The sequence below is a fragment of the Oryzias latipes genome, chromosome 18 (genome assembly GCF_053564925.1).
Source record: "Oryzias latipes strain Hd-rR chromosome 18, Olatipes_Hd-rR_3.1".
NCBI classification, from domain to species: Eukaryota; Metazoa; Chordata; class Actinopteri; order Beloniformes; family Adrianichthyidae; genus Oryzias; species Oryzias latipes.
Window position 1 is genome coordinate 9,984,297 of NC_136254.1, and position 144,179 is coordinate 10,128,475.

A 144,179-nucleotide genomic window follows, 5' to 3' on the forward strand; every position below is an offset into this window, starting at 1 on the left:
CAGGTCTGATGAACAAAATCAGAATTATGTTCCAGATGACATTGATGTTCAACACAACACATATGCCTCTCTGCTCCATGGTCAGCTTGAATTCTGACTTCTTATTTTTCATGAAGAAATCATTGAATGAACATGTTTGAAAAGTTTGTATGAAATTTCTAATTTCATTTTCTTCTGGTTTGTATTTGAAGGTGATGTTCCTCTTTATGAGTCACTCAGAGGCCTTGAAGACCCAGAAAATGATCCAGATTATGCCAACATAGGTAATCTGAGGGGATTTTTTGGTTGATGTAATGGATTATTTTTTTTGCAATAGTTCAGTTTGTTTAAACTCAGAAAGTGACTCACTGAGACTGAATCAGTAAAAGGTTGATCCACAAATTTATGCTTCCTGCTGACATGAACTGCAAGTTTGGCTTCTCCAACAATGAAATGAAGCAGTTGTCTTTTCTCTTTGTCCACCTTCTTGAACCCTGACCCATAAATAAAACATCAAATAGAAAAACTGACAGTAAAACAGCAAACACAAACATATAAAGAGAGAAGAGGCCTGAAAGGCTAAAAAATCATGAGAAAGTGTCTCCCTTAGGTCACAAAAAGGGCAGCGGTCAGAAACAGTGGTTGAGAACAAAGATAAAGCAGTTCCAAATAACAGCCCCATGTCAGATCCTCCATTGGAGGTCACCAGTTCTCTTCAGTTTAGGAGCTTTTTAAAGAACTCTCCACTGCGGTCCATCCTCCCCTCCACTCAGTTTTTCAGTCCATGCACTGGAAAGGCGGTTCTGCAGCTTAGTCCTGTTCAAAGCCTTCACTCGGTTAATATACAACGTCCTCCTGTCTGCACAGTGAAGACAGCTGTTCCAGGGTCAGAACTACAGAGCTGCAAAATGAAGGTCAACTGAAGTCCAGGGGTGGTTTCATCCCAAATCTCCAACCAAAGATCAAAGGCTCCTTTAAGAGCTAAAACAGAGAGGGAGAGGTTTTTATTTATTTCACAACACTCAAACGGTGCAGATACTTAAAAACACTCTCATAAAAAGAAGGTAACCTACGTAAATCTAAAAGTTTAGTGTCCATCAAAAACAGAGAATCCTCCAGCCTCAGACCACTCTCATGCTTCAAGACAGTATTTTGTTGTCTGATATCAATTCACAACAATTTAAATAAAGAAATACTCAGAAATGTAGTTTTAATTTCCTTTATAAATGTCCTCTATCATGAGAAAAATGCTACAAGAACATTTTAAAACACCAAGAAGAAGCTGCATGTTTTCTATGAGACTGAAGGGTTTGAGCAACACAAGTTAGGAAATTCACCAAGACTCTCAGAATCTATGTGATCTTCCTCTGGAGGAAGAGGATGAAGATCATAGATGGACTTTGATGTTTTCTGCTGCTTTTGTTTGACTCGTGCAGCTTCTACTCTCAGACTGACATTCTTCAGGTCTTTGATGAGGATTTTCTTCTGGTTGAACTTGACTTTGGTGGAACTGATGGATTCCTAGTTTGAATGCTGCCAGTGCTTTACTGTCTAACACTTAGAGCACAAACGAATCAAACAGCCTTGAATCACACTGGAATTCTTCAGGACTCACCTGCAGAGAATCTCTCACATGTCAGAATGAAACATTTCTAGAAGAAAAAGCTTAAATAAAGTCAATGTCTCTGTCATCAGCAGGAGCTGAAGAAGAATGAAGAAAAACTGGGCTGTCTGCTTTTCTATCCTGGAACTCCAAGAGCGCCACCTGGATTTAGACTTCTTTAAAGATGAGAAACTCCTGAGGAACTCAGCTTCTGACTCTTTCTGCAGCTGCTGAACACGACTAACAAACTGTAGAAAACTTCTTTACAATTGAAATGATTTCTGAATTGTATTTGAGTCCACACAAGGATTTTGGTCACTGTAACACTTTTCTAAAGTTCTGTTTTATTAATGTGTTTTAAATCTTCTGAATTGGCTGATTATTTTCGACCTGTTTCTAGTGACCTCTAGCGGTTGCAACAGGTATTGTTGTTCAACGAATTTATTTGAATGAACTTTGTTAAAAAAGTGCACATGTAGAAACAGAAAAGACCTGCAAGCATGCACGCACTGCGTTGTGTCATTTAAAGAATTTTCTCAAGTCAGAGGTTGCATCCCCGATACGTGGTGAAAATGGAATTTTATTAATTCTGATTTCGGCTGCTTGGTGGTGCTCTGGTTAGCACTCTTGCCTCAAAGGAAGAAGGCCCCTGTTCAAGGCTGGGGGACCTCAATGACGAACATCAATGGGGGACCTTTCTGTGTGGAGTTTGCATGTTCTCCCCGTGGGGACTCTGGCTTCCTCCCACTGTCCAAAAACATGCTTCATAGATTAATTGGTCAAAATTGTCCCTAAGTGTTAATGTAAGAGTGCATGGATGTGTGACTGTGGACACTCTACCATGTGACAGACTGGCGACCTGTACGGGTTGTCCCCTGCCTTTGCCCACAAGTGGCCGGGATAGGCTCCAGCAGCCTAGTGACCCCGAAAGGCAAAAACAGAATAGAAGATAAAGGATTACAGTGATCCCTTGATTATCACGGGGGTTACGTTCCAAATAGAACCCGTGAAGTAGAAACCTTTATTTTTTTTGCAATTATTATACAATGAAATTCACTATTATACATTGAAAAGAAAGAACAAACCATTTAACAGGCTAAATCAATTGTTTTTTTAACAAATAAAAGTACTTTAGAAACGTTTTTTCAACAAATAACTCCTGTAGTGTGCTGTCAAATAATAATTTCAATCATCGATAAGAACAGAAGGCTTTAAATTGCGGAGATTAGCCCCGCCCACCGCGACCCGAGTGGATTAAACGGAGGAAAATTTAAAATGATTATGAAAAAAATAAAAAAGTACAGTGGGACAGATAGTAGTGACTCCGGTCTTCTTTTTCACTGCTCTTCATACTGAGCCGCTGCATCCTCTGCAGCGTTTTTTCCTTTTGAAGCCCGCGGTGCAGCTGCAGGTGTGTTTGTTCGGGAGAGGAACATAGTGATAGGCAGTTGTTGTCGCTCTTTTTTCTTCTTTGCTAAAGATCCTTATACACCGACATGCCATCATCGATTATGTTGGAGAACTGTAATGAACGGCTCATCAAAGGGTCCCATTCTTGAGCTACTCGCTGAGTGACTTTTTAGCCAATCAGAATGCAGAACACAATGCACAATCCAAATCCGTGAAGTAACGAAACCGTGAAAAGTAAACCGTGATATAGCAAGGGATCACTGTACTACTAATTTTGGTCAAGAAATATGTTTATCATTCTATTATTTTATTTTTTGGTTTTGAACAGTAATGATGGAATGGTATGCATATTTATATACATTAATTGTTGAACATTTGCTTTCAGTTTTTCCCTTTAAATATCATTAAACCTGCTGACAACGTTCGACGTCTCCAGAGTCGTGATATGAGAAAAGTGTTCAAAACCTCCTGCATCTGACATTTCTGTATCATTTTAATTAAGTGAAATGAAATGGCACAAGCTTCATGGACAGACACAACAACACTAACATATGTACATGAACAGAGCTGTTGGATTTTGGTCTTTTTTTATTTGATTTCATAAAAACTATCTATACTGCAGCCATTTTCTTCTCTTAGGGTGTATTCACACTGAAAAAGTCTGTCCTCTTTTGCAGCACTTTAGATCTTTTGACCTCTGAACATCTGAATTAAACTGAATAGAGAGAATCTGCAGAGAGAAATCTGGAGGCTGATAGGTAGTTCCATCATATTTATATATAATTGGACTGATGATTCCTGATGTCACCCCAAGGATTCTGACAGGTGTAAATGAAGCCTGAAGGGGCGTGGCCATGTTAGAAATGAACAATTAGACAAAACAAAGTAAGGTGAGGTAAACCTCCCGGTTCTCCCAAAACCAGAAAAAAAAATAAAGACTCAAAACAAAGACTTCAACCAGAACAAACAGCTTCTATGATGCATTTAAAAAGAGATAAAATCTCCAAATCAGCCCTAGTTTTAATAAATCAATGGCTCTAATAAATACAAGCCTGTGACAGCATCTTTGTTTAGGAAAACTTGGCTCATCTAAGGCGCTGTGTGGACGATCAGGTGGTTTATGGTGGTCGTGTCTCATTTAGGACTTTTGAGTCTGAGGATGAGATGCTGCCTCAGCTGCTGATTCAGGAGAAGAGACAGAAATAGAGCTCTTCCTCTGAGGAAGAACAACTTGTTCTTACTGGAGAGGAAAATAGAAATGAAGCTGAAATCTGCAGACCTCAAGGTTCACTCTGACGGTCTAACCTGGTTTAAGTCCAGAACTGAACCTCTAAGAAAACACAGGTTTTAGGGTTTGACCCATTCTGACGGACAAACAGTTTATTTCTCTAAATGAATCTTTGTTGGAAGTTTGCACATTAACCTCTTTGAAGGACTTTCCTGTCAGTGACAAAGTTTTTGGTATAAATGTTGATTGACAGCAGAAAATATTGTTTATCACAGAATAAAAAATACTTTTTTTTAAATGAAAGTAAAAGTCTCAAACATCGACCACAACAGCAGTTTAGATTTTTCCTCCAAAGGTCCAATTTCTTAGCTTGAAGAAGACATTTTTCTGAGTTTCTGAAGTGATCTTTGAGCACTTCCTGTTTTGAGAACAACAATCAGACAAATCTCATCCTGGAGTTAAGACCAGGCAAGTGCAGGCAGATTCTCATAAAGGCCCGGTTCTGGGAAGCAATCATAACATTACAAAGAACACACACACAGTGCACACATACAAAGGGAGCCAATACAAATGAATGAGCTCAGTGCAGTTAAGTGATGTGTCGCCCTCTGCTGGCCATGTCCCAGATTAAACATGAAGGAGTCATTTCTTTTTCCTGAAGATTCAAGAAAAAGAAATGACAGAGAAAGGATGAAAACTAGTCCTGGTTTCTCCAGAGAGACTCATCTGTTTTCTGAGTGGATGTTAAGATCTGGAAACATCTTTCAAAAAGTTCTGGAAAAGATCATTTTGAGTGACAAGCAGAAGGCTTCAGCACAGAGGGAGCGACCAAAACAAGAAAGTGAGCGACCTTGGGAGCATTTCGGGCAGGCAACTCAGGCAGGCTTTACTTAGGCCACTCCCCTAGGGCGGGTCAGTTAATCAACTCACCTGTGCAGCATCCTATTTATGTCCAGGTGTGTAAGTTGTTCATCTTTCTTACTGCAGCACTGCATTTTCTTCAACACCTGGTCTGGTTTCCCCTGTGTGGGCCTTCATTCGGTAGTGATGGGACGATGATACCCCAAGGAGTGTATTGACACACTAAACAAACTGAGTCAGCACTGTATTGATACTGTGTTGGTCACCCAATAGTGACACCTGCAGTAGTTATAAAATCATTGCAGGTAAAGAAATTCTTTGTTCGTGTAAATCCTAAAACTGAGTTGGTATGTAAAATATAGCAAATTAGAGTAAAAATTCAGAGTTACAATTTTTTAACTTATGTGCACATTTGTCAACTTAACTGTTAAATCATATGAAATAAAAGACAAAAAAGGGATTAGTTCATGAATTTTTATTGAGAAACAAAGGTTTTTGGAGTGTCTTTGCTCTAAGGCGATTTCTCCTCTTACACACCAGCTCCCCAGCCTTGGAAAATACTCTTTCGCACGGTACAGACGATGATAGTGAGCAGAGAGTTTTAAGTGCAAGTTGATGAAGATGTGGGTATATTTCCTGGTTCCGTTTCCAATATTGCAAAGGATCTTGGTTTCTGGTGTGTTTGTTTCTGCCAGGTAGCGTTGGACTTCAATAATGGAGTCAGCTGTTGCGTTTCTCGTCTTCTGGGTCTCTGCAACCTCCATATCTAAAGTTTTCCAGAGATTGTGCCCTAAAAAATAGTTAATCATTACTTTATTATCACGTGATATATCATGTCACAAAGTGCCACAGAAGTGAGCGACCTTGGGAGCATTTCGGTAAGACAACTCAGGCAGGCTTACTTAGGCCACTCCCCTAGGGCGGGTCAGTTAATCAACTCACTTGTGCAGCATCCTATTTAAGTCCAGGTGTGTAAGTTGTTCATCCTTCTTTACTGCAGCACTGCGTTCTTTGCCGGTTCGCCGAGCTCGCTTTTCTTCTTCTCCTTCCGCGTCATGATGTTCTCCCCACGTTCTTTCGCGTGTGGGTCCCCCTTCTCACGGGGGACGGGGGACGTCCGTCTCCCCGCGTCTGCCCCTCTTTTCGGCTAACAGCTGTCCCGGCGCATCTTCGGAGCCGCGGTCCTCGCGTATTCCAGCGCGTGTCTGAGGAGAAGCGTCCTGAAGCATTCCGGTTGTCAGTGGCATCAATCGGGAGATGTATCGGCCTTATCGAGTGACGTGCTCGCGGGATGGTTGGTGAGCGGCGTTGTTACTATCTCTCACGCTTCTGTGCAGTGTTTTCTTCCGGATTCTCTTCCTGCTCGGCGGTCATGGGTGACGTCACGCCCCTACGGACCCTGGGACTTGTAGTTCTTTTTGAAGACACGGTGCGTTTCTTCTGAACCTGGTCCGGTTTCTGCTGTGTGGGCAATCATTCAGTGCTGACTTTGTCGTGGTGGTTTTGTTTTATTTCTTTTCTGTTGAAGCTGTGTGCATTTGCTAGTTTCGCCTGCATTTGGATTGGTCAGTGTATGGTCTCGTCTCTTCTGTGTAGGAAATGTGAGGAGTGTTCCCCTGGCCTTCAGGGAAGTGAATTCCTTCCCGCTGTGTATGTGTCTGTTGTACGTGGCCCTGTTTTCTCTGACTCACTGATGTTTTGTTGTTTCTCTGGTTTTAGGGATTTATGGTTGATTTGTGGGGGGTTTGGATGGGCTTTTCCCTGAGCCCCATTTATTTTCTGTTTTGATTCGGTCCTAAGGTGGCCACTCAGACATTTTCAGGTGTGACGTGGTTGTGTCGTCTGTCTTCCTCGGTTCCTCCATTTATTTATTCTTGTATTGTTGTTTGTTTTTGCATCAGCAGCTTTTCCCTTGTGATCCTTCTGGTTTTGTTTTGCGCTCAGCTGGCTTTGCCATCCCTATATTTTTTCAACGGACGCTGTACATGGCTGGGGAAGGCTGATTCTGCTGATGCTCCTGCTGTTCTGCCTCTCCATTCCTCCCTGCGGCGTCTTCTGGCTTAGGTGGGGTTTGACGTGTTATGTGTCGGTGTTCCTTCGGCTGTCGTATCTGTCATGTTTAACTTCAATTGCCAGAAACCCTGTGCTGGATTTAGTATAATTCTATTGGGCCCCCTTTGTTTTGCAGTTTTCTCTTTTTCGATGTTTCTCTGTTCTGTTTCCTCGTCACCGGTCTTTTGCAACTCTGTGGTCGCAACTCGTTTTTGGATCTCGGTTTCCGATTTATTTAGTTTTCTGAATATGTGTAAATCTGTGTAATTCTTTATTGTTTTGACTACAATAATCGAAATTAATCAAATCAAATTTAAGGACGGCATTTGGTTCTCTGCCTGTCTGGATTTATTTTTACACGGATCTCTGGTTTATGATGCATACCTCTCTGCCTCTACGTAGTCTCTTGCGTTTGTGCGGCACGTAATCTTTCCCATCTTTGGAGGTCCGAGGTACCACTGCAGTCTGTTCATCTTGTTTCTCGTTCTGGGTTGTTCCTTCCTGGGCCCCCGTGTTCCCTTGTTCTGGATTTTCTGTTTTGCTTTTCTGGTCTCTAATTCTCTGCGCTTAGCGTGGTTTTATTATTGCGTTGTTTCAGGTCTTCAGTCTCCCTCAACTTGACTTGTGGCTCCACCCTCCTTTGGGGGAGAGGAAAATGTATGAGGACTTGTTTATGAATGTCCGGCCGCCAGAAAATGTTTGGTCGTTAATCCAAACATTCAGCTCTAATGGTCCATCAACGGCTCATGTGGTTCTGAGAGAATTCAACCGTGGAGATTATTACAACGCTTATTTCAAGAGTGCGATAATAGTAATGTGCCATTATTTAACATGGTTTGGTTTTAAATAACTTGTATTATGGGCTAAATTCCTGGCTGTAGAAATTATCACTGATGCTCTTTAGCTTCAGCATCAAGAGTAAAACTGTGGGTCGCAAACCAATCCTCAGTCGGCCCTGCTTTCAAGCATATGACGCTCGACTAAGAGCATCTCCTTTTGAGACTTATTGTCCTCCGCCTCTCAATGCATGAGGTTCAGCCATTTTAAATACTATCAGACCCTATGATCTCTATTCAAATCTAAAAGATTTTCTTCATTATGGTTTCCAGGCACCCCTTTGGCAATTAACTTTAAGTTATACGTGCTTTTGTTGTCCATCTATTGTGAACCAATGATGTCAAGTTGTAACCTCAAATCTAGCAGAGCCGCTGTCCATGCTACTTCCTCATCTACGTAATCTCCTTGGGCCTTGGTTATCCTTTTATTCGCCTGCTCCTCTGTGGCCTTCCTAAGGTGCTTCCCTCCAGGAATGACTAAAGGTTACTTCTCTCTTACTATTGGTGCATATATAAAATATATTTTGGTGACATATTACGTGCAGATTCTATATTAACTGTCTTTCTTGTTGGGATCTAGGCTAATGGTTTTCTATGGTACTATGAATACAGAACCTTCTCTTTAAACTCACTACTTGATTTCTCCTTCTCAGAGTCGTTCTTAAAAGGAATTCATTCCCTTTCATCATAAGCTTTCTAAACTAATCAGGTCTAAATTATTTATGTATTCATTGCCAAGACTAATGCTGCTTTGTCTATCTATGCATCGCTTCCTGAGCCTGCGGCCCACTCTCCCCGGTCAGCAATCCAGTTTCTGGAGGATGATGTCAAACCCTTGACAAAGTCGGATGGTTTCCAAGTTCCAAAGTCTCTGCTCGTCCTGCTGCTCCCCTGCAGATTGTTGCCCCTTCACCTGATCTGGATATGCAACGACGACTGCATTCCACGCACCTACTCTGCCCTGAAGTGGTGGGGTGGTAAACCTCTTCCGAATTTCAATGAGTTATCTTACTTGAATCAACTGATATGTTAGTATCAGAATGGCATACAAAATTTCAGATTAGATTTTATGAAAACTATTTGCCAGGTGGAAGCCTCAAAATTAGGATGTTCTTAAGCTGTGTTATGATATGTGTGTAGTCCGAAATTCGAGGTTACTTGGGCTCGTATCTTATGAGCCGGATGGAAGCATTAAAAAAATTATACCGTTAGCTCATCCATAGTTCTCAAATGGAAGCTTTTAATTATGGATATCACTTATGCTTTATTATATTATTCCAGTGGAAGCTTCAAACTTGTATGTTAAGTTGTGCCGTCTACTTGCCGCTACTCGGAATGGAGTGGCCCAATGGTCTATGGTGCCGGGTCACATATAACAGATCCACCAGATAGTGTGTTCCCATCTTGGCATCGTACTGGAACGGGAGCGGCCCAATGGTCAATGGTGCCGGGTAACACATAGCAGACTCAATAAATAGTATGTTCCCTTCGTGGCGCTGTACTAGAACGGGAGCGGCCCAACGGTCAAAGGTGCCGGGTCACACATAGCAGATCCACTAGATAGCATGTTCCCTTCTCGGCGCTGTACTTGAATGGGAGCGGCCCAACGGTCAAAGGTGCCGGGTCACACATAGCAGATCCACTAGATAGTGTGTTCCCTTCTCGGCGCTGTACTTGAATGGGAGCGGCCCAACGGTCAAAGGTGCCGGGTCACACATAGCAGATCCACTAGATAGTGTGTTCCCCTCTTGGCGCTGTACTAGAACGGGAGCGGCCCAACGGTCAAAGGTGCCGGGTCACACATAGCAGATCCACTAGATAGTGTGTTCCCCTCTTGGCGCTGTACTAGAACGGGAGCGGCCCAACGGTCAAAGGTGCCGGGTCACACATAGCAGATCCACTAGATAGTGTGTTCCCTTCTCGGAGCTGTACTCGAATGGGAGCGGCCCAACGGTCAAAGGTGCCGGGTCACACATAGCAGTCATACTTGTAAGTCTGAATATGGAATGCCTCTGAAACACACTTCATCTGATTACATACTGATATACATTTAACTTCTTTCCAACCTTGATTAAATTGGTGTTGGGGGTAGTTATTACCCAAAAGTTTATGGAAATTTCTCTCTTGGAATTGCACGGAGTTTTATGCCAAACCAAAGGAAAGTGAATTGCAAAGTTAAAGGAAAGTGAAATGCAAAGTTAAAGGAAAGTGAAATGCAAAGTTAAAGGAAAGTGAAATGCTAACTTGGAGGAATGTGAAATGCTTATTTGGAGGAATGCAAAATGCTTACTTGGAGGAATGCGAAATGCTTACTCAGAGGAAAGTCAATGCTAACTAAGGAAAGTGAATGTCAAGAATGTGAAAGCAACAAGTATGTCAAAGCAAACTAAAGATGTGAAAATAAATATTATTACTACTGCATGAGTTGTCTGACTGAAATGTATTTTCATACCTGAACTGGGTTCTGACCCATGTGAAGAGCTAGGCTCTTCATCTCTTGGTTCAGCCTCTTGGCTCCTCATTTCTTCTGCACATTCTGACTGCAGTCTCTTCAACGCTTCACTGGCCTTTTGCTGACTAACAAATCCATTCTTTTTAAATCTGGGATCTAACAGAGTTGCCAGAGTCATCACACTGAGAGATTCCAATGCCGCAAATAGCGTTAGTTAGCCTCTTCCTCAGGTTTTCAGCCAGTTGCTGAGCAGCTGTTTTTGTCACTGTTGTGGCCTGACGTTGAAGCTCAATGTGGAGCATTCTCATCATGGGAATGACCTTCGACCCAGAGACCCTCTTTTCCTCAGACAATTCTCTTGTAGCTTGGTCAAAAGGAGCAAGAACCCTGAGCATCTCTTCAATGATCTGACATTCTTCTGGAGTCAGTGGAGTGATGTCAGGTTTTAATGAGGCCAGTGACACCCAGACTGCCTCCTTCTGCTCAGTCATTCCTTCAAACATTTGGTAGGTACTGTTCCATCGTGTTGGCACCTCGTTTATTAATTTATGGCCCGGTGTTCCCAGCTGTTGCTGTATTTGAGTGAGCTTCTCTTTAGCAGTCACGCTCGATCGAAAGTATGACACAATGTGTCGTGTTTTGTTGCGTATTTCAGTTATTGTTGGGATTTGATCACACGATTTTCTTACAATTAAATTCAGGGAATGGGCTATACAAATGGTGTGCCATATTTGTAGCATTCGAGCACATGCAGTCATGTTTGCTGCTGCGTCAGTGACAAGACACCTGACCTTTCCTGCTATGCCCCACTCTTCCATGAGGCTCCTTTTAACCGTGGCGATGTTTTCTGCAGTGTGTTTCTGAGGAAAATGCTGCACTGCCAAGACTGATGAATGGAGTTAATGGCTTTCTTTGTCCACATAGTGGCCAGTAACAGCTAGATATGCTTCCATATTCATAGACGTCCACATATCAGCTGTTAAAGTAACAGCAACGGCACTCTAGAGGTCCTTTTTGAATTTCTCATTTTCCTCCTCATATCTCCGGCTCACCAAGTCCTTGATGGTCTGAAAATAACCATACAAATACTGTTACACCAATAAAATATAGTTATATAGTTAGTACAAACATATAATAAAAATTCTCATATAAACCTTCCTGTTTGTTAGAGCATATAAGGGTAAAATAAGCTTCAGGATCTCCCTGAATCCCTCATTTTCAACAAAGCTGAGTGGCTGACAGTCTTTGATGATCATATTGACCACTGCCTCATCCACTGCTTGCTTGTTAGGAACTGCAAGCCAAAAGAAACTATTTTGTCAAAAGCTTAATAAAAGGATTGTAATTTTTACAAACAATATAACATAGACATAAGATGACATGGTGGTGTAGTGTTTAGCACTGTCGCATCACAGCAAGAGGGTTGGAGGTTTGATACCAGGCCTGGAGCCTGTCTGTTTGCATGCATGTTTTTTTTTAGCACAATTTTTAGAGAGAATTTCAACATACCTGGGGTACTCTCACGAGTAGCTGCCAATTCTTCATTGCCATGCCGAGCTCTATAATGCCTCAGCATCGTGCCTCAGTGCTCTTATGATATAAGATAGCTCTGTGGTGTCACGGGGGGAATAGAAGGTACCCAGGCGCAGAGAGGAGAGGAGGCAGGAGGTTGCAGGAGAAAGGGGTTTTAATAACTAACCTAAAGACAAAACCAAAACCACTGCATACGGCAGGCTAGAAACTCGAAACACTAAAAATGCACTAAGCTCGAAAACCGGGGAAGAATACAATATGGACCAGCACAGGAGGAAGGGAAAGACAGCACTTAAATACATACAAGGCAACAAGACACAGGTGGAAACACTCAGGACTGATGGGGCAAGGTAAAACTCAAAACAACAACAAAACAGGAAATACTACAAAATAAAACAGGAAACCCAGGAACAAAACACAAAGGAACTGAAACCGTTACATGTGGAGCAGAGCTGACACTTCACCTACAATAACATAAAAAGTTAATTATCTAAAAAACAATTCAAACCTCTTACCAGAACATTCCAATCACTTGTTAAAAAAAATAGACAACCTATCTACCGATTACGAGATCAGGATCTCATAATTACATGATAACATGAATAAAGCAACTGTAAGGCTCTTTAACTGACTGTCATATGTATCACAGGTCATTCACTTTATAAACTGATAAAGTGAGTGCAATGCGCCACCGTAAAAAATAGTATATAAAGGAGAAAAATATTTACCTTGTTTGGCGTCACGAGATCAAAATTATTCCACACCGGGGAAAACTTCCTAGGACGATCCATGATCAAGCAAAACTCCATCCGACAAACCCTCGACATGTTGATACAGTTTGTTTCCTGATAAAAACACTTTGGCGCGGCACATCCAAACGATGCAGTTCCTGTATCGGTCATGTGATTCTTTCTTAAAGCGATAAACGCACCGATACGAGGTTTCCCTATTGAGCTCTCGGCACAGTGCTGATGCACCAGTGTTGCTCGTCCCATCACTAATGTCAACGTATGTTTCAACTAAGCTCCTTGTAACACTTCAATGTAGAAATGAGGATGAAAAAAATGTATAACAACACATATGACGTTTTCTGTGAGAAGTGCTTGACACAGCAAAATACACATCACATGAAGTAAAAGATTCATTTCGCATTTCTTGAGAATAGCTTTTTTGAGCTTTTTTGCTTTGAACAAATCCAAATTTATTTTACCATGTCATATTATGCACATGATGTATTGCTCTTTGGTTTTCCCTTATTTTACATATTGGATTAAAGTGTGAGGAAATGCATATGAAACTAATATAATGCCCATTAATCTTGTGCTATCCTAGGCACTTTGACATTGGGAATGAGGTCATCTAGACCCAGTAGACAGTGCACTGAACCTTTTTTCTTCAATGATTTGTGATCTACACTGGTGTCCATGGATTACATGAAATCTTTCCACCTTTATCCACCTTTGTCATGGTAGGGAGAACACGTCAATGTAAGGGTGGGGTCATCTAAAATAGCACAAGGGTTAATTCTATTACAGAAGAGAGCTATTCGAATTATTCATAAAGCTAAGTTTAGAGATCACACAAATGAACTTTCATTAAGACAACAAAAGCTTCCAACATCATCATCACAACAGTCAACTCTGTAGAAAAAAAAAGGCCGGCATCCAACAGACATGAACTTGACGTCTGGGGAGCTGTGCTGATCAATAATCGTCTGGTGGTCCACCAGTTGTCATGCAGGTAAATACAAAGCCCCCCTCCTCTGCTCTTACCAAAGTTTTGTCTCCACAAAGCAGAGTGCGGCCCTCAAGGCGCATGCTAGCGTCGGGTATGTCTAGGTGAAGCCATGTTTCTGTGAATATCAGCATACAGCAGCCGCTAACAGAGCAATTTCCAGCAAGTTGTAGCCTCAAATCATCCATTTTGTGCACAAGGGATCTGGCATTTCAAAGTCCCAATCCCGACAACAATCCATGGAGAGCTCGGCGGTCTCGCTATGTAGCTTTGAATGTTGTCCCTGTGCTGAAAGTAGCTCAAAACAGCAGTCTGTCGGTTTCCAATATCAGACGAAAAATAAAAAGTATAGAAAATGAAGCACTAAATGGGCACCTGAGAGCCGCTGCACCTATGTGTGCCGCCATTTTGAACGTAACTGTAAGGTTTTGGTAATCTAGAGTCTGAGAGGCTGTGTTCTTGAAAACAATGAGGCATACTCCCAAATGGCTACAATTCTGTATTTTAATGTTTTCTTTTTTTTTTCTTCAAAACAGGTTCTTACAGCGAACATGACCATCAACCAACAAAGCTTTTCAAATTAGGAAGTATTTAAATACTAAAAAACTCAAACCTAAATTACCAAAACAATTGTAAGGACACAGGTTGCTCTTGCACTTTAAATATAATACATTTTAACTAAACTACAAATAACAAAATAAGTCAACCAAAATGTTGTTTATATGTAAGGGAAAGATTAAACAAACAAAGCCTGCTTTAAATGCCATAAAGCTTTGAAACATTTTCCGTTTTGTCATCAGAGACCAGCAGGAGTCTCTCATGTTCATTTGAAGCCTCAAGAAAGGAACCATGAAACCAAGAGAGACCTAAATGTCTGCAGAGGCTTCATGTCACCACCGGTCAACAAATGAGTCATGTTTTGGACTGTGAAGAGAAGAACAGGTGCTCAGAGAAAAACCACAAAAGTAGGATGAGAACTTGCAAACATTGAAGGGACCTAGTCAGGACTTGAACCTTGTCACTGTAAAGCAAGAGTGCTAACCACCACACAACCATGCAGCAAAGAAAATTGATTTTATATTTTCAAATCAATTCTGGCTTTGTTGTTTGCTTAAGTTTATTAGGAAGGCTGAGTTTAGAAAGGCCAAACACTCTGCCTAAATAGTGTCAGCTAACATCGTTTCTACAGCAAAACCTGAAAACCCCCAGATGCTGAGGTAAGTGAGAAAGGCGATACATAAATGACCTGCTAGTAAGCAACACATTTTCTGGTAGATAACACTGCTTCTGCAGCTCTTTCACAGTTCTTTTTATAACCAGTGACATTAACATAACGACGCAGTAAAAAAGTATTTGTCATATGTGTGAAGACTCTTTCATCAAGAATGATTCCAAAAATGTTATCTTAACATCATTTCTTAAAGTCCCACTACAATCATCTTGTTATCTTGTAAAAGTGTTAGATATTTTAACAGTTTAAGATAGAATGTAAATTAAAAAAACACGAAATAACATTGAATGATTTTAAATATTGTGTAAATGTAAGGACCTTGATGTTTTTTTTATCTAGCCTCTCCTGTGTTGCCTGGGTGATGGTTTTGGGATCACTGTCATGCTAGAAGAGTCAGCCATGTTTCATCCTCATAGCTCTCACTGATGGAAAGACGTTTTTGCTTAAAAAGCTCACCATACATGGCCTAATTCCTCCTTAATACAGATCAATCGTTCTGACCACTTAAGAGAAAACAGCTGAAAAACATGATGTTTCCACCCCCATGCTTCAAAGTGGGTGAAGCATAAGGATGAATCTTTCTGAAGCATTCTTCCACCTCCAAATGTAACAAGTGATGTCTATGCCAAAAGAGTTCCATTTTAGTCTCATCTGATAACATGACACTCTCTCTACTGTTGTATCCACAGCTGCCCTGGGGCAGACTGACAGAGGTGTGGCTGACAGTTCGCGCCTACGGCCCCTCTGACCATCATCGGGATCATTCATGCACATTCACTCATCAGTGGAGCCACACTGGAGGAAAGGAGGGTGAAGTGTCTCAACGACAGTTGGCTGGTGGGAGCAGGGATCGGATTGCTGACCTTTACTTACCTGGGATTAGGTAAATTAAGAAACACAGTTTTGCAATATTAGTTACAAAATTCCTGTTTAAGATATGAAAATCATGTTTATCTGTCAAGCCTATTTTACATCAGGCATAAAGTCACCTGTGGTACTGAGGTGAGGTTGCAACATAGAACTTGAAACAGTTGATATGCTAGAAGATTAATGATGAAAAATCAACCACTTCCCTTTACGTCCCTGTATTCAACAGTGCTGCCCCTACAGCTGAAGACATCAGGCAAAGTCAAAGGTGCAGAAGACTATTCATCTACAAACAGCCTCACTTGACTTTTCTTTTTTCCAGTAGGCTGCCATTCGCCACAGCTCCGTGTTAGCTCACTTTTTTTTCATTCTCTTGTTGTTTTTGACACAATGACTTTTTTTATGAAGTGCAGCAGCAGGCAACTTCCTGTTTTTTTCATGTCGGGGGCCCACACCTCATGCTTGGGGCATTTCACACTGTTGGCTCCTGTGGTGGTTTCGCCTATTTTGGTGGGGGCTTAGTGTGGGGGTGACCAAGTGTTCCCCCTCTTTTGAAAAAATAATGAGGATATATGTTTTAAATAGGAGTACAGGGTTATAAACTTGAAACTGTGAAATAAATATTACTTTTAAGTCTGTTAAGCCATTGTGTCATGAAAGTTCAGTTGGGCTGCGCACCGTCATCAGTCTGCTCCGGACGGTCCATCGTTGGAATGAAGACCCAACTCCTAGGGACAGGCTGCAGGTGCTCGAACCATCAGGAAAATGATCTTGCCCTTACTCCTCCCTTCTCCAGGAATTGCGACTCTGTCTCTCCATTCACGGTGTAGCTCTCCATTTGTGGTGTAGCTCTCCATGGCGTAGAGGCGGCGAAGCATCCCACTTCTGACACCAATGTAACGACCCAGCCGGACCGTCACTGGAGCAGGCGAAAGCCAAGCTGCTACTGAAGTGCCTTCTTTGGAGAGCTGTCAATGCCCCATAGACCACACGACCCCGGACAGTCTCAGGGAGAAATAAACAGGAATAGAGGCAAGGATTCCTTTTCAGCATCAAGCCCTTTTATTCAAGCACCCATACAGCCCAAACAGCACGGAGGTCACTTCAACTTCCACCCCTCTCACTCAAGATTTTCACCCCAAATATCCCCATTCCCATGAGGCTCAGGGGCTGGAGACGGGGCTAACCCCCAGGTCGCTACACTATCTTGATCGGCTCAATGGTCAAGTTAAAATTCACCCGTGCACATGGGCACAGAAAACATTTTTCCGATTAGAACAAATGTTCCCATGGTTCACACTTTGGTCGGAATAAATCATTTGGGCGTGCGCAGTAATGTTGAAAAATCCCGGATCAGGAAATAGGTCCCATTCTAAACAAACAGCTGCCACAGACATTTATTTTATGCAGCAGGTCGGTAATATTCGAGACGATCTTCCAAACGTGCTTTTATTAATGTTATGAATGTTATGAATATTGTGAAGCGCCTGTTCGCTCATCGTTTTATTGAATACGTGTGGTCAGTGCCTTTTTTGTGGAAGAACGGAGCTGGAAAAAGGGTTAGGACAGGCTATAAACACGGGCTAACAACATTAAGGCATGTTCACACAGGGACGAATTTCGCGCGTGATATTCGCCGACGTTTAACGCCTCGTGACTAAACAAAGGGCACCAATGTGAGTGTGCACACCAAAGCGAAAAACACGACGCGTAAAAGCGTCATTTTTTTAAAAACACCTCGGGTTCGTTTGTTTGGTTTGACGCACCGCGTCAAAAACTATTCGACCAATGAGAATGCCGCTTTTGCAGCTTCTGAAGTTACGTTAAAACTCAAAAGTGTCTTGCTGAGCACATATACGTAACGGCGAAGAAGATATACGGCAAGTAGCGTCTACACTGCTGCGAAGAAACAAGACGGAAAATTCTAAAATATCCCCGAAAAAGCTCATGATACATTTTCAGCTCTTGTACCAGTCAATAAAACTCCCCATGTTCTGCTCTTTGCGTAAATATGGGATGTACCCAAAATCGGCGGCTTTTCTGGCGTCTTTCATCATTCAACAGAACAATAATTTCTAAATCGCTGGAACTGGAGCTGGAGCTACTGGTGCTTGAAATATTCATGTTTTCTTTGTATGATTCTGACAAGCGCGTAAATACTTGCTCTCTTCTTCTGAGTGAAAAGCGAGTTTAAGAAGCGTAAAGTTGCGCAGCGCCACCTTGTGTACAGGGGTATTTCTGTAACAGACACACATTGCCCAGACACACAGTTCTCCTGAGTCCTGCAGCCGCTAACCCAGAACGGCGGGACGGATGGCAGTCTGAATTCTCCCACACATAACAAAATAACAAAACGCACATGTAACAAAGCATCCTCCCTCCCCTCAGACACAAAGTTATTAATCCGGCTGCTCTGCTCACTCGGGTGCCAGTGGACCGAGTGAGCGTCAGGGGAAGCACCCCTCGAAGCGCCCCTCCTCCGCATCTCCCTCGTGAGGGGTGTAAGAGAGGCGAAGAGCCAGCGGGGCGAGAGCGGAGCGACACTTTTCACTGGGCCTCTGCAGAACAGCTGGTCAGTCCCGTATGAGCTCCAAAGCTTTCTCTGGAGTGAAACACCGTCTATGCATTACGTAAACCAGAGCAGTACTGACACACGATCGGAATGAACCGTTTACATGAACAACGATCGGATAAACGATCGGGATAACCCACCTATCTGGATCGGAAAGAAATTTTGATCCGAACGAGTCTGATCGAGGCAGACAAATCCGAACGTTTACATGACACATTTTCTTTCTGATCAGGCATTCTTTCTGATTACTTATGCCCATTTAAACGCAGCTAATGACTTTTTTCATGAAGTGCAGCAGCTGGCAACTTCCTGTTCTTTCTTTCTTTTTTAGGATTTTTTTCCACCTCTCAACAACTGTGAAAGTCTAGCTTTATATGTCAGTTAAAAACTTTCCTTTTTAGAATGTCTTTTAATGCTTAGTAGTCGGTGACATTTTTTTTTTTAATTTATTTTATTGCATCCTCATCTATTTTGCATGTATTTTATTGTTTATTGTTTTTTGTAGTTTTATGCTGTTTTTAATTTTGTTCTTAATTTGCCTAATTTTAAAATGTCTTCAGTTTTCCTTTTATTGTGAAGCACTTTGGTACTCCAAAAAGAATGTAAAGTGTTTTAGAAATAAACCTTCATTCATTCATTCACTTGTGGTCTGAGGCGGTCTGCTGGTGCATCATTTACACGATCAGCTGTTGTTGCCAAAATCAAAAGGTCACCAAAGAAACGACAGGAGATGGCAGGAGAGGCTAAGGAGACTGGGGTCCTCCAGAGTTTGCAGGACTCTTGAAAAGTTGTTCAAGATGACGTTGTTGCATCTGCCCTCTTCTATGGAGTGTTAGTGGGGGGAGGATTCACTAATAGGAGGATGGACAAACTGGTGCAGAGATCTGGCTCTGTTCTGGGATGTCCCCTACAGTCTCTGACTGTGGAGGGTGAGAGGAGGATGTCACTGCAACTGGAATTCATCATGGACAATCCTCTTGATTATCTTCATCATCATCATCCTCTGCATGAGACTGTAGGGTGCACTGAGTAGCTCCTTCAGTCAGAGACTTTAACACCGCGCTGCAGGAAGGAGCGCTTCCACAGATCTTTCTTCCTGTCAGATATTAGACGCTACATCAGGGGCAGACCTACCATTGGGCAAAGGTAGACGATCGCCTGGGGCCCCCAACTCTCTTGGGGCCCCGACCTGAACACTTAATAAAAGTGACCAAAATAAAATTGACATCCATCATTATTTAACTCTGTCATGACTAAACACCCCAATCACTGAACTAGCATAAGATTGATCATGTAAAAGTGTTTGGTCCTCCCCCGTCCTTCTGCAGCATTGGTATATTCCAGTCAATAGCAAGTCCAGAGACTTGCAAGTTAGAAAGCAGAGGCAGCATAGCTAGACTGGGCAGTTTCCCGCTCAAAAGGGCAGATTTTATTCTGACTTTTTGGGCAAAAAACTTAATTTGGACATAGTTTGGGGGGGTTTGTGATCAGTTCAGGATTTATTACTTCCTGATTAAAATACATTTCAAGCAGGAAAGAGCGGTCTGGGAAGAGGTAGGTGACAGACGCTTCACCTGTCGTCTTCATTACCAGCAATCATGAGATAAAGTCTACTGATAATCACAATATGTGTTTAGACTAACATGTTCCATTAATCCAATTTAAAAGGTTGATTCTAATCGTTTTATCCTCAAAATTGTTGTGTTTTGCATATTTTGTGTTTAACTTCAACGCGAGGCTGCAGCTCTACCGCAAGAGAAATTATACAAATCTGAGTCGAGTTGATTGTTCCTTTAGTTTACTCAGGTTATGCTGTTTATATAAAGCTTATTAATATTTTTACATTCTAGACATTTTTACTCCATCTCCTCGTTTTTCAGATCTGAAGTGAAGGTGCGCTGAGAAGACTGAATAACACAAACAACTGAACTTATTGTGATATTAATATAAACAATAGATAATTTATTTAATGATCATATATATAAGTTTAATTTTTACTGTTGGTGTTACACATAATTCCTTTAAATATACAATTAGAAAATAACAAATATGTTTTGGGGTCATCTCAGGCGATACTTGATTTAGTTCCTAATGTTTGTCAGGGTTGTGACTTTTGTTGATGATAGGCTGATAAATCAAACTACAACTCCCATAGTGTTTAAATATTTGTTTTTTTTCAGTTTGCATTATTTCATGTTTTTCTCTGAATGAAACATTTTGAATGTAATATCATTAAAAACGTGTTAAAGTTGGACTTCCAATCAAATCAGAAAGTAACAAATAATGGATGCATAATTACAGCTAATTAATGACTGATTAATATTTTAGTTGTATTTTTGTTAGGTTAGCTGGTTTTTCAATGACTTTTAGGCTGGAAAAATATGACTCTATCCAGCAACACTGGCAGTCAAAGCCATATCAAAAAACAAAACAGTGAAATGAAGCACAGTGATCTGAGGGGCTGTGAAAAGAGCAAAAGGCAGAGGGAAAGCAAGAAATGTGTAACCAGACTTCTATAAGTGCTGGAAAACAGACGAATTAGGAAAAAACAAGAACACTAAACATGAATACTCCAAGATTAAAATGTCTCCCTCTTGTGGTTTGTTGATATACTGCACCTGTGCTACCACTGCTTGACTCTCCACTCACAATTTCCATTAATTAAAAAAAAAAAAAAAAACTGACATCACAAAGGAAAATGTTTTTAGCTAACAAAATATGGACATATTGTTTGTCTCTAATACAATTTCTATTTGCAAAACATTTTTACAGATGTTTAGAAAAAGAGAAACGTATGGGTTAAAATACCCAAATTGTAAAGATGCTTATGTCTCTACAGTGTCTATTGTGAAAGCAGGTTGGAGGCGGAGTCTCTTCCACCTGCCTGAGGTGATGTTTGGGACCAGGAATCACCTGTGAACATTCAGTGATACTGCAGGTTTGTAGAAAGACCGAGCCACATGACCTGGCTGCAGACAACAAGATGGCGCCCAGACGTTATTTGCCAGAACTGGAAGTCCAGAACCTGAAGTTCACGCCGCGTCACCCCCCTCCCCATTTCGGCTGAAATATACTCTTAGAGAGTACTTTGATTGGCGACTCTAACAGTTACTGTTTTTTTCCTGTTGTAGCTTTAAACCAGAGATGTCAGAACCTACTATGCTCTTTGACACACAGTAACTCCTTATGCAATAAACGTGAATCAGCTGATCAGCAGAGAAAAGTGGCTTTGTGCCGGTAAGCAACACTTTGAAGCAGCTTTTCCCTGATATGCAACACATTACTTAGATAAAGTGTTGCCCAGACGCCGGGTTCGCCCATGTTCACATAGCAGGTTGTAAGTCAGCCCCGTTCCTGGTGTGATGTTGACCTCTGGCAGGGCTGACCCCTATCACCAGTTCTGTTCATAGTGGACACAGTTTTTAAGGCACAGCCTATGAGCTGGAGGGGGTCTGGTTTTGCCGTCACTTTCTTCTCAGCTCTTCGTAGATAATGTTGTCCTGTGGGCTCAATTGAACCAGGACCTTGTTGGGGCAGTTTCCAACCAAAAGTGATTGGGATGAGGATTAGCATCGGGGCACTGGAGAAAGGTAGTTTGTCCTCTCTGGGTGAGTTGAGCTTCTGCCGCCGGTGAAGAAGTTCAGGTATCTTGGGGTATTTTTCACAAGAACAGGAAAACCAGAGCATGAAATCAACGGGTGGATTGGTGAAGCGTCTACTGTTATGATGTCGTAATGCCGGTGTGTCGTGGTGAAGTTGGTGCTGTGTCAGAAAGAGAAGCTCTGAATTTACTGGTCAATCTTTGGTATTAATACTTACCTCTAGTCATGAGCTTTGGGTCATGAATGAAAGAACAAGTTTAAGCGATACAAGCGACCAAAATGAGTTTTCTTTTCGGGGTAGCTGGGCGTTCCCTTAGATTAAAAGCTTGGTCACCTGAACAGAGTTTAGGGTAGAGCCGCTGCTCCTCCACATCGAGAGGATCCAGTCAAATGCCTCTTGGACGCCTCACAGGGGAGGTGTTTTGGGCATGTCCTACTGAGTGGAGACACAGGAGAAGACCAGGAACATGCTGGAGAGACTGTATCTCTCATCTCAGAATCCTGTCCCTGCAACCTGCTCCCAGATGACCAAAAGAAAATGGATGGATGGAACATCACTCTCAGGGAGGCAAGGAGCCTGAGGGTTTGTAGGAGTCTGAAAAATACCAGCTTTTATTGTCAGGATCATCTTCACTTGCAACCTGGACTCTGAAACTCAATCCCTCAAAAGGGGTTGGACTCTACCATTTTTCGGTGCAGCAAGGGGCCAGAGAAGGTCTGGTGTGGCAACTACGGGATTTGTAAATGATGTTTTTCTGCAGGCTCCATCAGGCCAGAACCTCCAGCGTGCATTGGACTGGTTTGTAGCCAAGTGTGAAATGGCTGGAATGAGCACCGCTGAATCTAGATCCATGGTTCTGGACCAGAGAAAGATAATTTATTTTTAGGTGGGTGGAGAGCTGCTGCTCCAGGAGATCTTCTCATGCGGCCATCATGGTAGAAAAGGAGCTGGGCCTTTGTTCCAACCTAACCAACAGTCATGAGCTCTGGGTCTTGACTGAAAAATGAAGTCCTGTAAACAAGTTGTTGAAATAAGTGTCCTGGGAGCTCCCTTAGAAAAGTGAGAGGAGCTCAGTCACCCAGACGGAGCTTGGGGTAAAAGTCACTGCTCTTCCACATTGAGAGGAGCCTGCTGAGGTGGCTGGGGCATCTGGTTTAGATGCTTCCTGGAGCCTGGATGGATTTTATGGTTGTTCAATAAACAAACCCCCATGAGTCTTTAGTAAACAGAAAAAGTAACCATGAGAAAGAAACACTGCGGTCAAAGCTGCTGCAGTTTTTCTGAGCTAAGTGTGAAAAGAAAGAAACAGACAGACCACATTCACAGTAAAAAAAAATATTTAAATGATTCTCTGAAATCAAACTTCATATTTTACACAGAATTCAAATATTCTGATATATATAAAGCATTTTATTCTCCATAAAAGTGACTTTCATTTCACAATTTCATCTTTTCTTCAATATTGAAGCTGCTCTGATAGGTCCGAAGCAGATCAGTAAAGTGACACCCAAATCACTGATGTTTTGAAGAAACTTCATTTCTATAGGGGTGAGGAAGGACTTCAAGGTGGAGGTGGGATTACATCAGGGATTAGCTCTGAGCCTCTTCCTGTCTGCAGTGATGATGGACATGCTGACACATGAGTTTAGACAGGAGTCACCATGGACTATGATGTGAATTGTATTAAGAGCAGGGAACGGGTGGAGGAGAAGCTAGAGGTGGAGGTTTGCCATGGAAAGGAGAAGAGTGAAGGTTAGCTGCAGCAAGATGGAGCACATGTGACAAAAGTAGAAGAGTGAGATTAAAGGGAGAAGAGATAAAAAGGTGGAAGATTTGATGTTTCTTGGGGTAACAGTCCAGAGTCATGGAGAGTGTGAAAAAAAAGTGAAGAAGCGAGTGCAGACAGGTTGGAATGAACAGAGAAAAGTGTGATGTGTGATGGAAGAGTTTCAGCTGAAATGAAAGGAAAGGTGAACAAAACTGTGATGAGACCAGCTATGTTGTTCTGCATAGAGACACTGAGGAAAAGACAGGAAGCAGAACTGGAGGTAGCAGAGATGAAGATGCTGAGGTTCTGTTTGGAAGTGACCAGGATGGATAGAATCAAGAATGAGGACATCAGAGGGACAGAAGATGTTAGAAGTTTTGGAGATAAAGTCAGAGAGGCCAGACTGAAATGGTTTGCACATGTCCAGAGGAGAAACAGTGAATTTATACATAGAAGGATGCTGAGTCTAGAGCTGCCAGGCAAGAGGTCAAGAGGAAGACCAAAGAGGAGGTTTATGGATGACATGAAGACATGAAGGTAGCTGGTGTTAGAGGAGAGAATCCAGAAGACAGAGTTAGATGGAGGAAGCTGAATAACTGTGGTGACCTCTGAAGGGAAAAAAGAAGGGAAAGGAAGAGTGTTTCTTTATAAGGTTTAATTTGAAACATTAAAGTCTGCTTCACTGCAGTCTCAATACAGATCAATGCAGAATCCAGTCTGAGTTCAGGACTCGATCCGAGACAATGGACTTTTCCAGTCTATATATAAGCCAAATTATTTTAGTAAAAAAATTCTAAGATCTGAGACTGAAAGGATGAAAATGGACAAAGTTCACCTTCTCATGACTTCATGCTGCAGCAGTTTTTATATTTTCTTCTTCATCTGGTGTGAATGATGTGATGTTAACACTTCAACCAGGAAGTGACCATAAAATGCAGAAATAGAAAATGTTTCTGCACTGAGACCATGTGACTCTTCACATCCCAGAAGCTGATCTTAGTGGTTTAGAAGAATGAAGACATTTGCTGTTAGAAGAGAGGACACGGATGAACAAAGAGCAGAACTACTATCAGTCAGTCCACACTGTGAGTATTCTAGACTTACCAGAATGAGAACATTTTCATTTCTTGGTGACTGAAAGAAGTTCACTGCTTTGTGGACAATCTGGACTTGAAGATTTCTCTGCAGCACATTTGAAAAAGACATGAAATTGTCTGATAGGTGCAGCTGCATTTGAGATCATCTGCAGAGGTTTGATTGTTCAGGCTGGTGTTCCTGTTCCAATAATCAATCCCAGTTCATGACAAGTGTCTGCAAAGGATTCAGCTTTGGTTTCAGAAAACTACTTTGATTGTTTTAGAAGCAAATCTTTACTTTGCTTTGTCTAAAATTGAATGTTTTTGACTGGTAATGATGTTTAAATGTCATTCAATCATAATTAAAACAATTAAATTTCCTTTTTCTCTTTTCCATCAGGATTTTCTCATCAGTGTGATTTGATTGTGAGGATGGGACACACTCTGCTCTGTAAACTGGAGTTCATCTGTGAGTTTTTCACAAGAACTTTTGCTGTTTTCATCACATTCATCAGGAAAAATGTCAAACCAAAGAAAAACTATTTTTGAACTAAATTGTTAGAATTTCATGTTTCAACTGCAGCTGTTTTCTCCACAGGATTCAGCTGAACTCTATCAGGGATCATGATGAACAGTTTTCTTTAGAAAGAAATCATTTTTCTTGGTTTATTTACTAAAACTTTGACATTATTGTTAGAGAAACCATTGACTTAATGTCACATTCATTGACAGTTTTAGTTTAATTTCTTTCTATTGTTGAAATATTGTATCAGTTTCTGAATCTCTGATGTTTCCATCTTTCATGTACAGTAGTGCTGTATTCACTCCTCCACAGTGGACACACTGAAGGTGACACTTTTGGACTTTTTGATGTTTCTTTTCATAGTTTTGACATTCATGTCTGTTTAAGTAACATTTTTAGACAAAACGGCTGATTAATTATTTTTTATAAAACTGATGTTCCTTTTTGTTAAAATCAAGTTGTTTTTTTTTAAATTACATTGTGTGTTCGTGTTTTTATAGATGCTGTGTTGACCTTTGAACCCCAATGGTCAACTTTTTTCATCAGAGAATCTTTAACCTTCAAATGTGACATGAAGGAAGGAAGAACAGATGACTGGAAATACACATTGAAGAAAAGTGATTGGACACTTTATTCTGACGTCACACAACAGGATTTCAAAATAAATCTGCTGTATAAACGTCACAGTGGTGATTATCAGTGCTGTGGTCTCAGGAAGGGTTCAGATTATAAAAAGTGCAGCAACAGAGTCTCTATACGTGTATCAGGTAATTTCTTAGTGTGACTTATTTAGGGACAGAATTTTTTATTTAAGAATTTATTCATGTTGAAGAAACTAAAGCATCTATTTAAAATGTATGTTTTTACATAATCATTCCTAAATGTATAAACTCTACGTATATATATTACTGATTTAACATTCTTATAATTACAATAATGAAATGTCAAACATTGCAGACAGAGCCAGAGCCACACTGACAGCAGCAACAACAACTGTGTCAGTAGGAGACAGAGTGACACTGATCTGCTCTGTGGAGAAATCTGCTGGATGGAAATATGAGTGGTTCAGAAGAACCTCACACACCTCTGAAGACACAATCAATGATGGACTAAATGGAAACATCAGAGTCTCACAAGGAGGAATCTACAGATGCAGAGGATTTAGAGGAGAACCAGCCGTCTACTCTGATCCAAGTGATGAAGTCACCATTCAAATAACCTGTGAGTGATTTCACTTTATTGAAAGCTTTTCACAATCATTGATTTAAACATTAAAAATGTGTTTTATTGGTTTTAAATCTGATGGAAAGTTTCCAACAAAGTCAGTGTAACCCAAAAACCCAGCTGGTCTCAGATCTTCAGAGGAGAGACGATCACTCTGACATGTGAGGTTCAGGGAGGTGAAGGAGTTCAGTGGGAGTATGAATGGAGAACACCTCAGTCACAGACATTCAGGACAAAGCAGAAAGACTGGACTATCACAGCTTCCATCAGTGGAGACTACAGCTGTAAGAGCAGACCCACAGATGATTCATATTCTGCTACAAACTGGAGTGAAGCTTTAAGGTTGTCTGTTTTAGGTAAATTAGTCTTGTTTGTATTTTTTACGTTTGTTTAAACAAAGGATAAGACATAAAATATCAGATAAATACATCTATGTTTGAACTCCACAGCACACAAACCAAAGGCTGAACTGAAGATCACAAAGTCTCCAGTAGGGGGCAGAGTGACCCTGAGCTGTTCAGTGAAGCCTTCATCATCTGCTTGGAGTTTCTTCTGGTTCAGAGGAGAGAAACCCTCCAAACTGCTGAGAACACAAGATGCTGATTTCCTCTCAAATGGACAAATCAGAGTCTCACAGGGAGGAGTCTACAGATGCAGAGGAGGAAGAGGAGAACCAGTTTATCACACAGAGTCCAGTGATCCAGTCATTGGTGAGTTTAAAAAGGTTTTACTGGAGCACAAAATAAAAAATAAAAACTGTGTAAAGTTTATTATTTTGAACAATACCTATAAAACTGTTACATTTTGGTTCTAAATCTCTTCACACTTTTTATTCCCTTTTAACTAGAAAGTCACTGGAACAAATTTGTCTTCTAAAAAGGCCAAAATGAGCCCTGCTGTAAATGTAAACACATAAAACCAACAAAAGGATTTTAATGTGACACGGTGTGCTTGATTTGAACATGGCTGTTAAATTGTTAAAAAAAAAAAACATTTGTTCTCATCTTTAATGATTAAACTACTGTTTCATTTTAATGGTTTTAATCTGCATATTTTAAAATACACAGCAGGGAGGGGTATTGGTAACCATAGCAAGTTAGTTAACAGGAACAATTTGTGATGAAAAACCAACATAACTGTGGAATAGACAGAATTAAAAATACTGAGTCCATTTCAGCTAAAGAGCATTGCTGTGTTTCTGTTGCAGTTCCTGCAAAAATCAAAGTGTTGCACGCTGACAGAGTTGGTCCATCATCTGTAAAAGTGAAACATTGACAATAAATGATCTCTGTTGAAGAGAAGCTGATCATTTCTTCTAATAGTGTAGTTTGTCATAGAGGCTCTGTCATAGAGCAGCAGAAGTCACAGCAGAGCAGCAGAGAGGTCAAAACAATCATGAAGAAAGTGAAAAATCTCCTGCTTCATTTCTGTCTGACAGCAGAGTTATCAGAGTTCTGTCAACCTGTGGAGCTTCTTCTATCAGAACCAAAGGTGTCACATGAAAGAGTTTGGTCAGAAACACAACAAAGTCACTAAAAACAACACTATTTCTCCACCAGAACCTGTCCTGAGAGTGTCTCCATGGTGGTTGAGTCCTGGAGCCTCAGTGACTCTGAGCTGTGAGGTTGAACATGTGTCTGCAGGATGGAGCTTCTACTGGTATAAAGCTGTTCCTGATCTATCACACAAGTCTGGCTCTTACAGCTATGAGCTGCTGCCTGCTAGCTCCAATGGGACTGCAGACAACTCCTACATCATTCATGGACAGACACACACAGCAGGATATGTGTGCAGAGCTGGAAGAGGAGAGCCACACTTCTACACTCTTTACAGTCAGCCTCACTTTGTCTGGTCTGGAGGTCAGACTTCTGATTGTTGATTCATTTCTGTCAACACTGAATGATTTCTCTTCACATTTCTAATGCTGTCAGATTCTGCTCTTTAGTTTGCTTGTTTCCACTTATTGCTAACAGTCAACTGTCATTCAAAATGTTGGAAACAAATGTTTCTTTTTCATTTGCATAGAGCCATTCTAACTCCAACCCATTGAATGAAAATCCATTGAAACACATTTGTTTTTGTGTGTCTTTGCTCTCCAAATGAAGCTAAAGTGTGCTGATCTTCATCCTGTTTGTTTTCAGATCTTCATCCATCAGCGTCTCTCTCAGTGAGTCCTGACAGAGTCCAACACTTCACCTCTGACTCTGTCTCACTGAGCTGTGAGGGAAACTCTGCTGAGTGGAGAGTCAGCAGGTTTCTGCTTCCTGACTTCCTGTCATTCTGTTCTGACTGGGGAACAATGAATGGATCAACATGTCATGTTCAGAAGATCCAGTCCAGTAATGCAGTGTACTGGTGTGAGTCTGGATCAGCATTCAGCAACGCAGTCAACATCACTGGACACTGTGAGTGGAAACATGTTTGGATTCCTATTTTTAGCTTGACTTTCATCATTGGATTGATTTGAAACACATGCAGAAGTTGAAGATGGATTTAGATGATCAACTGGATGTCAAAGCAGAATGAAGCAGACGTCAAACATGTTGGGATCATATGTGATGAAGATGAATGTTGATGTTTCCAGATGATGATGAGCTTCTCCTGGTTGGCAGTAACATGTCAGCAAATCTTTCCAGTTGTTCTCAGCATGAACAATAACAGCAGCATTTAGTTCATGAATGTGTCCACTAAGGTTGATTCTAATCCATGATGTGTTCCAGCAGCATCCAGACCTGACAGCTCTTCATTTCCTGTCTTGGTTGTTAGACCAGTTTGTGTCTTTTTACTGATGATTTTCCCACTGATGTTTTATTTCTGCAAAAAGTCAAAAGGTGATAAATGTTCCTTTAAAATCCCATTGTTGACAATATGATTGATACTGTTTTGCAATGATGCTGTTGACTTTACAAACATGTGATGTTGTCATTTACAGATTCAAGCTCCATCAGGTTGGTACTTTTCAGCTTTTATTGATTGATGTCTGTGTTTATTTAGTTATTGATTTCTTTCATCTCAGCAGGTCTGATGAACAAAATCAGAATTGTGTTCCAGATGAGATTGATGCTCAACACAACACATATGCCTCTCTGCTCCATGGTCAGCTTGAAATCTGACTTCTTATTTTTCATGAAGAAATCATTGAATGAACATGTTTGAAAAGTTTGTCTGAAATTTCTAATTTCATTTTCTTCTGGTTTGTGTTTGAAGGTGATGTTGCTCTTTATGAGTCACTCAGAGGCCCTGAAGACCCAGAAAATAATCCAGATTATGCCAATATAGGTAATCTGAGGGGATTTTTTGGTTGATGTGAAACAAATAATCATAAAAAATACATGTGCATTATCTCTACAGTATTGCAACGGTTCAGTTTGTCTAAGGTCAGAAAGTGACTTTAGAAAATCTGTCAGCATGAGACATTTGAAAAATGAAAACATGTTCCTGCACCAAAATATATGGTGAGAAAGTCATGTGACCTGAAAGAAAGATGCAGATGTCAATAATCCGGTGTAAAAATGGAAATATGTTTTCTAGCAGATTAATTCTGCTGCATCACATCAGCTGATCTGTGAAACATTCCTGAGAAAAGTCAGAAATTTTTCAACAGAACAGAAGAATGAGACTAATGCTGGTGTTCTGTGGAACCATTGATGGTCATATTTTGCAGTATTCTAAGGGAAAAACATGTCAGGTGTTCTGTTGTTGCAGCTGCAGGACCTTCAATGTTTAATTCTTTACTTTTCCTTCCTCGCAATGAAAAGTCAGTGAAGAAGAAGATTTTTGATTTTTGAAACGTCAATTCAACCAGGAATCAACAGAACACAGTCACATAAAGAGTAAAGAGGCCTGAAAGACTAAAAATCATGAGAAAGTGTCTCCCTTAGGTCACAAAAAGGGCAGCGGTCAGAAACAGTGGTTGAGAACAAAGATAAAGCAGTTCCAAATAACAGCCCCATGTCAGATCCTCCATTGGAGGTCACCAGTTCTCTTCAGTTTAGGAGCTTTTTAAAGAACTCTCCACTGCGGTCCATCCTCCCCTCCACTCAGTTTTTCAGTCCATGCACTGGAAAGATGGTTCTGCAGCTTAGTCCTGTTCAAAGCATTCACTCGGTTAATATACAACGTCCTCCTGTCTGCACAGTGAAGACAGCTGTTCCAGGGTCAGAACTACAGAGCTGCAAAATGAAGGTCAACTGAAGTCCAGGGGTGGTTTCATCCCAAATCCCCAACCAAAGATCAAAGGCTCCTTTAAGAGCTAAAACAGAGAGGGAGAGGTTTTTATTTATTTCACAACACTCAAACGGTGCAGAGACTTAAAAACACTCTCATAAAAAGAAGGTAACCTACGTAAATCTAAAAGTTTAGTGTCCATCAAAAACAGAGAATCCTCCAGCCTCAGACCACTCTCATGCTTCAAGACAGTATTTTGTTGTCTGCTATCAATTCACAACAGTTTAAATAAAGAAATACTCAGAAATGTAGTTTTAATCTGAATTTCCTTCATAAATGTCCTCTATCATGAGAAAAATGCTACAAGAACATTTTAAAACACCAAGAAGAGGAAGCATGTTCTCCATGAGACTCAAGGGTTTGAGCAACACTAGTTAGAAAATTCACCAAGACTCTCAGAATCCATGTGATCTTCCTCAGGAGGAAGAGGATGAAGATCATAGATGGACTTTGATGTTTTCTGCTGCTTTTGTTTGACTCGTGCAGCTTCTACTCTCAGACTGACATTCTTCAGGTCTTTGATGAGGATTTTCTTCTGGTTGAACTTGACTTTGGTGGAACTGATGGATTCCTAGTTTGAATGCTGCCAGTGCTTTACTGTCTAACACAGGGGTGTCCAAACTACGGCCCGCGGGTCTGTTTTTATTGGCCCGCAGCAAATTTTGAAAATATAATTGAATATAGCCCGCAAATGGTGTGGAACTCTGTTGCACTTCTCAGTTTCAACACTAGGTGGAGTCGATCACTGAAATGTGCTTCTCCACTAAACAAAATTAAGCAAAGAAGAATATTTATGAGTTACCAGAAATGGCAGCACCGAAGAAACGCAAGATAGCAAGTGAATGTAGAAGATTTTATACACGGTGGGAAAATGAATATTTCTTTAAGGCAGTGCTTCTCAAATAGTGGGGCGCGTCAGAAGAAAAAGCTTCAATAAAGTCAATGTCTCTGTCATCAGCAGGAGCTAAAGAAGAATGAAGAAAAACTGGGCTGTCTGCTTTTCTATCCTGGAACTCCAAGAGCGCCACCTGGATTTAGACTTCTTTAAAGATGAGAAACTCCTGAGGAACTCAGCTTCTGACTCTTTCTGCCGCTGCTGAACATGACTAACAAACTGCAGTAAACTTCTTTACATTTGACATGATTTCTAAATCAATTTGAGTCCACACAAGGATTTAGGTCACTGAAAGAACTTTTCTAAAGTTTTTTTCAGTTATGAGTGAAGTTACATATTGTGTTATATGAATGTGTTTTAGATCCTCTGTTGGTGGGCTGATTATTTCTGACTTGTTTTTGGCAGTCGTGCCAGGTATTGCTGTTTAACACATTTATTTGAATAAACTTTATTGAGAAGTGCACATGTAGAAACAGAAAAGACCTGCATGCACTCCGTTGTGTCATGTATCCCTTGTGCTATCCTAGGCACTTCAACATTGGGAGTTGGGTCATCTAGACCCACTAGACAGTGCTCTGAACCTTTTTTCTTCAATGATTTGTGATCTTTACTGGTGTCCATGAATTACATGAAATCTTTCCACCTTTATCCACCTTTGTCATGGTAGAGAGAACATGTCAATGTAAGGGTGGGGTCATCTAAGATAGCACAAGGGTTAAAGAATTTGCTGCAAACGTCTCAAGTCAGAAGTTGCATCGCCGGTACGTGGTGAAAATTTGGTTTTATGACTTCTGATTTTGGTAAAAGAAATACATTTATCAGTCTATTATTTTCTGAGTTTTGTACAGTAATGATGGAATGCTATGCATATTTATATACATTAATTGTTGATCATTTGCTTTCCGTTTTACTCTTTAAATATCATTAAAACTGCTGACAACGTTCAACGTCTCCAGAGTCGTGATATGAGAAAAGTGTTCAAAACCTCCTGAATTGGGCATTTCTTTATCATTTTAATTAAGTGTCATGAAACATCACAAGTTTCATGGACAGACACAACAACACTAACAGATGTACATGAACACACAAAGCTGTTGCATTTTTGTCTTTTGTCATTTGATTTTCTAATAACTATCAATACTGCAGCCATCTTTTTCTCTTAGGGTGTATTCAGACTGAAAAAGTCTGTTGGTCCGGACCGAGTCCACTTAATTTGGTCTGGATCCAGTCCTGAACCTTCCTTTTGGTCTGGATTCACACTGCCTTTAACCGGACATTTCTATTTTGGACCAAAGCTTGTAAACAAAAGCACTTGACTGAAGATCTCTTCGTTGTGTTTGTTTGTGTTCATTGGATCATAAAAAGGAATTTCAAATTAAATAATTCTAAATTGTTTTCATAAATTTTGACATTTTAAATGTTTATTGTTTCAAACACAATGCTTGCAGCTTTCTAGCATCTGTCTGTGTTGCATTCTGGGATCAGTGTTTAGCATTACAGTAACAACAATCAAAAGTCACACAAACTGCATCTTATTTTAATCTCTATGGTTCCTCTGCTGTATAATAAATAACATGATATGTGAGCAGTGTTCAGGAGTGTGGCTGTCTGTCATCCAGCTGTCAGCGCCACCATGTGGTCAATTTCTTGCAGTGTCTCCTTGTTTTTCCATTGTTGCAGTGCTGCTGTGTTGGTGTGTTGACAGAGTTTTTGTGTTTTTATTTGCAGGTGTTAAACTGTCCTGTAGATCGTGTGTTGCTGTCCTCATTTGCAGCACGTTGAGATCTTCTGACCTCTGAACATTTGAGTTAAACTGAATAGAGAGAATCTGCAGAGAGAAATCTGGAGGCTGATGGGTAGTTCCATCATATTCATATATGAATTAGACTGATGATTCCTGATGTCACCCCAAGGATCCTGACAGGTGTAAATGAAGCCTGAAGGGGCGTGGCCATGTTAGAAATGTACAATTAGACAGGACAAAGTAAAGTGAGAGCTGATGTGAATTTCAAAATAAAAGCACATTTGGCCTGAAGGTGGCGCCAAAGAAAACATTTTCCTTTGTTGGGGAGCTGGATTAATGTTAATCTTTTCTGCTTTCTTTCATCTGATGAGGCGCTGTGTGGACGATCAGGTGGTTTATGGTGGTCGTGTCTCATTTAGGACTTTTGAGTCTGAGGATGAGATGCTGCCTCAGCTGCTGATTCAGGAGAAGAGACAGAAATAAAGCTCTTCCTCTGAGGAAGAAGAACTTGTTCTTACTGGAGAGGAAAATAGAAATGCAGCTGAATTCTGCAGACCTCAAGGTTCACTCTGACGGTCTAACCTGGTTTAAGTCCAGACTGAACCTCTAAGAAAACAGGTTTTAGGGTTTGACCCATTCTGACAGACAAACTCTGTTTTTTTCTGAGTGAATCTTTGTTGGAAGTTTGTACATTAACTTCTTTGAAGGAATTTTGACTGTCAGTTAAAAAGTTTTTAGTATAAATGTTGATTGAAAGAAGAAAATATTGTTTATCACAGAATTGTTGGAAAATGTATATAAGTTATCTCATATTTGCTTTTATGCATTACCTAGCTATAGGTGGTATAATCATGTTTGCAGAAGTGTTTGTTTCACAGGAAGGAAACTCTTGGGGGTAAACTGACTATCTTAGCATCTTCCCGGCATCAACATTAGAACTATGTGTTATCTGTGTCTAGACCTGAATCGAAGGACGCTCTGTGTCAGTTATCCGTGAGAAAAAGGCTTTGCAGGTCAAAAGGTGATGTGTGGAAGGCTGTGAAAAGACAGACATGTTGCAATTAATGTTTTCTGATCATGCTGCAGCCGTTTCTGTTTCCCCTCCTTAGAGCTCAGCGCATGTTTAATTTAGGGAATACCCGACAAAGAGGAGGCAGCAGAATATGTGCCAGAGCGGACAGAGATTGTTGCTAGGTATTATCTCTATCTGTTCTCCTCATCAAGGTACCTTTGGTCGTTGTCTTTCTTTCCTTATTTTGTAATTCTGATGTTGGAGGTTGTTTTAACCCAACAAGAAGTAAATAAAAAGAAATTTAAATGAAAGTAAAAGTCTTAAGCGTCAACCACAACAACAGTTTACATTTTTCCTCCAAAGGTCCAAAGAAGACATTTTTCTGTGTTTCTGAAGTGATCTTTGAGCACTTCTTGTTTGGAGGAAACAATCAGACTGATCTAATCCTGGAACCAAGACCAGGGAAGTGCAGTCAGATTCTCACAAAGACCCGGTTCTGGGAAGCAGTCAGTGTAACATTGCACAGGAACCCCCCCCCCCCCCCCCCCCACACACACACACAAATGTACACACAAATGTGCACACATACAAAGGGTGCCAATACAAATGAATGAGCTCAGTGCAGTCAGGTGACGTGTCGCCCTCTGCTGGCCATGTCCCAGATTAAACATAAAGGAGTCATTTCTCTCTCTTTTCATAACTTGTCCTGTCCAACAGCTGAGGAAACTGAGGAGAGCGTCAAGCATTTTGTGTTAGGCATTTTTTACTTTTGTAATGAGGGTTATGAATCTTTTGACACACTAGGTTTATATTTGAATCATCTCCATTTGTAATTTAAGCTAAACTTGATTCATCTTAATTATATTTGTTCATGGGACAGATGGTCTGAGGTCCCTCCTTCCTTGTGAAATGCATGTGTGTATGTTTGTGAAGGTGTGTGTGTGTATGTATGGTTGTTTGAATTGGAGTGTATATTTTGAGGGGTAAAGGGTGTGTGTACTAAAGGGTGTGTAGTTAAAATTGGCGGGTAGGGTTTTCCATACGGCAACCATGAGAGGGGGACCACTGCCAAGTAGCTCCTGCCCCAAGGTGCATCGCAGGCTGACCCCCCCCCATCACCCTAATAAGAGATTATATGAGTCTCTGACAGCTGGTAGACTGTCCTCCGGTGGTAAAACAGCCCCCCCCCTCCAGCATAGGGCTCAGGTCTCCTCAGCCCAGGGGTCCCATCCCCCCAAGCACCGACCCTCCAGGCCCCACACCACCCATCCCACACAGGTACTGCCCCTGGGAGAGCTCTAGTCAAGCCTCTACGGGACCGAGGCAGCCAACCAGTCGGGGTGACCGCCAATTGCCTCAGTGGAGACCCCAACCCGACAAACCTCTAAGGTCCCGTACCGATAGTGGACCCTCTGCCTCTACCAGGTAGCCCCCCCCCCCTTAGGAAAGGGCCAACAAGCCCCGACCCCCCCAGACCCTGCAGCCATGGTAGGTGTCAACTAAAGTGCCCGCGGCCCCCAAGAGGATTGCCCTACCCTGTCCCAGAGCCAGGGAAGAAGTGATCCCAGCCCTAGGTGCAGATGGACAGCCCATCCAGTGTCGCTGCCTCCCCTTTTGAGCAGCCCCCCCCCCAGCACAGGCAAAAAGTACACCCCCCAAGTCAAGCCAGACCACCACTCTACCCCCCAACCCCACACGCAAGCCAGGAAGACCGCGCAGCCCCCCAGCCCACCATACCCAGGCACCAGAATGTTAGAGTTCACGAGGCTGGACCCAGAAGCAGGACAGAACAGAGATGGTTGGTGAGAAAGAGTTTTTAATCAGTCCCAGTAGTGGTGGGGAAGTTCCGGCTTAGACGGCTGGATCCTGGATGGCAGATGAGACCAAAGGTGTGGAGGATGCTGGAGGCAATGTCTGAAGGAAACAGATTAACAGTGGATTAGGATTCTTGGCATAGGCATGAGCATTGGCATAGAAATGGTTTTGACAAGGTCTAGAGTTTAGCATAGGTCAGTACTCTACCGCTGAGAGCAGACGGACTGACATTGGCTGGAAGGTGAGGAGTCCATAAATAGGCTGAAGGTTGACGAGGAGACTGGAAACAGGTGAGGCGATTATTCCCCGGTAGGAGTGGGAGGAGCTCATAATCCTAACACAGAAGGCCCGACCCCGATAAAGTAATTTCCAACTAAGACTGACTTAAAGTCCCACTCCAACTATATTTCAATCAATTCTAAAAACATTCCTATTTGTCTTTTAATTAGGTCTATGCATTTTTTAGCTCAAATCAAAAAGCCTGGCCTACCCATTTCAGTTGCTGTAAGCTTTTTTTAATCAACAGGTTTTTATCCACACCTGATCATCATTTGAATAAAGAAATGCAGTCATAATCTTAATCAGAGAATTTCTGCATAAGCATTGTCGAAGAGATCAGCGCTCCCGCCATCTGTATGAACAGGGTTGTACTCAAGTGTCAAGTGAGTCGCAATGCATGAAGCGCTAAGGAGGAGAAAAGTTGGGGCCCTCTCGGCAGTGCCTGTTTGCATGTTGTTGAGTGCAGCAAACAGCGAGCTGGATCTGAAACAGCACATCAGCTTTGCCAGTCTTGGAGCCAGGGGGAAAGGTAATCTGGAATTGAAGTGAAAAGAGCAGTGAACAGCTTGCCTGGCAAGGGTTGAGTCGCTTTGCAGTACCAATGTACTCCAAGTTATGGTGGTCTGTCAAAAAAAATGAGTAGCAACCCCCCTCCTGCCAAAGCCTCCACTTACCAAATGTCGCCTTCATGGCCAACAGCTCTCGGTCTTCCACGTCATAGCTGCGCTCAGCATTGGTGAGCTTCCAAGACTAGTAGGCAGGCACAGGGGTATGTTTCGGCCGGCTAGCCGTGGCGTTGAGATAGGACCACCTCAATGCTGTTACTAGCGGAAACTATATCTACAATGAATGAGGACGTAAAGCATTTGCTGCTTCATTAACATTGTAGCTTTGATCCTTCTGATCAATTAAGTAATCTGGGTATGTTTGGTGATTTGTCCCCATTTTTAACGATGTTTAAAATTTCCAGAACTCTTTTTACATTGTTTTTATTTTTGTTAAGCAGAATAATAAAGTTTATTTTTTTGTAACATGGATCTCTGTTTATTCTCTCTTGATCTCTGTTTAAGAAATTGTTTATAGAGGTTATTTTTATTTTTAAATGCGTTTTGTAGACCAACACCAAACCAGAATTCATTCCCCCCCCCCCGGTTTATTCCTGTTGCTCCAATTATAGGGGCAGTTGGAGCATTAATGGTGTCCAAATTTGTTTTTTCGCGGAGAAGCCGTAGTGACTTAAGGCTGGGAATCCGTCCGCCGGTAGGATGAGCCGTGTCCCACTTGTAAAACCAAGGAGAATCACGGTTCTTTATGTGGGTGTGCTCTGAAGCACAGAAGTTTACATTTAACTGTAAGCAAGGATTTTTTGTTTTTACATGACTTGAAAGATATAAAACCGATGTTATGTATTCTCCGAGGGCTGTCAGCTACACGCTAACATAGATGACCCGCGACTATTCATGACATTATGGAGTGGTAGTAATGTCCAAATATTAGGTCACTTTTTCCATAACTCTCGTCTTGGAGGGATAAATTAAGAGGTAGTGAGAAGCCCTAAGGGCTGGGAATGAATGTGGATTTGGCCCAATATTTAACCAGGGACACTTTCAAAGAGAAGAGACTTATAAGAAGTGTCCACGTTCTTTAATTGTTCATAGAATTCCAGTTTAATCTGGAAATCATTATTGAGGGAGCTCATTTTTTTTCCTGTGATTTTTTCATGATTTCATGTGATCACATCAGGACATCTCTCCTCAATATTACATCTGAGATCGATTCTCCGGGATGGTGTTCTTGTAGGTGAGTTGTAGGTGATTATGGTGCTCAAAAACATGAAGGCTTCAGCTGTAGGGACAGCATGGTTGAATTTAGCAACTAAAGGGAAGTAGTTGATTTTTATCAATAGTCCTTCAACTGTTTCAAGAAGGTTCTATGTTGCAACCTTACCACAGAACCACATGTGGTTTTATGTCTGATGAAGTAGGCTGACAGCTAAAACATTGCTCTAACATGCTTTTCAGATATTAAGTAGGACTTTCTTTTAACAAATATTATATAAATGTGAAGAAAAATTATATACGTACATTTTCAAGTTTTTAATAGATTTACTAGTCAGACTTTAGACTCAATGGTTTCTTAATTACAGGAGGAAACAGGCTGTCCACAGGTGAAAATGGGAAAAACTTTGAAAGATATACAAGTTGCCTGCACAAAATTGTAGACCACAAGGTTGTAGAAGTACTGGTAGATGATTTTTAGCTTTTAACCCTCTCTTCAAAAAAATTGACGCTGTTCATATGAAAAGTGTGCAGCTTGCCTGTTAGAAATGAGGATATTACACAACAATATCACGCGTATCTTAATTGCATGCCTTACAAATACTTTATAATACATTTACCACACAACAATAGTATGTTCCACTTTCATGACGTCCTTTGAGGTGCCACCAGGAGGCTTAAGGGAACACATACGCATCCAATTAAGATGCAGCCGCTCCTCTCTACAACATATCATGGACCTGTACAACCCAAACTGCTTCGCACCTGTTCGGGTGCAAGAGACTGTGCCTTAAAGCAAGTATTTTTTTTTAAACACTGAAAAACTTAAAACTAATATTTATTCCATAGTTTCAACTTTGTAACACTTTACTCATATTTAAAGGACATATGCTCTTAAATGTTTCAAAAGAGGGGGAAGGCCTGAATCACGGGCAAACAATTAAAGAAAGCATCAGGGGCCTAGTTTAGAAAGAACCAAAGAGATGAGGAAGACAAAGGCTCCAACAACAAAGGTATGCTGGCAGGGTGGACTTACCCTTGCAGAAAGGTAGGCCATTACCTGGGGCCCTCAACTCTCTGGGGCCCTGAACTAATCACTCAATAAAAGTGTCTACAATAAACTTAACATCCATAATCATTTAACTAGGTCGGGGGTCGGTAACCCGTGGCTCCGTAGCCGGATGCGGCTCTTTAGCGCCGCCCTGGTGGCTCCCTGGAGCATTTTCAAAAATGTTTTAAAATGTAAATAAATAGATGGGAGAGAGAAATATACTTTTTGTTTTAATATGGTTTCTGTAGGAGGAATAACAAGACACAAGCATTCTTTATTTTTTCCAATGCTGAAAGAGCTTGCAGAATTGATGATGCACTGCCCAGCAGGTACGTCACATGCTGTCGGAAAACGGAAGCCACTCTGGCTAAAAGTTGAGATGTCAATCAACTGATTGCAACTTAGCCGCACGAGTCCACAGAGAGAAGGGAGTAGAGATGAAAGCCAACGGAGGGAGTACAAATGAAAGCCAAATGCATACTTGACTTTCCGTCATTACTATTCCCAAATTGTTTTGAAGCGCATTATGTTTAACATTGCACTGTAGTGATCAACCTCTCTCCCTTCCACACTCATGGTCCAACAAAAAGAAACAAACATAACAGGAAGAATAAACTAAGGTGGAACAACAAAACTGCCATATGAAAAGAAACGTGGGCAAACAGAAACGCTCATGCTGAGCCCTAATTAGATCAGGAAACTGCGTCCCACAATCCCTCGCTGCTAACAGACCTAAAATGCACATGACCACCACTAGCCCCGCCTTCACCTCCTAAGGCTCATGGGAAGTGGGAGTTATAGGGTAAAACCTTGAGTAAGAGTGTTGTGAACTGAAGTCATGTCCATGCTGTTGTGCTGATTTTAAGTACTGGAACGAATGGACTTTAAACAGAGAAGGAGAATTTGCTTCTCCTGCTAGCAATATGTCGTTGAAACTGTACTGGGTTGTAAGTTGTTAAAGGTACGGACTCTTAAAAAAATCTGTCTTGGCAACCGTTTTAGCTGCTGCTGCACCACTTAGGTGACGATCCGGCTTACGACACATGTTTCTACCAGTGGGGCTTTTTTAATTTTCAGCGGACCGCTAAATAGCTGGCTGATGTAAATGAAACTACCGTCAGTTCCGTGCATTGCTTGATGAAGTTGAAAGTGAAGTCCGATGGCTGTCCGGGGTGACGCTTTCCGTCACTTTGTCGTCTGTTTAGAACACGTGAAAACATTCCTGAAAAGCAAAGACCAGGGGCCTCATTTATAAAACTTTGCGTAGGATTTGCGTCAGAAGTGGCGTACGGATGAAACATAGGATGTGCGTACGCACAGAAATATTTAGTTATAAAACCGTGCGCACGCACATCCTACGCATCTTTCTCTTAATAAATCACAACCAATTCTAAATGCTGCGCAGCTTTTGCGGCCTCATGACACATCATATTTGTCCTACAGCAAATATTTATTTTATAGATGGATAGAACACTCTTCTTGTTTATAAATTATTCATATATACTGTAAACAAATTAAAGTATAATACAGATGTGTTCAGCACACATTTGACCCTCAGTAACTATTTCTGATATTTTTCAAACTTCAAATTCTGGAGCTTTAAACAGTTATCAAATGTCTGTGAAAATGATCATAAAAATAAAAGAAATGATTTTACTTACATTTTTATCCACTTACTCCAATGTTATTTTTAAAATACAAACATTGAAAAACATGTTTGGCCTTACTTTTTGAGTCCATGTGTCGATCCTTCTCCAGAAAAAGCTTTATGATCTGTTGGAAAAGTCTTCCTTATTTTCCTTTATTTTATATGAGTTTCTTTCTCTCAATGGAGACAGGCGTTCTTTGTCTTTTTCTACGGCAACAGTGTAGCCACAAAGCAGCTGTCAGCTCACGTCTGCCCCCTGCTGGTAAAGCATTGCTTCACCTGAAGCCCTTTCTGCAGGCCTATACTAGTGTTTCCACCCTACGTCTCTGTTAACATTGAGTCCTGCCGTCAGACTGTGGCACAGCGCTCCCGAGCCTCACCAGGGGCCTGTTTCAGAAAGGAGGTTCAACCAACTCTGAGGTTAAACTTGAACTCTGAGTTGGTCAATCGAGAGATTAACAACTCTGAGTTTTCTGTTTCAGAGAAGCTGATCGGAGTTAGGTCAATCAATTCTGAGTGGACTAATTCGGAGGTGAGCGTGCGCACTGCGACTATAAGAAGCCATTACCAATGGAGCGCAGATATCACGAGTCACCATGGCAACCGTGAAAACAAAGAGGTCTGCGTATTTTTCGCCAGCTGAACTTGACGTGCTGCTGCAGAGTTACAGTGAATATGAGCACATATTCCAGAAGAAAAGCAACACCGCTGCATCTGCAAAACAGAGACAGTTAGCGTGGGAAAACATAGCTGCTCAAGTTAATGCGTAAGTTTGCATTTAAGTCATTGTTGTAAAATATTGGCTGTAATAACTTTTTAAATAGCGTAAGGTGTGAAATAGAAAATGGCGATATTTAGGTGTACTTTTGAAGTGTTATTCCTGGTGTAATTTTATGAAATGCTGCATAGTGTACAGAACCAATCTGGGGGAAAATGCATTTAACATCTGTAATGTTTAGAGGACTTTTTTGTTAACCTTCCCTTCTTGCAAACGTTAGTCAGTTTAATATTAATACATGCAACTGTGTCTTTAAAAGTGAACCTTTGTCTACTGTTGAACCTTTCGCTGCGCGAAGACTTCTCCTTTCTTTTCTCTCGTCTTTCCGATCGACCGTGGTCAGAAGCCCAGGGGAGATTTCCTTCAGGGCTGAAGGGAATTCTCCTTCGGGGTTCACTTCCCGTTGGAAACCCTCAACCTCCAGAGCGGATTAAGAATGACTCCAAAACAGTTATTCTGGGAATGACACCTTCTCTTTATTTAACTAAGTGCTCCGTCCTCCAAACACACAATATATACCACGCACACACCTCTGCTCCGTGCTCACCCCCCCCCCCCCCCCCATCTGCACCTGCAATCGCCCCTCCCCTTGTCTCTCGTGGATCGCACCCTGCTCAGCACACACACGCTGCAACACTACCCTTGTATTGATCAAGTGGTATAGGTTTATATGGGATTAAGAAAGTAAGCAGTACTAGCAAATTGTGTTTCCAAAACGTAATTGTTACATTAATCTAATTCAATGTCCCTGATTTCATTTTCATGTAGATGCAATCCTGCAGGAATTAAAAGAACATGGCAGCAGCTAAAAATGAAGTATAAAAACATAATTCAATCAGGTCAAATTTGAGCATGTCATGGATGGAGGCTTTGTTGACAATATTTGACATATGAAACATCTACATAGCAATATCTAATGTTGTTTTCATTGTATATATGTAATTGACTGCAACGAAAAACGGTAAAGCTCAAACAAAAACGTATGGGGAAATGACAAAAAATCGAGTCTTCTCAAAATCCTCGCACGAGGTAAATATAATTCTCTATGAATGAATGCAGCCTCCTCGTCTATTGGGTCCTCCAAAAAAGGACAAGCCATTCTTGTCACTTAGACCGTCTCTGTGTGACAGAAATGTGGGCAATGAAGGTTAAAGCGAAAAATACCGCTTCGTCTTTAAAAAGGGGAGGGGACCGGCAGAAACATGAGTTTAGAGGATAAAACCTGCTCCCGACCAGGTTAGGTTCACAGCATAAGTAACCATGGACACTGACTCAGAGTATAAGTTACCTCTCTTTCAGAAACGGGTTTGACTTACTCTGCTTTCTCTGGTTTAACAAACCTCCCATTCTGAAACGGAAAACCCAGGGTTTCCCTGATTTCAGGGTTAACGCACTCAGAGTTTACACTTAACCTCCTTTCTGAAACAGGCCCCAGGAGTTTCCGCTCCGTCTGTGATCGCGCAACACTCAAATTCGGCAATTTTAACCTCAGAAACTGTGAAAAATGGGTTGAGATGACTGAAAATTTATATTTAACACAGATCAATGGAAAAAAAAAAATCTAATTAATTTACCTTTTTCTATTTTATCATGATTATGACTGGTGAGGCGCTGTCTCACTTGCCTCACCTGACCGCACGTCACTGATGGTGGGGCCCCCACAACCGCTCCTCCAGTCCGTAGCCCTCCCAGTCATTAAGGTACTGCAGGCACCTGCCTGTGTGACAGGATCGCAGCAGGTGATGTACTGTGTAGGCTGGACCACTGTCAAAGAACCCGATTGGGGACAATGGGTTCACAGAGGGGGGCATCATTGGACTGGAGATCACTAGTTTACCCGTGACACATGGAACGTAGGATGGACCCATAATTGTCTCTGGAGGCAGTCACACTGCCACAGGGTCAACTACTCAGAAAACAGGAAATGGAGCCACAGAGTGGAGTCCCAGGTTTCAGTTTTTGAGCCACAAGGGAGGGTCGCCTGAGGACAGCCAGAATCTTTGACCTACAACATATCGCACAATGGTATTCTTGTCAGTGTACCTCTTGTAGCCAGTGCTCAGCAGTGTCTGTCGGGTGATATTCCATGCTCTGTGATAGCTTCAAAATGAGACCATGGGAGAAGGTATGGTCGCTTCCTTCTCCTGGAATTCAAACAAGAGTGACTGATAACCATTAACCTCCTGAAAGGGAGGCAACCCTGTGGCAGAAAAAGGGAAGGTGTGATGTGCGTGTTCTACCCATACCACATTCTGGGCCCAAGATGAGAACTAGTGGCCACAGGACAGTCGCATGGATGTCTCCAGCTGCTGGTTAAGTCTCTCCATCTGTCCATTAAACTGTAGATGGAAAGTGAAAGAGAGACTGACGTAATCCAAAGAACTTCGCAGAATTCTTTCCATAACAATGAATTGAAGACCCCAATCAAATCTGTGAAGTCTTTAAACATGCTTCACTAATAATAATAATGCCAGTGAGGGTGATGGCTAGACGAGCAGAGGTGGGTAAAATGAAATCTGGTTCAGGTTTAGAGTCACAGGCGTCATTTAGCAACGATCAGAAATATACTCTCTAAAAGTGATGCTGAGAAGCTCATCCATGCATTTGTTACGTCTAGGCAGGATTACTGTAACTCTTTGTTAGCAGCGTGTCCTAAGAGTTCCTTAAGAAGTCTCCAGCTTGTTCAGAACCCAGCTGCTAGATTGTTAGCTGGAACTAGCAGAAGAGAACACACATTACTCCTGTGTTAGTTTCACTTCACTGGCTCCCAGTTGATCCTGCTCACCTATAAGGCCTTTCATGGAATGACCCCATCCTATATGAAAGTCCTCATAGTGCCTTAGCACAGAAAAATTCACTCACAAAATGCAGGACTGCTTGTGGTTCCCAGAATTTCTAAAAGTACAGTTGGAGGTAGAGCCTTTAGCCACCAAGCCCCTGTTTTATGGAATCAGCTCGCAGCTCATGTTAGACAGGCTGACACAGCTTTTATATTCAAAGACTGAAAACATATTTAACTTACAGTGAACATGTGTAACCCTTGTGCTATCCTAGGTACTTTAACATTGGGAGTTGGGTCATCTAGACCCACAAGACGCGTCGCTGAACCTTTTTTCTTCAATGATTTGTGATCTTCACTGGTGTCCATGGATTACATGAAATCCTCTCCACCTTTATCCACCTTTGTCATGGTAGGGAGAATACGTCAATGTATGGGTGGGGTCATAGGATAGCACAAGGGTTAAATTAAACTTAGCAATAACAATTAGTTGTTAATAGGCTGCTAGAAGGTTAAATCTAGGGAAAATATGCTGCACTTGTTGGGTTAGGTTATCAGTGCACCTGCACTTGGCTGCGGTCCTCAACCCTGGTTCGTCTGTGCCCCTGTACCTGACCGTGTACCTTGTCTCTACTACTGCTCCTACACCTGGCTGTAAATCCTGCATCTGGCTCGTCTTGCGCCCCCAGCCATCCCCCAACTCCATCTGGATGAAGCCCATCTGCTGGACTATTCAAACATGTAGTTGTAGAATTAGATATGTTAATTCTTCTCTAAGAGTACTGGCACATCACCTGTCCATCCTGGGGGACGATCCCTCCTTCATGTGGGCGGTCCTGAGGTTTCTTCGTTTTTTCTGGAATCCGTTTTTTTCGGAGATTTTCTTTCCTGCAAAGGAGGATCGAAGGGCACGGATCCCCAGTTTAGTTTAGTCTGTTTAGTTAGAGTGGATAGTGGAGGCAACCTGAATATGTGGATCTTACCCACAGAAACCATAACCCTAGGAACCTTGTGGACTTAAGGTAAATGTCGCACTTCTCTGCCTTGACATATAACTGATTTTGCAATAGTCATCTCAATACCTTTCGCACTTAAATAATGTGTCCTTAATTAGGATGCCATAGAGATAGTCAAATAGAAACTGGTTCAGTATTTCTCCCAACACAATGTTGACCAAATTCTTGAACACAGCTGTGGTGTTTGTGAGATCTAAAGGCATCACAATGTATTGAATTTGTCCCATGGGAGTGTTAAACACAGTTATACACTCATCCCCCTCTATAACAGGCACTAGACTAAATGATAAGCAGTGTGAAGATCTAGTCTGGTGAAGGTGTTGGTGCCCTGAAGTAATTCAAAAGCAAGAAGGGGACAATGATTCTTTACAGTGACTTGGTCTAAAAGAAGCAAAACTACTTGACACAAACTCTTATCCTCCTTGACAAAGCTAAACCCTGCCCTTGCAGGAGTAAAAGAGGTATTATCAACCCAGCAGGGATTCATTGCTGTTGCCCTGGTTAGCTTTGCATCCAGGTGTCGACAGGGAGTAAAGGTGACCTCTAAACGGGGACGCACCCAATAAGAGGTCAATGCCACATTCATGAAATCAAGAGGGAGGCAGCGAAGACACACACACACTTTATTAAACACCTTATGAAGATTTTGATACACTGTAGGAACCATAGACTAATATAGGAAGGACTTCTGGCTAGAATGAGGACTGTGAGGTGAGGACGCTGCTTGGAGACAGCATGATAAGCACTTTGGTCCTTTGAAAAAGGTAGAAAATTACCATACGAGTATATGGCATTTACCATTTATGACCTTTGTATGTGTTCTTATGTTGTGTTATGCTGTGTTATGTTTGATCTCAAGTCAGACGAGACGACCTGCTGAATTTAGACCTGCTGAATTTAAGTAGATTTTTAATCAGAGAAAGAGAAACTATCCAGGATTCCCTCAGCAGCATGGAGTTTTTAGTTTAGCGGATCTAGCATATATAACTCATTGGGTCGGAAAACTTTTTGTGGTATTAATATAAAAACACTAGATTATGTGAATGCATATACTGTAAGTTTTGGTAGGATATTTACTTATGGTGTTGCACAATATTTCCTTTTATTACACAAAATAATTTTTGGAGTAATCTCAGGTACTTGACTTAGTTCTTTATGTTTTAATAACACTTGGAAAGTTTTTATATTTTTTACACTTTAATATAATTACAATTGTTTTTACAATATAATTAAAAAAGTTAGATTTTCAAATAGGGAAGTAAAAAATAAAAGATAATTTATTATTGGTAGTTCTGGCTAATGAATCACTATTTTGATTTTTGTTGGCTATTTTTAGATGACTTTTTGGATAGAAAACCATGACTATCTAGGAGCACTGACGGATATTAATGTGAAATGATTTGTTTTTATTCATTAATTTCAAGTTGTTGCATGAATAGTTAGCATAATTGTGTGAGAGGCTGTAAAAATATGAAAAGACAAAAGAAATAAAGCAAGACATTTGTTGCCATCCTTCCAAAAGTGCTGGAAAACAGACACAATAGGAAAAAGAGCAAAATCAATGACATTGACAAGTCAAGGATAAGAAATTTGACAGAGAAAAAAGGAAAGGCAAAGTGACAGACAAAAAAATGGCTAATGCGAAACGTTTCTTACTTTTCTTGTTCATGCCACTCTATAAGGTTAAGCTACTGTTTTGTTATATCATTCAAGTAGTTTTGCTTCTTTTACCTTCTTTAGTAAAACCTGACAAAATAAAAAAAAAGACACAAGATCATCATTTGTTCCTAGTAGGAAGTGAATTAGTGCATTTTTAGTGCCTTTTTTTCTAGTTGGTTTTGAAGAAACACACCAGAAGAGGAAGCAGAAATCGTTGCTATCCCCCCTGCAATGGCTGCCTGTCGCCCTCTTTGTCTGAGTTACTTTTCCTCAAGCGTTTTGCTGCTTCTCTGGCTCTGCCACCCCGGTGAGTTTTTACACTTATTCATGCAGTTCTACCTTAAACTTCTCAGCTCTGTCACATTTATATATTTAGTACAGTGATGAACTACATCTTTTTCCTATCTTTAGAACGTCTTGACATGCACTTGGCTCAGGGCTTACACTTTCAGATGTGTGGGTGTTTACTGCAAAATTATTTCAAAACTAGTACAATGCTGTATAAAAACTCTTAAACTCCTAAATGGATTTAATACCCAACTGTCCAAAAGTCCTTTTTATCACCCCACAAACGCGTGGAAAGAGCATTTTTTGTTACAAATGCATTTCCTTTACTGTTTTGGTGTTTCTGTTCACTAATGGAAAAACTTCAGAATGCCTGACATGTCAGCAGATTTCCTACCGCATCTTCAGGTAAAATAAAAGAAGGATCGTTAAGTTTCTGTTACTTCCCTTTTTTATAGAATGTAATAACTCTTGAGTAATTGACTGTTTCTGCTGATGCCTCTCAGAATGTACCAGTGCTTCTGCAGAGTGCAAGCATGGCTGCAGGTCTTTAATGTAATAGTTGTCCCAGCTTTAGAAAGCCTTATATTATAAAGGTTATAGAAGGACATCAAAATATGTCTGTCTCTGATTCTACAAGTTGTATCACTTCAAAAGATGGTAGAGATCTGTTATGTTCATCATAGACACGTATCAGCTGTGAGAGACTGAACGTAAAACATACAAAGAATCAAGGAAATCACATTGTATGACTTTAAAGGATGTATTTGTTTAAAGGTACAGAAAATAAGTATTTAAGCCGTTACTTCTTCCTTAAGAAGCTCTTAAATCATACACTTGTTACCTGTTTTAATAGAATTGGTCATTTGTATAAATGTACATGTCCACTGTTACCACTTGTCTAGGGCGGAGGGGGGAGGGGAACAAAAATAAAGACCCGAGGGTGGGGGAACAGACCACAGTCCACCCCCACCACCCCCATAGAAATGAAGATGCCTCATTTGAAAGCCATCATCCTACAATCGCAATCCAGAGCACCTGAAACTAAACAAAAAGAATTTATCCAACAAACAGAACTCTCACTCCATAAAGACATAAAGATAATTCACGTCTGCTGCCTCTCTTTTAACAAACGTCAAATTTACTGCTCAACACCAAGGACAAGATTGTAGACCTTAGCAAGACTGGAATGAACCAATCTCAAATAAGCAATGAAAAGAAATCAACTGTTTGATGATAGTTAGAAAATGACCGAAATACGAGATGAGTGAGAATCTACCTCCACCTGGGACTCTGAAGAAGATTTCACCTGGTGGGTACAATTATCCTGAGAACGATGAGAAAACAGCCCAGAACCACACGGGGTACCTGATCAATGCCCGAAAGGGAGCTGGGACCACAGGAACAAAGGTTATTATGGAAACACCACAGCTTTCTGTTCCTCTTGAGCGATATGTCTTAAACTTAAACTCCAATGACAATGTTAGTTTTTGCGTGTGTGTTTTTAACACGTAATTGTGGTATTTTTCTGATGGAGGACAAATATAAAGAAAATTAAGAATAAAATCGCGTTTTTGAGCATCTCTTTATGGATCCTGCTGTGAATCAAGAGCAGATGAAAAAATGCTGTTTGAAAAAACTGGTAGCTTTTAGGTAGAAGCTGCATTGGGCGGATCACAAGCCCCCTGCTCTGCTTCATTCTGATCCATCCACTTGTAGGCGACTAGATCCATCTTCATTTTCCTTGTCTGAGCTGGCATGTGGCACAAACTTGTACAGCTGAAGAACTCCAATTTTACTTCCTATTTTTGTTGCACCACTAATGTTAGCTTGGGGTTGTGAGATGCTGTAAGCTAGAGGCAGAGAATGTAAACAGATGGAGGATGAAAAATAGAAGTGGGCTTACTCTGCGCCAACAGTCCAGTTCACAATTCAGGGGCAAATTTCTAATGAAATCCTGCTGCTTTGCAGAAACTTTGTCCTGGAAAATTAAACTGTTTTTTGGCTTTGGCTAAAATGGCATAATGATAATTAAACGACCACTGGGAACACTTTTACAAAATTTAAAAGATGATCGGAGTGGGACTTTAACACTTGTGCTATCTTAGATGACCCCACCCTTACATTGACGTGTTCTCCCTACCATGACAAAGGTGGATAAAGGTGGAAAGATTTCATGTAATCCATGGACACCAGTGAAGATCACAAATCATTGAAGAAAAAAGGTTCAGCGCACTGTCTTGTGGGGTCTAGATGACCCCACTCCCAATGTTAAAGTGCCTAGGATAGCACAAGGGTTAAGAAATGATGTCCAGATAACATTTTTGGAATCATTCTTGATGAAAGAGTCTTCACACATATGTCAGACACTTTTTTTACTGCGTCGTTGTACTGATGTCACTGGTTAAAACAAGAACTGTGAAGGAGCTGTAAAAGCAGAAGCAGTGTTATCTACCAGAAAATGTGTTGTTTACTAGCAGGTCTTTATTTGCATCGCCTTTCTCACCTCCATCAGAATCTGGGTTTTTTCAGGTTTTGCTTCCATCCATTTCCTGTAGAAACGTATTGCCTTGATGGCCGTGCGTAAAGGCCAGCTATCAGCTACTTAGCAGAGGTCGGCCTGGTTAGTCCTGGGATAAAAGATTCCCTAAGACAAGCAGGTGCTATAAACACTGCAAACACATTGGAGCATTATCCAATGCTAGAATGAAAAAAAAAAAAAAAACTCAGCATTCTTATTAAACAAAAGCAAACAGCAAAGCTATAATTGATTTGAAAATGTTAAATATATTTCTTTGCCGCACGGTTGTGTGGTGGTTAGCACTCTTGCTTTACAGTGACAAGGTTCAAGTCCAGAATAGGTCCCTTCAATGTTTACAAGTTCTCATCGTGCTTTTGTGGTTTTTCTCTGAGCACCTGTTCTTCTCCTCACAGTCCAAAACATGACTCATTTGTTGACCGGTGGTGACATGAAGCCTCTGCAGACATTTAGGTCTCTCTTGGTTTCATGGTTCCTTTCTTGAGGCTTCAAATGAACATGAGAGACCCCTGCTGGTGTCTGATGATAAAACCAAAAATGTTTTAAAGCTTTATTGCATTTAAAGCAGGCTTTGTTTGGACTTTAATTTTTACCTTACATGTAAAAAAACGGCTTATTTAGTAAGTTGGTACTTACTAAATACTTATAATAATGGTGGTTATTTACTATGACAAAGTAAAAGATCTAAAGAAGGGAGTTGAAATGTGCAGTAATGTTGTGGACCCAAAAAAGTGTTGAAAACATAAATAGTAGTTTGGATTTAAGAAAAGTTGAATTCTTAAAACTAATCTTAAAAATATGAGATGTGTCAGTGTTTGTGGAGTGGTGGAAGTTTGGTGGAATTGACAGCAAGTTGGTGAAGTTTCTCAATTAGTCAGGTGACATCTTGAAATTGATACTTACCAAAAAGTACCATCCTTGAAATTTATATTATAAAGTAATCTTGATTTAAGTATAGCAAGTAGACCAAATATGTAGTGTACTAGGAAGTATATGAACAGAATACTTCTTCAGACCAAATGGGAACATTTAAAGTTTACAATATTTAGATAGCATGTAAAAAATAAACATCAAGTATACTAAGTATACATAAGTAGTAAGGTGGTAGACTAAGTATACTTTGGTAAACTTAAAAAGGAGTCATTGCATTTGGACTTAAACGTCTTAATTAAAATGTTTCACAGCTCATCCAAGTGGCTTCATCACTCGGCCATTAACCCTTACACAAACTGTATACATTATTAATGTGATAATTGATAAAAAAAAATGACTATTCCAGCTGCAGATGATTGGTTTTTGGTGCATTATCTACATCTTATACCATGGTCCGGTTGAATACTCGATTCTGATTGGCTACTGGGTGTGCGTTAAAACCTGATAACCGCACGGTGAAAAAAGAAGTTCCGGTCACCTAGCTTAAATGTTTTGTATCACTGCGCCGGCTTCTTTAAAACAACCTTTTGCTTCGCGTCTGACAGTTCAGACTTCCACGGTGTACGTTAAAAAGTAATAACGCACACTTCGTCGGCCATGAACCCTTACGTGACTGGAGGCCCATTTCTAGCAACCATCACTCCAGTGTTCTAATGGTACAATGTGTTTGCTCATAGTGTCAGAAATGCTAACAGATGATTAGAAAACCCTTGTTGTTAGCACAGCTAAAAACAGTTTGGGGGTTAGAGCTGCTATAAAACGGATCTTCCTTTGAGTAAGTTGAGTATCTGCAGAATCACATTTGTGGGTCAATTAAATCCTCAAAATAGCCAGAGAAGAGAACTTTCATGTGAAACTAGACAGTTTGTTGTTCTTAGAGATGAATTTCATGTGAAACTTTACAGTCTACTGCTGTTCTTAGAAATGAAGGCTATTCCATGAGAAAAATTGTCAAGAAACTGAACATTTCCATCAACCTTCAATGTTGACACTGACGTTTTACGAGTACTATTTAATGAAGCAGTCAGTTGAGGGCCTGTGAGGCGTCTATTTCTCAAACTGGAGACTCTAATGTACTTCTATTCTTGCTCAGTTGTGCAGCGGGGCCTCCCACTTTCTGTTCTACTCTGGTTAGAGCCTGTTTGTGCTGTTCTCTGAAGAGAGTAGAAAACATCTTTGAGAGAAAGAATGTATTTCTGATTAATTTAAGTTATCTTCTCTGAAAAAAAATAGTGCTCTTCTTAAAAAAATTGGAACATTTCTAAGTGACCCCAAACTTTTGAGCAGTAGTTTAAGTGACCCAAATATGAATAAAAAAAAAACTTGTATTCAATGACTTATGCCTCTATTTCAGAACAAATATAACAAATAAAATGTATGTATTAATTTTTAACATGTCCTTTTTTCTCATTCATGGTTATTTCTTTCATCAGAGGATCTGTTTTAAATCTCTTCATTCTCTCTTTATGTTTCTGCTTCTTGTTTTTCAGGTTTGGTTTCCTTGAAGACTATTTACAAAAAAGTTGGAGACTCAGTGGAGATTTCATCAGAGCTTCCAACTGAAGGAGTTGATAAAGCAAGGTGGAAATATGAAAATCAAGATGTTGCAGACAGACGTCGCAACATTACTAACCACAAATTTGGCAACAGATTAAACTTCAACACCACCACCCTCAGTTTAACTCTAACAAAGCTAACTCTTCAAGATTCTGGGAATTTCAGTTTTATTTCTCAACAGAACAACAAACAAAGGAAAACTGTCGTCGTTACTCTTCAGGTTTATGGTAAACCCTTGTTTTTCTTTCTAGTTCTTTATGAAACTCTATAGTTTTTGCAGTTACTGCAAAGTAAGAATGCAAGATCTTTTTTACATAACAATAATTTCTCAAAAGTTTCAAATAAGGAAATGTTTAAAACGTAAACAGTAGAGCCAATTTTCAGATATTAAAATAATGTTTAATGCTTGAAGTCCTCAGACTTTATCTAAACTTACTGACTTTTAATTTCTATGTAAAGTCTATGTAAAGTCATACCTTTCATTTGATCTTATAAACATAAACATAAAATCAAACTACAAACAGCTAAAGTTGTAATGCTTACCAGGGTTTTAGAGACTATGGATGCAATGAAATCTTGTGTTTTCTATTGTTTTCTTTTCTCTCCTGTCTGTCCTCAGAGTCCATAACTGAAGACCCCATTCTGACTTCCACACACGTTTTTAGTGATTCCAATCAATTCTGCACAGTTTTAGTGACCTGCAGTTTAAAGTCCACCAACAATGTCCACTACGAGTTGATTGTTGGGAATCAAACCTACGATGGCTCCAGTCTGCAGCAAAACATCAGGAAGCAGGGAGAAGGGCAGAAGTTCACATGCACAGCCTCCAACTATGTCAGTAATAGAACAGGATCCATAACTGCCACGTGTCCGGACTATTTAACTGGAGGTACGTTCACACACTATTGATGAACAGCAGGTATTGTTCATTTTTTTTAATTATGACTTTTTGGATTAGTCACAATCAGAACTCTGTTCAATTTAAATAGCACTTTGGATCAGAACACAGTTGGATCAGACTGCAGTTGTCTGGACTCTGTAATGCTAATGAGTCTCTAATGCTACGTTCACACCGGGAATGTGATGCACATTCCTGAACACACATTTAGGTCATGCTGTTCACACTGGACTACCCGATACTAGAGCATGTTTGCCACCTATAGTTGGAAGAGGCTTGGTGTGAAATGTTAAAGTGATGCAAATCTGCTGAATCTTGCTCTAAGGCTTTTTAAAATATAAAAGAATTTGATCAAAAATCCAAACGTGTACAGAATGTAAATTTTAAAGTATGTAAACCATAATGTCTGGAATCTGGAATGAAGGCCTAAATGAAGCTTAATTAAAACACTAGGGCAGGGGTGGCAGACAAGTTTTACACAAAGAACCGTAATTTTTAACTATGAGAGTCAAAGAGTCACACCACGCCCTGCCAATAATAATAATAACAATAATGGCTTAGATTTATCTGTGTATTTTCTTGGTGCTCAAAGTTCTTACAATGTGTCCATTATTCATTCACTCCTCTTTCATACTTGGTGATGATAAGCTACTGATGTAGTCTCAGCTGCCCCGGGGCAGGCTGACAGAGGCGTGGCTGTCGGTTCACGCCTACGGTCCCTCTGACCATCACCGGGATCATTCATACACATTCACACACCAGTTGAGCTGCACTGGAGGCAGGGAGGGTGAAGTGTCTTGTGCCAAGGACACAACGACAGCTGGCTGGGGGGAACGGGGAGCGATGCTTTGATCATTGGACGACACGCTCTACCACCGGAGCCACTGCGCTGTATTCATTTTGATGGCAGCCTTCAGATTTACGCCCCGCAAAGATGGAAAGTGGGATGGATTGCTTTTTTGAATGTGCACTTTGAAAAGCTTCAACTTGTTAATAAAGGAGAATACACTTTGTGTGAAATCAGGAAGAGTCTTTAATTTCCCCTGCAGGTCCAGGTTTAGTTTATCCAGGTTTGAAAGCATGACCGCCATAAAGCCAAATCCAGAAGCCAGTTGGGTCTGAAATCATGGGATACCCTTTGTCCCTTTCTGCCGTGAACAATTTTAATGCTTCCAAAAGCTCAGAAAAACATGACAGCACTCTACCTCTTGAGAGCCATCTCACAGAGCAGTGGCAGGTCACCATGCAAGTCTGCGTAAAGTCCAGCAATGAGATTTTTGAACTGCCAGTGATTAAGGGTTTGCGTACGGATGTGCGGGGCTGGTGAGCATGAAGTACCCAAAATGCAGAGACGGGAGGCACACGGTTCCAGGGCAAGGGGTTTATTAACGTAACAAAAAGCACTGCAGAGCAGTGAAACCTAAACAAAACTCACTGTGGGCATAGCATGAACACATGGCAGAAGACAAGAGGAGGGCAGAGACAGGACTTATTTACAGACAGGACTGACAAGACACAGGTGACAACGATCAGGAGAGATTGGAACCAGGGAAGTAAATCTCAAAACCATGACATAACAGTAAACCTTTCCAAATAAAACAGGAAACAGAACTCAAACATGACAGAAACAAGACGGAAAGCAAAAATCAATACAAAGAAACCCAAACCATGACAGGATGTAGTTCACAATCTCTATCGCAGGTTTCATGACGTGGTCTAAATTAAGTGTTTTGGACACGAGGTGTTAGGTTTTAATGCACGTGCACGTTAAAACATACCAGTAAAACATGCATGTTAGTGCGTGTTTAAAAAAAGGCAGTGGAAGCACAACTGAGTTGGTTGTGATTTATTTTTTCATTCATCAATCAGCATCCCAAAATCCTTGTCCTTTGTAGCTGGGCCAAATTTCTATCAAACACGCCAGGTTCCCTTTTGTCATTGTCAGAGTCTGTCTCGTTGCCGTGCGACTCCTCGTAAATGATGTTGGCTTTTCTGCACTTCGAAAGCAGTGCAAGCAGACACGTTAGCCTGAGCTTCTTCAATCCATTCACAAAGTGTGGCGTAACTCGCCCAGCGCTGTGTCCCAGTAAAAGGAGCGGAAGATGAACAGCTTTTCATTGTAATCAGCTGGTCGTTGCTGCGCAACTGTAGTTCTCGCCTGAATGGCAAGATGGCCCCGTTTCATCAAACGAAAGCACCAAGACCTCCTTGAATATGTTCAGTTTTCTTTTCCTCTGCCAGCATTACTGCCTTCAGTCAAGTTGGTCTCGGGCCACCTGGTATTAAGGTAAAAATGTGTCTAAAAGGACGAGCTCATAGATTTGATATGAGAACTTGTAAAATAATTTGTGAAAACTTGTTCACCATAAATCTGCATCTGTGTGTAAAAATCTTCTGCTCTGAACTAAAAAATTCCCATTTGCATGTGTTCATTCAGAGTTACAACGTCAAATCTGTGATTACAACTGCTTAAATGTGCTTCTGCGTGAATCTGCTGGCGCAAATCACAAGTGCGCTACAACTGCGCTCTGACTTCTGACACATTCTTAAAAGATGGAACATTAAAGATGGAATTTCTCACAAATTGTTGATTGTAGCATGAATATGCTGATGCGTTTTCATTACCAGCTCATATAAATGTAGACATTTATACAGAATGATGTTTTCACGGAGGTTACACTTTGTTGACGGTCCCTTGGCAGCCGTGCCGCTGGTGCAGTGTCTGCATGTACAGCTCGATTTCTCATTAAAACGCAGGAAATGCTTTCCTTTTCTTTAGAAATGTATTTATAGTTCCCTCTCTGTGTTAATACAAAAGGATTGAGATACTTTCTATGAAATTTGAACGTTTATCAGAAGAGTTATTGAGCAGGAAGTCCGAATCTGTGAAGCTCTTTCTAACTTTACCAAGTTCTCCGAGTCCTGCACTCTGATTGTTTTTTTTTTTTTTTTTTTTTTTTTTTTTTTTTTTTCTAACTTGTCCTGTCCAACAGCTAGGCAGACAGATGAGAGCTGAGGGCCTCTTGGGTTGGACATATTTTACTTTAACAAGAGGGGTTATTAATCTTCAGACAAACCAAAGGTATGTCTGAATAAACCCCTTTTGTAATTGAGGCCAAACTTTATTAATTTCAAACATGTCTGAAAATCTTTGGTGTTGGACCGGACGGAAAAGGAAAGAGGGGAAGAAGAAAGAGGGACGTTAGAGAGAGGGGGGGTAGGGGGTGATAATAGGAGGGGAAGGGGGATAAGACCATGAAGCAGCATAAAGCAACAAGTTTACTGGTTGTTAATCATTATGGTAAGGTTCAAATGTAAAAAAAAAACAAAAAAAAAGGGCGGAGCCTGTCCACACACACACTCAAATGTTATAAACACACTTGTTAGTTGCAAAAATGTCCACCTGTCGACATGTACACAAAACAGATAGTGTTCACACGCATACTTATGCCTTAAAACCAACTAGTGTGAAATATTTCAGTCATTCAGTCTGTTGAGCTGACACCTGTGCTCAGGTGAGTGTTTATGTTCTTCTAAAATGGATGGTGGAACGTGAAAAGAAGGAGGGAGAGTGCCCAGCCATCCCCACCCCAAGACCCCCACCGCACCAGCAGCGGCAGCCGGACTCCCCCCAACACCACACGGGAACCGGCAGGGAACAACCGCCGCCCGGGCGACCAAGCCCGCCACCCAGGCCAGGGCCAGCAGGGCCGCCGCAAGGCCCCCAGAGCCAGAGAGCAGGGAGGCACGGAGGGAAAGAGGGCGCCGCCCCAGCCCAACCAGGAGAGCAGCCCCCCCGCCGCGCCGGGAGAACCCAACGCAGGGCCCCACCGGAGAAGGACGCCCACAGCCCCAGACGAGCACCCCACCACCACCCAGGAGTTCCGGGCATCCCCCCGCCCCAACCCCAGGTACGGGCCAGGACCCCCCAAGGGAGACCCACTCCGCACTCCAGGCAGCCATCCGCCCGGCCAACGGTTGGCCCAGGGAGGAGCGAGGCAGGGGCCCGCCGCCCCCGCCCAGGAGGGGGGAACCCCGGGGAAAAAAGAGGGCCCACAAGGGGTGTTGTAAATATGGCCCGACCAGGCTCGGCCACAGTTGGAAATTTGGCGGGGCCCAGCACTCAGGAGCAAGGACCAGAACCCACCCCCCAGGGACACGAACACCCCCGGCTCAGATGTAATGTGAACCCCCCCACCGCGCGGAGAGAGCACCGCCGGGCCCAGGAAGCCAGCACCCCGGGGACACAGCCGCCGTTGCAAAGGGGCCCGTACCCCCCACCAGGGAAGAGGCAGGGGACAGATGGTCCTAGGTCCCACCTTCCTTGCAAAATGTGTGTGCGTGTATGTGTGTTTGAGAGAGTGTGTGTGTGCATGTGTGTGTGTTTATGTTGGGATGTATATATTGAGGGGGGAGGGGTGTGTGTACTAAGGGGGGTGCGGTTAAAATTGGCGGGTAGGGCACTAAGGGGACGTCTCCTGATTACTCACAGTGACGTCCCCTCACCCTCCCCACCAAGGGGCCCTAAATGTCTAAGGTGCGGTTAAAATTGGCGGGTAGGGTGCTAGGAGGACATCCGCTGCTTGCTGGCAGTGATGTCCAAGCACCCCCCCTACCAAGGGCCCTACATGTCTAAGGTGCAAATAAAACTGAAAGAGGGGGGGCCCACTCCATACGGCAACCACAGGAGGGGGGTCACTGCCTAGTGAACCCCCCCCCCCAAGGCTCATCGCAGGCTAAGCCCCCCACCCCCTCACCCTATTATGAGGTTATATGAGGAAGGGGGTAAGTTGGGGACAGATGATAGACTGTCCCCCGGTGGTCAAACAGCCGTCCCCCGCCCCCCCCCCCCCAGCAAGGGGGCCAGGCCCACCCAGCCCCGGGGCCCCACCCCCGGAGGCGCAGACACCCCAGGCCCAGCACCACCACCCCCACACAGAGAGAGGGGAGCCAGAAAGCGCCGGCCCCCCCCGGAGCAAGCCCAGGCCCCCACCCCCAAACGCCGGCCCTAGAAGAGCTCTGGTCAGGCCTCGACGGGACCGAGGCAGCCAACCGGCCGGGGAAACCGCCGATGGCCTCAGCGGAGACCCCGACCCGTCAACCCCCCCTGCCCCGTACCAATAGGGCCCCCCCCCTCCCCCAGAATGCCCCCCCACAGGACAGGGCCGACAAGACCCCCACCCCACCCCCAGACCCCGCAGCCGAAGCGGATGACACCCAGAGCGACCGGGGGCCCCAAGAGGGTTGTCCCGTCCCGCCCCAGAGCCAGGGAAGGGCCGATCCCAGCCCCAGGTGTAGACGGGAAGCCCATCCAGCGCCGCTGGGCCCCCCCCCCCGAGCAGCGCCCCCCGCCAACCCCCCCCAGCACAGGCAAAGGGACCACCCCCCCAAGCCAAGCCAGACCACCACCCCACCCCCCCCACCACGCACCCCCACACCCAAGCCCAGAGGACCACGCAGCGCCCCAGGCCGCCCCACCCAGGCGCCGGACCCGACCCCCCGACCAACGGAGCCCCCACCACCCCCGGCCAGGCACCGGAGGCCCCGACCCCCACCCCGGCCCACGGCAGAAGGGCAAGGAGCAGCGACGACCATGCCCCCCCCACCCCCTAAGTCACGGAGTTAGCTATGGGAGACCAGAGAGACCGAATTCTTTCAAAGTTACTTGAACTTTGGGCTGACATTTTTTCCAAGCTGATATGATCAAGCAGCAGATTTCTGTGTTGACTTATATTTATATTTTTTTTGCTTTTCCAATTTATTAAAATAGTTTTTTTAGCAATGCAAAGAGTTATGAAAATGATAGAGCCTAATCCTCCTTCTACATCGATGGCACTCATGTCACCAAGCACACAAAGTGACGGTGAAGCTGTGATTGAAACCTTAAGCCAGACTGATAGATCGGCACATACCTGCTGCCAGAGAGCCTGGACAGGCGTGCAGAACCATAGTGCATGCATGTAATTGTCGGGTAGATTACTGTCACAGTGCTGACAAATGTCTGAGTTACTGAGACCCATCTTGAACATCCTCTGTCCAGTGTAGTAAATTCTGTGAAGAGTTTTGAAATGGATTAGCTGCAGATTTGGTTTTTTTGTCATTTTAAAGGTGTTTAGACAAAGTTCTGACCAAAAACTTTCATCTGTGCTGATGCTCAAATCCGCATCCCATTTTGTTGTCGGAAGTGAAATATTGTTATCTAAATTACATAAAAGTTTGTATATTTTGGAGAGAGTTTTATTCATTGAGAAATTGATCAGAGTGGTAACTACATCTGGTAGCTTTAAATCGTTGTCTCTGTATTTAAACTTTTTAGTAATAATTGATTTAAGTTGCTGATATTCCAAGAAGTTATATATTCCATGTTTGTCTTGAAGTTCCTGGGGAGTTATGAATCTTCTATCAATAATTATGTGCTCTAGTTGTTTTATGCCCCCTGCTTGCCAATCTGGGAAGTGGATAATTTTTTTGTTTATGAGGATGTCTGGGTTGTTCCAGATGGGTGTCATTTTGCACGGTTGAATTGATGATTTTGATATTTTGAGAAATTCCCACCAGGCTGTTAAAGTGGCATTTATATTAATACTTTTGAAACAATCCTGTTTTTTAACTATTTGACTAATAAATGGAAGATCTGACAGGTTGATCTTTCCACATAACGCCTGTTCCAAGTCTAACCATGAGTTGGTTTCTGGATTATTTTTTAACCATTTTAAGATGTATTGTAATCTATTTGCAAGAAAGTAATTGTGGAAGTTAGGTAATTCTAAGCCTCCACAGCTTCTTGCAGATTTTAAAGTTTTTAGACTAATTCTTGCAGGTTTATTGTTCCATAGAAAGCTTGATATGGATGAGTCTAATGTTTTGAACCATTTTAATGGCGGTTGTGTGGGAATCATTGAGAAGAGATAATTAACTTTGGGTAAGATTTTCATTTTAACCGTGGCTACCTTGCCCATAAGGGACAAAGGCAGGTTGGTCCAGCGTGTTAGGTCGTCCTGTATGTTTTTCAGTAATGGGGTGTAGTTTAGCAGCACCAGTTCTGATATTTTGGGGGAAAAATAAATACCTAGATATTTTATATTGCCTGATTTAACTGGTATTGTGAGTCCTTGCTCCGCATTACTGTTCAGTGGTAATAAAACAGATTTATTCCAATTAATGGAATAGTCTGATATAGAAGAGAATTCATTAATGATTGTTGCCGTTTCATTTACAGAATGTATATTACTTAAAAACAGTAATATGTCATCTGCATAGAGACTAATTTTATGATGGCTGTGTTTGGTTTTAATTCCTTTAATACTCTCATTCTGTCTTATTGCTGCAGCTAGAGGCTCGATAAATATTGCAAAAAGCGAGGGGGAGAGTGGGCAACCCTGTCTAGTTCCTCTTCCAAGAAAAAACCTGTTGGAAGTCTGTTTATTAGTTCTAACTGATGCATTGGGGTTGTGATATAATATTTTGATCCAATTGATGAATGATTCTCCAAACCCAAACTTATGGAGGGCAGCAATGAGGAACTTCCAATTTACTCTATCAAAGGCTTTTTCAGCATCCAGTGATAGTATAGTCATTTCCTGGTTTTTGATGGTGGCAAAGTCTATTATGTTAACGAGTCTGCGGACATTGTCATCCGAGTGTCTGCCTTTGATGAATCCAGTTTGATCAAAGTCAATTATGTGAGGAGTGACTTTTTCTATTCTCTGTGCTAGTGCTTTGCAGATAATTTTTACATCTGCATTAATTAAAGAAATGGGGCGATAGCTTGAAGGACTCGTGGGGTCTTTGTCTGGTTTTAGAAGAAGGATAATGTTGGCAGAGTTCATGTTAGGTGGTAGAGATTGGCTTTCATTGATAAATTTTACCGTTTTATAAAACGTTGGTGCCAGTTGTTCCCAGAATTCCTTATAAAACTCTGCAGGAAAGCCGTCAGGCCCTGGTGCTTTACCATTAGGCATAAGTAACAGAGCTTCATGAAGCTCAGACAACGAGAGCGGAGAGTCTAAATTTGTGATTTGATCTTCGTTTAACTTGGGCAGGTTTATATTGTTGAGAAATGAGTTGATGCTTTGTTCTGATGGATTGATCTGTGGAGTGTATAAGTTTTGATAAAAGTCTTTAAACGCATTATTAATTTTTACCGGGTCATGGGTGACATTCCCTGTTTGGTCCATAATCGAAGTGATTGTTGATTTTTCTTTATTAATTTTAAGCTGATTAGCTAGAAATTTGCCAGATTTATTTGAGTTTTCATATCTTTCCAGTCGAAGCCTTTGTATCTGGAATTGTGTTTGTTTATTGATGATGTCATTTAACTGCAGTTTTAAATTTTTCAGGTCGCCCAGTATGTGTTCCTGTGCAGAAGCAGCATAAGCAGTCTCCAGAGTTTTTATTTTATTTCCTAATTCTAATAAATCTGCTTTCTCCTTGCGTTTTTTATGCGTTGAATAAGAGATGATTTTCCCTCTCATGACTGCTTTTGCTGCTTCCCAAAGAATACTTGGTGATATTTCAGAAGTATCGTTGAATTCTAAGAAGGTTGCCCACTCTTTTTTAAAGAATTCAATAAATTCCTGGTCTTTTAACAGAGACGTATTAAACCTCCAGGTTGAACCCGAGGGTCTGGGTACTTCCCTTGAAATAGTAACAGAAACTGGTGCATGGTCACTGATAATAATTGGATGAATGTTGGAACTTTTAATTTCTTTCAAAAGGGAGTTACTGACTAATAAATAATCTAAACGAGATTGTGAATGGTGAACTGGAGAAAAAAAGGTGAACCCCTTAGTGCTTGGATGACATGAGCGCCAAGCGTCGCAGAGACCCAGATCATTCATGTACTGCTTTAGAATACTTGCAGACTGCCATGTACGCTGGTTTGCTGCTGTGCTGAGTCTGTCAAGTTCAGGGTCCAAAACAAGGTTGACGTCTCCTCCTATAATGATTGTGGAGTCAGAGTGAACTGAGAGTGAGGTGAAGAATCTGTGAAAGAAGGAAGAGTCGTCAACATTCGGGCCATAGATGCTGGCGATGCAAAAGTCTTTATTCTGAATGGATATATTAATGATTACAAATCTGCCTTCTGGGTCAGTAACTGTATCCTTATGAGTAAATGTAACATTTTTATTAATCAAAACTGCAACCCCTCTTTGTTTGGAGTTGAAACTGGCAGAATACATAGCTGGATACTGGGAACAGCACAGGAGTTGACCAGCTGATAAAGATAAATGGGTCTCCTGCAGCAGAGCTATATCTGCTTTAAGATCATTCAGGTGATTTAACACTTTCAATCTCTTTGAAAGATTGAAAGTGTTGAGATTTCTGCACTCTGATTGGTTGACTCCCCCCTCCTCTGACCCTCCCTCCCCCCTAGTTCCAATAGTGGACACAGCTTTAACTGGGATAGTGATGATTGTGTCTTTTGTGGAAATGATGTAAAAACTGTGAAACATCTTTTCTTTGAATGTTTGCATATAAAAGAGTTTTGGTCTTCTTTTCATAATTGGCTCAAATCTAAAAATATCATCATTAACCGTTTAAATTGGAATACAATTAAAATTCGATTACAATTAATTGACAAAAATCTGGATTTTCTGATTAATGTACTAATTTCTAAGCATTTTATACATACTTGTAAATTCTTAAAGGTGAAACCTCACATTAATGGATTACTAAACCGTCTCAAAGTAATCTTTAAATCTTTACATTACATGAATCATAAGAATGCCCAGACATTGTGTAATTTATTTGATCTATTTAAACTTGTGTAATAGCCCCTTATTTTTATTTATTTATTTTTTTAAGTTATATTTGTTTTCACATTTGGTTTTTGTCTACCTTTATCTCAGCATTGATATTGTTATCATTGACAGAAATGCCGCGATTGTTTGTTAAATTGTTCCTTCAATAAAAAAAAATTTAAAAAACTATCGGACGCTGATCAGTTTTGACACAAGTTTCTTGCAAGGAATGTGTCAGAATTCAGAGTGCAGTTGAAGTGCACTTGTGATTTGCACCAGCAGATTCACGCAAACCCAGAAGCACATTAAAGCAGTTGTAATCACAGAATTGACGTTGTAACTCTGAATGAACACATGCAAATGGAAATTTCTCAGTTCACAGCAGAAGATTTTTACACACAGATGCAGATTTTTGGTGCACAAGTTTTCACATTCTATTTTACAAGTTCTCATATCAAATCTACAAGCTCGTCCATTTAGACAGATTATTAACTTCAGTCCTCGCTTTATTTCCATGAAAACTCAGCTGCGTCATCTTGTCTTGTTAGAGTTTGTTTTCCACCATCCCACAGTTGTGAAACATGGATTCATTCATCTTGATTTCTCTCACAGCTTTTCATTTCCTCCGCGTAGCTGATAGCTTGCAGTTTAAACTGAGTTTGAGAAACGTGTCTCTTTGCATTGTCAGGGTTTCCGAAAAGATGTTGATCTGCATTATGCACATACCTGCACTTTGTACTATTTGGGGGGTGGGGGATGTCTTCTTTTACGTCCCCACTTCTCTCCTTACCGTTCTCATGCTGTCCTCTCCTAGGTCCTCTTTACCAACAACACATTAGGTGCACCGCAATATAGTCGTCTGGTCGTGAAAATACGCTATATAGAAAATATGGCAAGTTGTATGCTGACACGTCTCTGTAGCATTGAGTGGCAGACGAGAACCGTACAATTGGACCGGCAGATATGGTGGATCCCCTATTCAAGAAGTGGGACCGGAGGTTGTGTTCTAAATAAGTGGGAATCACCCTCCTCAGCCTCCCTGGAAAAGTCTATGCCAGGGTACTGGAGAGGAAAGTTCCTCGAAACTCAGATCCAAGAGCAACAGTGCAGTTTTCCTCCTGGTCATGGAACAGTGGAACTTAGAGGAGGCGTTCGACTGCGTCCCCCATGGTGTCCTGTGGAGGGTGCTCTTGGAGTATGGGGTCTGGGGAGCCTTACTTAGTGCTGTCTGGTCTGTGTGTGACTGGAGCAGGAGCTTGGTTTGCATAGCCAGTACAGTAAGCACTGCTACACTTTAGCACTGGTTCTGTTTATAATCTTTATGGACAGAATTTCTAGGTGCAGCCAGGGCCCTGAGGGGGTCTGGTTTGGAGACCACAGGATTTATTCTCAGCTCTTTACAGATGATGTTGTCCTGTTTGCTTCATCAAGAGCAGGACCTCCAGCATGCATTGGGGCGGTTTGCAGCCAAGTGTGAAGTGGCTGGGATGAGGGTCGGCACCTCTAAATCTGAAGCCATGGTTCTTAAAAAAAAGGTTTTCATGTACATAGTTTGTTATTTGTCTTCTCCGTTCTTGTTTTCACACAGAAAAGTACCAATACGAATACCAAAAAGAACCCCTAATTTTTACTAATAAAAATAGGCTATCGTGTTGTTATCAGCTTGTTCAGCTGCTGGACAGGACAAGTTAGAAAAAATAGGCTATTATACTGAACACATTGTTGTTTACTGGTGTTACATTTTTGAACCACGACTTGTCGGTAAATACTCCTTATAAATGATAGATATACAGTAGAAACATACATTTGTAGATGTATTCTTATGATTTTCTTTGTTTTTTCACAGAAGTTTCACATGCTCAGCTGAACCTGCTGGTGATTGGGGCAGCTTTTAAAGCAGGTCTGCTGATCATAATTCCTGTTGTATTGGTTGCTTGTTGCTGCAAACAAAAGCAGGAAGGTAAAAGATCAATGAAAACATCCGTTGTTGTTTTTTTTCCTCTCTGTTACTGTGACTTGTTTCAGTTCTTGTTGTTTTTTTTCCTCTCTGTTACTGTGACTTGTTTCAGTTCTTGTTGTTTTTTTTCCTCTCTGTTACTGTGACTTGTTTCAGTTCTTGTTGTTTTTTTTCCTCTCTGTTACTGTGACTTGTTTCAGTTCTTGTTGTTTTTTTTCCTCTCTGTTACTGTGACTTGTTTCAGTTCTTGTTGTTTTTTTTCCTCTCTGTTACTGTGACTTGTTTCAGTTCTTGTTGTTTTTTTTTCCTCTCTGTTACTGTGACTTGTTTCAGTTCTTGTTGTTTTTTTTCCTCTCTGTTACTGTGACTTGTTTCAGTTCTTGTTGTTTTTTTTCCTCTCTGTTACTGTGACTTGTTTCAGTGCCTGCAGCGCCCACACCAACAAGCTAAATGTGTTTGTTTGTCTGCAGGCAGCAACTCAACTGAATACTGTGTACCTGATGTGACTGACCATCACGTAAGTCCCCTCCCTTTTTTTCACTTCCCATAAGAACTTTTTGTCAGGATGTGAAAGAAGGTTTGAAAATCTCTCACAGCTTCTGTCTGCATGCAAATTTACAGATTAACACCAGCCAGGCTTCATGCTCGTTGTAATGTGAGGGACAGGCTCCACTTACCTAACATAAGTTCAGGTGCTCTTGCACATCAATGACACACGTAACATATTTAGTATTTTGTTCACATATGCTTTTATTTCTTTGAGCTCACTTCCTGTAGGTGTGGCTGTGAGTGCACACACGGATACATCCAAGAGGCCCAGAGGCTGAGATTGGTTGCCGGGGCGATCTCTGAGCTAAAGTCAAGGGGGGAATGGATCCTTGTTTAATTTGTTACATTTTGGTTGACTTATTTTGTTATTTGTAGTTTATGGAGTGATATTTCTGCCACCATGTTGCACACAAAGCTTTCTAAGTTGAACACAAAACTTTCTAAGTTTTTTGCTCAAAAATCTTTTTTTGCTCAAAAAATTTTTTTTTTGCTTTCAAAAACGTTTTTTGCATTTGCAAAACACATTTTTTTACGTGCGTTGTGTCAAATCTTGCTTTTGTCTTATCTTTGATTTTGCTGACTACTTTGAGCGCGACTTAGCGTGATATGACTGCCACTGGCATCGCCAAAAAGAAATTCGCATGCGTTGTGTGTCATCTCACTTTTTTCCTATCTTTGCTAAGTTAAGTTTCGGTTTGACGTCACCAAGCTGCCATCAAACAGCTGCTGATTGGTCCAGATTCTAACCAATCAAATCCCCATATGAATCTAACATGGGCTGTGTCCGAATTACCGCCCTAACCCCTATATAGTGCACTATATAGTGCGGTCGCCATTTTGTAGTGCTGTCCGAATCTACAGTTCAAAAATCATGTGCACTAGAAATTTCCCAGAATTCTCTACGAAAAACCAGTGTGGATCGATGCTCACTCGATCGGCGAATATTGCCCAGAATGCACTGCGTTCATACCAGAATGCATTGCGTGTGACCCACAATACACTGCGTTTGTATTATTCAAAGATGGCGGACGGTTGCGCTAGAAAGAGAACTTAAAAATGTAAGTATATTTAAAAGTATCTTGTATATGTTGTAAAATATATTTGTAAATACGTAAGATGATGTGTTTAATATGTTATATTCCTCAATCGACTATCTACATTGTTTTGAAGCTCATCAATTTCGGTAATGCTAAAGCTAACGCTAGCGCGAATTAGCATTGAAGGCTAAAAACAAACGCTGTTGATAGTACATCAAAAAGCAGTGAGTTCTAACCGTAGTAATAAGTTATTAACACATTTTTAAAATGTGTTTATATATGTAGGGACTGACGAGGATAAGGAAAATCTGATCCATCTGTGGATGGAGAAAGCCTGTTTGTTATCAGGCAAGCTCGTGCCGGATGGAAGTAAGACACTTGATCAGATTTGTATTTATTTATCATTAAACTGTAATCGTTGTCATGTTGGGGTAAAGGTTGTTGTTGAAAGAGGAGAGGAGGAAAGAGCACGAAGGGACAAAGAGTGACAGGAGAGTCTGTTAAGCTTACCTGAGTTTAAAATATTGTTCACAAAATGTAACGTCGTCATTGTTTTTGCAATTTGTTTAATAAATGCAGGAACAAAAATGAATTATTTACATGTATTATTTAAATCTGAGCCATTTTTAACAATCTCAAAATAATTTTCATATAAATATCAAATGTACATATTTACATTTTCGTTTCATGTTAACATTTATTTTCATACATCTTAACAATAATCCTGGTCTTCTAGAGTCATGTGTGTCACAGTTGGAGCTGAAAGGGAAGCAGAGATTTGTCCTCGCAGACAGACGCCACTTTACCCGTCCTACTGGTTCAACATCTGTGGCTCCAAGCAGTCCCCTTCGCTGATGCACAGATTGTGCAGAACTGAACTTCAGGCAATGATTTTCATTGCAAAGGTTGGTTTTACTTCCAGTGCCCCCAGAAATATTGCTCTCCTCCTCATTTGCCAAATGCTCTCTCCACCACAGAGTGTGCCTTGGCGTGGTGCTGGTTGTAACGGGCCTGAACCGCATTCCTCATGGGTTCCCTGTAGGGTGTCAGCAGCGTGATGGGATGAGCAATGCAGGGATACCCACCATCACCCAAAAGGATCCTTCAGGTGGGTAATGTTTTATTTACATAAATTGGGCTTTTACGTAGAACCTGTGAACTGTGGACTGATCCTTGATTCCCAACAAAAATATCTCTAAATTTGGCTTAGAGTCACATACAGCCTGCAGTTGAATGGAATAAAAAAAGCTTCCTGTTAAAATAACAAGCTGCATTTTCTTTTAGGGCCTTTATTCTTATGTGGCAGCCATCGATGCTCCCCACGACCTTTTGGAAGGTGGAAGACCAAGCGAGCTGCTATAAAACCAGAGGTGACTAATGGCAGTTCATTCCCACTGGATGCTGGGTGACCCTGCTCATCAGCTGGAGGATGCGGTCTGCCGTCCTGTGGACAACGTCGCTTACAGTGGACCGTGGCATGTCAAAGGCTCTGGTGACCACACCGTATGATGTGCCACATGCCAGCCAGAAAAGAAACACCAGGACCTCAGTCTCCTGTACACCCCCCCAGAGTGTGAGGAACCCGAAGCTGCTCCACCAGATGCTCGATGGTCCTGCGGGTCAACCGATCTGCGGGTCTGCCGGTCTGGTCTTGTGTCGGACTGACCGTCAGCGTGAAGGGCCACAGACACCTTTATGTTGGCAAAGCAGTAGAGACGTGGAAGACCCTGTAAAATGGAACAATAATTATTTCATTGAGAAAATTAAATCTGATTTTTTTTAATGTTTCATTTTATTCTGATGTCTTGCATTTTAGTTTATGACGTATTTATAAATGCTGGAAAATCTCGTGGGTTTTTTTGGCTGGGTTTTTGGATTTTTATATAAATATTTAAAAATTAAAGTATTTTTGTTTAAAACAAGTGATATGGATTGACTCTGAATAAAAAATACTAAACTTTGATCTCACAAGTGTTTCATGTAGTTAGACTATACAGTTCATAGTCCAGTGTTGAAAAAGAATGTTAAAAACTCTTACCCAGCTGACAGTTTAACCTTGAGCACAATTAGTAACAAATGCTTAAATTGAACTAATAAAAAAAACTTTAAGTTTAACTCACAAGTTGTTCATGTCTGGCCAGGGCATCCAGAGTAAATCTTCTGAGACGTCTGCTTCTCCTTGCCGTCCTGTGATGGTGCATATCTGCTCATTTTTGGTTTGATCCCATGAAAAACGGTGGAATTATTGCCAGGAACACGGACAGATTCATATATAAAGCTATTTTCAGTAAGGTAGAAGAGAAAACTACAGAAAAAAAATGCCTCCTCGCAAGAGCCCGTAAATCGTTCAGCGGCACAAAAATAAATATTGCCATGGAGTAATAACATGGGGGTTTATTTATCAACAAATACATAAAATCACCACCAATGTGTTTGTAATTTTATTATTTATAAATCAGCCACATTTTCCATGATCAGAACACAGCAGATTCATAAATAGTCTTCATAAAATGTTCATATTTATTATATTTTTAATTTGACAAATGGGTGTCATTCTCCGCGTTAAATAGAAGTAGTTCCCCTCCAGACCAGGTGGTGGCGGTAATGCGCCACTTTGTTTCCGTGCCAAGCGCCATTTGAAAACACCCGAAAGAGAAAACTAGTGAGCACGGGTGTCCGAATTGCTTTGAAAATTCAGAGAACTATATAGAGAACTATATAGTGCCGCACTATATAGGGTTTTAGTAGTTAGGGGTTAGGGCGGTAATTCGGACACAGCCATGGTGTCTGCTGCCGAGGCTCAGAGGCTGAACCAGCTCTTTTTACGCTCATTTTTGGATGAAGACGTTTTCATTTTTTAAATAATTCAGAATAATTCGTACTTTCTTTTTTTTTTAGCATTCGTTCATTTGTATGAAGTCAGTTTTGTGAATTTATGGCTGAGGATCTCCTGAAACTGTAAAGTTTATCTGCTGACATTAAATCAACAGGTCTGTTTGATCTGTGAATCCTGCAGAGCAAAATATTAGTGAAAAGTGTGATTTTCTTTAAGGTCTGTTTGTTAAAACAAAACAATAAAAAATTTAAAGCACATATTATTTTATGCTGCACACGTGTTTGGGATCAGATGAACAGCAGTAATAAGCAGAAGAATGATGGCTCACCACAGGAGACTCAATGCATTTATCAGAAGAAGCATTTTTAACTTTTATGTAAATTTTCACCAGTGTCTCATGTTTTAGAACTTGTGAGCGTTTGTCCAAAGTTTTAAAATATTATTCATCAAAAATGCTATTTTCTCTTAATATTTCAAAAATTATTTATTAAAATAAAACAAAAGTTCAGATACAAATCTTAAAAAGTTTAACGCTATCCGGCTGGATGGAGTCGGAGCTCGGACGTTTTTTTTTTTTTTTGCTGCAGACGTTTTAAACACGTTGGTCTCTACACAGACATGAATACATACTAAACTCTGTTTTATTTTAGGTGCTTTGCTGCTTCTTCTGGGTTTTACTCTGAGACAAACGGGCCAGAGTGGTTGAAAACGGCAGAACCCTGTATGAACAGAACCGACACAAAATGCAAAGTCAATGTCAGCCTCGGAGCACCGTCAATATGAGACAGAGACACTTGATTGGTTAGAATCTGGACCAATCAGCAGCTGTTTGATGGCAGCTTGGTCACATCAAACCGAAACTTAACTTAGCAAAGATAGGAAAAAGGTGAGATGACACACAACGGATGCGAATTTCTTTTTGGCGATGCCAGTGGCAGTCATATCATGCTAAGTCGCGCTCAAAGTAGTCAGCAAAATCAAAGATAGGACAAAAGCGAGATTTGACACAACGCACGTAAAAAAATGTGTTTTGCAAACGCAAAAAACGTTTTTGAAAGCAAAAAAAAAAAATTTGAGCAAAAAAAAAAAATTTTGAGCAAAAAACTTAGAAAGTTTTGTGTTCAACTTAGAAAGTTTTGTGTGCAACATGGTGGCAGAAATATCACTCCATAGTAGTTTAGTTAAAATGTGTTAAATTTAAAGTGCAAGAGCAATCTGTGTCCTTTTAGCTGTTTTGGTCATTTAGGTTTAGGTTTTTGTGAATTCACTCAGGTTTGGGTTCGTTTTTTAGTATTTAAGTACTTCCTTGTTTGAAAAGGCTTGTTGGTTGATGGTCATGTTCGCTGTAAGAACCAGTTTAAAAAAAGGAAACATTAAAATACAGAATTTTGGCCATTTGGGATGCCTTATTGTTTTCAAGAACAGTACAATGAGCCCAAAAGTTTTATAATGATAGAACTCAAAAGTAGAAACCAAGTAGTAGTCAAGTCAGCTTAAAACCTATAAGTTGATTCAACTTTGACTTCATATCTTTATTGGACTAAAACATTGTGAGTAAATGAAACCTTGGTGTCAAAACTTTTAAGTGAAGAGATGTGATTACGTCATAACGTACGTCCATGAACGTTATGACATGAAGTCAGCCACATACAGAGTCAATTCTTTAAGATGCGGTGCGGAGCGGTTAGTCCTCCTGCCTCAGAGCGGAAAACCCCAGTTAAGGCCTGTAACAGAACACGTTTCTGTGTGGAGTCTGCATGTTGGGACTCTGGCTTCCTCCCACCATAGATCTGGCAGCCCCACGACCCCAAGAGGATTGTGTTTGAGTAAAAAGTTGTAGATTAAATTTAGTTAAAGAGTTAAGTGTCAACTCAAACATTCTAAGTTCTAATTAACTTATAATTTTTAAGTAAGATAACTTTGAAAATATTATATAATCAGTTTCCTCATAAATGTTGAGTTCACTGAATCTATTCGGGTTTACAGTGCATGCAAACTGAGTTGATTGCCTTTAGTTTACTCACCTTTTAAGGTGTATGCTAACCATGCAGGGCTGTAGTAACTATTTCTACTTTTTCCACTTTATTGATAACAGTCAATGTCTCTGTCATCAACAGGGAGCTGAAGAAGAATGAAGAAAAACTGGGCTGCCTGCTTTTCTATCCTGGAACTCCAAGAGTGCCACCTGGATTTAGACTTCTTGAAGATGAGAAACTCCTGAGGAACTCAGCTTCTGACTCTTTCTGCAGCTGCTGAACAAGACTAACAAACTGTAAAAAATGTCTTTACATTTGAAATGATTTCTAAATTGTATTTGAGTCCACACAAGGATTTGGGTCACTGTAACAACTTTTCTAAACAAGTTTCATGGACAGACACAACAACACTCACAGATGTACATGAACACACACAGCTGTTTGGATTTTTGTCTTTTGATTCTGTAATAACTATCAATACTGCAGCCATCTTCTTCTCTTAGGGTGTATTCAGACTGAAAAAGTCTGTTGGTCCGGACCGAGTCCACTTAATTTGGTCTGGATCCAGTCCTGAACCTTCCTTTTGGTCTGGATTCACACTGCCTTTAACCGGACATTTCTATTTTGAACCAAAGCTTGTAAACAAAAGCACTTGACTGAAGATCTCTTCATTGTGTTTGTTTGTGTTCATTGGATCATAAAAATGAATTTCAAATGAAATAATTCTAAAATGTTTTCCTACTTTTAAACATTTTAAATGTTTATTGTTTCAAACACAATGCTTGCAGCTTTCTAGCATCTGTCTGTGTTGCATTCTGGGATCAGTGTTTAGCATTACAGTAACAACAATCAAAAGTCACACAAACTGCAGCTCAATCAGCACAGAACTTCATATTTTAAAATAACCTAAAAATCTACACAGATTTTCAAATTAAAAGTCTCCAAAAAGGTGCAACTATCACATGTATGTTTTTGGAAACATACTTGATGATGCATGTTCTCCACTTGAGTGATCGTGGTAAATTAGAATATTATAAACTCTTTGTTCCCTGTATAACAATAGAATAATGATACTATAACAAAGATAAACTGTATAATGTTATTTTAATCTCTATGTTTCCTCTGCTGTATAATAAATAACATGATATGTGAGCAGTGTTCAGGAGTGTGGCTGTCTGTCATCCAGCTGTCAGCGCCACCATGTGGTCAAATTCTTGCAGTGTCTCCTTGTTTTTCCATTGTTGCAGTGTTGCTGTGTTGTGTTGACAGAGTTTTTGTCTTTTTATTTGCAGGTGTTAAACTGTCCTGTAGATCATGTGTTGCTGTCCTCATTTGCAGCACGTTGAGATCTTTTGACCTCTGAACATTTGAATTAAACTGAATAAAGAGAATCTGCAGAGAGAAATCTGGAGGCTGATAGGTAGTTCCATTATATTCATATATGAATTGGACTGATGATTCCTGATGTCACCACAAGGATTCTGACAGGTGTAAATGAAGCCTGAAGGGGCGTGGCCATGTTAGAAATGTACAATTAGACAGGACAAAGTAAAGTGAGAGTTTTACATATTACATGGCATAGAACGAGAAGATTTAGTGAATTTCACTGAAATGATTGTTTTTGGAATTCAACAAGCTGAAATTTTTAATCTTAGTTTAAGTAAAAATGTAACTCCAGGTAATTTAACTCCACAATACTTCTTTTTTCAGAATAACTGAAAACATAAACTCAAAACAAAGAACAAACAGCTCCTATGATGCATTTAAAAAGAGATAAAATAATCTCCAAATCAGTTCTAGTTTTAATAAATCAATGGCACTAATAAATAAAATCCTGTGACAGCATCTTTATTTAGGAAAACTTGGCTCATCTAAGGCATAACACATGTAAACGGATCCAGAACATCTTTCTTTTTGTTTCTGAAGGAAAGTGTGGATGTTTTTCTGTAGCATTATTAAAAATAAAAGTCAATACCATTTTTCATCTTAAAAAAAAAGTTGCATCTGTTGACTCAATATTAAAAGAAGAAAAAGCAATCTGCCAAACCGCTATTTCATTTTCTTCTTCAACACTGTTGTTCTGTCACCTATTTAAAATGTTCAAGAAAATAGTATTTGACATTTCATTTTCAAAAATGGATCAACAGAAATGCCTTTTCATTTTCACAATATAACTACATTATATGACTCAAAAACAAAATTAAATTTCAGTCCTTTAAAATGTTTTTCATATTCTTCTTCTTTTCTTCTTGTATTTCTTTTAATTTTTATAACTTGTCCTGTCCAACAGATAAGCAAAAAGGTGAGAGCTGAAAGCCTTTTGTGTTGGACATATTTTACTGTTACAGTAGGGGTTGTGAATCTTCTGACACACTAGGTGTTTTTTGAATTGTCCCCTTTTTATTTTAGGCTAAACTTAATAAATCTTAATTATATTTGTAACATTTTTCTGTGATTATAGAAGGGGGTAAAACTATGAAGAAGCATACGGGAACAAGTTGGTGGATATTTATAATTGTTAGGGTTTGGTTTGAAAGTGATACAAATCTATAAGGGCGGGGCCTGTCCACACACACTCAAAAGTTATAAACATACCTGAAGGCTCCAAAAATGTTCACAGGTCAACATGTACACAATACAACTAATGTTCACACACGCATACTTATGCCTTCAGACCAAAACGTGAAATATTTCAGTCAGTCATACAAAGTATTTGTGCAAAGGTGAGCTAACACCTGTGCTCGGGTGGATCATTATGTTCTTCTGTGGATGATCAGTGGCGGTTCTACCCTGAATTATTCCCCAGGCGAGAGCCCCCCCCCCCCCAAAAAAAAGAGTCACAACAGAACTTTGTCCATGTCAGCTGACATGTTTTTTTGTCATTGAAATTAAGAAATTGATACAAAATACGTTTATCAGAACTCTGCACCGCATTATAAATAATTATATTATGTAAAAATAAAAGACCATAAGCATGGCAAAAATACAGTTAGGTAGGAAAATATGTAATCAAACACAATATTGAATAAACAATATAAAATAAACATTATAAAGCACAAATCTTTTATCACATAAATAACACGCTAAAATAAACAAAAAAATAATTAATTAAAAAATACTCAATGACGTTATTTGCAACAATTGGGCCTACTTCAGCTTTGGTCATCGACCAAAAAACATTAGCATTAGAAAACGTGCATCTACCTGTGAGGAAATACCCTTTTCTTTATCTTTTTTCTCCTTCTCTTCTTTTCTTTTTTCTCTAAATTGGGCACCAGATGGCTTTAACCTTTTTTTGTCCATATTCCAGATGTTTTTGGCATTTAGCAATAAATGTCCTCACAACGGCATCAAGTCCGTCGACTAAACCAACTGTCACCTTAGTGACAACATTGTTTTGTGTTCCCATTTTTTATTTGGGCATTTCAGTCAGACAACTCTTGCAGAAGAACATTTATTTCACGACATCTTTAGGTTTTCACAACATCTTTAGGATGACATTCACAATTTGATTCACAACTTCGTTTTGGCATAAGGCTCCGTTCAATTCCTTGAGACAATTATTTTTCCATACACTTTCGGGTAACAACCCCCGTAACGGAGCCCACAGGTGGAAGCCGGGGAGGAGGGAGGGGCAAAGAATGAGCGCTGAAGGTAAGAGAGAATGAACAATTGTACACCTGACTTAAATAGGACGCTAAGCAGGTGGGTTAATTAACAGACCCGCCCTAGGGGAGTAACCTGCAATTCTGCCGAGTGTCTGCCCGAAATGCGACGAGTCGCTTATTTCAGTCAGAAAACTCTTGCAGAAGAACATTTATTTCACGACATCTTTAGGTTTTCACAACATCTTTAGGATGACATTCACAATTTGATTCACAACTTCGTTTTGGCATAAGGCTCCGTTCAATTCCTTGAGACAATTATTTTTCCATACACTTTCGGGTAACAACCCCCAACACCAAGATCATCCAGAAGAAGAAGAAAATGTGAATGTATAATGTATAATCAGTGTGTAAATAAGATGAGGTGTGTTTTCGGCAGCATTCCATTTTCACTTCATTTCATTTCATTTCATTTCATTTTCCAGTATGACTGCTATGTGTTTACCCGGCACCATTAACCGTTTGGCCGCTCCCTTCGAGAACCACTCTACGAAGGGAACATACTATCTAGTGTATCTGCTATGTGTTTACCCGGCACCATTGACCGTTTGGCCGCTCCCTTCGAGAACCACTCTACGAAGGGAACATGCTATCTAGTGTATCTGCTATGTGTTTACCCGGCACCATTGACCGTTTGGCCGCTCCCTTCGAGAACCACTCTACGAAGGGAACATGCTATCTAGTGTATCTGCTATGTGTTTACCCGGTACCATTGACCGTTTGGCCGCTCCCTTCGAGAACCACTCTACGAAGGGAACATTCTATCTAGTGTATCTGCTATGTGTTTACCCGGCACCATTGACCGTTTGGCCGCTCCCTTCGAGAACCACTCTACGAAGGGAAAATGCTATCTAGTGTATCTGCTATGTGTTTACCCGGCACCATTGACCGTTTGGCCGCTCCCTTCGAGAACCACTCTACGAAGGGAACATGCTATCTAGTGTATCTGCTATGTGTTTACCCGGCACCATTGACCGTTTGGCCGCTCCCTTCGAGAACCACTCTACGAAGGGAACATTCTATCTAGTGTATCTGCTATGTGTTTACCCGGCACCATTGACCGTTTGGCCGCTCCCTTCGAGAACCACTCTACGAAGGGAAAATGCTATCTAGTGTATCTGCTATGTGTTTACCCGGCACCATTAACCGTTTGGCCGCTCCCTTCGAGAACCACTCTACGAAGGGAACATGCTATCTAGTGTATCTGCTATGTGTTTACCCGGCACCATTGACCGTTGGGCCGCTCCCGTTCACCAGGGGAGCATACTATCTGAAGAGAGAGAGAGAAAAAGAAGACTGGAGGGGAGCCAACAAGATTACACAACCTGATTCAATTTAAACACCATGCATTTTATACTCATCATTCGCGGCTTCTACTTGAGGGAGGACTTCTCTTAAGATAATTATTTTCCTTACGCTTTAGGGTAACAAAAAACCCCAACGCCAAGATCATCCAGAAGAAGAAAATGTGAATGTATAATCAGTGTGTAAATAAGATGAGGTGTGTTTTTTGGCTGCATTCCATTTTCACTTCATTTCATTTCATTTTCCAGTATGACTGCTATGTGTTTACCCGGTACCATTGACCGTTGGGCCGCTTCCTTCGAGAACCACTCTACGAAGGGAACATGCTATCTAGTGTATCTGCTATGTGTTTACCCGGCACCATTGACCGTTTGGCCGATCCCTTCGAGAACCACTCTACGAAGGGAACATGCTATCTAGTGTATCTGCTATGTGTTTACCCGGCACCATTGACCGTTTGGGTCGCTCCCTTCGAGAACCACTCTACGAAGGGAACATGCTATCTAGTGTATCTGCTATGTGTTTACCCGGCACCATTGACCGTTTGGCCGCTCCCGTTCGAGAACCACTCTACGAAGGGAACATGCTATCTAGTGTACCTGCTATGTGTTTACCCGGCACCATTGACCGTTTGGCCGCTCCCTTCGAGAACCACTCTACGAAGGGAACATGCTATCTAGTGTATCTGCTATGTGTTTACCCCGGCACCATTGACCGTTGGGCCGCTCCCGTTCGAGAACCACTCTACGAAGGGAACATGCTATCTAGTGTATCTGCTATGTGTTTACCCCGGCACTATTGACCGTTGGGCCGCTCCCATTCACCAGGGGAGCATACTACCTCAAAGAGAGAGGGAAAGAAATGAAATGGGAGCCGACATAAGAAGTACTCCTACCTGATCTTAGAACGTAAAGCCCACGTCCGCAAAACGCTGTGCGGAACTATAATTCTAGCCGCCATGGACGACCCTAGGATGACACAAACTTACATCCAATACAATGCTCCCGATGACATCCTATGCCATGAATGAAATAACCCCATATTTGAAGCTTCCATCACATACTATGACGGGTTAACGGCCATAAACATTTCATCTGGCATAATATTCACACAAGCTTAGTAAAATCCATTATTCTAAGCTGCCATCACACTATGACGGGCTCGACGCCATTATATACACATTATGCATGCTACTCACGCAGGCTTAATAACTTCCATTATTACGAACTCCAACGACAATACCACAACGAGCTTAACGGCCACAAAGTTTCTCTCCCATTTGGCATACCAATTAAAATGATTGAATTGATACAACTTAGAGCAACCTAAATTTTGAGGCTTCCACCTGACAAATAATTTTCTTTCAACATTTATAATCCAAGAATTTCACACTCATTCTGCAGCTGACATAGATTGATTCAAGCCAGAAGTGTCCTTGGAACGCAGAGGAGGTCCACCACCCCTTCACTTTCAGTGCAGCAATAGGTACGTTGAGCAGTCATCGTTGCAGCACCAGATCAGGGAATGCATGGGTGACATCATTTCCTGGAAACGGAGAAGCTGATCGGGGCGTGAGGGTTCGCAGGCTCAGGATGCGATGCATAGATAAAAAACAAAGCAGTATTAGTCTTGACAAGAATATATAAATAACCCAGAAACTGATCAGTTTCAAAATGATTGAGATAAATTAAATAACAGTGCTTTTAAAAACAAATCTGAGAAAGTGAAATTTAGTAGATAGTTAAGGTAAAGACCCATTGTGGATTTATCGCACCCTAGAAACCACCATAATTACAAATTCCAACAGTGAAATAATAGTGAAATATATGACCTGCACGAAATCTTAACACCAATTTTTTTATATATTCCAATGATAAAAGTAACCTTTGACAGTTTCAGAGGGACGCACCTTCAGGAGGCCATCGAGGAGTAGGAGTAGTAGATGGGAAGAGTAGCCAAGGAGATTTGTAGATGAGGAAGGTCAACATCCCACGTAGCAGAGGATTACAGCTCGGCTGGATTTGATGCCTTGTATATGATATTAATGGTTCTTAAATTTTTTATTTAGCCAAGGGCGACTGGATACTGCAAAAGAGAACTTGAGAGCCATGAGGGATCATAGGTTTTGATATTATTTTTGCTAGACTGAACCTTAAGCATTCAGAGGCGGAGTATAACAAGCCTCCAAATGGGGATGCATCTAGCAGAGTGCCATCTGCTTAGAAAAGGCAGACCGAAGACTGACTTGTGGACACAAGATTTAACTCTTGAACTAAGCTTGAGAGCGCAAGTGATATATTTCCTATGGTCAGGGTAGAAGTTGCTCAAAGTGTTAATTAACCAAGTCAACCGATGACACAATACTATCATTCAATATTGAAACAGCCTTAATATAATCTCCAAGGATGAAATAACCGGACGACCCCTTAAGGACCATCAGAGCTGTAGATTCTGGCGGCCGGTCAAACACAAACCACTCTTCTTAAATCCTTTTCCCCCAAACCAGAAGGCGCAGACACAGGAGAACAAGTGGAGGGAGCCTGAAGACACAACAGTCATCACAAAACCACTCCAGGCATAGAGAAGGAAAGATCAAACGCAAAACACGAAAATCCAGAACAGGAACACGCGGCCCAGGATCGAACTACCCCCAGCCGAGAAAACAAGGCCGCGACGAGACCGACACACTCACTAATGCGGCCGACGCAAGTCCCTGAGGACAGGGCAGGACCCACTGGGGTACACAGAGCAGGGAAAAAACAGGCGGAGCAGAACGTGCGGGGGCAATGAATGAGGATCGCTGAGTGAATAAAATGAGCCATAGACGCTGCATAAGAGAGACCAATCATAAGGGAAAATGTCCATAGAGCAGAGACGGGTCCAAGAGACACTGATTCACATTCCAACTAACCAGCAGCTACAACAACGAAGAAAACAAACAGAAGAACCGCCATAATAATAAAGCCAGCATCAAATTAAAGACAATCAAGATTTACACACAGCTCCCAAAGAACAAAACAGCAATAGAAAACAAATGCTAAAAGCCACGATAAATTCAGCCAGCATGAGAAACCTGTCCAAACGAGGTCTGCCAGCCTTCACAACCACAGAAAGGACCCCACAACCCCTGAAAAAAAAAATAAAACAACCGGACGACGCAGAACTACGCAGCAGAAAAAGAATCAGAAGTGCATCATAAAGGACCCGGAGAAAAACTACAATTCCCAGGGTCCTTAGGGGCGTGACGTCACCGAAGTAAACAGGAAGTGAGACGCAGCCATAGAAAACTACACGGGAAAAGTACCGCATGACGCTCACCGTGGATAAATTGGGGTGACCACGGCAGACGAGAAGACCCGACTACTCCTGATCGGGGGGCACGGACATCCCGAACATTGCGGAAAGCACACCCCCTGCAGATGCACGCGACCGCGGCGAAACGAACGCGCTGTGCGCCGTCAGCCGCCCGCGGATCGTCAGCCGCCCGCGGATCGGAGGAGAAATTAAGGAGAGCAGACGCGGCGAAACCAAAACCCCACATCAGAAAGATGGGGATCATCCTTCCCAAGGACGGGGGAACACGGCAAGACGCCAAAAGAGAAGGAGACCCGCGGGCTCGGAGACCGGCGAAGAATGAGCGCTGAAGGTAAGAGAGAATGAACAATTGTACACCTGACTTAAATAGGACGCTAAGCAGGTGGGTTAATTAACCTAGGGGAGTAACCTGCAATTCTGCCGAGTGTCTGCCCGAAATGCGACGAGTCGCTTATTTAAATTCAAAAATAACCCAAAAAAAGAATGATTTTTTATACCTTTATTAAAATGTAGGTTATAGAATGTCACCGTATGACTGATTTTTAAAAAAGTTTTTAAAGTAGATTCCACCCCCGTCCTTGACCCCCACCTGGCCACTTCATTTGGAAGTGACCCACAGTTGAACTGATTCCCTGCAGCCCCCCTCCCCGCTTTTTCTTCACACATTTCCAGCAGGAGTGCGTGCAGCTGCAGCCAGGGGTGCCAGTTTGCTACATGTTGGCGCAGTCGCAGTTTTTATTTTTATTCTTTCATCAAGCATTGAGCCTGGGCTGCACGGTGGCGCAGTGGTTAGCGCTCTTGCCTCACAGCAAAAAGGCCCCCGGTTCAATTCCCAGCTGAGGGGGACATGAGAAACACAACATCAATGGGGGACCTTTCTGTGTGGAGTTTGCATGTTCTCCCCGTGCATGCGTGGGTTTTCTCCGGGATCTCCGGCTTCCTCCCACCGTCCAAAAACATGCTACATAGGTTGATTGGCAACTCTAAATTGTACATATGTGTGAGTGTGAGAGTGAATGGATGTGTGATTGAGGATATTCCACCCTGCGACAGACTGGCGACCAGTCCAGGGTATCCCTTGCCTACGCCCAAGTGACCGGGATAGGCTCCGGCAACCCCGTGACCCCGAAAGGGAATAAACGGTTAAGAAGATGAATGAATGAGCACTGAGCCGCGGCCTGCGACCGTCGCCCTCCTTGAAGATGATCCAGCCAGGATGAAGGGTATGTAGTGATATCTCTGCCACCACGTTGCACACAAAACTTTCTAAGTTGAACACAAACTTTATAAGTTTTTTGCTCAAAAATGTTTTTTTTTTGCTTTCAAAAACTTTTTTTTGCTTTCAAAAACGTTTTTTGCGTTTGCAAAACACATTTTTTCGCGTGCGTTGTGTCAAATCTCGCTTTTGTCCTATCTTTGATTTTGCTGACTACTTTGAGCGCGACTTAGCGCCACTGGCATCGCCAAAAAGAAATTCGCATGCGTTGTGTGTCATCTCACTTTTTTCCTATCTTTGCTGAGTTAAGTTTCGGTTTGACGTAACCAAGCTGCCATCAAACAGCTGCTGATCGGTCCAGATTCTAACCAATCACATTGCCATATGAATCTAACATGGTGTTTTTGCTGATTTCCTGTGACTTCATTTCCGGGTGAGCTATTCCCAGTGCTAGTCGTGTGTGACTGCTGTCCTCTTGTTTGGCATTAGCCTTACTACTATTGCTTACTCTAAGGGTTATCTGGGTTAATATTCACATCTAGTACCTTTTATTAGCGAATTCACCACTATTAAACCGCTTTCTGTTCACTTTCTCATTTTGCTAAATAAACCACTTCTCTTTACCTAAACACAGCTAGCCTTAGCTTAGAACCTAGCATGGCCACCACTCCTTCCGCCTCTCCTCCTCTCTCCTGCCCCATGTGCCATATGTTTAGTGATGACCCTGCCTCCTTTAGTGAAGATAGCGGTAGGTGTGTTAAGTGTAGTCTTGTGTTAGACTTGGAGGCCAGGCTTAGCTTCCACTGGCTCCGCACAGTGGAAGCTAAGCCGGCTAGCCAGGTCGTTACTCGTAGCGCGGGCTGCGCTAACAGGGCTAACTTAGTTAGCACCCCAGCGCCCTCCCAACAGCCGGGAGACAGTCAGGGGTTTGTACCGGTTGGGAGGAAACATAGTGCTAAACGCAAAAACTTAGAGCACCCGAGACTAGGTAAATAGGTAATAGGTTCTCCCCCCTCAGCGACACACCCGCTGAACACTCAACTCTGGTTATAGGCTGTTCTGAAGTTAGAAACGTGGAGCTCCCAGCGGCTACAGTCAGGTGTTATCCGGGGGCCAGAGTTGGTGACATCAAGGGGAACCTTAGGATGTTAGCTCAGAGTAAGTCCAGGTTCCGTCGAGTCGTGATTCACGCAGGCGGTAATGATGTCCGACGGAGACAGTCAGAGGTGGTTAAGTTAAACGTAGCTTCGGTGTGTAAACTGGCTAAGACGATGTCCGACACTGTAATTTTCTCTGTTCCCCTGCCGAACTTAGTCAGTGATGAAATGTACAGCCGCTTTTCAACATTTAACCGCTGGCTTTCTAGATGGTGCCCAGAAAACGGCGTTGGTTTTGTGGATAACTGGAGCGCGTTTTGGGGGAAGCCCGGTCTCATGCGGAGAGACGGCGTCCATCCCACCCGGGACGGTGCCGCTCTTCTTTCTAGAAACATTTCTGCTAGCCTTAGTCTGTTAACCTGACAATCCAGAGACGAGACCCGGGCGCAGAGCAGCAGTGTAAAACGCTCCTCTCAGCCTCCCTTAGGGTTAGTGCCGGTGCAAAACCCATGCAGGGAAAGTCAAGCAGGTCCGAGCTTTAGCTTATGTGCTGAAAGACAAATGAAAGGAGCGCGTCTTAGAAACCTTAAAGTGACAGACAGCAGTTCTCACAAGCAGAATTATAATAATAATTATAATTAAAAATTAAATAATAGTAATTCAATTCGGTTTATTAAACATTCGATCCATTTCCTCCAAGTCCCTCTTAGTCAATGAGTTAATCATTGATAACAACCTTTAGTCTTTTAGCCTTAACAGAAACTTGGCTCCATCAGGATGACTATGTTAGATTGAATGAAGCAACCCCCCCCACTTATGCTAACTATCAGAAATCCAGGATTTCTGGGAAAGGAGGTGGTTTGGCAGTAATATCACAGTCTAGCTTACTTCTCAGCCCTAAAGTTAAAAATGCTTATAATTCATTTGAAAACATCATATTGTCTATAAATGACCCGAACAGGAAAACTCCAAAACCTGTTTTACTCATAATTATTTATCGCCCCCCCGGCCCATATTCAGAATTTTTAACTGAGTTTTCCGACTTCCTATCGACTATTGTCTTAGATTCTGATCAAACTATAATATTAGGGGATTTTAATATTCATGTTGATGACCCCAGTGACTGCTTAGGAAAGGCTTTTGCAGCTTTATTAGATGATGTTGGTTTCACCCAAAGTGTGAATGAACCCACTCATTGTCATAAGCACACCCTGGATCTTGTTCTAACCCATGGTATAGAGATCAGCCAGCTGAGTGTCCTTCCTCTTAACCCCATCATTTCTGATCACTTTATGATTACCTTCCGGTTTACACTGGAACATCCTTCTGCCCCAGTGAATAAGAAACAGCTTAGAAGAACCTTTACTGACCGTTCTGTGTCTGAGTTTAAACACACAGTTCAGCCAGTACTTAGTGATATTCTGAGAAAATACTCTGAGACCAGCTCCCATAGCATCAGTCCTAGTATAAATGACCACTTTGTTAATGATGCCTTACAAGCCCTCCGGAGTACACTCGATGTTGTTGCACCCTTGAAACCTAAGTTCGTCAGACAAAACCGAGTAGCACCGTGGTTTAACGCTGAAACTCGTTCTCTTAAACAAGAAACCCGTAAGTTGGAAAGAGAATGGCGCCGCTCAGGTTCAGAGCAGTCTCTGGATATCTGGAAACAGCCTATTAAATTATAAAAAAAAGCTCTGCGTAGAGCTAGAAGCCAGTACTATTCAACCTTAATATCAGAGAATGGAAACAATCCAAGATTTCTTTTTAGCACTATTGCTAAATTAACTCGCAGTCAGAGCTCAGTAGAACCACATGTTCCTGTTTCTCTCAGCTCTGATGATTTTCTTACATTTTTCGATAGTAAAATCTCAAATATTAGACATAAGTTAAATCAAGTTATTCCTACTATCAGCCCAGAACAGGCTGAAGCGGTAGAAATGGAGGCATCCATAGAAACCTCTATAACATTGGACTGCTTCACTGCTGTGGATCAAGCGGAAATAACATCAATTATTACGTCCTCCAAATCCTCAACGTGTCTGTTAGACCCAATTCCCACTAGACTTTTTAAAGAAACTTTTCCCCTAATTAATGATCCCATATTAACAATGATAAATGCCTCTCTGGAAACGGATCACGTGCCACAGTCTTTTAAATATGCAGTTGTTAAACCTCTTCTGAAAAAGCCCAGTTTGGATCCTAGCATCTTGGCCAACTATAGACTGATATCAAACCTGCCCTTTATTTCTAAAATCCTAGAAAGAGTAGTAGTTAAGCAGCTTTACTGCCACCTACAGGACAACAGCCACTTTGAAGACTTTCAGTTGGGGTTTAGACCCCACCACAGTACGGAAACTGCACTAGTTAGAGTCTCTAATGACTTGTTATTGGCCTCAGAAAAAGGACTACTTTCTATTCTGGTCCTGTTGGACCTCAGTGCAGCCTTTGACACTATCGACCACAGTATTTTACTCCATAGACTAGAGCAGGACATAGGGATCAGAGGATCTGCTCTCCAGTGGTTTAAATCCTATCTGTCCGATAGATATCAGTTCGTTAATGTAAATGGCCATTCCTCTCAGTGCACTCGAGTCAACTATGGAGTCCCACAGGGCTCAGTCTTGGGACCGATCCTGTTTACGCTTTATATGCTACCCCTAGGAAACATAATCAGGAAACACAACATTAATTTTCATTGTTATGCCGACGATACGCAGTTGTATTTATCCATGAAACCTGACCAGAATGACCAGATAGAGAAACTGAACGCCTGCATCAGTGACATCAAGACCTGGATGACAATTAATTACCTCCTCTTGAACCCAGAAAAAACTGAGGTCATTATACTTGGTCCTAAAAACCTCAGAGATGCTCTGTCTGTTCAGATAGTCTCCCTGGATGGCATAAGTATAGCCCCCAATTCCACAGTTAGAAACCTTGGGGTTTTATTTGACCAGGATTTATCATTTAAGGCTCACATATCTCAGGCGTGTAGAACTGCCTTTTTTCACCTGCGGAATATTGCTAAGATCAGAAATATACTTTCTAAGAGTGATGCTGAAAAACTCATCCATGCATTTGTTACGTCGAGGCTGGATTACTGTAACTCTTTGTTAGCAGCGTGTCCTAAGAGTTCCTTAAGAAGTCTCCAGCTTGTTCAGAACGCAGCAGCTAGATTGTTAGCTGGAACTAGCAGAAGAGATCACATCACTCCTGTGTTGGTTTCGCTCCATTGGCTCCAAGTTGATTCTAGAATCAAGTTCAAGATCCTCCTGTTAACCTATAAGGCCTTACATGGAATGGCCCCGTCCTATATTAAGGACCTCATAGTCCCTTACCATCCAATGAGAACACTTCGCTCGCAAAATGCAGGACTGCTTGTGGTTCCTAGAATTAGTAAAAGTACGGTTGGAGGTAGAGCATTTAGCCACCAAGCTCCTGTTTTATGGAATAAACTCCCAGCACATGTAAGAGAGGCCGATTCAGTTTCTACATTCAAAGTTAGACTGAAAACATTCCTCTTTGGACAGGCTTATTGTCAGACTAGTTAGTATTCAGAGATTATTTAACTTAATGTTAATTTGTTTAAATTAAACTTAATAATAACTATTTCTTTTAAAAGGCTGCTAGAAGTTGAAGCTGGGGTAACTATGGTGCACTGGGGTTCTGTCCTCTTTCCTTTTTTACTTCTACCCTTCCTCTCCTCTATTCTTGATCATAATTTATCATTTAGTTCTCCATGCCTCTGTTTGGTACAGTGCGATTCATGTATTGTCCCTCTTTCCCTCTCCCCTCCTGGGGAGTGGGAGTGCTTCCAGACTCCAGTTGGCTCATCCGTGCTCCAGTTCCTGACCGTTTACCTCGCCTTTACTCCTACTCCTACACCTGGCTGTGGATCCTACCTCTGGCTCATCTCTGGCTCGTCTCTGCTCTGTACCTGACAGAGTACCTCGTCTCTGCTCCTGCTCCTACACCTGGCTGTGGTTCCTGTCTCCGGCTCGACTCGCGCCTTTGACTGTCCCCACAACCACGGCTGGATGAAGCTCGTCTGCTGGACTTTTATATATGTAGTTGTAGATTTAGATAAGTTAATTCTTCTCTAAGAGTTCTGGTAAATTACCTGTCCGTCCTGGGGGAGGATCCCTCCTTCATGTGGGCACCCCTGAGGTTTCTTCGTTTTTTCCGGAATCCGTTTTTTTTGGGAGTTTTTCCTTACCGCGAAGGGGGGTTTAAGGGCAGGGATGCCAGTATAGCTTAGTCAGTTTGTTAGTTCATTTTAGTATTTTTCTATTGAACTCTTTGTATTCGTGATCCTTTTGATTTCATGTTTAACTTCGAAGCCCATCGAGACGACTGTTGTTGTGATTTTGGGCTATACAAATAAAATTGAATTGAATTGAATTGTCTGCTGCCGAGGCTCAGAGGCTGAACCAGCTCTTTTTACCGTCATTTTTGTATTTTTTGATAAAGACGTTTTAATTTTTTTTAAATATAATTTTAACAATAATTGATACTTTCTTTTTTTAGCATTAGTTCATTTTTATTAAGTCAGATTTTTGAATTTATGGCTGAGGATCTCCTGAAATTGTCATGTTTATCTGCTGACATTAAATCAACAGGCCTGTGTGTGATCTGTGAATCCTGCAGAGCAAATTATTAGTGAAAAGTGTGATTTTCTTTAAGGTCTTTTTGTTAAAATAAAACAATAAAAGATTCAAAACACATATTATTTAATGCTGCACACGTGTTTGGGATCAGATGAACAGCAATAATAAGCAGAAGAATGATGGCTCACCACAGTAAACTCAATGTATATAACACAGAAGAGGCATTTTTTGACCTTTATTATCATTTATGTTTTAGAACTTGTGAGCGTTTGTCCAAAGTTAAAAAACATTAGTCGTAAAAAATGCTATTTTCTCTTAATATTTCAACCATTTTTGACTAAAATAAAACAATTGTTCAGATACAAATCTTAAAAAGTGTTGCTTCTCTGCTGGACGGAGTCAGAGCTCGGACGTTTTTTTCTGCTGCAGACATTTTAAACACATTCATCACTACACTGACATGAATAAATACTAAACTCTGTTTGATTTTAGCTGCTTTGCTGCTCCTTCTGGATTTTACTCTCAGAGAAACGGGCCAGAATCGTTGAAACCGGCAGAACCCCGTACGAACAGAAACGACACAAAGTCCATGTCTGCTTCGGAGTACTGTCAGTATGAGGCAGAGACGCCTGATTGGTTATAATCTGGACCAATCAGCAGCTGTTTGATGGCAGCTTGGTTACATCAAACCGAAACTTAACTCAGCAAAGATAGGAAAAAAGTGAGATGACACACAACGCATGCGAATTTCTTTTTGGCGATGCCAGTGGCAGTCATATCACGCTAAGTCGCGCTCAAAGTAGTCAGCAAAATCAAAGATAGGACAAAAGCGAGATTTGACACAACGCACGCGAAAAAATGTGTTTTGCAAATGCAAAAAAAGTTTTTGAAAGCAAAAAAAAGTTTTTGAAAGCAAAAAAAAAACACTTTTGAGACAAAAACTTAGAAGGTTTTGTGTGCAACGTGGTGGCAGAGATATCACTCCATACAAGGGCGCTCACAGTGCGCCCTTCACCCCGCGCCCTTCACCCCGCGCCCCCTCCCTTCTCCTTCTTCTCACACACTTGCGTCTTCTTCTCAAAGACAGGAGAGCGCACAGCTGCGGGGCGGGGGCGCCGCCAGGTTTCAGGCTGTTACAAACTCTGTGACATAAGTATCCCAATAGTAGTGCATGTATTTTTTTTACAAGCTCTGAGCCGCCGGCGCCACCCCCCCTTCATTCCCGCCCCAGGCAATTGACCGTATTGCCTGTGCCAAAAATTGCTACTGGGGATGATGGAATGTAAAAGGAAGGAGGGAGAGTGTCCAGCCATCCCCACACCAAGAGCCCTGCCAGAGCAGCAGCAGCTGGAACCCCCCCCAACACCGGCACGGTAGCAGATAGAGAACAAACGCCCATCGGGTGACCACACCGGCCACCCAGGCTAGGGTCAGCAGGCCAGAGCCAGGAGTCATTTCTCTTTCCTGAAGTAGATGTTAAGATCTGAAAACTTCAGTCAAAAAGTTCTTGAAAAGATCAGTTTTAGTGAAAAGCAGAAGGCTTCAGCACAGAGGGAGCGACCAAAACAAGAAATTAGACTTAAATAGGCATGAAAATAAAGTTGATTTAGATTTTTATTCTGTGAATTTTATGTTACTTAAAGATTTGCAGATTTTTTTTCCAACATCAGATGAGTGTCATGGTCAAATATAGAAGTTTGAAATCCCAGTTTTCCTCAGTTCTTCTGGGAATAAGAACTAAGTTGTGGATTTGTGTTTGGAGCAGTTCTGAGCGTTTGTCCCGCTCTCTTTCAGCTCTGATGAGGAATGTGTAAGTTCCTCATCTGGACGACCTCTCACCACCTCTGTGACCTTTGACCTGAAGCAGCTGCTGCAGTCAGCTCCACTTCTGGGCTCAAAGCGAGGAAGTCGACTCTCAATTTGCAATCAGAACAACCTAAACTCACACATCAAACAAACCACAAACATGAACACACAAGGTCTTGGACTCTCACTGTGAGTCCATGCTGTAGGGTTGGAGCCGCCCTGGTGGCTTCCAGCTGAACCAGGACGGGTTTGAACATTGCGTTTTCCTCCTCTTCCTCCATGTGAAATGAGCCTGTCCTTCCTCTCAGCGTGTCCAAACCATCTCAATCTGTTTCCCTGCATTTAACATCCAACATGATCTGTTCCTCTGATGTATTCTTTCCTGAGTCTTTCCATCCTCGTCACTATCAATAGCCGCGGTTCCATCTGCAAAATCTTTTGATCGGATCAAAGATCGGATTATAATTCAACCGTGTACAAGAGCCCAAAAAAATTTTTTTACGATTATAACAAACGTTCACATGGTCACACTTTGGGTCGGAATAAATCATTTGGACATGCGCATTTCTCTCTAAAATACCAGAAGAGGAAATGAGTCCCACTGTAAACAAGCAGAGCTGCCACATACATAGATATCTGGCAGCTCTGTAATATACGAGATGATCTTTGAAATGTGCTTTTATTATCGTTATGGTCATTATGAAGCGTCTGTTCGCTCATCATTTTATTTAAATCCATGTGGTCAGTGCTTTTTTTGTGGCAGAACGGAGCTGGAAAAAGTGTTAGGAGAAGGCTAACACGCGCTAAAAACAACATTAGCTTTGGATGAACATAAAATCCATGCGGGAAACGCTGCAATCTGCATCTTGGCTGCACGTAAATATGTGGGAATAACATCAGCCTTTATTTTGTCGGGACACGACTGGAAACACAAATCCACGTTGATTGTTTGAACGGCTTCTAAGGACTGAGCGGCATTTCTGCTTTGAAAAGCTCACACACTGGCTTTGGCAGACCGAGCTCTGCTCTGAGACAAAGTTCTGCCGAGAGACCCGGTTTTCCTGAATTCATCTGCTCGTTCACCTAGAGCTGCGGGACGGATCGCAGTCCGAAGCCTCCAACATGTACCAAAGCATCCTCCCCTCAAACACAAAGCTATAAGTCCGGCTGCTCTGCTCAGAGACACAGTTCACTCGGTCTCCCTTCCCTCTTTCTCCAAGGAGAAGGAGGGCAGAGCCGTCCGCGCGTCGTCGGTCCTGTTTGAGCTCCAAAGCTTTCTCTGGAGCGAAACACCTTCTATGCATGACGTAAACCAGAGCAGTAGTGACACACGATCAGAATGAACTATTTACATGCACAGCAATCGGATCAAAAATCAGCATAACCCAGCTATCTCAATCAGAAAGAAATTTTGATCCGAATGAGTCTGATCGGGGCAAACTATTCTGAACGGCGTGTTTACATGATGCAATTTTCTTCCAATCAGGCGTTCATTCCGTTTACTTTTGTCCATGTAAACGCAGCTAAAGAAAAGCTCAACATCTCCAGCTCTGCCTCTTGTCTCTTTCTCAGTTTCTAAACCAACAACATGGCTGCTCTCACCACAGTCTTCTTCACTTTTCCTTTCATTCTTGCTGAAACTCTTTAGTCTGAAGTCTTCCTCCACCTGTTCCAACCTGCTTCTGGCAGAAACCTCTTCCTCTGGCAACTACTTAGTGTACATTTAGACTGGAATTATTTGGTTTGTTAAAATGAACCAGAGTGTGTTTCCCCCTGATAATCTGGAACAAACTTTCAGTCTGAATACACCCAAGCGGACTCTGGTCTGGGACCAGGAACTGCTCTCTGACCCGTCTTTCGTGTTGGTCTTAGTATGTCTTAGTTGAACTGAGCTTCAGTTCTCCCTCAGATTTCTCTCAGTCTGAAAACACTAAGTGCTCAGACCACGTGGATCAAAATGGCCACCGTAGCCGGTCATCATGTGATGTAAACAAAGAAGGAAAGAAGCAAAGGATGAGTCTTAGATAATTATAAAGCAACCATTGTCGTGTTATCAACCAGAAAAGAGTCCAACTGTTTATTTGAGAATGTCTATTTCAACACAGCTGAAAACAATTCTGACGTGTTTTTCTGTGTCTTGATTCGCGGCACACGGCTGTGACGTCATCCTAAAAGCTACTTTGTAGTTTGTTACAAATTGTCTTAAACAATGCAGTAACACCACAACAATGAGACACAGCAACTCATTAAAATCTGCAGAATCATTCATACAACTTTGCTTCTCACTGTTGTCCTGATGAATCTATGAACACCTTCCAGCGTACCTTCTTAGCTGTCTTCTTGCCAGTAACCGCCCTGCAGCACGCCTCCACCAGACCAAAATTACAAGTAAAAAGTGTATCAAACATTGATGGACGTTCAAAATCAGAAATTATCCATGAAAATGAAAAGTTCTGTAGATAAATCATCTGAGGTTGATTCATTCTGTTGTTCTCTGTTCATAAAGAATGAACATGTCATATTCAGGAAATGATGCAGCTTGTTGATGTTTTGTTCTTCAAGGATCTCTCATCAGCTCACAGTGAAAACTGAATAATGTTACAAATAAAAATCCCAGAATCACAAGAACAGAAATGATGAAAACAATCAAAAATTCAAATTTGACAAAAGCTTTTATTGATATAAAAATGTCCAATGAAGACTCAGTTAAGGTATATGTATATATATTTATACATTTTTCATCACACATTTATACATGAAAAGAATATATATTTTGATTATAAATGTAATAAAAAATCTTAAAAACCAAAAAAAAAACATATCTTCCTAAATTTCAAAAACTAGGATTTTCTTTGAAGTTGTCTGTTATTAATGTTCCTTTTTTATCATCTGTTAGCATTTTAAAGACCCACTCTGATGAAAACTGTGTTTATGGTATTTTAAACATGTTTTTACAGTATTTCTCTCACGATGGAGGATATTTATACGGTAGATTAAGTTTAAAATTGCATTTATTATTCTAATATTTGTGAATGAGGAGCAGATGAAAAAATGCCTCTAGAAGAACCTTGTAGGTGTGATGTAGGTGCTACAATCTGTGGGCCACTAGCTCCCTGCTCTGCTCCATTCTGATGCATCACTTGTAGACGACTAGATCCATGAACGTCTTTGTTTTCCTCGTCTGAGCTGGAATCTGGAGGAAAACTGTTGGGCTGGATAGTTCCAGTATTGCTCGCCATTGTTGTTGCACCGCTAAAGTTAGTTTGAGGGGCTGTAAGCTAGCTGGAGAGAGTGTAAGCAGAGAATGATGGGAAAATGGGATCAGGCTTACTCCACGTCAAAATTCCTGCCCACAACTGAGAAAACCACATAAGTTTATTGATTTTGGCATAAAATGGCGTAATAATATATTCAAAGACCACTGGGGACACTTTGAGAATATATCAAAAGATGATCAGAGAGGGACTTTAAGCTGAATCTGTTTGGTTAGTAAAGTTAAAGACATTTTACATTATAAGGACTTAAAAAAGTACATTAGAAGTTTAAAAAAAGTAATTATGGAGAAGAATTGTCTCAAAGTCTGACCATATAAGGACTCAGACTCTTTCTGCAGCGTTCAGTTCAACAACAGAACAAGTCCAGTTGTTTCCTGATGGTTCTGGTGAAAGTAAGACACTGTCTGAAAGTCCAGACTGACCTGGATCTGGACCTCCAGGATCTTAAAGGACAGAAAAGTCTGAAGCTCCATGTTGTTCATGATCAGCCTTGATAGAGCAGACTGTGTGAACCAGAGACATCAGCTGATCCTGGACTGCAGCTGCAGACTTGGTTGATGTTGGAAAAACTAACAATCCAGAGAAAATCTCAGCAGATTCAATTCATCCCTGAGTTCCTTTAGGATTATATGTTAGGCAGCTGCAGGAAAGTTGTTAAGATCACATATGAAATAAAAAAAACTGAACAAAAATACTAAAATGAGACCAAAAGAGAGGCAAACATTTGGAGCCATACAAAGGTTCAGCTGTCCTAGCAGCGCAACCTACAGGTGAGACGTTTGTTCATCACATTGATGGATGCTGCTGGCTCTGTGGATCTACAAGAAAAGCCAAAATGCAGAGTTACTCAGCAGCTGAGGGTGGAGCATGGTCTTGATGCAGAACCTACATCAACAAATTCAAGTTTCTATCTTTTCTATCAGATTTGATCTCTAGAGAATCAGATGGAAACTTAGCAAGTGTTTGTCCTCATTGAACTTCAGAGTAAAGCATCTCATCAGCTGAATGAGACCATTTTCCTGTCAGAAAATCAAATCAAATATTAAGTAGAAACTGGAAAACAACAAAGACAGTTGTGTTCATTTCACATTGTGACAAGTGAATGACTTGAAAACATTGACTTGAATGAATCCTGCAGTTTCCTTTCCAGCAGTTTTCAGTCAGTGAAGTTACAAAGATGAAGATTTGACTTACCTTTGTTTTTCTTCCTGATCTGTGCATACAGCTGACTGCCATCTAAAAGCAAACAACATCCAACATGACAGAAGCTGACAGCCTGACAGTCATTTGGAAAGGCAGCTGCATGGATGGAGAAGATGTTTCCATGTAGTGGCAGATCTTACCTGCAGACGCTCCTGTCTTCACATCAGAGTAAACTGTCTCCTCTGCTGCTTTCTGTCTCTTTTCTGTCAGAAAACATTGGATTTGACTCAACTGGTTCATAAATCTATCTTGAAGCTTTTTTGGGGATAAATGTTGAATAAATGCTTTGATTTTCTCACTTTTCTTAGTGACGGATTTAAGCTTGATTGTAGAATATGTAACCTTCCTGGATTCACCTGAAACATTAATTGTTCATATTTTTATATTTGGATCATTTCTTCTGCTTTCATCTAAAAGTCTACAATGAAAATGTGTTTTCTTTTATTTGTTTTTTATATGTCTGATAGAGAAAATCTGTCATTTTTGTACCACAGAATAATAATTTAGATGTAAATGAACAGATAAATGTTCTTAATCTTGACTGATTCTTTCATTTTACCTTTGTTTTCATCTTCTGGATCAGTTTGAATCTCCTCAGGACCTTTGTGTGATTCAAACAGAGAAGAACCACCTTAAAAAGGAATTTCACAAAGACAGAATCAACCTCTTCTAAACCAACAGGAACAAAATGTTTCCATCAGTTTCCAGATCAGACATCAAGAGATGAAACTGTTCTGTTCAGTTCATTTGTTCTAAAGTCAAACTTCTAGAATAAATCCAGATCAGTCAAAGTTTAGACTAACCATGGAGGAGCATGGAGTCATTTCTGTGCTGAGCTTCTCTGTGGTCTGCAGCAGAACTCTGGTTGTTGTCCTGAGAGCTGCTGGAAGAAAGAAATAGAAAGATTAGAATGATTGAAAACATCATCTCCAAGAAAATCATCTGTCACACTTTAAACATAAAAACACAGAGCTGCACAAACCTGATGATGTCTGAATCTGGAAAAAAGAAAAATCTGTTATTGATTAACATGAGATTATTATGAATATTATCTAATAATAATAATATTTCTCACCTCTTGATCTTTTGTAGAGAAACCAGATCATGAATAGAAACAGGACCAAAACTACTGAAGTTAGAGCAACAACCAAGACAGGAAATGAGGAGCTGTCAGGTCTGGATGCAGCTGTAAAAAAACATGTTTGATTCAAATATATGTAAATATTATCACCTAAAGGATTTCCAATGAATCAATAGAGATTTGCTGACATGTTACTGCCAACCAGCTCTGTGGTGATTCTTTTCCTGAGGATTGACACTTGTAGAAGCCTTCATGAGACTTTGACACTGCAGGGATGATCATCTCCACTCTGCTCTCACTTTGGATGATTGTGTCATTTTGATAGAAAAACACTTTAGAAAGAAGATTTTCTGTCCTCAACTTGCAGCCAAGAGTAACAGAATGTCCCTCAGTCACAGGATGGACAGGACTCAGCAGGAGAAGCTCATCATCATCTGGAAACATCAACATTCATCTTCATCACATATGATCCCAACATGTTTGACGTCTGCTTCATTCTGCTTTGACATCCAGTTGATCATCTAAATCCATCTTCAACTTCTGCATGTGTTTCAAATCAATCCAATGATGAAAGTCAAGCTAAAAATAGGAATCCAAACATGTTTCCACTCACAGTGTCCAGTGATGTTGACTGCGTTGCTGAATGCTGATCCAGACTCACACCAGTACACTGCATTACTGGACTGGATCTTCTGAACATGACATGTTGATCCATTCATTGTTCCCCAGTCAGAACAGAATGACAGGAAGTCAGGAAGCAGAAACCTGCTGACTCTCCACTCAGCAGAGTTTCCCTCACAGCTCAGTGAGACAGAGTCAGAGGTGAAGTGTTGGACTCTGTCAGGACTCACTGAGAGAGACGCTGATGGATGAAGATCTGAAAACAAACAGGATGAAGATCAGCACACTTTAGCTTCATTTGGAGAGCAAAGAGACACAAAAACAAATGTGTTTCAATGGATTTTCATTCAATGGCTTGGAGTTAGAATGGCTCTATGCAAATGAAAAAGAAACATTTGTTTACAACATTTTTAATGACATTTAACTGTTAGCAATAAGTGGAAACAAGCAAACTAAAGAGCAGAATCTGACAGCATTAGAAATGTGAAGAGAAATCATTCAGTGTTGACAGAAATGAATCAACAATCAGAAGTCTGACCTCCAGACCAGACAAAGTGAGGTTGACTGTAAAGAGTGTAGAAGTGTGGCTCTCCTCTTCCAGCTCTGCACACATATCCTGCTGTGTGTGTCTGTCCATGAATGATGTAGGAGTTGTCTGCAGTCCCATTGGAGCTAGCAGGCAGCAGCTCATAGCTGTAAGAGCCAGACTTGTGTGATAGATCAGGAACAGCTTTATACCAGTAGAAGCTCCATCCTGCAGACACATGTTCAACCTCACAGCTCAGAGTCACTGAGGCTCCAGGACTCAACCACCATGGAGACACTCTCAGGACAGGTTCTGGTGGAGAAATAGTGTTGTTTTTAGTGACTTTGTTGTGTTTCTGACCAAACTCTTTCATGTGACACCTTTGGTTCTGATAGAAGAAGCTCCACAGGTTGACAGAACTCTGATAACTCTGCTGTCAGACAGAAATGAAGCAGGAGATTTTTCACTTTCTTCATGATTGTTTTGACCTCTCTGCTGCTCTGCTGTGACTTCTGCTGCTCTATGACAGAGCCTCTATGACAAACTACACTATTAGAAGAAATGATCAGCAGCTTCTCTTCAACAGAGATCATTTATTGTCAATGTTTCACTTTTACAGATGATGGACCAACTCTGTCAGCGTGCAACACTTTGATTTTTGCAGGAACTGCAACAGAAACACAGCAATGCTCTTTAGCTGAAATGGACTCAATATTTTTAATTCTGTCTATTCCACAGTTATGTTGGTTTTTCATCACAAATTGTTCCTGTCATTAAGTTGCTATGGTTACCAGTACCCCTCCCTGCTGTTTATTTTCAAATATGCCAATCAAAACCATAAAAATGAAAGAGTAGTTTAATCATTAAAGATGAGAACAATTGTTTTGTTTTTTTAAATAATTTAACAGCTTTCTTCAAATCAAGCACACAGTGTCACACCAACATCCTTTTGTTGGTTTTATGTGTTTACATTTACAGCAGGGCTCATTTTGGCCTTTTTAGAAGACAAATTTGTTCCAGTCACTTTGTAGTTAAAAGGGAAGAAATAGTTGTGTTTAAAAAATAAGACTGAAGAGCTTTAGAAACAAAACTTAACAGTTTTATAGATGTTATTCAAAATTAAAAACTTAACAAAGTTTTTATTTTTTATATTGTGCTCTATTTAAACCTTTTTAAACTCACCAATGGTGACTGGATCACTGAACTCTGTGTGATAAACTGGTTCTCCTCTTCCTCCTCTGCATCTGTAGACTCCTCCCTGTGAGACTCTGATTTGTCCATTTGAGAGGAAATCCGCATCTTGTGTTCTCAGCAGTTTGGAGGGTTTCTCTCCTCTGAACCAGAAGAAACTCCAACCAGATGATGAAGGCTTCACTGAACAGCTCAGGGTCACTCTGCCCCCTACTGGAGACTTCGTGATCTTCAGTTCAGCTTTTGGTTTGTGTGCTGTGGAGTTCAACAATAGATGTATTAATCTGTCTAAACAGAGGCCAACATCTTAAATAACAATCTCTAGAAAACATACAGTAATAAATAAGAATCATTCATTAATTCTTATAAATACAGATATTTTTCAAACTGAAAAGAAAAAAAAATGAATTTACCTAAAACAGACAACCTTAAAGCTTCACTCCACTTTGTTGCAGAATATGAATCATCTGTGGGTCTGCTCTTACAGCTGTAGTCTCCACTGATGGAAGCTGTGATAGTCCAGTCTTTCTGCTTTGTCCTGAATGTCTGTGACTGAGGTCTTCTCCATTCATACTCCCACTGAACTCCTTCACCTCCCTGAACCTCACATGTCAGAGTGATCCTCTCTCCTCTGAAGATCTGAGACCAGCTGGGTTTTTGGGTTACACTGACTTTGTTGGAAACTGTTTCCATCAGATTTAAAAACAATAAAACACATTTTTAATTTTAAAATCAATGATTGTAAAAAGCTTTCAATAAAGTGAAATCCCTCACAGGTTATTTGAATGGTGACTTCATCACTTGGATCAGAGTAGACGGCTGGTTCTCCTCTAAATCCTCTGCATCTGTAGATTCCTCCTTGTGAGACTCTGATGTTTCCATTTAGTCCATCATTGATTGTGTCTTCAGAGGTGTGTGAGGTTCTTCTGAACCACTCATATTTCCAACCAGCAGATTTCTCCACAGAGCAGATCAGTGTCACTCTGTCTCCTACTGACACAGTTGTTGTTGCTGCTGTCAGTGTGGCTCTGGCTCTGTCTGCAATGTTTGACAAACACATTTACACTTAATAATTATGACAATAATGTTGCATATATATGTCAGGAGTCAGAGCTTGGTAACCAATCTCCAAATTACTAAAGCACTTCATCTCCCAGCCTCCCCAGCGAGCAGTTCCTGGACACCCCTCACCTGACTCTTATTGACAATTGACAAACGTTTAATACCTGATTAAAATATGTACGATTATCCAGACAGTCAGTGATTTCATTGGTGAAGTGTTTATTTTAGCTCATATAAACATTAACTGGTTATCGGATAAGTTATCTCTGAAAACAAATTGAGTAACACAATTGTGGTGTTAAATGTCTGACAGTTAATAAATTGGCCAACCAGAGTTTGACTTAATCGAGAGGAGTCCATCTACATGTATTGGTCATGTTTATACTAATTGTGCTGAAAAGTTCACTAATGTTGGTTACGAACCATTCATCTTTAGCGATCACAATGGTATCTCTCTCGTTCTGAGAACTAAAGTTCTTAAGGTAGGGCTTTGTGTAATTAATAAAAGAATGTATAAATCATTTGAAGAAAAAGATTTACTTTGTGATATGGCCAGAGTGACATAGTACAAAGAACTATCTCACATGCATGCAGAATCAGCTCAAAAGAGCTTTTGTAAATTATTCTCAGCCATATGTTAAACATGCATCTAGAATAGAAAGATCTTTACTGTCATTGTTTCATTCATTCATTTTTTTTCTATTCTGTTTTGCCCCTATCAGGGTCCCAGGGCTGCTGGTGCCTATCCCAGCCACTTGTGGGCAAAGGCAGGGGACAGCCTGGACAGGTTGCCAGTCTGTCCACAATCACACATCCATGGACAATTCAGAGTTGCCAATTAACCTATCAAGCATGTTTTTGGAGGGTGGGAGGAAGCTGGAGATCCTGGAGAGAACCCATGCATGCACAGGGAGAACATGCAAACTCCAAACACAAAGGTCCCCCTTTGATGTTGTGTTATTCCCGGCTGGGACTTGAACCGGGGGCCTTATTGCTAACCACTACCCCAACGTGCAGCTCGTTGTTGTTATACTACAGTAAAATTTAAAGTGCTTTCTAGTCAGTGCAGCATCCATCCATTAGAAAAAATGTGAACAACTTACTACTAAAATAGTTAATAACACATAAAACTACATAAAAATTGCTTCAATATGTGTTAAGATTGTTAAAACCGGAGAAATGATAATAATGATTGATATGAAGAAAGCTCTCAAACTAACATTATTTAGAAGATGAGATCCAGGTTTAACATTTTTATGCAGTTGGATAAAAAGTGTTCAGAAATCTTTTTGTCCTCACTCTCCTGGGTACCTCCACTGGAATCTTGTGCAGGCTGTTCAACTTGCTTGTTATACGTCCATCAAAATGTAATCCGGTTTTAAGAAGCTTGTGTTGGCTGTAGGTGTGATCAGCCCAACCGAGTGAGCACAAAACACACACAATAATCATTCAAACATAACACTGACCCTTCAAGCACCAGGCTGTTGCAATTATGTGCTCCATCATGGTGTATGCTCTATAAGGAAAGTAACTATGAGATCTAGTCAAGCCCCATGGTTGGATGTTGATCTAAAGTAACGTATGAAGGAGAGAGATCTAAGGAAAAAAGGTGCTATAATGTCTGGTAATCTTGCAAACTGGCAAGCATATCGGTCTTTAACAATTAAAGTAACAAAAATTAATGGACAGAAACAATATCAAACTAAATTTAAGCAATGTAGTAAAAAAAGTAAACATCTATGGAGGACAATAAATGCTCTTTAAAGTAAAGGCAATGGGAATGAAAAGTCATTTATAGTGGATGGTGCATTGATAACCAAACCCTCTGAAATAGAAAACTACTTTACATACATGTGAACACATTTTTTGCAAAATGCCAGTTCATTGTGCGGGTTTCAACTGCCAAAATCGGAGAAATTAGTCCATGAAAGGAGGAAAGCATAACATTTCACAGGTAATTACTATAATTTTTTTCTTTTAATGCTGCAGGGGCATCATTAATCGTACACATGTTGACATGCATGATGCTGCAGGGCTTTTATTAACATGTAGGCATGATGTACATATGATTTGCTGTCGACATGCCGTAAATATAAACTTTATTGTGTTAAACCTGTATACAGTATACTAGGACTAGGCTATTATAGTTATATAGATTTATAAATTTCTGACTTAGTGAATGAACTTTTCTTGCAGGTTTCCAATGGATTCAGACTTAAGGAAAAAGAAAGAGCTAGACTGTTCGCTTGAAACCCGACACCATACAATCTGTGATGCACAAACTGATCACTCACATGAATTACTAAATCTATGGTTTTTCTTTATTTTTCTTCTTTTTTAAGGGTAAATCTGTTATTAACTTATGGACCTATTTTTTAATTATTATTGATTAATTATTATTATTTATTATTATTGACCTATTATTGATTTATTGTTATCATTTAATATTATTATTGACTTACTATTGATTTATTATTATTATTTATTATTGATTCATCATCATTATTATTATTGACTTATTTATATATTGTTATTAATTATTATTATTATTGACTTATTTATATATTGTTATTATTTGTTATTATTATTGACTTATTGTTGGGCTTTTCTAAATAATTTAAATGACAAGTCAAAGAAGTCTAAAACGTTGAAATGTTTAAAAATTTGTTTTAAAAATTGTTTTTAAAAATTATTTGTAATATATTTTTTATTTATAAGAAGTCCTGCAACAATGCATTTTTCATTAAAGTTTGTGTCATGGTTTGAGTTTCTTTTGTTTTGGTTCTTGCTTTCTGTCTTGTTTTGTCATGGTTAAGTTCTTTTTCCTGTTTTATTTTGAAAGGTTTCCTGTCTTGTCTTGTTTCTTCAGTTATATTACTTCCTTTGGTCCCCATCTGCCCTGATCGTGTTCACCTGTGTCTTGTCTGCCCTGTCTGTATATAAGTCTTGTCTCTGCCTTCCTCCTGGGTTGGTCCATTATTCCTGTCTGGTGTTCATGTCATGCCATGGTCCTCGTCACGCCACGCCTCAGTGAGTTTGTTGTTCTGACATCCTGCTCTGCAGCGCTTTTTTTTTTTTTTTTTTTTGTAAATTAAACCCACTAGCCCTGATCCTCATGCCTCCGCCTCTGCGTCTGGGTCCAACCGGCTCTCGAGCCACCCTCCACCGTGACAGTTTGAGCTTATAGGGCTGACTGTTTCTCTTTTTTAACAGCAACAAATGATGTATATATAAAAATTATATACACATATTATACATTTATTTATATGTATAAATATATAGAAGTATGAATAAATGTAAATTATATAAAAGCTACTTAGATGCCACCAAAGGCTATAGAAATCATAGTCATCATGTCATCAACCTCACCAAGATGGCGTCGCTCTCCGCCACCAGGCTTCCCAAGTGGGCGTGTCTCCTCTAGCAATATAACTCATTGCTTTGATCGACTCTTCAGAGTCATTCTGCTGAAAAAGGTCATTCTGAAATAAATAAGACATTCTGAAATATAAATAAAGCTATTTTGGAAAATATTGATTTTGAAATCAGTTTCTGAAAAAAGACAGAATTATAATTTTCATGATTAAAAATGAATATCTAAAAATGCTGTTTTAAAATAATTAACATAATTTAAAATAAAAAAATGAAATACATTGAATGATATAATGGCAAATTTAAAATCAATGTGCAGGTTTTTCATAATTTCATGATCTTTTTATATTTTCATGAGAGATTTATTGGTTGATTGTGTATTTGCACACGGTCCTATTTATTTATTTAATTGAACAGTTTAGGATTCCAAAAACCAGCCACAATAATGATCTCTGTTCATGAGTTCAAGCCTTTGATCGCCTATCCTGTCAATATTAATGCTCCAGGTTCTCCAGCCAAGTGTCTAGTCACTTGTTGTCAGCTTCAGGAACCCAAGCTCACAGCCTGCTCATCAGCAGACACTCTAACTCTGTGCTCTCCTCCACTACGCTGCAAGTCCAAATCGGACCCTCTCCATGATCCTGCCATCACAGGCAACGTTTGCTAGAAGACTTCCCCGTTCAAGGTTTACACGCCCTCCCGCGTCCCTATAAGAGACGGAGTTTTTCCACCTTCCTCCTTACAGTCTGCTGGCTGCTCCTGTCACTTGCAACTCCCTCTGGTGTCTACTCTGCGTACTGCAAGTTCCAGCTCCTCAGTCTCTTTAGGAAATAAATATCAAGTTCTTACATTCCTGGGGTGTTCTTTTTTGGTTGGTCGTCAAGATGCTATCTACATAGATTTTATGATGTGAATTGATTTTCTCTGTTGCAATCCATGATTATGACATTGTGATTTTTAAATAATATTTGAGCAAAAGTATGTATTTGACTAGAAACTACTTTTTACATCATTGTGTTTTTACATCCTATTTTTCGTTTATAGAAAAAGTTAGTAACATTTTTACAAGTTGATAAAGATGAGCCTTTGGCTTCAAGTTCTTATTGTTAAAAGGTAGTTTTCATTCATTTTCTATTCCGTTTTAATCCTTTTGGGCTCAAATGTCACTAGCAGGCAAAACAAGGAAAACCTGGACAGGTCGTCAGTCTGTCACAGTTAAAGGTAGCAGAAAATTAAAACAATCTTTACATTCTACTACAAATAAAACTCTTACCTAAAACAGACAACCTTAAAGCTTCACTCCACTTTGTTGCAGAATATGAATCATCTGTGGGTCTGCTCTTACAGCTGTAGTCTCCACTGATGGAAGCTGTGATAGTCCAGTCTTTCTGCTTTGTCCTGAATGTCTGTGACTGAGGTGTTCTCCATTCATACTCCCACTGAACTCCTTCACCTCCCTGAACCTCACATGTCAGAGTGATCCTCTCTCCTCTGAAGATCTGAGACCAGCTGGGTTTTTGGGTTACACTGACTTTGTTGGAAACTGTTTCCATCAGATTTAAAAACAATAAAACACATTTTTAATGTTCAAATCAATGATTGTGAAAAGCTTTCAATAAAGTGAAATCACTTACAGGTTATTTGAATGGTGACTTCATCACTTGGATCAGAGTAGACGGCTGGTTCTCCTCTAAATCCTCTGCATCTGTAGATTCCTCCTTGTGAGACTCTGATGTTTCCATTTAGTCCATCATTGATTGTGTCTTCAGAGGTGTGTGAGGTTCTTCTGAACCACTCATATTTCCAACCAGCAGATTTCTCCACAGAGCAGATCAGTGTCACTCTGTCTCCTACTGACACAGTTGTTGTTGCTGCTGTCAGTGTGGCTCTGGCTCTGTCTGCAATGTTTGACAAACACATTTACACTTAATAATTATGACAATAATGTTGCATCAGTTATATCCATAAGCAGAGTTTATACATTTAGGAATGATTATGTAAAAACATCCATTTTGAATAGATGGTTTAGTTTCTTCAACATGAATAAATTCTTAAATATAAATTCTCTCATAAAATGAGTCATGTCTAAAACACACTAATAAATTACCTGATACACGTATAGAGACTCTGTTGCTGCACTTTTTATAATCTGAACCCTTCCAGAGACCACAGCACTGATAATCACCACTGTGTTCTTCATTCAGAGGATATAATTGGAAATCTTGTTGTGTGACATTAGAATAAGGTGTCCAATCATTTCTATTAAATGTGTATTTCCAGTCATCTGTTCTTCCTTCCTTCATGTCACATTTGAAGGTTAAAGATTCTCCAGTAAAAAAAAGTTGACCATTTGGGTTCAAAGGTCAACACAGCATCTAGAACAAACACAAACACACAATTTATGGAAAAAAATAACTTTTCAAAATAAAAAAACATTAACATTTTAAAATCAATCAGGTGTTTTGTCTAAAAATGATGCAATAAACTGACATTAATGTAAAAACTAAGAAAAGAAACAACAAAAAGTCCAAAAGTGTCACCTTCAGTGTGTCCACTGTGGAGGAGTGAATACAGCACTACTGTACATGAAAGATGGAAACATCAGAGATTCAGAAACTGATACAATATTTCAACAATAGAAAGAAATGAAACTAAAACTGTCAATGAATGTGACATTAAGTCAATGGTTTCTCTAACAATAATGTCAAAGTTTTAGTAAATAAACCAAGAAAAATGATTTCTTTCTAAAGAAAACTGTTCATCATGATCCCTGATAGAGTTCAGCTGAATCCTGTGGAGAAAACAGCTGCAGTTGAAACATGAAATTCTAACAATTTAGTTCAAAAATAGTTTTTCTTTGGTTTGACATTTTTCCTGATGAATGTGATGAAAACAGCAAAAGTTCTTGTGAAAAACTCACAGATGAACTCCAGTTTACAGAGCAGAGTGTGTCCCATCCTCACAATCAAATCACACTGATGAGAAAATCCTGATGGAAAAGAGAAAAATGAAAGTGTGTTTCAGGAAAAGCAAAGAACTGTGAGAAACTAAAAAAACATGATGTTTTCTGTAAATATTGAATGGAAAAGACTCACTAACTTCTAGTTTCCTTCTTTAAGACAACAGTAACACAACTGTCACAACGTCCTCGACTGAGAAGGAAGAAGCTGATTTAATACATTTCATTTGTATAAAAAAATCTAAATACTTTTAATGGTTTTTATTTATCATTAAATGATATTTGAACATCATTACAAGACAAAAACATGCAATTTTAGGAAAAGCAAAGTAAAGATTTGCTTCTAAAACAATCAAAGTAGTTTTCTGAAACCAAAGCTGAATCCTTTGCAGACACTTGTCATGAACTGGGATTGATTATTGGAACAGGAACACCAGCCTGAACAATCAAACCTCTGCAGATGATCTCAAATGCAGCTGCACCTATCAGACAATTTCATGTCTTTTTCAAATGTGCTGCAGAGAAATCTTCAAGTCAAGATTGTCCACAAAGCAGTGAACTTCTTTCAGTCACCAAGAAATGAAAATGTTCTCATTCTGGTAAGTCTAGAATACTCACGGAAGAAATAGAAAAAAAGCTGATTCATTTCAAACAAAGCTATCAGGAAGTAGGGCCTAAATCAACAAATTACTAGCCAAAAGAATTAAAAAACAACAAACGCTGAATACAATCTATGAAATCCTTGATCCCGAAACCAATAAAGTAACAAATAATCCGGAGGAAAATGAAAGAATATTCACTAAGTACTATAAAAAGCTATATTCCAAACCTCCTTCAGCCTGTGACCAAGATAAAAGAAGCTTTCTGGAAAATATAGATCTGCCATTTATCGGATTAAATCAAAATAAACTACTTACAGCTGAAATTACAACGGAGGAAATATTAAAAACCATAAGGTCTTTGAAAAACAAATCACCAGGCAGTGACGGGTTCCCAGCCGAATGGTATAAAATATTTAAAAATGAGCTGACTCCAATATTACACAGAACTCTGAACTGAACCCTACAAAATAATAAAATGCCTATTTCATGGTCCGAAGCAATTATTTCAGTTCTATTGAAACCAGGGAAAAACAAGCAGTTGTGCGCTAATTAAAGACCTATTTCAGTACTAAATATAGATTACATAATCTATACGTCTATAATCTGTAACATGATAAACACATTTTTACCTGACCTTATTGATGAGGACCAGACAGGATTCATAAAGAGTCGCCAGACACACGATAACATTAGGAGAACCTGCATTTAACTGAAAGAGCCCAAAGAGAACATAGAAGTACAGTTCTACCAAGTATTGACGCTGAAAAAGCTTTTGACTGCGTTAATTGGAAATTTTTATTCTTAGATTTAGAAAAAATGGGATTTAATAACGAATCTGTAGAAATAATAAAAACAATATATTCACAACCAGCGGCTAGAATTAAAATAAACGGGAATTTAACAGGAAAATTTAAATTGGAAAGATCAACAAGGCAGGGTTGTGGACTCTCCCCGACTCTGCTCTTTTTATTGAGCCTTTGGCTCAGGCAATTCGAGAAAAACCTGAAATTAAAGGAGTCTCGATGAATGGAGTTGAACATAAAATAGGATTGTTTGCTGATGACTTAATAGTTTACCTTGAACAACCAGAATCATCAATTCCACACTTTATGAAACTATTGGGAACATTTGAAAATTTATCGGGATATAAAATAAATATTTCAAAAACTCAGACTCTAACATTCAACTATGTTCCCTCCGAATACATTAGAAACAACTTTAAATTCAACTGGAAGATGAAAAGTATTAAATACCTAGGTGTGGAAATAACACAAGACTCTCAAAATATAAACATTACAAATTATTCAGAAGTACAAGAAAAGATAAAAAAAGAAATAGAAAGATGGTCAACACTCCCACTGGATTTCAGCTCTAGGATCAAAATAGTGAAAATGAACATTTTGCCTCGGTTTTTATTTTTATGTCAAGCTCTACCAGCACAGGTCGCTAACACCCAATTTATAAGGTGGGATAAGACAATAACTAGATTCATATGGGACAATAAAAGATCCAGAAGAAAATATGGCATCCTCCAGCTTCTAAAGAATAGGCAGCATATGACAGGCAGTTTAAACCAGCAGAATATGATCAAACTTATAAATACTGGACCACAAAAGGAATAACAGCATGGTGCTTGTTAGAAAAGGATGGACAGCTGGCGAGTTTTGAGAACTTGACTAAACAATTTCACCTTGAAAAACAGGATTTTTTTAGATACTCACAAATGAGAAACTACTATAACAAAGCAATACAGAGCGACTCCTCTGGGATGAGGGGATGATAGTCCAAACGATAACAAGGGCGTATAAAGACAACAATGCTAAACTGAATTGTATGCTATATAAATCTTTAATGGAATATGACAAAAACTCAACTTTAAAAGGAAAAGATAACTGGGAAAGAGAATTAAATATAAAGATAACTGAGCAGGACTAGTTAGACATGTGGAGACATCACCATACCACCACTGGATCCCGAACATGGAGAGTTTGCCTGGTAGAACCTTATAAGATTCTTCATAACGCCCAAATTAAAGAATAAACAGTTAAAAACAAATCAGAGCTGTTAGCGCGGATGTGGAGAAATAAATGTTGATCATTCTCAAGTATTTTGGAAATGTCAGAATATAGCAGGTTTTTGGAAGATGGGGGGTGATCTCACATGCAAAGTGCTTGGATACACAATTCCTTTGGTACCAGACCTGTTTTATCTGTACATTTTTTCAGGGAACTCAATCCACCAAAGTGATAAATATTTATTTAAAGTTATGTCACTAGCCGCCAAAAAAACAATAACCAAGAACTGGGGCACTACGGAGATCCCTTCAAAGGAGCAATGGACATCAACAATCAACAACATATACTCAATGGAAATAATAACATACAGACTGAAACTACAAGAGGCACAATTACACCGAAAGTGGAAAAAATGGACACTGTATAACAGACTTACGGAGCACCTATTGACCTTTTTTGTGATGTTGTTTGGGATTTGTGTTCATGTAACAAAAACTAATAAAAATAAAGTTATAAAAAAAAAGTCTAGAATACTCACAGTGTGGACTGACTGATAGTAGTTCTGCTCTTTGTTCATCCGTGTTCTCTCTTCTAACAGCAAATGTCTTCTTTCTTCTAAACCACTAAGATCAGCTTCTGGGATGTGAAGAGTCACATGGTCTCAGTGCAGAAACATTTTCTATTTCTGCATTTTATGGTCACTTCCTGGTTGAAGTGTTAACATCACATCATTCACACCAGATGAAGAAGAAAATATAAAAACTGCTGCAGCATGAAGTCATGAGAAGATGAACTTTGTCCATTTTCATCCTTTCAGTCGCTCATGTTCTAAAGAATTTTCTCCCTGAAATGATTTAGTCATTTGTTGCAGTTTCTTTGTGTTTCAGAAACACTTTGAAGCTGCTCTGAAAGTCACTTTTTGTGTGAATAAAGCCTGAACTTCTCCCAACAAAGAACACTGCCCCCTTTTTCATCACTTCAACCTTTGATTTACAGACTGATTGATTTCACTGCTGTTTCCATCTGGATGAACAACAATGTGTCAACAATTGGTGTTGAAGCAGTGAAGGTGACCTGCTTGATGGTGACATGAGTTGTTGGTCAAATGTTTGGAACCAGGAGGAAGATCAGCTCCTCTCACAGCAACAACAGAGAGAAGCAGGAAAACACCAGCAGACCACAACAATAACAGAAAAAAGGAAGTTTTTTTCTATAACAAAAAGCTTAATCTTAAAGAATAATTTAGATTATTGTTTGAAATAATAATCTATCTCAGAAAATTATTTAAATTTTCTTGTAACTGTGAATGTGTTTGTCTGCTTCCTCTGTTTCACACTTATCAGAGAAAAACTGCAGCAGCTTTGACCGCAGGTTTTTTTTCTTATGGTTATTTTTTTCTGCTCAATGCAGTTTGTGGGCTGGAGTTTCCTGGAGTTTCTTCTTCCTGAGGAAGTGTAGCTGCTGCTGAGCCTTTTTAACCAGGGCAGAGGTGTTGGCCATTCAGGAGAGTTCTGCAGAGATGTGGACCTGAAGGAATTTGAAGGATCTACTCGCTCCACCTGTTTGATGTTGATGTACAATGGAGCGTGTGATTCTATGATGAGTTCTTAAGTTTAGGTGATGTTCAGTGCCAGGTTGTCAAATTCACTCCACTCTCCAAGTTTCAGGACTTCATCCCTTTAGGTCGTCTCATTCCCCTCAGTCATAAGCCCCACCCTCGATGTATAATCGTCAAATTTGACAATAACATTCTCTGGTGGGAACAACTGCAGCCTGATGGATCAATAATCTGCTTCAGATTCTCACAACAACCTCCCCCTCTGGTAAGGACATGGTGCCTTGTCCTGCTGGAAGTAGCCATCAGAAGTTAGAAAGTTAGAAAGAAGTTAGTTAGAAATAAGATATGAAACATCCCCCACACCATGACACCACCACCACCCGCCTGAACCATTAATACAAGACAAAATGGATCCATGCTTTCATGTTATTGATGCCAAATTCTGACAGTACCATCCAGATGTAGCAGCAGACATTTTTCCAGTGTTTTTGTTGATCTTAGTCAGTATGTCACATATTTATCCTTGTCGATGTAAAGTTATTTCATGTCCTGTTTCAGATGTTCAGTCTATAGTTTTCTTTGCATGAAGCTTAAAGGAGAATTCCAACAGAGTTTGAGAACATTTATACATTATGTGTTGAATGAAGAATTGCTCCACTTTATACATGTAGCATGTTTTATGTTAAAACTGATTGACTTTAAATGAATGAACCTTTTATACAAAGCCCGTAGAGTCAATTTATATATAAAATCACACAATATAAAATAACAATATTATATATATAAAACTGTTCACTTTTTTCTGCTGTAGAACACTTTGTTATAAAAAATAAATTAAGTTGAAAATAAAAAAATAACTGAGAAAGAAACTCTGCGGTCAAAGTTTTCTGCAGTTTTTAGCAGCTAAGTGTGAACCAAAGGCAACAGACAAACCACATTCACAGTTAGAAGAAGATTTAAATGATTATATGAAATAGTTTCTCATATTCAACAATAATATAAAATATTCTATAAGTTTATGCTTTTTTGAGTAGAAGAAAACCTTATTTTATTAATTATTTTTTATAAAATAACATCATATTTTTATGTTTAACTGCTGTTTTGTGATCTGACAGTAACAAAGTCAAGAATCTGTCAGCTGAACATGAAGGAGTCAAATGGTTGTGGTCTGCTGGTGTTTTCCTGCTTCTCTCTGTTGTTGCTGTGAGAGGAGCTGATCTTCCTCCTGGTTCCAAACATTTGACCAACAACTCATGTCACCATCAAGCAGGTCACCTTCACTGCTTCAACACCAATTGTTGACACATTGTTGTTCATTCAGATGGAAACAGCAGTGAAATCAATCAGTCTGTAAATCAAAGGTTGAAGTGATGAAAAAGGGGGCAGTGTTCTTTGTTGGGAGAAGTTCAGGCTTTATTCACACAAAAAGTGACTTTCAGAGCAGCTTCAAAGTGTTTCTGAAACACAAAGAAACTGCAACAAATGACTAAATCATTTCAGGGAGAAAATTCTTTAGAACATGAGCGACTGAAAGGATGAAAATGGACAAAGTTCATCTTCTCATGACTTCATGCTGCAGCAGTTTTTATATTTTCTTCTTCATCTGGTGTGAGTGATGTGATGTTAACACTTCAACCAGGAAGTGACCATAAAATGCAGAAATAGAAAATGTTTCTGCACTGAGACCATGTGACTCTTCACATCCCAGAAGCTGATCTTAGTGGTTTAGAAGAATGAAGACATTTGCTGTTAGAAGAGACGACACGGATGAACAAAGAGCAGAACTACTATCAGTCAGTCCACACTGTGAGTATTCTAGACTTACCAGAATGAAATAACTTTTTTCTTGTCATCAGTCTTTATTAAATCAGTTTAGCTTTTTTTATTCCTGCTCAGTCGAGGACGTTGTGACAGTTGTGTTATTGTTGTCTAAAAGAAGGAAACTAGAAGTTAGTGAGTCTTTTCCATTCAATATTTACAGAAAACATCATGTTTTTTTAGTTTCTCACAGTTCTTTGCTTTTCCTGAAACACACTTTCATTTTTCTCTTTTCCATCAGGATTTTCTCGTCAGTGTGATTTGATTGTGAGGATGGGACACACTCTGCTCTGTAAACTGGAGTTCATCTGTGAGTTTTTCACAAGAACTTTTGCTGTTTTCATCACATTCATCAGGAAAAATGTCAAACCAAAGAAAAACTAGTTTTGAACTAAATTGTTAGAATTTCATGTTTCAACTGCAGCTGTTTTCTCCACAGGATTCAGCTGAACTCTATCAGGGATCATGATGAACACTTTTCTTTAGAAAGAAATCATTTTTCTTGGTTTATTTACTAAAACTTTGACATTATTGTTAGAGAAACCATTGACTTAATGTCACATTCATTGACAGTTTTAGTTTCATTTCTTTCTATTGTTGAAATATTGTATCAGTTTCTGAATCTCTGATGTTTCCATCTTTCATGTACAGTAGTGCTGTATTCACTCCTCCACAGTGGACACACTGAAGGTGACACTTTTGGACTTTTTGATGTTTCTTTTCATAATTTTTACATTCATGTCAGTTTGATGCATCATTTTTAGACAAAAAACCTGATTGATTTTAAAATGCTTATGTTTGTTTTTTTTCAAAAGTTTTCATTTTTTGTAAATTGTGTGTTTGTGTTTTTTCTAGATGCTGTGTTGACCTTTGAACCCAAATGGTCAACTTTTTTTGTTGGAGAATCTTTAACCTTCAAATGTGACATGAAGGAAGGAAGAACAGATGACTGGAAATACACATTGAAGAGAAGTGATTGGACACTTTATTCTGACGTCGCACAACAAGAACTCCAACTAAATCCTCTGTATGAACGAGACAGTGGTGATTATCAGTGCTGTGGTCTCAGGAAGGGTTCAGATTATAAAAAGTGCAGCAACAGAGTCTCTATACGTGTATCAGGTAATTTCTTAGTGTGTTTTAGACATGACTCATTTTATGAGAGAATTTATATTTAGGAATTAATTTAGTGAATGTCATTGATGCAACATTATTGTCATAATTATTAAGTGTAAATGTGTTTGTCAAACATTGCAGACAGAGCCAGAGCCACACTGACAGCAGCAACAACAACTGTGTCAGTAGGAGACAGAGTGACACTGATCTGCTCTGTGGAGAAATCTGCTGGTTGGAAATATGAGTGGTTCAGAAGAACCTCACACACCTCTGAAGACACAATCAATGATGGACTAAATGGAAACATCAGAGTCTCACAAGGAGGAATCTACAGATGCAGAGGATTTAGAGGAGAACCAGCCGTCTACTCTGATCCAAGTGATGAAGTCACCATTCAAATAACCTGTGAGGGATTTCACTTTATTGAAAGCTTTTCACAATCATTGATTTGAACATTAAAAATGTGTTTTATTGTTTTAAATCTGATGGAAACAGTTTCCAACAAAGTCAGTGTAACCCAAAAACCCAGCTGGTCTCAGATCTTCAGAGGAGAGAGGATCACTCTGACATGTGAGGTTCAGGGAGGTGAAGGAGTTCAGTGGGAGTATGAATGGAGAAGACCTCAGTCACAGACATTCAGGACAAAGCAGAAAGACTGGACTATCACAGCTTCCATCAGTGGAGACTACAGCTGTAAGAGCAGACCCACAGATGATTCATATTCTGCTACAAAGTGGAGTGAAGCTTTAAGGTTGTCTGTTTTAGGTAAATTTGATTTTTTAAGTTTGTTAAAACACATCAAAATATCTGTGTTTTATAAGAATGAATGTAGGAAATAGACAAATAAATGATCCTTATTTATAAATGTATTTTTTCTTAAGACTTTTATTTGAGATGTTTGTCTCTGTTTAGACAGATAATTACATCCATTTGTTGAACTCCACAGCACACAAACCAAAGGCTGAACTGAAGATCACAAAGTCTCCAGTAGGGGGCAGAGTGACCCTGAGCTGTTCAGTGAAGCCTTCATCATCTGGTTGGAGTTTCTTCTGGTTCAGAGGAGAGAAACCCTCCAAACTGCTGAGAACACAAGATGTTGATTTCCTCTCAAATGGACAAATCAGAGTCTCACAGGGAGGAGTCTACAGATGCAGAGGAGGAAGAGGAGAACCAGTTTATCACACAGAGTTCAGTGATCCAGTAAACAGTGAAGGTAAGTTTAAAAAGGTTTTAATGGAGTAAAAAATAAAAACAGTTCAAAGTTTTTTATTTTGAACAATATCTATGAATCTGTTAAGTTTTAGTACTAAAGTTCTTCACTCTTATTTTTTAAGCACAACTTCTTCTTCACTTTTAACTAGAAAGTCACTGGAACAAATTTGTCTTCTAAAAAGGCCAAAATGAGCCCTGCTGTAAATGTAAACACATAAAACTAACAAAAGGATGTTGGTGTGACACTGTGGGCTTGATTTGAAAACAGCTGTGAAAATATTCAATCTTAATCATTAAACTACTGTTTCATTTTATATGGTTTTGATTGGCATATTTGAAAATACACAGCAGGGAGGGGTACTGGTAACCATAGCAACTTAGTGACTGGAACAATTTGTGATGAAAAACCAACATAACTGTGGAATAGACAGAATTAAAAATACTGAGTCCATTTCAGCTAAAGAGCATTGCTGTGTTTCTGTTGCAGTTCCTGCAAAAATCAAAGTGTTGCACGCTGACAGAGTTGGTCCATCATCTGTAAAAGTGTAACATTGACAATAAATGATCTCTGTTGAAGTGAAGCTGCTGATCATTTCTTCTAATAGTGTAGTTTGTCATAGAGGCTCTGTCATAGAGCAGCAGAAGTCACAGCAGAGCAGCAGAGAGGTCAAAACAATCATGAAGAAAGTGAAAAATCTCCTGCTTCATTTCTGTCTGACAGCAGAGTTATCAGAGTTCTGTCAACCTGTGGAGCTTCTTCTATCAGAACCAAAGGTGTCACATGAAAGAGTTTGGTCAGAAACACAACAAAGTCACTAAAAACAACACTATTTCTCCCCCAGAACCTGTCCTGAGAGTGTCTCCATGGTGGTTGAGTCCTGGAGCCTCAGTGACTCTGAGCTGTGAGGTTGAACATGTGTCTGCAGGATGGAGCTTCTACTGGTATAAAGCTGTTCCTGATCTATCACACAAGTCTGGCTCTTACAGCTATGAGCTGCTGCCTGCTAGCTCCAATGGGACTGCAGACAACTCCTACATCATTCATGGACAGACACACACAGCAGGATATGTGTGCAGAGCTGGAAGAGGAGAGCCACACTTCTACACTCTTTACAGTCAGCCTCACTTTGTCTGGTCTGGAGGTCAGACTTCTGATTGTTGATTCATTTCTGTCAACACTGAATGATTTCTCTTCACATTTCTAATGCTGTCAGATTCTGCTCTTTAGTTTGCTTCTTTCCACTTATTGCTAACAGTCAACTGTCATTCAAAATGTTGTAAACAAATGTTTCTTTTTCATTTGCATAGAGCCATTCTAACTCCAACCGATTGAATGAAAATCCATTGAAACACATTTGTTTTTGTGTCTCTTTGCTCTCCAAATGAAGCTAAAGTGTGTTGATCTTCATCCTGTTTGTTTTCAGATCTTCATCCATCAGCGTCTCTCTCAGTGAGTCCTGACAGAGTCCAACACTTCACCTCTGACTCTGTCTCACTGAGCTGTGAGGGAAACTCTGCTGAGTGGAGAGTCAGCAGGTTTCTGCTTCCTGATTTCCTGTCATTCTGTTCTGACTGGGAAACAATGAATGGATCAACATGTCATGTTCAGAAGATCCAGTCCAGTAATGCAGTGTACTGGTGTGAGTCTGGATCAGCATTCAGCAACGCAGTCAACATCACTGGACACTGTGAGTGGAAACATGTTTGGATTCCTATTTTTAGCTTGACTTTCATCATTGGATTGATTTGAAACACATGCAGAAGTTGAAGATGGATTTAGATGATCAACTGGATGTCAAAGCAGAATGAAGCAGACGTCAAACATGTTGGGATCATATGTGATGAAGATGAATGTTGATGTTTCCAGATGATGATGAGCTTCTCCTGCTGAGTCCTGTCCATCCTGTGACTGAGGGACATTCTGTTACTCTTGGCTGCAAGTTGAGGACAGAAAATCTTCTTTCTAAAGTGTTTTTCTATCAAAATGACACAATCATCCAAAGTGAGAGCAGAGTGGAGATGATCATCCCTGCAGTGTCAAAGTCTCATGAAGGCTTCTACAAGTGTCAATCCTCAGGAAAAGAATCACCACAGAGCTGGTTGGCAGTAACATGTCAGCAAATCTCTATTGATTCATTGTAAATCCTTTAGGTGATAATATTTACATATATTTGAATCAAACATGTTTTTTTTTACAGCTACATCCAGACCTGACAGCTCCTCATTTCCTGTCTTGGTTGTTGCTCTAACTTCAGTAGTTTTGATCATTTTTCTATTCATGATGTTGTTTCTCTACAAAAGATCAAGAGGTGAGAAATATTATTATTATTAGATAATATTCATAATAATCTCATGTTGATCAATAACAGATTTTTCTCTTTTCCAGATTCAGACATCATCAGGTTTGTGCAGCTCTGTGTTTCTATGTTTAAAGTGTGACAGATGATTTTCTTGGAGATGATGTTTTCAATCATTCTAATCTTTCTATTTCTTTCTTCCAGCAGCTTTCAGGACAACAACCAGAGCTATGTTCCAGATGAGATTGATGCTCAACACAACACATATGCCTCTCTGCTCCATGGTCAGCTTGAATTCTGACTTCTTATTTTTCATGAAGAAATCATTGAATGAACATGTTTGAAAAGTTTGTCTGAAATTTCTAATTTCATTTTCTTCTGGTTTGTGTTTGAAGGTGATGTTGCTCTTTATGAGTCACTCAGAGGCCTTGAAGACCCAGAAAATGATCCAGATTATGCCAACATAGGTAATCTGACGGGACTTTTTGGTTGATGTAATGGATTATTTTTTTTGCAATAGTTCAGTTTGTTTAAACTCAGAAAGTGACTCACTGAGACAGAATCAGTAAAAGGTTGATCCACAAATTTATGCTTCCTGCTGATATGAACTGCAAGTTTGGCTTCTCCAACAATGAAATGAAGCAGTTGTCTTTTCTCTTTGTCCACCTTCTTGAACCCTGACCCATAAATAAAACATCAAATAGAAAAACTGACAGTAAAACAGCAAACACAAACATATAAAGAGTCAAGAGGCCTGAAAGGCTACAAATCATGAGAAAGTGTCTCCTTTAGGTCACAAAAAGGGCAGCGGTCAGAAACAGTGGTTGAGAACAAAGATAAAGCAGTTCCAAATAACAGCCCCATGTCAGATCCTCCATTGGAGGTCACCAGTTCTCTTCAGTTTAGGAGCTTTTTAAAGAACTCTCCACTACGGTCCATCCTCCCCTCCACTCAGTTTTTCAGTCCATGCACTGGAAAGGCGGTTCTGCAACTTAGTCCTGTTCAAAGCCTTCACTCGGTTAATATACAACGTCCTCCTGTCTGCACAGTAAAGACAGCTGTTCCAGGGTCAGAACTACAGAGCTGCAAAATGAAGGTCAACTGAAGTCCAGGGGTGGTTCAATCCCAAATCTCCAACCAAAGATCAACGGCTCCTTTAAGAGCCAAAACAGAGAGGGAGAGGTTTTTATTTATTTCACAACACTCAAACGGTGCAGAAACTTAAAAACACTCTCATAAAAAGAAGGTAACCTACATAAACCTAAAAGTTTAGTGTCAATCAAAAACAGAGAATCCTCCAGCCTCAGACCACTCTCATGCTTCAAGACAGCATTTTGTTGTCTGCTATCAATTCACAACAATTTAAATAAAGAAATACTCAGAAATGTAGTTTTAATCTAAATTTCCTTTATAAATGTCCTCTATCATGAGAAAAATGCTACAAGAACATTTTAAAACACCAAGAAGAAGCTGCATGTTTTCTATGAGACTGAAGGGTTTGAGCAACACAAGTTAGAAAATTCACCAAGACTCTCAGAATCCATGTGATCTTCCTCTGGAGGAAGAGGATGAAGATCATAGATGAACTTTGATGTTTTCTGCTGCTTTTGTTTGACTCGTGCAGCTTCTGCTCTCAGACTGACTTTCTTCAGGTCTTTGATGAGGATTTTCTTCTGGTTGAACTTGACTTTGGTGGAACTGATGGATTCCTAGTTTGAATGCTGCCAGTGCTTTACTGTCTAACACTTAGAGCACAAACGAATCAAACAGCCTTGAATCACACTGGAATTCTTCAGGACTCACCTGCATAGAATCTCTCACATGTCAGAATGAAACATTTCCAGAAGAAAAAGCTTAAATAAAGTCAATGTCTCTGTCATCAGCAGGAGCTGAAGAAGAATGAAGAAAAACTGGGCTGTCTGCTTTTCTATCCTGGAACTCCAAGAGCGCCACCTGGATTTAGACTTCTTTAAAGATGAGAAACTCCTGAGGAACTCAGCTTCTGACTCTTTCTGCAGCTGCTGAACACAACTAACAAACTGTAGTAAACTTCTTTACATTTGAAATGATTTCTGAATTGTATTTGAGTCCACACAAGGATTTGGGTCACTGTAACAACTTTTCTAAAGTTGTGTTTTCTTACTATGTTTTAATCCTCCGAATGGGCTGATTATTTTCGACCTGTTTCTAGTGACCTCTAGCGGTTGCAACAGGTATTGTTGTTCAACGAATTTATTTGAATGAACTTTGTTGAAAAAGTGCACATGTAGAAACAGAAAAGACCTGCAAGCATGCACGCACTGCGTTGTGTCATTTAAAGAATTTTCTCAAGTCAGAGGTTGCATCCCCGATACGTGGTGAAAATGTAATTTTATTAATTCTGATTTGGCTGCTTGGTGGTGCTGTGGTTAGCACTCTTGCCTCAAAGGAAGAAGGCCCCTGTTCAAGGCTGGGGGACCTCCATGACGAACATCAATGGGGGACCTTTCTGTGTGGAGTTTGCATGTTCTCCCCGTGGGGACTCTGGCTTCCTCCCACTGTCCAAAAACATGCTTCATAGATTAATTGGTCAAAATTGTCCCTAAGTGTTAATGTAAGAGTGCATGGATGTGTGACTGTGGACACTCTACCATGTGACAGACTGGCGACCTGTACGGGTTGTCCCCTGCCTTTGCCCACAAGTGGCCGGGATAGGCTCCAGCAGCCTAGTGACCCCAAAAGGCAAAAACAGAATAGAAGATAAAGGATTACTACTAATTTTGGTCAAGAAATATGTTTATCATTCTATTTTTTTATTTTTTGGTTTTGAACAGTAATGATGGAATGGTATGCATATTTATATACATTAATTGTTGATCATTTTCTTTCAGTTTTTCCCTTTAAATATCATTAAACCTGCTGACAACGTTCGACGTCTCCAGAGTCGTGATATGAGAAAAGTGTTCAAAACCTCCTGCATCTGACATTTCTTTGTCATTTTAATTAAGTGACATGAAATGGCACAAGCTTCATGGACAGACACAACAACACTAACATATGTACATGAACAGAGCTGTTGGATTTTGGTCTTTTTTTATTTGATTTCATAAAAACTATCTATACTGCAGCCATTTTCTTCTCTTAGGGTGTATTCACACTGAAAAAGTCTGTCTTCTTTTGCAGCACTTTAGATCTTTTGACCTCTGAACATTTGAATTAAACTGAATAGAGAGAATCTGCAGAGAGAAATCTGGAGGCTGATAGGTAGTTCCATCATATTCATATATGAATTGGACTGATGATTCCTGATGTCACCCCAAGGATTCTGACAGGTGTAAATGAAGCCTGAAGGGGCGTGGCCATGTTAGAAATGAACAATTAGACAAAACAAAGTAAGGTGAGGTAAACCTCCCGGTTCTCCCAATACCATAAAAAAATAAAGACTCAAAACAAAGACTTCAACCAGAACAAACAGCTTCTATGATGCATTTAAAAAGAGATAAAATCTCCAAATCAGTCCTGGTTTTAATAAATCAATGGCTCTAATAAATAAAATCCTGTGACAGCATCTTTGTTTAAGAAAACTTGGCTCATCTAAGGCGCTGTGTGGACGATCAGGTGGTTTATGGTGGTCGTGTCTCATTTAGGACTTTTGAGTCTGAGGATGAGATGCTGCCTCAGCTGCTGATTCAGGAGAAGAGACAGAAATAAAGCTCTTCCTCTGAGGAAGAAGAACTTGTTCTTACTGGAGAGGAAAATAGAAATGAAGCTGAAATCTGCAGACCTCAAGGTTCACTCTGACGGTCTAACCTGGTTTAAGTCCAGACTGAACCTCTAAGAAAACAGGTTTTAGGGTTTGACCCATTCTGACGGACAAACTCTGTTTTTCTGTGTAAATCTTTGTTGGAAGTTTGTACATTAACTTCTTTGAAGGACTTTTCTGTCAGTTGCAAAGTTTTTAGTATAAATGTTGATTGACAGCAGAAAATATTGTTTATTGCGGTATTCAGGGGTGTGTTTGTCACTTAGGGGCAGGAACCTTTCTGGTTGATCTGATTGGCTGAAATTTGCATGCCAAGCAGCGGGGCGGGACTTTCATTTTGGGGCTTTAATAGAAAAGGAACGGCGGCTGTAACGTGGATTAAAAGCATTAAAACTGTAACAAATGCAGTGATTTTCACATGAGAAAAACTTAAAGCACAAAAAATCCGCTGCACTTTCTTACCTTAGTTTTGGGTCGTTGGTTGATGTTTTAATCCACGTTACATCCGCGTTTTGTTTTCTATGAATGCCTCTAACAGTGGGGGGGGGGGGGGACAAACAAGTTTGACACAAAGAGCCGACATTTCTAAAAGTGACAGTCAAAGAGCCACACCACACACTGACCTGCCAGACACACACACAAATAAAACCATGTTATTTCCCATAACACACTCCTCTCCTTACAACAGCACTGGATTAAACGGCGCCGTTTCAGTTTTGAGTGTTTTTTCTGTATTTAACGTAAACACACATACCGGTGAAACGTGCATGCTGGTGTGTGTTTAAAAAAGGCAGCGAGCGCAAAACTGAGTTGGTTGTGATTTATTTTTTCAGTCATCAATCAGCATTTAAAATCCATCAAAGTCCTCATCTTCTGCATCTGAAACAGCTGGACTACATCTCTATCAGACACGCCGGCTTCACTTTCCTCATCATCAGAGTCCATCTCTTAGCCGTGCGGCTCCAAAGAACAGTGAAAGCAGACACCTCAGGCCAAGTTTAAGTCCTGCAGTCCCAAAGTGTGGCGTAACTTGCCGGCCCTGCGTCCCGGTAAGGGGGGAGGAGGGACAGCTTTTCATTGTCATCTGCTGAAAGTAGCAGCGCTGAGCCTCGATCTTCCAACACAGGCCTTTCCTTTTCCGCGGAAACTCAGCTGCTGCTGCGTCTTCTTGTCTTGTCGGAGTTGGTTTTCCAGCGTCCAGACTTGTGAACCATGGATTCATCATTTCAAATTCTCTGGCAGCTGTTCGATAAGTTAGAAAGATCTCCACAGATTCAGACTTCCTGCTTCAATAACTCTTCTGATCAACGTTCAAATGTGTCAGCATGTATCTCAATACTTTCGTATTAACACAGAGAGTGAACCACAGATGCATTTCTGAAGAAAAAAGATCGTTTTTTTTTTTTTGCCTTTTATTCAGAATTGTTCGCTTTGATCTGTGAATGCAGACATGCACCAGCCGGCTGTCAAGGGAGCGTCAACAAAGTGCAACCTCTGTGAAACACCACTGTGTAAAAATCAATAATCTTAAAAAAAAATCATAAAATGATTATAAAGCATATTCTTGTTACAATACATATTTTGTAAGAAAGTCCATCTTTATTTTATCTTGTTGCATATACTTTTTCGAATTTTAATAGATATGAATCATGACTAAAGTTATCAGTAACTTGACATGACCTTATTGTCATACTAAAATAAAGAATATCAATAGATCACCTTGTTTATTTATGGGAATTTTTCATATTTACAAATGGATCAGATTTGTTCAAAAATCCTCAATAGCTCTGAAGATGCTAGAATTTTTTTTTGCATAATGTATATTTTAGTAGGAAAATATAATATAATAAAATAAAATAAGGCGATGATGAGTCAGTACAGGAAGTTTTGTGTCAGTAACTACAGCATCTTCAAAGCCTTTGAGCATTTTTGACCAAATCTGATCAATATTTAAATATGAAAAATTCCTAACAATAAACGTGAATTATGACATAATCTTTATTGCAGTAGGACAATAAGGTCATGATTAGTCAGTACAGGAGGTTTGGTGACAGAAGCTTTAGTATCTTCAGAGCTGTTGAGCATTTATGTTATGATTCATATCTCTATTAAATTTTAAAAACTATAAGCAATAAAATGGAGGTTGACTTTCTAACAAAATTTAGTATAATAAATAATAATGTAGCATGGCTATGCTGACAAGTCTTCATTACCAGTTCCTATAAATATAGACATTTATTCGCTTTTTAAAAGTTCACTGATTTTTACAGAATGCTGTTTCACAGGTTACGCACTTTGTTGACGGTCCCTTGGCAGCCGGCTCGCTGCTCTGTTTGCATTTGCACCTTGAAACAAACAATTCTGATTAAAAGGGGAAAAAAACGATCTTTTTTCTTAAGAAATGCATTTGTGGTTCACTCTCTGTGTTAATACAAAATGATTGAGATACTTGCTGACACATTTGAACGTTGATCAGAGGAGTCATTGAAGCAGGAAGTCTGAATCTGTGAAGATCTAATTTAACCGAACTGCAGATGCTTGATTTCCGTGTTCCTCCGCGTAGCTGATAGCTTGCAGTTTAAACTATGCCTCATAATTGTGTCTCTTAGAATTTCCAGGGTTTCCACAAGGAAGTTGTTCTGCGTTATGCTCACATCTGCTCCTTTGTACTAGGGGGGGGGGGGGGGGGGGGGGGGTGTGGTGGTGGTCTTCTATCACGTCCTCTCCTCTCTCCGTATCGTTCTCATGCTGTTCTCTCCTAGATCCTCTTCACCGAAGTCACACAACAACACATTAGGGCCGCTCTGTATATTTTGGAGAAAATGTAAGACTTTCACCTTATGGTTGTGAAAGCATTGAATATAGAAAATATGATAAAAGGCAGAGAGCGACATGCAGCTCAAGAGCCGCCTGTTACCCCCCCCCCCCCCCCCCCCCCCTGCAATGAAAAATGGCAGTCCCGCCCCTCTGCCTCGCCGATAAGCCATGCAAATTTCAGCCAATCAGATAAATCAGAAAGGTTCCTGCCCCAAAACTGACAAAAACGCCCCCTTAACACTGAGCGTAAATCCACATGAGCGGGCAAACAGGAATTGACCGCAAGATCACTTATTAGTTAGAATTGCGCCTGCGCGGTTTTAAGGTTCACTCACTCAGTTCCTGAATACGCCCGCTTAGTTGTCTTTACGCCCTTTCAGTTTATGGCAGATATGTAATTCCATACATTTTTCTGTGTTTCTGAAGTGATCTTTGAGCACTTCCTGTTTTGAGGACAACAATCAGACGGATCTCATCCTGGAACCAAGACCAGGCAAGTGCAGGCAGATTCTCACAAAGACCCGGTTCTGGGAAGCAATCAGAGTAACATTACAAAGAACACACACACGTGCACACATACAAAGGGAGCCAGTACAAATGAATGAGCTCAGTGCAGTCAGGTGATGTGTCGCCCTCTGCTGGCCATGTCCGAGATTAAACATGAAGGAGTCATATCTTTTTCCTGAAGTTTCAAGAAAAAGAAATGACAGAGATGAAGATTAAAACTAGTCCTGGATTCTCCAGAGAGACTCATCTGTTTTCTGAGTGGATGTTAAGATCTGGAAATGTCTTTCAAAAAGTTCTGGAAAAGATCATTTTGAGTGACAGGCAGAAGGTTTCAGCACAGAGGGAGCGACCAAAACAAGAAATGAGACTGAAATAAACATGAAAATAAAGTTGATTTAGATTTTGATTCTTTACATTCTATGTTACTTAAAGATTTACAGATTTTTTTCCAACATCAGATGTGTGTCATGGTCTAATATAGAAGTTTGAAATCCCAGTTTTCCTCAGTTCTTCTGGGAATGAGAGCTAAGTTGTAGACTTGTGTTTGGAGCAGTTCTGAGCGTTTGTCCCGCTCTCTTTCAGCTCTGATGAGGAATGTGTAAGTTCCTCATCTGGACGACCTCTCACCACCTCTGTGACCTTTGACCTGAAGCAGCTGCTGCAGTCAGCTCCACTTCTGGGCTCAAAGCGAGGAAGTCGACTCTCAATCTATCTGCAATCAGAACAACTTAAGCTCACATGTATCAAACAAACCACAAACATGAACACACAAGGTCTTGGACTCACTGTGAGTCCATGCTGTAGGGTTGGAGCCGCCCTGGTGGCTTCCAGCTGAACCAGGATGGCCTTGAACGTTGGGTTTTCCTCCTCTTCCTCCCTGTGAAATGAGCCTGTCCTTCCTCTCAGCGTGTCCAAACCATCTCAATCTGTTTCCCTGCATTTAACATCCAACATGATCTGTTCCTCTGATGTATTTTTTCCTGAGTCTTTCCATCCTCGTCACTATAGACGCTCAACATCTTCCTCTCTGCCTCTTGTCTCTTTCTCAGTCTCTAAACCAACAACATGGCTGCTCTCACCACAGTCTTCTTCACTTTTCCTTTCACTCTGCTTAAACTCTTTAGTCACACATCACACCTGAAGTCTTCCTCCACCTGTTCTAACCTGCTTCTTGCACAAACCTCTTCCTCTCCTTCCTCCACTCTCTGTTGCTCTGACCTGTTGACCCTAGCAACTACTTAGTGTATATTTAGACTGGACTTATTTGGTTTGTTAAAATGAACCAGTTTCTTTCACCTGATAATCTGGAACAAACTTTCAGTCTGAATACACCCAAGCGGACTATGGTCTGGGACCAGGAACTGCTCTCTGACCCGTCTTTCGTGTTGGTCTCAGTGTTTCCAGTTGAACTGAGCTTCTGTTCTCTCTCAGATTTCTCTCAGTCTGAAAACACTAAGTGCTCAGACCACATGTTGGATCAGAATGGCCACTGTAGCCGGTCATCATGTGATGTAAATAAAGAAGGAAAGAAGCAAAGGATGAGTCTCAGAGAATTATAAAGCAACCATTGTCGTGTTATCAACCAGAAAAGAGTCCAACTGTTTATTTGAAAACGTCTATTTCAACACAGCTGAAAACACTTCTGACGTGTTTTTCTGTGTCTTGATTCGCGGCACACGGCTGTGACGTCATCCTAAAAGCTGCTTTGTAGTTTGTTACGAATTCTCTTAAAACAATGCAGTAACACCACAACGGTAAGACACAGCAACTCATTAAAATCTGCAGAATCATTCATACAACTTTGCTTCTCATTTTTGTCCTGACAATCTATGAACACCTTCCAGCGTACCCTCTTAGCTGTCTTCTTGCCAGTAACCGCCCTGCAGCACGCCTCCACCAGACCAAAATTACAATTAAAAAGTGTATCAAACATTGATGGACGTTCAAAATGAGAAATTATCCATGAAAATGAAAAGTTCTGTTGATAAAACATCTGAGGTTGATTCATTCTGTTGTTCTGTGTCTCTGTTCATCAAGAATGAACATGTCATGCAGTTCAGGAAATGATGCAGCTTGTTGATGTTTTGTTCTTCAAGGATCTCTCATCAGCTCACAGTGAAAACTGAATAAAATCCCAAAATGAAGAGAACAGAAATGATGAAAACAATCAAAAAATCCGGTTTGACAAAAGCTTTTATTGATATAAAAATGTACAAAGAAGACTTAAGAAGTTAAGGTAGTTAAGGTATACGTATATATATTTATACGTTTTTCATCACACATAATTTTACATGAAAATATATATTTTGATTTCAAATGAAATAAAAATTCTTAAAAATTAGAAAAAAAAAACTATCTTCCTAAAGCCCAAAAACACAGATTTTCTTTGAGGTCGTCTGTTATTAATGTTCTTTTTTTATCATCTGTTAGTATTTTAAAGACCCATTCTAATGAAAACTCTGTTTTTGGTGTTTCAAACATGTTTTTACAGTATTTCTCTCACGATGGAGGATATTTATAAGGTAGATTAAGTTTAAAATTGCATTTCTTATTCTAATATTTGTGAATGAGGAGCAGATGACAAAGACCCTTGTAGGTGTGATGAAGGTGCTACAATCTGTGGGCCACTAGCTCCCTGCTCTGCTCCATTCTGATGCATCACTTGTAGACGACTAGATCCATGAACGTCTTTGTTTTCCTCGTCTGAGCTGGAATCTGGATCAAAACTGTACAACTGGATAATTCCAGTATTGCTCGCCATTGTTGTTGCAGCGCTAAAGTTAGTTTGAGGAGCTGTACGCTAGCTGGAGAGAGTGTAAGCAGAGAATGATGGGAAATGGGGGAAGGCTTACTCCATGCCAACTGTCCTGCCCACAACTGAGAAAACCACATAAGTTTATTGATTTTGGTAAAAAATGGTGTAATCATAATTCAAAGACCACTGGGAACACTTTTAGAATGGATTAAAAGATGATCCGAGTGGGACTTTAAGCTGAATTTGTTTTGTTAGTAAAGTTTAACATATTTTATATTAAAAGAACTTTAAAAAAGTTTAAAAGTACATTGGAAGCTTAAAAAAAGTAATTATGGAAAAGAATAGTCTTCTCCATAGACCATATAAGGACTCAGACTCCTTCTGCAGCGTTCAGTTCAACAACAGAACAAGTCCAGTTGTTTCCTGATGGTTCTGGTGGAAGTAAGACTCTGTCTGAAAGTCCAGACTGACCTGGATCTGGACGTCCAGGATCTTAAAGGACAGAAAAGTCTGAAGCTCCATGTTGTTCATGATCAGCCTTGATAGAGCAGACTGTGTGAACCAGAGACATCAGCTGATCCTGGACTGCAGCTGCAGACTTGGTTGATGTTGGAAAAACTAACAATCTAGAGAAAATCTCAGCAGATTCAATTCATCCCTGAGTTCCTTTAGGATTAGATGTTAGGCAGCTGCAGGAAAGTTGTTAAGATCACATATGAAATAAAAAAACTGAACAAAAATACTAAAATGAGACCAAAAGAGAGGCAAACATTTGGAGCCCAGCTAACATGCAGCTATCCTAGCAGCGCCACCTACAGGTGAGACGTTTGTTCATCACATTGATGGATGCTGCTGGCTCTGTGGATCTACAAGAAAAGCCAAAATGCAGAGTTACTCAGCAGCTGAGGGTGGAGCATGGTCTTGATGCAGAACCTACATCAACAAATTCAAGTTTCTATCATTTCTATCAGATTTGATCTCTAGAGAATCAGATGGAAACTTACCAAGTGTTTGTCCTCATTGAACTTCAGAGTAAAGCATCTCATCAGCTGAATGAGACCATTTTCCTGTCAGAAAATCAAATCAAATAATAAGTAGAAACTGGAAAACAACAAAGACAGTTGTGTTCATTTCACATTGTGACAAGTGAATGACTTGAAAACATTGACTTGAATGAATCCTGCAGTTTCCTTTCCAGCAGTTTTCAGTCAGTGAAGTTACAACGATGAAGATTTGACTTACCTTTGTTTTTCTTCCTGATCTGTGCATACAGCTGACTGTACGGTGGCCCTGAAGTGCAAACCATTTAACAAATCACTCGATACAAAAACATTTTTAAGATCACAGCAACTATTTAAAAAGCAGTATTACATTTTAGAAAAACAAAACAAAATTTCAGAAACCAAAACATAAAAAAGAAAAAAGAAAAAAACATTTCAGAAAACAAAATTCATTTCCAGAAAAAAAAAAAAAGAAATATTAAAAAATGAAAACATTTCAGAAAACAAAATTAATTTCCCGAAAAAAAAAGAAATATTAAAAAATGAAAAAATTTCAGAAAAAAATGAAATATTAAAAAATGAAAAACATTTCAGAAAAAAATGAAATATTAAAAAATGAAAAACATTTCAGAAAAAAATGAAATATTAAAAAATGAAAAACATTTCAGAAAAAATGAAATATTAAAAAATGAAAAACATTTCAGAAAAAAAATGAAATATTAAAAAATGAAAAACATTTCAGAACACAGAATGAATTTCCAGAAAACAAAACTTTTTTTTTTTTTTTTTTTTTTTTTTTTTTTCAAGAAAAGAAATGAAGAAAGTGTTTTTATTTCAACTCATTACATGAAAAGTAATCATATTCAGATCATTATAAGTTCTGAGCAGAGTTGAAAACGTTTTCGAAGAGAATCTTTTTTTTTTTTTTTTTTTAAATAAACTTTATTGCACATTGTGTCAATTTACAAAGATGTACTTTTAGGTATGCAATAAAAACACAACTGCAAATATCAAATACACAACTGTAACAAACAGAAGAACAAGAATAGAGAGAAATAAGCCAGGGGGTTAAACTCTACGAGAAAATACTGAAACTATCACATACAGACAATGTTCTGATTGCTTTTTGCTTATCTGAATTTCGAATACTGTTGATATACTGATTTAATTCAGAAAGGAATACAGTGAAACAAGGTTTTCTACCAGAAAATTTACATTTATGAACATGGAATTTAGCCAAAATTAGTAAAAGATTTAAAAGAAAAGCAGAGTCCTTTTGCATATTGTTTGATATTAGACCCAACAAAACATCTTTCCAAGATAAGACAAAACAAGAATGAATTTTATCATTAATAAAATCACATATCTTCTGCCAAAATACCTTCACTTTGGGACAATGCCAAAAAAGATGGATAACTGTTTCAGGGGAATTACAACCAAAACTACAGAGTGTGTCAATGTTTAATTTAAATCTGTTTTGAATAAACATTTTAGCTGGGTAAATTCTATGGATAAGCTTAAAAGAAACTTCTTTAACCTTATTAGTGATTAAAAATTTATTGGGTATTTGCCAAACCTCCTTCCATGCGATGTCTTCAACAAACATGTTCCAATAAGACATGCTACGAGGTAGTGAAACAATGTTCATTTGAAATAATGTTCGTATTGCTTTGTTGTTTTTCCTAGGATAACCGGTCAGACATATTTTCCCCACAGGAGTATTTATGGGAGAGAGTAGAAAAGGCTCCTCAATATTAACTCTGTGTTGGAATTTCAACAGCATGCAGACACCAGAAGGAATAGCCCCAAACACTCTAGCATATTCTAAAGGGGGAACAGGGAAGTTAAATTTAGATAGAAATTCCTCATAAGTTAAAAGTAAGCCCTGGTTGTTAAATAATTGATACACAAAAATAATCTTATTTCGAAACCAATGTTCTATGAAGAGTGATTTACGTTTATATAAAATGTCCCTGTTATTCCAGATAGAATATTTGTGAGGTGAAAAGTTGTGTTTGTATACAAGGGACCATGAAATGAAGGCTTGGCGGTAAAATGCAGATAATTTTAGTGGGATTTTACATACATCATAATTACACATGAGAAAGAAATCAACACCACCAATTTTAGATAAAACATGAAGAGGTATAGTGTTCCAAATGGAGCTGGGATTTCTAAAAAGTTGTTTCAGCCAATTAATTTTAAATGTGTTATTCAAGGTAGAAAAATCGAGAAAATTGAGGCCACCTTTGTCATAGGAGTTCATGAGAACATTTTTTTTTAAGTAATGGGTTCTATTTTTCCAGCTGAAATTAAAAAGCATTTTGTCAATTTCTTTGATAATTTTATCATCAACATGTAAAGCCAAAGCTGCGTATGTTAAGCGGGAAATACCTTCTGCTTTGCTGAGTAAAATCCTTCCTCTCAAAGATAAATCTCTGGAGAGCCACTGATTCAATTTCCTTTGTGTTTTTTCTATTATTGGGTTAAAATTTAGGGAGCTTCTTGCATGTTGGTCTTTTGTTATTAAAATACCTAAATATTTCACTTCAGATTTAACTGGAAGATTATACAAAGTAGTAGCAGCACATTCTTTAATTGCCATTAATTCACATTTATTCACATTCAGAAAAAGACCGGACGCCTTTGAAAATGTCCCAATAACGTCAAAAGCAACAGGAATTTGCTTTTCATTTTTTAGAAAAAGTGTAGTGTCATCTGCAAGTTGAGTAATAATTAGTTCTTTGTCAATGAGATTGATGCCTTCAACTGCACTGGATTTAATGTGATCTGTTAACAGTTGAGAAACTAAAAGGAAAAGATACGGAGAAACAGGACAACCTTGCCTAATTCCTCTCTCTAGATTAAATCTGGGAGAGGTGCCACCTGCTAATTTAATAGAGCTGTTACAGTTTTTGTATAATGTAACAATAGCTGAATAAAAGTATTCTCCAAAACCAAATTTTTGAAGACAATGAAAAATGAATTTATGTTCTACGGTATCAAATGCTTTGTAAAAATCCAAAAATAAAATAAAACCGGTACCATTTATAATGTCTGGATGATCAAGAATGTCCAAAACTAGCCTGATATTATTCATTATATGTCTTCCTGACATAAAGCCAGACTGGGTCTCATCAATTACTGAGTCCAGTGTCAATTTTAGTCTCTTAGCCAAGATTGTTGCGAAGATCTTATAATCATTGTTTAGTAGCGATATTGGACGCCAGTTATCTAAGAATAACATGTCTTTTCCAGATTTCGGAATTAATGTCATCAAGCCTTGAGTCAATGTCGTAGGAAGAAGTTCTTTATCTATACTTTCTAAAAACATTTGATGTAAAAAGGGAGACAGATCCTCAGCAAAACATTTATAAAACTCTGAAGTCAGCCCATCTGTCCCTGGTGATTTATTGGATTTAAGTTGTTCTATGGCCTTTTGTACTTCCTCAAGTGTAATCATGCTTTCACATTGCTCCTTTTCACTTTCAGTGATGGTTTTGACTGTTAACGAATCTATGAAGGCATCTGTTGAAACTTGACAAAATTTAGAGCTATAAAGTTTCTGGTAAAAATCACAACAATAGTTAGAAATGACTTTATGGTCTTCTGAAATAGTTCCATCTATATTAATTTTGTGAATGCTACTACCTTTAGAATGGTGTCTCTCCAGATTAAAGAAGTAATGTGAATTTTGTTCACCATTTTCAAGCCATCTTGATCGAGATCTCACAAAAGCTCCCTTGGCTTTTTGAAGATATAAATGATCCAATTCAGTTTGAAGGTTAGAGAGTTGGAGTTTATCTTCATCTGATAGTGTGTCAGCTGCATTTTGACACAAGTGAGTTATTTTTGAAATGACATTTGCCTCATGTGCTCTTCTACTTTTAGCTTTATCACTACTTACTTTTCTGAGATATTTACTTATTTCAAATTTAAAAAGCTCCCAGTATACACCATATTTCTTTTCTATATTAGCTTTAGACCAAAAATGTGCTATTTCTCTTTTGATTTGTTTTTTAACAGAGTCATCCAGTAAAATAGAGCTATTAAGTTTCCAATAAGCTGAATGAGTGGCATAAGACTTAGAGGTGGTAAACTTTATCTTAATAACTATGGCTTTGTGGTCTGTAAGAGGGGTGGGGCAAATGTTTACATCAATCTGATCTGTAGCAACACTTTTTGAGATCAACCAAAAGTCAATTCTGGACTGACTTGTACCCGTTTTGTTACTCCATGTAAAGCATTTGACATCAGGGTTTTTCCTTCTCCATATATCATGGAGGTCAAATTTCTCCATAAAATTCTTTAGCTTGGTGTTGCTTCCATCCGGCCCACGAGGAGGACACCTATCTGCATTATTATCTGGGACATTATTGAAGTCACCCCCCAACAGTATGATAGCATTTGGAAATTTTTCTAACCATTTCAACAATATGTTTTCTATAGAGAAAAGAAGTTGTTCATTTTCTTTGACAGTGTTGTATCCATAAATATTGGCTGAAATAACAATATTATCATCACATTGAAGTATTTGGCAAATATAATGACCTGATGGATCACTTTCAGTAAGTAAAATATCCCCACTAAACCTATTTTTTAGAGTTGTTACCCCGGCTGATCGCTCTGTACCGTGTGAAAACCATAAAGAATTACCCCATTGACACTTCCAGAATTTGGCATCATCAGATATTGAATGAGACTCCTGTAAAAAACAGAGATCTGAATGAAACTGCTTAGCAAAAAGAAATAAAGCTTTGCGTTTAACATTGTTGCGTAGCCCCCTGGCATTAAAAGAAACAAAAGATAGAGTAAACAGATTAACTAGAACAATAAACAACACACAGAAAAAAGATTTTGTTTTATAAAAACTATAAAGTTATTTAACAAACAGTGCAATATCGAGAACAGCACCAAAATAAAATCTTAGCAGCTTTAGTACGGAAAAGAGTACTTTTTTTTTTCTTTTTAACCTCTACCCTCCTTCCCTTTCTGCCCCCTTTCCCCCTCCCTTTGCACCCCACCCCCCCAAAAAAAACCAACTCAGATATAGAATTGAAAAGGGATTCGAGAGGGGGGAAAGTTCCTGAGAATGCAGAGGAGAACAAACTGGACTCCTCACATGGTTGGGAAAACAAAGAAAAAAAGAAAAAAAAAAATCAAAAAAAGTCTCGTATTTATTTATTTTTCCTTTTCCATTTTCATGGCTGAACTTCTGACCCATTAATAAATCCACGGCCTCCCACGAAGTAAGCCGCCTTTCCCTCCTCGCGTGCTTTCTTGATTTTCGGCCACAGCTTCTGCCGAATCTCCCTGTCCTCCTTTGTTAGGTCCTCGTTGAAGCGCAGGCCTTTGGCTTGGAGAAACCCGTTCTTCTTGGCCGCTCTCCAAACCTCCTCCTTCAGACGCCGGGAGATGAATCTGATCAGAACCCCTCGAGGCCTCGGGTCCTCCTGGCGTTTTCTTCCCATCCGATGAGCGACATCAACAGCATCGGGAAACTTTTCTTTTTCTGAGGGCAAAACATGCTTGCAAATGTTGATCACCTCCTCGCGCACGTTTTCCTTCTCAGCCTCAGGAAGACCGTAGAGCCTCAGATTCCATCGACGACCATAAGCTTCCATTTCTGCAACCCGGGCCAAGCATCTCGATGTAAATTCCTCATTTTTTTCCACACGTTTTTCCATGACCTCAACTTTGTCATTTATGAGTTTAATTTCGGAACGGACAGTTTCAACCATTTTTTCAAGAGCATCGCTTCTTGAGTTGATTAGTTCGGCGAGCATATTGACTGCTTCATCTGACTTCATGGACCAGGGCATATTAGGCTTTTTAGCAAGAGGAGGCTTACTTGGGGTCACTGGGAGTGAAGGAAATTCCTCCTCCGAAGTCACGGGAATGTCCATGCTGCTGCCGGAGTAGTCGTGCTCGTCGGCTAACAACAAGCTAGCGGAGCTGTGTTTGTCTTTAGAAGATTCGCTTCTTTTAGGAGGTTTGGGCATTTTGAATGGTGGGAATTTGTAAAAAGTATCCAAAAAGTACAATCCACAACGTTCACCGATCGTTTTCAAGAAAAAGCAAAATGTTGCTGCTTCAAAAAAGCTCAATAAAAAAGTTAGGTGCTCGGAGCTCGATAAAAACAAACCGGTCACGCCGCCATCTTGCCGGCCCCCCATTTCCAGAAAACAAAACGAAATCTTCAAAAATGAAAAACATTTCCAAACCGGAAGAAGCAGGTACTATGGGACAACGCTGATTGGATGATGATGTTTGTCAATCATTTGAACTAAAAATCGTCCAAACAACAATGTACCATAATAATCCACGTATTTCCCATTTATATATTAAATCAAAAATGCAGCAAACAGATAATGAAGGTTTAAATTATTTTTTGAATATTTCGTATGAAGCAGAACGGTCACCCGGAAGTAGTTTGTGTGGCTGACGTCCGTTCCGCAGGTAAACAATGAAAGGAAAGGACGATAAAACGTTAACTTAAACTTTAATCTTTGCATATTTAGCGGATGTGATGACAGAACGCACGCAGAAATGTCAACACCAACCAGGTTTACAAATGTTTCGAAATTTCTGTGGGAGGATTCTGTCTGAAGCAACAGTTGCGAAGAAACGGGTGTTAAAGACGGCGCACATCAGGAAATGCAGTCCCGCCATCCACAGATAAGGTATGGAGGCACATTTGTTTGATCTAATAAATTCAGCGTTAAACGTGATTTCTAGGTGGGTGTTTACAGACAGATCCAAGATCATTCAGTCATACGTTAATGACAGGTTACCTCATCAGCTGGAGAGGGGGTCACGTGGGCAGGATTCTCAGACAGGTGAACCAGCAAAGCTGTCAGGTAAACTGCAGCAGTTTGTGTCTCAGAATAACATTTATGAATGCTTCTTATTCACACTATTAAGATCTGTGACTTTAGAGTGTGTCAGTGCACAGAAACATGACAGTAAATGACTGGATGTGCACATCATCAGACACGTACAGGTGTGTAACTAAAGGTGGCAAAGTCTGTATGGTAAAAAAAATCTTTAAAAAAAAACATTTTAGTCTTTCAGGCAGAGGAGGAATACCAAATTGTTTTAGAATGTATTTTTATAAGACTGAAATAATGTATTTTATTCTGAGTTTGGTGTTTTGACCCCCTCCCTAATGAATTTCTGGTTTAACCCATTTTCTCCTCATTTTGATGAACTCAACTTTTTCCTGAATGAAAGATGAACGGCAGCTGATGTTTTTCTGTCAGGGATTTTTAATTTATTAATTTATTTCTGTCAGGGATTTCAATGGAGCTGGAGTCCAGTGCAGAGGAAGCTGCAAGCATGTACGAGCAGGAACTGGGGTCCCTTACCTGTGCATCTTCCTCTGGATGTGATGCTGAGCAGCAATGTGTACAAACCTTCCCTGACATGACTCTTTGATATAGTTGTTAAGCACAAACAGACTTTTCCCAGATGCATTTTTTCCTCTAATAAATGTGACTGACAGGTACGCTGAGTAAATGCTGAATGTAAACGTAACATTTGATTGACTGCATGAAGAAGCCCATAAAGGAAAATCCACAACTGTTTCTTTGTTTCTGTTACTGAATAACGTATTCATGTTAAGTTTTCAATAAATATACTGCATTGCTATTAAACAAATTTGTTTATTTTTATATCCATTATTACAATCCTCACGTCAGCATTCAGTTTTTTCATTGACAAAGAAACATTTACAAACAACAGCTTTGAAAATCAAACATCAACTTTGTTAATAAAGCTTTAAAACCTAAAATGGTAAACATGGAAAAACTCCTAAATGAAGCAAGTCTAATATGAACATTTTAAACTGGAGTTTTGCTTAAAGGAACATTAAGTTGTTTGGAGTTGTACAAGTGTTTGATGCGATTCCTCATAGATGTGATTTCCAGATTATCAGCCCGATGCTAAAGCCAGGAATTGTGCTTCGTTTTTCACTCCCCACTGCATCATTTACAACTAATCAGGCGTATGCAGCAGGTTAAAGACTTTTTTTAAAGGACCTGCAACTTAAAAAAAAAATTAGATATTAAGGTAAAATAATATTTATTGATTACATTGCACATAAATCATGGTGACTTGCCTGTACACTGCACAATGATATGAATGACTTTAGTCTTCTTGTATTCCCATGTAGAGCTGCCATCTGTTCTTCTGCAGCACAAACCTTTCTGGAACTTCGCTTTGAGTAACTTCACCTGCAGAAATATCACATGTTAATTCAATTAAGTATTTTATAAACTTTTAAAATTTATTTTTAAGTGTCAGTATATGTACATGCATGGTTCAAAAATATACAATGCACTTTAATATTATTTCCCATAAGAACTTGTTTACTGATTTCAGTCTTAAAGTCGATTTTTAGCAACACTGATGCCATATAATTACTGTATAAATCACAGAATCAGGCTGGCTCGGAGCTTTTTCTCTCATGTTGTCACCGAAAACGGGAACGGCTATCATGTGAAGACGGTTCGTCTCATCGGGTTCCTTTTGCGCATGCGCAAGATAAAAAGAAATTATCTTTTCAAAGCAGCACTTTAATTAATATCCTAAAATTAACATCCTTAGAGACATGTGACTGACAAAAGAAAAGATCACAGACTTGATTCTTACCTGAAGATGATTGACAGCGTGAACCTCGCAGCCGTAGACATTAGCGCACAGCGTTCAAAGTAAAAGTGCTCACAAACTACTTCCGGGTGATCGTGTGTCAGGCGAAATATTAAAAAAATAATTTAAAAGTTCATTAACAGTTTGCTGCAATTTTTATTTTTTTATATAAATGGGAAATACGTGGATTTTTATAGTACATTGTTGTTTGGACGATAAAATCCGGCATCGCTTCATTTAAAATACTTTTCAGTTCAACTGATTGACAAAAATCATCATCCAATCAGCGTTGTCCGATAGTACCTGCCTCTTCCGGTTTGGAAATGTTTTTCATTTTTGAAGATTTCGTTTTGTTTTCTGGAAATTCATTCTGTGTTCTGAAATGTTTTTCATTTTTTAATATTTCATTTTTTTTTCTGTAAATTAATTTTGTTTTCTGAAATGTTTTCATTTTTTAATATTTCTTTTTTTTCCTGGAAATTAATTTTGTTTTCTGAATTTTTTTTTCTTTTTTTAATTTTTTTTTTTAAGTTTGGGTTTCTGAATTTTTTTTTTGTTTTCTAAATGTAATACTGCTTTTTAACTTTTTTTTTTTTTTAATTGTTGTTGTGATCTTAAAAATGTTTTTGTATCGAGTGATTTGTTGAATGCTTTGCACTTCAGGGCCACCGTATGACTGCCATCTAAAAGCAAACAACATCCAACATGACAGAAGCTGACAGCCTGACAGTCATTTGGAAAGGCAGCTGCATGGATGGAGAAGATGTTTCCATGTAGTGGCAGATCTTACCTGCAGACGCTCCTGTCTTCACATCAGAGTAAACTGTCTCCTCTGCTGCTTTCTGTCTCTTTTCTGTCAGAAAACATTGGATTTGATTCAACTGGTTCATAAATCTATCTTGAAGCTTTTTTTTTGGATAAATGTTGAATAAATGTTTTGATTTTCTCACTTTTCTTAGTGACGGTTTTAAGCTTGATTGAAGAATATGTAACCTTCCTGGATTCACCTGAAACATCAATTATTCATATTTTTATATTTGGATCATTTCTGCTTTTATCTAAAAGTCTACAATAAAAAGATGTTTTCTTTAATTTGTTCTTTATATGTCTGATAGAGAAAATCTGTCATTTTTGTACCACAGAATAATAATTTAGATGTAAATGAACAGATAAATGTTCTCAATCTTGACTGATTCTTTCATTTTACCTTTGTTTTCATCTTCTGGATCAGTTTGAATCTCCTCAGGACCTTTGTGTGATTCAAACAGAGAAGAACCACCTTAAAAAGGAATTTCACAAAGACAGAATCAACCTCTTCTAAACCAACAGGAACAAAATGTTTCCATCAGTTTCCAGATCAGACATCAAGAGATGAAACTGTTCTGTTCAGTTCATTTGTTCTAAAGTCAAACTTCTAGAATAAATCCAGATCAGTCAAAGTTTAGACTAACCATGGAGGAGCATGGAGTCATTTCTGTGCTGAGCTTCTCTGTGGTCTGCAGCAGAGCTCTGGTTGTTGTCCTGAGAGCTGCTGGAAGAAAGAAATAGAAAGATTAGAATGATTGAAAACATCATCTCCAAGAAAATCATCTGTCACACTTTAAACATAGAAACACAGAGCTGCACAAACCTGATGATGTCTGAATCTGGAAAAGAAATAAAATCTGTTATTGATTAACATGAGATTATTATGAATATTATCTAATAATAATAATATTTCTCACCTCTTGATCTTTTGTAGAGAAAACAGATCATGAATAGAAAAATGACCAAAACTACAGAAGTTAGAGCAACAACCAACACAGGAAATGAGGAGCTGTCAGGTCTGGATGTAGCTGTAAAAAACATGTTTTATACAAATATATGTAAATATTATCACCTAAAGGATTTACAATGAATCAATAGAGATTTGCTGACATGTTACTGCCAACCAGCTCTGTGGTGATTCTTTTCCTGAGGATTGACACTTGTAGAAGCCTTCATGAGACTTTGACACTGCAGGGATGATCATCTCCACTCTGCTCTCACTTTGGATGATTGTGTCATTTTGATAGAAAAACACTTTAGAAAGAAGATTTTCTGTCCTCAACTTGCAGCCAAGAGTAACAGAATGTCCCTCAGTCACAGGATGGACAGGACTCAGCAGGAGAAGCTCATCATCATCTGGAAACATCAACATTCATCTTCATCACATATGATCCCAACATGTTTGACGTCTGCTTCATTCTGCTTTGACATCCAGTTGATCATCTAAATCCATCTTCAACTTCTGCATGTGTTTCAAATCAATCCAATGATGAAAGTCAAGCTAAAAATAGGAATCCAAACATGTTTCCACTCACAGTGTCCAGTGATGTTGACTGCGTTGCTGAATGCTGATCCAGACTCACACCAGTACACTGCATTACTGGACTGGATCTTCTGAACATGACATGTTGATCCATTCATTGTTTCCCAGTCAGAACAGAATGACAGGAAGTCAGGAAGCAGAAACCTGCTGACTCTCCACTCAGCAGAGTTTCCCTCACAGCTCAGTGAGACAGAGTCAGAGGTGAAGTGTTGGACTCTGTCAGGACTCACTGAGAGAGACGCTGATGGATGAAGATCTGAAAACAAACAGGATGAAGATCAGCACACTTTAGCTTCATTTGGAGAGCAAAGAGACACAAAAACAAATGTGTTTCAATGGATTTTCATTCAATCGGTTGGAGTTAGAATGGCTCTATGCAAATGAAAAAGAAACATTTGTTTACAACATTTTGAATGACAGTTGACTGTTAGCAATAAGTGGAAAGAAGCAAACTAAAGAGCAGAATCTGACGGCATTAGAAATGTGAAGAGAAATCATTCAGTGTTGACAGAAATGAATCAACAATCAGAAGTCTGACCTCCAGACCAGACAAAGTGAGGTTGACTGTAAAGAGTGTAGAAGTGTGGCTCTCCTCTTCCAGCTCTGCACACATATCCTGCTGTGTGTGTCTGTCCATGAATGATGTAGGAGTTGTCTGCAGTCCCATTGGAGCTAGCAGGCAGCAGCTCATAGCTGTAAGAGCCAGACTTGTGTGATAGATCAGGAACAGCTTTATACCAGTAGAAGCTCCATCCTGCAGACACATGTTCAACCTCACAGCTCAGAGTCACTGAGGCTCCAGGACTCAACCACCATGGAGACACTCTCAGGACAGGTTCTGGGGGAGAAATAGTGTTGTTTTTAGTGACTTTGTTGTGTTTCTGACCAAACTCTTTCATGTGACACCTTTGGTTCTGATAGAAGAAGCTCCACAGGTTGACAGAACTCTGATAACTCTGCTGTCAGACAGAAATGAAGCAGGAGATTTTTCACTTTCTTCATGATTGTTTTGACCTCTCTGCTGCTCTGCTGTGACTTCTGCTGCTCTATGACAGAGCCTCTATGACAAACTACACTATTAGAAGAAATAATCAGCAGCTTCTCTTCAACAGAGATCATTTATTGTCAATGTTTCACTTTTACAGATGATGGACCAACTCTGTCAGCGTGCAACACTTTGATTTTTGCAGGAACTGCAACAGAAACACAGCAATGCTCTTTAGCTGAAATGGACTCAATATTTTTAATTCTGTCTATTCCACAGTTATGTTGGTTTTTCATCAAGAATTGTTCTTGTCATTAAGTTGCTATGGTTACCAATACCCCTCCCTTCAGTTCATTTTAATAGATGCCGATCAAAACTTTAAAAACTGGAAACAGTAGTTTAATCGTTAAGGATGAGAACAATTGTTGATTTCTAAATAATTTTACAGCTGTTTTCAAATCAAGCACACAGTGTCACACCAACATCCTTTTGTTAGTTTTATGTGTTTACATTTACAGCAGGGCTCATTTTGGCTTTTTTAGAAGACAAATTTGTTCCAGTGACTTTCTAGTTAAAAGTGAAGAAAAAATTGTGTTTATAAATAAGAGTGAAAAGCTTTAGAACCAAAACTTAACAGTTTTATAGATGTTATTCAAAATTAAAAACTTTAAACATTTTATATTTTCATATTAAAACCTTTTTAAACTCACCAATGGTGACTGGATCACTGAAGTCTGTGTGATAAACTGGTTCTCCTCTTCCTCCTCTGCATCTGTAGACTCCTCCCTGTGAGACTCTGATTTGTCCATTTGAGAGGAAATCAGCATCTTGTGTTCTCAGCAGTTTGGAGGGTTTCTCTCCTCTGAACCAGAAGAAACTCCAACCAGATGATGAAGGCTTCACTGAACAGCTCAGGGTCACTCTGCCCCCTACTGGAGACTTTGTGATCTTCAGTTCAGCCTTTGGTTTGTGTGCTATGGAGTTCAGAAATAGATGTATTTATCTGTCTAAACAGAGGCCAACATGTAACACAGTTGTTGTTCCTGCTGTCAGTGTGGCTCTGGGTCTTTCTTCTGGTATTTAACAAAAACATTTACTTTTAATAATAATAATACCAAAAATAAGACAATATTAGTAAAATGAGTAATGTTAAAAACACACATCACACACAAACACATCAAACTATTGAAGTGTTCAGGTGTATTTTTGTGAAAAGTCTTTTTTCAGTTTCAGTGATATTTACTCCTCAATATAATTTCACTCATAAAATGAGTCATGTCTAAAACACACTAAGAAATTACCTGATACACGTATAGAGACTCTGTTGCTGCACTTTTTATAATCTGAACCCTTCCTGAGACCACAGCACTGATAATCACCACTGTGACTTTTATCTAGCAGATTTATTTTGAAATCTTGTTGTGTGACGTCAGAATAAAGTGTCCAATCATTTATCTTTAATGTGTATCTCCAGTCATCTGTTTTTCCTTCCTTCATGTCACATTTGAAGGTTAAAGATTCTCCAGTAAAAATAATTGACCATTTGGGTTCAAAGGTCAACACAGCATCTAGAACAAACACACAATTAAATTAAAAAACTTGATTTTACCATGTAAAGAAACAACAAAAAAGAACATCTATTATTAATAAAAACATACGATCAGAGGTTTTGTCTATAAATGATGCATTAAACTGACATTAATGTAAAAACTATGAAAATAAACAACATCATAGTGATATGGTGAGAGTGCAATGGTACAAAGTACTATGTCACACACATGCAGAATAATTTAAAGAGAGATTTCTATATTATTTTCAGCCATATGTGATAAACATGCACCAATAAGGAAAGTAACTGTGAGATCTAGTCAAGCTTCTTGGTTGGATGTTGATCTAAATCAACTTATGAAGGAGAGAGATCAAAGACTTTGGTCATGTGTCACTTAGATTACTGCTCTGCTATTTGGTCAAATGCAAACAAAGATGAGCTTGAAAGACTTCAGAAAGTGCAGAACAGGGCTGCAAGATTAGCTCTGGGTTGTGCTTTTAGGACTAATACAGACTGGATGCATCCATGTCTTTCATGCATGAAAGTTCAGGACAGGTTTGCATGTAGTCTGATTTTGTTTCTGCATAAAATCTGGACCCTGCACAAACCCTTTAGCTTATTTAGGTCAGATAACTCATGCAGTAATAATAGTATTTATTTTCACATCTTTTGTTTTGCATTTTCACATTCTTTCAGTTTTTTGCATAAGACTCCGTACAATTCCTTGAGACAAATTTCCATAAACTGTTGGGTAATAACTACCCCTAACAGAGCTCACAGTTGGAAACCGGGGAGGAGGGTGGGGCGAAGAATGCAGTGCTGCAGTAAAGAAGGACGTACAGCATACATACCTTAACTTAAATAGGACGCTGAATAGGTAAGTTGATTAACTGAACCGCCCTAAGGGAGTAACCGAAATAAACGCACTGCTAGAGTAATCTGCCCGAAATGCTCCCAAGGTCGCTCACTTTTGCAGCTGTTGCCTACCAACATAAGAGACAGTTTAACACTAGAAAAGCTTCTGTTACTTTTACTCTTCCTCTACCACGAACCAGAGCCCTCTGAAAAACTAATCTACAAATATCAATATTTTATAACGTAATTTCACTGCATTTGTTTAAATAAAATAGATTCTCTTATTTTTGGTTTTTGAGTTTTATTTTGAATGTCTTAATTTCCTATGTATTGGTTTTTTGATGTATGTATTTTGATGATTTTGTGTATCAGTGCATGTATTCTTTTAATGCGGACGCTAGGAAGAGTAGTCTTACCTTTGGATAAGACTAAAGGGGATCCTTAAATAAATAAATAAAAATCTATGTCCAAATGGAGAAACATGGGGGGGGGGGTGACCCACTTTTTGTCCTCTGTCATCTTTGACATCTTTTCTCAGGAATCTGGGCTCCCATTCACAACTGACACAATAACAGAGCAGTAACCAGACTCATCAGCACTAACCCACATGAAGACTCTCTTTAAATAATGAGACATTAGTCCACCATCCTGATCCAAACTGGATCTTTGATGTTTGCATCTGATCACATGACGTCTAGTTATTTAACGTTTGTGTCAAAGCTTGGAGATGGTCAGAACAGAAAGAAAGAGAACTTCCTCACCAGCAGTCAGAAGTGAAGAAGCTCCTCAGATGAACAGTGTGACTTCAATGACTAATAAATATGAATGTCTGAACTTCTTAAAGGTCTGGAAGTTTTCATGCTGATTATTTCAATAATGAAGAAAGAAAACACAAAGAAACTCACCAACAATGGTGACTGGATCACTGAACTCTGAGTAATAAACTGGTTCTCCTCTTCCTCCTCTGCATCTGTAGACTCCTCCCTGTGAAACTCTGATTTCTCTATTAGAATGGAAATCAGTATTTTGCAGTGTCAGCACTTCCTGGTTTTTCTCTCTGTAAAAATAATAACTCCAACCAGATGATGATGGATTCACAGAACAGGTCAGAGTTCCTCTACTTCTACTTATCTGAGCCTTTGGAGGATCTGGAATAGATTTCAAAACAATCAAAGAAACAGATTTACAAGAAAAATCATGATAAACTTTAAATTGATGATTTCTTGTTAAAACATAAGAAATAAAATATGTGACCATCTTCTTAGATAGAAACATGTTTGTTTACTTTTATAGTCTAAAAGGATTCCTGTCATGTATTTTGATGCCTTTAATAAAAATATAGAGAAAAACTCATAACATGTTTCCATCTTAACCGCGACACCGCGCCCCCTGGTGGTTCATCACTGCGGTTATCAAAAATTCGACACTGTCACAGCTCTAGTTTATATGGAAGCGAATCTGTAGCATAAATAAAAAGCAAAGTCAAAACCAGAAATGCTTTTTCATTTTCAAAATGAAGCTGCATTCTTTGACTCAAAATTAAAATGAAAAAGCAATATTTCAAAATGCTTTTTCATTTCCTTCCTCAACCCAGCTTTTTCTGTCACTTAATTAAAATGATAAAGAAAATGGTATTTGACATTTCATTTTCAAAAAGGTCCTTTCTAAATGTGTAGTAAAATTCATTTAGAAATGTTTAATTTGACAATTAAAATGGATTAATAGAAATGCTTTTTAATTTTCAAAATGTAACTGCATCAAATGACTCAAAATTCAAATGAAAAAGCAATATTTCAAAATGCTTTTTCATTTTATACTTAAAACCGCTTATTCTGTGTCATAATTAAAACAAAAATGTAAAGAGGGGATTGCATTTGCATTTTCAAATCCACCCTGGGAAACTTGTTGCAATAAGTTCCTGGGGGTGCACATCTCCGATGACCTGTCTTGGAACCACAACACTGCATCACTGGCCAAGAAATCCCAACAACGCCTGTACTTCCTCTGTAAACTGAAGAGGGCCAGAGCTCCTCCCCCCATCATGCAGACCTTTTACAGGGGGGCCATCGAGAGCATCCTGACCAGCTGCATCACCGTGTGGTACGGAGCCTGCAACGCGTTCTGCCGGAAGACTCTGCAGCACATTGTGAAAACAGCTGAGAAGATCGTTGGTGTCCCTCTTACTGGCCTCTCGGACATTTACCGCTCCCGCCTCACCCGCAAAGCCATCAGAATTGCATGGGACCCCTCCCACCCATCCCAGAGACACTTCAACCTGCTGCCATCAGGGAGGAGGCTGCAAAGTCTGCAGGCCAGAACCAGCAGACTAAAAGACAGTTTCCTCCATCATGCGATAAGGACACTCAACTCCCTCCCTGCCCTCCCCCCTCTGGCCCCTCCACTCCAACCTACAAGCTCACATTGAAAACTTTCACAACAGTTCAGATCACCACCTTCACCAAAGACTGCCATCAATGACTCATCCACTTACTGTTCTCAGCACTGTTGTCACTTTAAACTGCCACTTTAACCTTCTCATTGCTCTCTGCACTGTTTAGACTACTGTTATTCTTCTTATTATTGCTGTCTTTTTATCTATTTTTTTAAGTCGTTTATTTATTTATTATTTTATATGCTGCTTGCTGTGGGGTGAGAGGTTCACAACCAACACAAAGCCGTCTTCTCTGCCGCTAACGGTCTGCTCCTGGTGCATGTGTGTGTCTCTCAGTGGCCAGACACACGGAGAAAGCAGTGACGTCATCGCCCCGCCTCCCCTCTGCTAATGCTTTTAAGAAATGATTATTGCAACAAGTTTCCCAGGGTGGATTTGAAAAGGCAAATGCAATCCCCTCTTTGCATTTTCGTTTTTATAATGACACAGAATAAGCGGTTTTAAGTATAAAATGAAAAAGCATTTTGAAATATTGCTTTTTCATTTGAATTTTGAGTCATTTGATGCAGTTACATTTTGAAAATTAAAAAGCATTTCTGTTAATCCATTTTAATTGTCAAATTAGACATTTCTAAATGAATTATGATACACATTTATCAGAGAACGTCTTGAAAATGAAATGTCAAATACCATTTTCATTTTAATTTTATTTAAGTTTTAATAAGCTGTGTTGAGGAAGGAAATGAAAAAGCATTTTGAAGTATTGCTTTTTCATTTTAATTTTGAGTCAAAAAATGCAGCTTCATTTTGAAAATGAAAAAGCATTTCTGGTTTTGACTTTGCTTTTTATTTATGCTACAGATTCGCTTCCATAATTTTAAGCCAAAACGCAGTAAACTTATTCTCCTTGGTTGTAAAAGGAACAATTTCTGTACATAAATTATTTAGTAATAATTATTCTGACAACAATCTTTTTTTTATGTTTCTAACTTGATTTTCTCTGTTTTTTAAATACATGATTGTAAAATTGTGATTTTTAAATAAAATCCTGTCAAAAATATACTTTTTAAATCAGTATTGATGTATTTTTAAATCATTTTTTTATAGAAAAGTTAAGAAACATTTTACAAGTTCTAATTTTTGGTAAAAGTAGAAGAAAAAAATCTTAACATTAAACTAAGTATGAAATTCTTACCTAAAACAGACAACCTTAAAGCTTTACTCCACTTTGTTGCAGAATATGAATCCTCTGTGGGTCTGCTCTTACAGCTGTAGTCTCCACTGATGGAAGCTGTGATAGTCCAGTCTTTCTGCTTTGTCCTGAATGTCTGTGACTGAGGTCTTCTCCATTCATACTCCCACTGAACTCCTTCACCTCCCTGAACCTCACATGTCAGAGTGATCCTCTCTCCTCTGAAGATCTGAGACCAGCTGGGTTTTTGGGTTACACTGACTTTGTTGGAAACTGTTTCCATCAGATTTAAAAACAATAAAACACATTTTAATGTTCAAATCAATGATTGTGAAAAGCTTTCAATAAAGTGAAATCACTCACAGGTTATTTGAAGGGTGACTGGATCACTGATCTCTGAGTAATAAACTGGTTCTCCTCTAAATCCTCTGCATCTGTAGACTCCTCCTTGTGAGACTCTGATGTTTCCATTTAGTCCATCATTGATTGTGTCTTCAGAGGTGTGTGAGGTTCTTCTGAACCACTCATATTTCCAACCAGCAGATTTCTCCACAGAGCAGATCAGTGTCACTCTGTCTCCTACTGACACAGTTGTTGTTGCTGCTGTCAGTGTGGCTCTGGCTCTGTCTGCAATGTCTGACAAACACATTTACACTTAATAATTATGAGAATAATGTTAAATCAGTATTATCTAAGTACAGTTTATTCATTTAATAATGATATTGTTAAAACATACATCTTAAATTGATGCTTTAGTTTGTTCAACATAAAGAAAAATCTTAAATATAAATTCTCTCATTTAGACCAAACAGACAATTTTCTAAAAAAAAAATCTTGTTTATTACAATGCAAACAAACAAAAACAAAAAGGAACATCGTTTTTAATAAAAGCATTTGTCTAAAAATGCTACTTAAACTGA

At 39.8% G+C, this 144,179-nt stretch overlaps 2 protein-coding genes and 7 long non-coding RNA genes across 10 annotated transcripts; 5 read left to right on the plus strand and 4 right to left on the minus strand.

The window, feature by feature from the left end:
* The first annotated feature begins 27,879 nt into the window (after positions 1 to 27,879).
* On the plus strand, positions 27,880 to 29,832 carry LOC144987154 (uncharacterized). The gene is made up of 3 exons (XR_013651034.1): positions 27,880 to 28,411; positions 28,694 to 29,648; positions 29,760 to 29,832. It is a non-coding gene; the product is annotated as an uncharacterized LOC144987154 (long non-coding RNA).
* A 17,600-nt stretch (positions 29,833 to 47,432) lies between these two features.
* On the plus strand, positions 47,433 to 72,695 carry LOC144987397 (SLAM family member 5). Its single transcript, XM_078936759.1, has 6 exons — positions 47,433 to 47,540; positions 52,481 to 52,774; positions 53,167 to 53,436; positions 65,035 to 65,148; positions 65,616 to 65,662; positions 71,685 to 72,695. Exons 1-6 carry the CDS (start codon positions 47,465 to 47,467, stop codon positions 71,700 to 71,702), a joined length of 819 nt encoding a protein of 272 aa, XP_078792885.1. The 5' UTR covers positions 47,433 to 47,464; the 3' UTR covers positions 71,703 to 72,695.
* Positions 66,251 to 68,846, plus strand: LOC144987398 (uncharacterized). Of its 2 annotated transcripts, XR_013651279.1 has the most exons (5): positions 66,251 to 66,752; positions 67,017 to 67,100; positions 67,468 to 67,636; positions 67,709 to 67,839; positions 68,016 to 68,846. It is a non-coding gene; the product is annotated as an uncharacterized LOC144987398 (long non-coding RNA). The 2 variants fall into 2 exon arrangements; XR_013651278.1 differs by lacking the exon at positions 67,017 to 67,100 and having other exon boundaries at positions 66,259 to 66,752.
* An 18,735-nt stretch (positions 72,696 to 91,430) lies between the features above and the next one.
* LOC144987225 (uncharacterized) lies at positions 91,431 to 93,377 on the minus strand. Its single transcript, XR_013651102.1, has 3 exons — positions 93,335 to 93,377; positions 93,176 to 93,238; positions 91,431 to 93,068 (listed from the first exon to the last, which is right to left on the minus strand). It is a non-coding gene; the product is annotated as an uncharacterized LOC144987225 (long non-coding RNA).
* Positions 93,378 to 93,833: 456 nt separating this feature from the next.
* LOC144987324 (uncharacterized) lies at positions 93,834 to 99,022 on the minus strand. The gene is made up of 8 exons (XM_078936668.1): positions 98,983 to 99,022; positions 96,446 to 96,709; positions 95,276 to 95,575; positions 94,730 to 94,993; positions 94,305 to 94,550; positions 94,111 to 94,221; positions 94,018 to 94,033; positions 93,834 to 93,918 (listed from the first exon to the last, which is right to left on the minus strand). Exons 1-8 carry the CDS (start codon positions 99,020 to 99,022, stop codon positions 93,834 to 93,836), a joined length of 1,326 nt encoding a protein of 441 aa, XP_078792794.1.
* A 14,733-nt stretch (positions 99,023 to 113,755) lies between these two features.
* On the plus strand, positions 113,756 to 114,448 carry LOC144987402 (uncharacterized). The gene is made up of 3 exons (XR_013651283.1): positions 113,756 to 113,856; positions 114,036 to 114,281; positions 114,367 to 114,448. It is a non-coding gene; the product is annotated as an uncharacterized LOC144987402 (long non-coding RNA).
* Positions 114,449 to 131,467: 17,019 nt separating this feature from the next.
* On the plus strand, positions 131,468 to 132,946 carry LOC144987400 (uncharacterized). Its single transcript, XR_013651281.1, has 2 exons — positions 131,468 to 131,970; positions 132,582 to 132,946. It is a non-coding gene; the product is annotated as an uncharacterized LOC144987400 (long non-coding RNA).
* On the minus strand, positions 132,749 to 134,562 carry LOC144987399 (uncharacterized). The gene is made up of 3 exons (XR_013651280.1): positions 133,940 to 134,562; positions 133,413 to 133,521; positions 132,749 to 133,332 (listed from the first exon to the last, which is right to left on the minus strand). It is a non-coding gene; the product is annotated as an uncharacterized LOC144987399 (long non-coding RNA).
* Positions 134,563 to 135,687: 1,125 nt separating this feature from the next.
* Positions 135,688 to 136,392, minus strand: LOC144987401 (uncharacterized). Its single transcript, XR_013651282.1, has 3 exons — positions 136,279 to 136,392; positions 135,854 to 136,099; positions 135,688 to 135,771 (listed from the first exon to the last, which is right to left on the minus strand). It is a non-coding gene; the product is annotated as an uncharacterized LOC144987401 (long non-coding RNA).
* Between the last annotated feature and the right edge of the window lie 7,787 nt (positions 136,393 to 144,179).

Bases quoted from the DNA above. Each gene is read 5' to 3' on its own strand.
- LOC144987397 (XM_078936759.1), top strand. From the start codon at position 47,465: ATGGCTGCCTGTCGCCCTCTTTGTCTGAGTTACTTTTCCTCAAGCGTT. The intron at 52,775-53,166 runs GTAAACCCTTGT...GTCTGTCCTCAG, and splicing joins CGTTACTCTTCAGGTTTATG to AGTCCATAACTGAAGACCCC. The intron at 53,437-65,034 runs GTACGTTCACAC...GTTTTTTCACAG, and splicing joins TCCGGACTATTTAACTGGAG to AAGTTTCACATGCTCAGCTG.
- LOC144987324 (XM_078936668.1), bottom strand. From the start codon at position 99,022: ATGATGGAGCACATAATTGCAACAGCCTGGTGCTTGAAGG. The intron at 96,710-98,982 runs GTCAGTGTTATG...TGAACTCCACAG, and splicing joins AACAGCCTGGTGCTTGAAGG to CACACAAACCAAAAGCTGAA. The intron at 94,222-94,304 runs GTCAGCAAATCT...GTTTTTTTACAG, and splicing joins GAGCTGGTTGGCAGTAACAT to CTGCATCCAGACCTGACAGC.